Here is a 136,596-nt window from a genome sequence, read left to right as displayed (position 1 = left end):
GAATAGTGGCTGTTCTTCTGTGCCGTTGACCTAGTGTTCATCTCAGAGCTTCTCCAACGGTGTAGATCCAATAGAGTTTTGGTCCCACAAACATACTTTCCAGTTATCTGTTGTCAGTCTGATCCAAAGATAGTTTATAGTGGAAAAGTACCCAGTGATAATCATTTTGCTTTCACCCAGAAAATGGGTTTCTGGAGGAACTATGGCTTTGGCATTATCTGTATTTACAAAGGTGATTTCCTTAGGGCAGGTGGCTTGGATGTCTCTATCCAAGGCTGGGGATAAAATGGATGTGGGTGCTGTTTTCTGTGACACCCTTGTCCTGAATCATGCAGCAGCTTTCAGTATAATTTAAAAGTAGTATTTTGACAGAATTAACCAATGTCAGTGAATACAACAACCAGAACAATATTCCTCATTGCCACCTGCCTTGCGGCGCCTGGTGTAGAGGGCACTGCTGTACTCTAATCAGGGCCACATTAAAAAAGAGGCAACCCAGGGCCCTGGGCTAAGGGAGATCCCACAAAAAGATCACCCAGCCTCCAAAAGTGCAGACCTTTGCACAAGGCTCCCTTAGCCCTAACCACTGAAGGGCCAGCACACCGCCCTTACCTGACATAGGTGGGGGGATGTGACTCTGTGAACTGCCATAACCCCCCAACAGTCTCAAGCTGTGTGTGCCAGAAAGCTCCATCCACGCTCTTCCCTTGCCTGCCAGCTCTGCCTCTGTAGTGCCCATGGACTGGAATCGTGGCCCATGGGAGCGGCAGTGGGCAGTGCCAGCCACTGAGTGAAGGGCAGTGCAGAGCCACCTGCCCCCTCCCCTACCTGGGGCCTGCACCACCAAGGGAAGCTGCCCCGGGTGGGCTGCCCACACTCCAACCGCTTACCCAGCCCTGATCCCCCTCCCACACCCTAACTTACGACCAGATCCAGCACTCTACCCCAGCCTCCTACCCTCAGCTCCCTCCTGCAGCCTAGCCCAGACCCTGCACCTTCACTTCTTGTGATGAGTCCCCTCCTGTAACCCAAAACCCTTGGCCCCAGCCTTGAGCCCCCTTCTGCACCCCAAATGCCTCATCTCCAGCCCCAGATCAGAGACTGCAACCCCAGCTTGAGCCTTCCCTCTCCTCTCCCCCACAACAACTCAATCCTCAGCGGCCCTCACACTCTGAGCTTCTTTTTGGCTCTACTTAGGGGCTCCACAAAATCAAGTAGCCCCAGGCCCCCAGAAGAGTTAATCCAGCCCTGACCCAAATAGTAAAGTAGTGCGGATGTCTGTGCTGATAATGAATACCTGTTCACAGAAGTTTAAATGATGAAAAAACTAAGGCATAGAAAGCCTTGTCCAAGCTCATACAGCAAGTCAGCCGCGGGGCTGGAAACAGAACACAAATTTCTTGACTTCAGGTCTTGTGTGGAAAGCAGTTAACAATATCCCTTCCTTTATGCTTACAATATAGTAAAAGAGAAACCTCCTGAATGCTCCTGAAGTTGTGGCATATGTTATTAATCAGGAACACAAATACACCCGTTATTGTGAGCAGCCCTTATCATAATTGTACACTCTTGGGACTTTCCATATTGTTATTAGAGAGAAACAAAGTTCGCTAACTAAAAGTGCTCTTCGTCAGAACTCAGAGAACATCACAAGAGCCACCTGCACTTTACTGCATTCCTAGACTCCCTTCTCAGCAGCAGACATGATGAAAGGCCCCTGGAAGTCTGTTTGCAGAACATTTAAAGTCCGGCCAGAAGCTGCACCAGAGTCCAGCCCTAATCTGCACCTCCATGAAGTTCAGAGCAATATTTGACTTCTGAGTTTTTACCGAGATGGATCCAAACCTCTGAGCCTCATTATTACAAAGTTGTAGTCTAAATTATGGACATTAGCACAAATATAATTATATCATTACACTGCACCAATGTGAAAGAGTGCAGTCTATTAAAGATTTGCACAAGCCTGTGTTCATAGACCGATGAGCTCATTAGGTTCAGCAGTGTTAGGAATTATGCCACTCTTCATAGATCCTAATTCCCAGGTCTGATACTGTAACTTGCAGTGTGGAATGCTTCCACCTGAACCAAATATTCCTTCCTTGTACACACCACTCTGTAGCCACTGTTACAGATTATTAGTTTTATGACCTCACCAGCACCTGTGTAACACGATTCTCCAGTGAACAGAAGAGCAGATGGACAATTTGCACTGTTACAGATCTACTAGTCACATTCCCATATCCAATGGGCTGCCTGTTGTATTAATTTAAGTGGAAGAAAGTGGTTGACTTGACATGTCACTGTCCAACATTAAACAGAGTCAAACATAGACTGAGATTTGGCATAGAGTGACCTCAGCCTACCTAGTACATGGCAAACACATCATTAAAATTCTTGCAACCTTTTGTTAAAAATATGGACAAGAAATAAAAACAGTGAAACGCATTTGAAAAATAAATGACAGTAAGGTCAATTTGCAGGACCAATTATCGCAACACACTCCATAATGAAAGTCTCTCACTTTGCTACTGTAGATCAGGAGCACAGCTCTGCAATGAGTAGGGAGATTGGCCTCCTCTACAAATGCTTTATGCATCCTACCCACAACCAAGCTGTGCTGGGTCCATGGCCATTTGAGCCATACATAGCTGCAGAGTGCATGTAGGAAAGGAGGCTTTAATAAATTAAACTCTCTCACTGGGCTGGACACAGTCCCAATGGTTGAACTCGTTGCCTAACAGAACGATATTTTGCTGCTCATTTATTAAAACAGATGCACATTTCCTAAAAAATCATACCCTGCCCATTTAATTGTCTTCCTTCTGAGATGGTGGCACTAGATAGTTTTTGCTACCTTTCTAATAGCTTTCTGTATCATCATGATAGCTCAACTACCTAATCTCTCTAAGATGAAAGCAAAAACAGAAATAAATGATGCCAGTGACTAAAACCACATGACTGGATAAAGGTGCAATATCTGTCAGCTTTTTGAGTGAAGTCAGCCCATACCTAATCGAGTCAGCAATTTTTTAAAAGGTAAACTGAACACTGAAGCATCTGTAACATCTGGCTTCTTATCAGGCCCTCCAGATTCCCTCCTAGGTAAAGTACTTACCTATCTCCTTCACGTGAAAGTAGAGACGACTATTTTTGATCAGTAAGAAGGAACAATATTGTATAAGGACATGAACTAGACCAAAAAACCACAAACAGGCAGATTTGTTGGCTAATAAAGGTGGTGAGCATCAGTCTACACCCCTAAACAATCTTTGATCCCTCCTATTCTTTTTTTCATATCAAACTGTGGGGACAAGAAACCTGGATTTTCACTCACGTGAGTTTGTGCTTAGTAACAGCATAAGTCAGGAGCCCTTTGATCACTCTGAAATACAAGATGGAACTCAGCTTCTGACAACACCAAAAAATGAAATTTAGGATGAATAATTGTGCATCACCCAATGGAAAATTTAATTCTGAAAATATATAGACCTATGAATGATATACACCTGTTCCTCATGTTTCAGCTCTTCTAACTTTGTTTTATTTATGTGCCTTGAAACTGTAACTCACCAGTGAAAAATGAAATACTTATTAACTCTCTATACAGTACTTACACTTGCTCTGTCAGATGCCCCTTTTTCATCATAATGGAACATCCTGGGAATCCCAGAGCCATGAAGATTAACGAGCAGCATGCTTGAATTGGTAAAATTACCCAGATTCTTAAGCAGGATCCCAAAATTCACTAGATCTAATAAACTTGTATATTAATTAGAAATCTATAAAGAATTTATTGGTAGTAGGTTAAGTTAATGAGAACATCATTTTTCATAATCCATTAATCCCCTAGAAGCAGTCATAAAGTAAACTAAAGGGACAGATTCTTGTTATAATGCCTGATAAAGGAAGTCTGCAGCTCTTTCAAATAATAAATTTTAGGTGGATTTTCATCTGCTAAAATGTATGGTGGAGTTGTGACCGGGTGCCTGGGATGGACTGCATGAAGTATGCCACCACTAAGGGCAAACAATCCCCAAAAATTCATGGTTTATTTGATGATTAGATTCACTGAGCCAGTAACAAGAATTTCTACAGTACGACACTGTCTATATTTAATGCCAAAGGATACACGCTTACTCCCAGATCAATATGTAGCATAGTTCTTACCCAAATACCATTCTGTCAGCCAATCACTAGTAAGCTACCTAAAGATTTATTAATAAAAGAAGAGTTAAAATGGTTAACAGAACTTATACATACAAAGGATTGCTAAGCCCTTATATCAGGTTTGCAGCAGTGATGTAATAGACTGCTGCCTGGCAAGTCTCTTTTATAATCTCAGAAGGATTGGAAGGTCCTCAGTTCATAGTTCAAAATACTCCTTTTAGTTGTAAATCCATAGTTCGGAGAATTGGAGCAGGAAAAAGGCCAAGCTGGTGCATCACCACTTGCAATGTATAGCCTGGTTTAGATTAATGGAAAGTTACTGGCCCAATATAGAGCTCAGGGTCACATGCACATAGAAAATTACTGGTTAAAGATGGAGTCTGAGGTCACATGTCCTCACTTGGCATGCTGAATCACAAGCAGGGTGGGGGAACATTGGCTCCTTGCTGACTGAGGCATCCACAGGGAAGGACTACTGGGTGGGATGAGTTTCTTTAATGGCCCAAAGTGAGTAGTGTCTCCTTAATGGGGCCATCAATACATAGCTGCCTAACCTGGATATAAATCTGGAGAGTGTCACTGTGGCATGCAACACATGCATGAGATACAGATACACAGACAATATTGATAACTTCAGAAACAAACAAGAGAGACACATTTAGCAACTCATACCTCTTCTGTCAATACCTTACATGACTTACTTTGTACAAAGATTTATTGAAATTATGCAATATGCATAACAACAGCAATATGGATAGTCACCTTTTTCATACACAGCATCACAGGAATCTTCCTGTAGAAACATAACATGAACTTAACCTGCATGTCCAATACAGTGATTGTCAGCTGGTGTATGGTGACGCACTGGTGTGCCGTGGAAACCGTCCAAGTGTGCCATGACATTTCATCAATTTCCCCTCACTGGGGCTCTTTGCAGAGAAAGAAGAAATTGATGACCCTGTACCAGCTGGGGCTCAAGCAGCAAGGCTGCCTGCTCCCTGCTGTGACAAGGGGAGAGGGAGAGAGGGAGACATGGGTGGGCGCCTGTAGGAGCTGGGACAAGGTTTAAATGCCGTGTTCTGGGTCCAACGGGCTGGTAAAAATAGGCAACATATAATTATGAACAATCAATTCAGCTGAAAAAAGTGGGTGTCCCATGGAACTGTTTGTTTCATTGAAGTGTGCCGTGTTATTGAAAAGGTTGGGAACCCCTATTCTAATAGAAACTGGGCAGTTTAGTGTTTTAGGGCTGGATTTTCCTCCCACTCCTCAGTTTGGCCTCTGGAGAGGATGTACATCTTGAACAGCGTGGAAAATCTTAAGTTCTGCCACCTGTTCTGTAGCTGAAGAGAATTGCCAGTCTCATGGACTGCAAATCTAGCTCCAGTTTACATGCTCTAACATTCAAATATTGTAAACAGAATCAGATGCGAGGAGGACACGTCTATTCTCTGTTTGGATATTACAGTAGCCAAGTCTGTAATCTGGAAAAAAATAGCTTTAAAAAAATGGATCAGGTGGGTCGGTGTGTTCTGACTTGGTCTCTCACACTGTCAGTCTAGTGCGAGTATCTACTGCCAAACAGGGCAATATGAAAAGGCAGAGAAGTCAGACAGTTGCCCTGTTAAAAAGCCTGCTCTCCAGAGATGGTAATTTTCCATGGTTACTCTTCTGAGTCAAACTCCATAGTTCTTCTCATTGTTACAGATTAGGCTAGGCAGCATGTGTCAGGAGCACCTGAAACAAACTTGAAAAGTTTGCTGTAGCTGGAATCATCTGAGTGCATTACAAGTAATAAATATTTCTTTTAGATAGTTCTTTCTGTCCTCCTGCTGAAAGGGAAGACCAGTCTGCAACACACCAAAATAGTTTAAACATTTATTAAAGGATAAGCACAGCCATTTTCTTTCACAGTAAGAGAACCAGCCGAGTTTAGCTCACAAAGAATGAAAAACAAGCTGTGACAGTGAATGGCAGAACTAACAGCTAGAGGTCAACTGAGAATTTTAAATATTTTAAAGGTATGTGGATTGGAAATGATAACACTACATAGCTGTGCTGGACTTTAAGTGCCAAGTATAAACTTAATGTTGCATTACTGTGTATGAAGCTCACCCATTATGTTCCAGAGAGACATTCTGACTGAAAATTTACAGCCTTTGGTTCTCAGTCTTCCCAATAAATGTTTTGCTACTTAAAGCCCTGTTCAGCGGAGCATTTAAATGCATGCATCCTTTTCCAGAGATGTTTAAGCACAGCTCTGTTTCAAAAAGGAATTTGATTCTCAGTCACGAAAGTGTCCCTATTCAGGAAGCACACTTAAACACATGCTTAACTTTAAGTCCATCCTTAAATCCCACTGAAGGCATTGAAATATGTACTTACTGAACATTGTTTCTATCCCATAACGTTTGCAGTTACTTTCAAATTCCCATGAACCTGAGACAAACTTCTCCTGTCTGACAAATTCATGGAGTCAATTTGCTCTTGGATATCACAAGAACCAATTGAAGTTGAGGGGGGTGTTCGCATAGAAGTTGCAAATACTAGATGATCACTTCTGGGTCTAAGAAATATGCACTATCTAGAGCAGTGGTTCCCAAACCTTTTGGCATCATGCTCCCCTTTTGATTTTTGAGAAACACTCATGCCCCCGCACCTCTTCTTTACCATCACCCAGCCCCCTTGTAGCAAAAAAAATTCAATTCATAATTTAAAATAAAAAAACTTGATTTAAAAATGTTATTTAAAATTAAAAATAAGTAGGAATAGTTATTCTTGGCCCCTTGTCGGTACCTGGTGCAGCACCAGCCAGCAGCCTGCCTGAGCCCTGCGCTGCCAGAGCCGCCCGTCTGAGCCACCTGAGCCCCACGCTGCTGGGGCCAGCCACCTGCCAGCCCAACAGCTGCCGGGACCACATGCTGCCAGGGCCAGCTGCCCCAGCTGCCCACCTGAGCCCCAGGCTGCCAGGGCTAGCTGCCCGCACACCAGCCTGAGCCGCCCAAGCCCCACGCTGCTGGGGCCAGCAGCCTGCCTGCCAACCTGAGCCACTCAAGCCCCTCTATGTTGGGCCCAGCTACCCAAGCCCCATGAGACTCGCAAGCCATCTGCCTGAGCCCCGTGAGCCCAACTGCCCAAACTTCTTCCCTCCCGCAAAGCCAGGCACCACCAGCCCCCCACTTGCACCCCATCCCCCTCCTCTGAGCCAGGCACCCCCAGCCCCCCATCTAACCCCATCCTCCTCCTCCTCCCCAACCCACACTCACTCACCTTTGCAGGAGGCAGCTAGCTCCACGTGGGTCTTCGCCAGCTGCTGGCTTTTTATAGCAGCTGTGCCAGGGCGCCTACGTAAAATGGCAGGGGCTGAGAGCCAGAAGCAAAGGCCAGCTTTTTCTTCAGGTGGGGGGCCATGGGGGGGATGGGTCACTTTGTGCCCCCCCCCAGAATTTCTTCACACACACCCCAGGGGGGCACACCTCCCAGTTTGGGAAACCATGAGCTAGAGGGATTGCATTGTAATTGCTGCAGCCATGGCTTATAACTTTCATAAGTAAAAGGTCACATTCCTGAATCTGTGCGCCAGACACACCGCAACCATGCAACTCAGGGACACCAAAATAATAGCTGCACTGTCGGTGGAGAAGCAAGTGGTAAGCACATTTTGAAGTGGAAAATTCTCAAACTGGGTCTGTTGTCATGCTGCTATAGAGGGCCATTAATTACCTCCTGCTATGCAGGATTGTGACTCCTGGGAATGTTCATGACAGAGGATAGCTGTGCAGCTATGGGAGTCCTGAACTGCAGGAGAGGAATTGATAGCAGGGCCATCCCTATTCTGGCAGCTGAGCAACTTGGCATAGAGTACATCAAAAGGAAGTCTTACTTTTCCATTGTTATACTGGTGCTAGTGGGTCACTGGGGATGCTTCACTCAGATCAGGGTTGGCTGCTCAGGATAGCCAGCTGTGCACGTGACTTAAAGAATACAGGACTGTTCAGAACGCTACAGGCAGTCACCTTCTTTTCCAATAGGCATATTACTCCTAGTGATGTTGAAATGCCAATATTTACCCCAGGGATCTCAGACTCCTTCTTATTCTCCTGGATCATGAAGCCATACAACAGGCATTTTGGCAACACTAAGGAAATCTTCAAGTACAGGCTCAGAAGGTGCAGAACAACAGCTGAATATATTTTTGGTAGGTTGAAAGGGAACTGGCATTTTTTACTTATCAGTTTGGACCTCAGCTTGAAAAATATCCCAATGGCTGTATCTGCCTGATACACATACAAGCGCACAGTCAACCTGTGGAACTCCTTGCCAGAGGAGGCTGTGAAGACTAGAACTAAAAGAGAGTTCAAAGAAGAGCTAGATAAATTTGTGGAGCTTAGGTCCAGAAAAGGCTATTAGCCAGGGGGTAGGAATGGTGCCCTGGCCTCTGTTTGTCAGAGGCTGGAGATGAATGTCAGGAGATAAGTCGCTTGATCATTGTCTTTGGTCCACTCCCTGGGGCACCTGGCACTGGCCATTGTTGGCAGACTGGATGCTGGGCTAGATGGACCTTTGGTCTGACCCAGTGATGGCCATTCTTATATTCTTATGAGCCTTGAATAGTATTTCTGAAGCAAAGAAGAAAACCTGCTGCAGGGACGGGAGGCTGAGGCCTCTGAGTGCTGAATTTGAACAGACACAAGGGCTACCAAATGAGTTCAATGCAGAGCTATATGGCTTAGGGAGGCTTTGAAAGTGCGCTTTAACAGCAAACCACAACACAAGTGGCACTGTATGGTGCTCAACCTGCCTCTGCAGTTTGGGGGCCTGTGAGGAATGGTGTGGTGCTTGCTGAACATCTGGGCATATATCACTAACAGTGCACCTATTAATCTTGGGGTGCTCGCTGCACATTAATGTTGACTGCACTTTTTGGAACAATTCTATGGTTTGTGAGTGTACAAGACCACTACTTTCACCGCCTGCAGGAATTTTACAGCAATGTGCCGTAAATAAAGATGAAGAATAAGTTTCAGAATAAAAGAACTGTATTCACTTATGGAAAGAGTGCAATAAAACCTGAAGGCCTTAAAAGTAGATACAATTTTAAACTTGAAAATTAGAAGCCTTAGTAAAACAAGAGGAAAGAAACTGGCATACGTCGTAGCTATGCATACACAAACGGTGGCAAAAATCCCCAGCGGCTAGAGACGGAACGCAAGATGGGGATGGTTCTAAGTTATTAGAGAGTTCTTTCCCAGGTATCTGCCTGGTGGGTTTTGCCCATACACTCATGGTTTCACCAATCACCATACTGGGGAATGGGAAGGAATTTTCCCCCAGGTAAGAGTGGCAGAGGCCCTGGGGCTTTTGCCTCCTTTTGCAGCATGAAGCATGGGTCACTTGCAGGTTTAAACAGTTGTAAATGGTGGATTCTCTGCAACTGTAAGTCTTTAAATCATGGTTTGAAGATGTCAGTAATTCAGCTAGCAGTTAGTGATCTGTTTCAGGAGCAGCTGGGTGAGGTTCTGTAGCCTGCAATTGCAGAAGGTCAACTAAATGATCATTACAATCTCTTCTCACCTTAAAGCCTGTGGGGTCACACATGGAGAATCACAGCTTCACATACTTTTCCCTGGTGTGGAGTGGTAGGGGTAGACATTCAGGCCTTGATAAACAGTAAGGGAAAAAATCCAGCTATAACAGATAGGTAACTCCTGGTATGGGTTACCAAGGAAGACTGAGGAATCTGCATCTTTGGAGGTTTTTAAGAACAGGTTAACTAAATCAACACTGGTCAAGGATGGGCTAGGTATACATAGCCATGCCTCAGCAGGAGTGAGCTAGGTGACCTCCTGAGACCCCTTTGAGGTGTTCATTTCTATCATTCTGTGCAGGTGAGAGCTGGCTGATACATGACCTTGACAAAGATAATACATTTAAACTTAATACACAGATTTTCTTTGCTTCTTCTCTCTAATAAACTATTTTTGCCATGGGACAGATTTCATGATTAATCTTGACTACCACTCCAAAAGCTGTTCTCTGAAAGCATTCTATGTACAAAGCTATTATCAAATTGCCAGAACGTGATTGTATAGTTTTCCTCATTATTCATTCAGCTTTAGCAATTTCTCAGCACCTCCGTCTATAGCAAGATCAGAAACTTCCCAGCACAGGAACAAATGAAGGAAGAATAATGAGGAAATAAAAGTGCTTCCTCACTTATTTGCAAGCTTTCTCCCCTCAGAATTAGCACACACACATTCCCCCCAACACTTGAGGGACAGCATTGTTTCTGGCTATACTCAGGAGACAGAGAGAGGACACAGGACAGAGAATGGCTTTGGAATCTAAGAACAAAACTTGCAAAAGGTCTCCATGATTCTGTTTCATATCAGTTCATGTATTTGATCCAAACTGTGTGACTAAAATAATTACCTCAGCTGAGCTAGTACCACCCAGCTCAGTGGTATTTAAAACTTTTCTGAATGGGTTCAGATTGTCTTCAGGAACCCTCAATTAAAATCACTGTATAGGAGAATGTCCTTGACAAAGCTAAAATCCAGATCCTTCAGTTCATAGGAAATGAGTATCCAGGCCCGTGATCCAAAGGTCTATTTAAAATTCTTAGTTCAAATGACATCTTATTTCAAGGCCCCATTGTAGAAGCCAAACAAAAGCTTATTAATATAATTGCTTGCCAGCATGAAACATATTGCTTAGGAAGACAATGGTGTGATGGTGTAAGTGTGAAAAAAAGAAGGAACTGACTGAAAGATCTGAGGACTTGCCTGAAGGTTTATGTATAACAGCCACTTTGAAGAAGTCTAAATTTAACCAATACTCTATAAAAGGAAAAACCAAAATGCTCAGCACATCATAGTCTTGTCACTAGCACTCATTTAAAACACTGTGGAATGAGCTATATAAATGGACTTGTTGGCCTACTTTTAGTCTCAACATTTGGGGGAAAAAAATTAAACATTAACTTAGAAAGCATAGGCTTATTTTTTCATATAAATCATGTTTTCATAAGAATCTTTCCATCCAAGATTTCGTTATATGAGCTATTTTCCATTGTATACCAGGTGTTGATTGATCTGCAAAATGTGAGGAGATGGAAAAGTATTTTAACGCATTGTTGCCCATAGGTAATCCTTAGTATCTGACTTCTTGGAAATCACTTTGCCCTTATTCAGTCTCTTCCATGTCCTCTCCTCTGAACCACTTCAGTTTCACAGGAATGATGCTATCCTGATCACAGAAGAAGCTTAACACTATAGAAAGCAGTTGCATACTGCTACTTTGGAAAAAGTGACTGAATTTATTTGTAATTCTTTGTCATAGAAATTTTTTCCTTAACACCCATCCGAATAGTTATTCATCTCTCTGTTTGGTCCAAGTATGTATCTTTAGGAATTCAGCTGTTTCCCTACGTGCAAAATACAAAATTCAAAATGTTTTCATTTTGACAATAGATATTCTTCCATTTCCAGCTAGTTGTGAAAATACAGTACATACATGATTTAAATAGGTCAGAATAAATTCCATGGCCCAATACTGCAAGCAGAAATCCCACTGAAGTCAGTGAAACTACTCTCATCAGTCAGAATAAATACTTGTGCATACGCAGGAATTAACTCAAGCTCTCATGTCTGCTAATCAGAAACTTATGCCTATCACAAGACTTCAGCAATTTCCAGCAGAAAGGCAGGCAATGTAAAAAAAGTAGCAATAATACTATATATAAAAAGCAACTTCCAGCTAAGGAAGACTGCATGCAGCAATTCAGCCAGAAGTAGTTCTCCCATCTGGCTTACAATACAGATCTACTGCTTACAGCTCATAAAGGTTCCCATCTCATTCTGCAACAACAACACAAATCACAGTAGATTGAACTCTAAGGGCTTGGCTCATTGGAGTTATACCAGAAGATAATTTGGACCAGTGAACCCTGCCACCATTTGATTAAAATGTATTCTGGCCAAATCTGATTCAGTTTTGTTGACAGACTCCCTATCAGCCAGAGTACTGTTGTATAAAGCCTCTCTGCTCAGTCCAGTACAATGCAGATGTAAGTTCTGGAACTTTCAGTCATTGCTGATTTTAAGTCCTGTCACTTTCTGTAAGCTAGGTTTTGTACATGTAGCTTGTTCTCTACAGTTATGTTTTGTTTCATGAGCTTTCTTTTGTAGCAGCTTGCTAGGTCCATAGATAACACCGACAGACCCAGGTCATCGGCAGGACAGACTGAACCTGCACCCATAGCCCCTGTGCTCTACCACATGAGCTAAAGGCCAGCTGCCTCTCAGCCAAGACTGTAGAGCGGGGACTTCACTCTTCCTAGTACGTGGTCTCAGTGCCTTGGGGGTTACCTATATCAAGTATAAGCCATGCTTTCTTTCTCGAAAAATGGTGATGAACTCAAGGCCCAACCCTGCCCCCTACCGGAACTCAAGCCCTAAACTGCCTCCACCCCACCACCCCCAGCCCTGCAGCCCCAAACCCCTGGAACTCAAGTCTGGTGATTCCTCATAGGAGTTAAGGTGTTCAATGTCAATGAAAATTATTCAAAATATGGGCCCTAAAATACTTTTTTGGTGGAAAGCAATGCAGTTCAACTGTACGTGTAAAAACCACCTAAAATATGTAACAACTATTTTACCCCTACAACCCTGACATTGGAAGATAAAAAAATATAAAACTCACCTATGGTAGAAGATCATGAGATCCAAATGTGCTTCATGTTATCAGTGCCTTCATTGTCTCGGGGGGCTGGGGGGGAGGCTGAGTGTGGTGGACCTGCCATGCCATCATCTCTCCTGCCTCAGCAGGGCCCACGTCCCTAGTGGCCACTCACAACGGGCTGTGGCAGGGCCACTCAGGAAGTGGGGCAGGGCAGGGGGCGGGTGGGTGTTCTGACAGCTGAATGCAGGGCTCCCAGCCCAGTGGTGGCCAGGCTGGGTGCATTTACTGCCCACACAGCACTCCCTGGGGAGAACAGGCCAGTAGCAGCCACTTAAGGCTGCCCACAAGGTGCATGGAGGCTCCTGGCTGCAGCTGCCCTGTGGCTGCACTGGGCAACTTCAGGCGGTGTCTCTCCTTCGCTGGGTATCTCCAGCAGCTGCATGGGAGGCCAGACAACTCTAGGGTTGCCAGATTTGCAGAATGCTTATGAAGGACAATGCCCTCCCCCTTCCCCAGAGCCAGGCCCCCCAGGCTTCCCACTCTAACCCAATCTGCCTTCCTTCCCCCCAGAGCCAGGCACTGCCAGGACCCTGCTCTAATCCCATCTCCCTCTCCTCCCTCGGAGTCAGGCACCCCCAAGTCCCGCCCCATTCTTGCCCTAGCCCCATTCCTTTCCCAGAGCCAGGAGCCCCTGGGCCCCTGCTCTTACCCCATCCTTCCCCCACCACAGCCAGGCACCTCAGCCCCCCACTCTAACCCCAACCCCCTCCCCTCCCCCAGAGCCAGTCACCCCCAGTCATCCCTCAACCCCAAACTGCCCTCCCCACTAATACTGACTCACCTTTGCAAGAAGGAGCTCCACTTGGTTCTTCACTGGCCACCTGCTTTTTATACAGCTGTGCTGGCTCCCTCATGTAAAATGGCAGGGGCAGCTCACAGCGCCCTGCCATGCTGAAGCAAGGACTCATCGTAATTGGTTTAATGGCTGTGAGCTGGAAGTGAGCGGAGCAGGTGGCAGTGGCGGCAGCGGCAGCAGCAGCAGGAGCCCCGAGCCACAAATCAGCTCCTTAAAGAGCCACATGCATGGCTCAGAGCACCTTAAAAATGGCAGTGCTGGAGCCAGCAAAAAGAGAGGTGGTGGAACGATGTTCTGCAACATTCTGCCGGAAAAAAAGCCGTGAATATAAGTTAGTAAGAAATTGTTTATGGATACTATAAGTCTTGTACGAAGTCCTGGCTGCTCCTTTTTTAAAAGAATTTTTTGTTCAAAAAGTGATTTTTAATTTGTGAGAGTAAGAAAAGTGTGAATATGGGTGTGAGTGCAATGGAATCCGTCCCTGAAGCCAGCCTGTCTGGACGACCAGCTGCCAGCAGCACCTTGATGGCCAGAGAATACTAGGAGCTGAGCCCTGAAAAAGAATACACCCAAGGAAGAGAAAGAGGTCCCCATCAAGAGAAGATCAAAGTACCATCTGCTGTTAGCTGATGACTCACAGTCATATAGGCTACAGCTGCACTGGAGCCATATTTCACAGTAAGATATTTCAAAACAGCTATTTCAAAATATCTTATTTCAAAATAACACAACTACACACAAAATGTATTTTGAAATAGCACCCAGCTATTTCACTATAGTATTTCTGGATCCTTGGCACTATTTCAAAATAGCGCCATTCCCTGGCTCTGGGCTCCTTCCCCCTCCCCAGGATGAATGGTACTGATTGCTGACAAAGAGAGCAAGCTGACAAGGGTCGGGGATGGGCCATACAATCCAGTCACTGCCCCGGATTCGTGGTTGCAAGTACATTGCCCCCCCTAAGCCCTGGCTTCTGCCACTGTTCCTGTGCAACTCTTCATCTGTGCTCCTCATCTCTGTGAGTTTGTCCACGTAAGTCCACGTAAGTGTATAAGTACAGGAGGGTGTGAGTGTGTGTGCTTGAAAGCTAGTTCCCCCTTTCTCATTTAATTCAATATTGGCATTCTATAAAATACATGTCAGTGGTCTCTTTCTAGTGTAAATTAAGGTAGCAAGTACAAGGCACAGAAATCCTACACAGTGGCACAATTCTATTCTATTTTTATTTGAGATTACTGAAGAAATAGATGAAAAAAAATAAACTACTTGAATTCCAGAATTACATGGTAGTCTTCATGGGCCGCACATCTGCATGTGTATTTTGGAGTGCGGAAGACTGTCTTCCGAACTCCAAATCACATGGCCATAAGCTAGTGAGGTGCAGGAAATTTACATCCATGCCTCACTAGCATCTTCCAGGCTGCTCATTACCATGCCCCTTCTGGAAGAAGGTGCACATGTAGATGCAGCCTTGGAGACTAAAGAGTGAAAGAAACTTCCCATTTATCTCAGCCAAGGTCCACTTGTAGAGTAATAGAGGGCTACTGTTGGGTGTTAAATCTCTTGACATGTGAAATCCAAGTAAAGATTTGGTTTTCTGAGAAAAGCTAATATTTATTTTAATGAACAAAGAAAGTCCATATATTTCCATAGTCATTCTAAATTTTACCAGTAAGAATTGCCTTTCTCTTCCAATCTTCAGAACATGTTTCTGAAGTTTTTTTCTCCAGATCACTCCTTCATAATTTATCATTCAAGGATCTTTTCCAATAGCCTACTACCAAGTTACCTATTTAGTAAACAGGATGGTATCATCATTCATCGTGCTATGCAATACTTTGTCTCTTCCATTGCTAATTGTTCAGAGGCACAGAAATATACAGTTCAGTTTTGCATGCTATTTTCCTCATTGAACACCGATACCAACTTTTACCTTTTTGAGACCTCAAAAAGGGAAGGCAAACCACTGCTTTTCTTTCATAATTTCCCCATTTTCCCTTGTTTGCCTATGCCACAAACTTCAAGAAGGAAAATGTTATTTAGCAGAAAAAAGTTGTAATGGGATAGTAGCCACAAGAAACTGATGAAACATCATCCTCTATCTCAAACTGAATCCTAATTTTTCAGGTTAACAACATTTTCTCCACACACATGGATTGTGTTTTGTCAGTCTACAAGTGGGATGGCAGAGAAATCAGCTCTAGGGGATTTGCAGGAAGTGGGGTTGGGGGGACAATCTAACAGTGCAAGAACATCAGGACAGTTCACTGTGATGTTTTGATGTGGATTTGTCACAGTACCAGAGACATAATGTTGAACCTACAAACATCATAATAGCAGTCGCACAATACCTGGTTATAGCTTCACTTCTCTCTAAAACGGTAATCACTGACAAAGTGACACCATTGAAATATTTCAGAAAGCATCACTTGGTTCCATTTTTCTGTTAAGCTTAAACTGAGTTTAAAGTTTAAACTGAGGAAATGCAGCACTATGGCTCTATACTCATATGTTAATTGTATTCTCCTTTTCACTCCTTTGCTGCTTCTTGCACTTGGTTTAATAATTATGGCTAACTTACTTCCACAGGGGAATTGATGCTTTACCTCTTATTACCTGCACAAGATTGTTCACCACATAAGAAAACACCTAGCAGAATAGGATAAAACACAGTTTTAAAAAGAAAGGAGGAATTAGCTTTTACGTTTGCACCCTTTGGTGTCCGCAGAAAGCGTCACTCAGGAAGACTATGGAATCACATTGATTTTCAATATATGAAAGAGAAACATCTCTGTATTAGATGACTAAAAACACAATTTAGTCTTTGCCAAGTAGGCTTATTCTTAGATCTAAAAATGTGACAGTCAATTACATCAAACAATTTCATTCAGGTCGCTAAACATCAGCCGGTAGCATGTTTTAGAAGCCAGCAGTGTATTATACAAGTGCACAGCAATTCTGAGATTTGGAATTGAAATGGAAATTGCAACGTGGATGAATATTGACAGAAAGCACATACAGCAGCAGGGAGCCTCCTGCACTTAGAGATGGCTGTATGACTACCGCCCTTTTCTCACAAGGAATTTTTCCCCCTCCTTCCACAATACAAAAATTGTGTTTTTAATTCAGAGTATTTAATTTCTTGCAGCTCAGCACAACTGATTTTTCAAAATATGAAGGAGGAACAAAGTAATTACACTTAATTTCATGGTTGCTGATTCCAAAAAAGCATCTATTCTGTTGTGCAATTGGAGGCTTTATTTTATATTACAAGAAATATGCTATATGCTTTTTGTCAGAAAAAGCATTGAAAATTGCAGATTACATTTGTATAATGAAGTAACATTTGAAATGGTTATTTTTTGCATGAGACCAACATACTGAAAAGGAAGATGGCTCTTTTCTCTCTTTGATTCTCTCCTCAAAACAAATTGATGATGTTTTACAACAGCATCTTCGTACAGCAAGTGAAAGGTGTTTTTAATACCTCTCAGAGTTCGTTTACTTAACAAAATCAAATCTAGGATTCTATCCTGAGTATCATTTGTGGGGCACTGAAGCCCCTAAACTGATTTGGATGCCACACACCACCTTGCACTATTGAGCCAATTAACTATTAAAAGTCTATGAAAGTTGCTGGAGGAGCAGCTCAAGACTGGCATGCTACGTTGATCAAGAGAGCAGCACAAGACACCTCAATATGGACCAGAAGGATCAGCGCTGAGATCAAAGAGTAGTTTACTCTCCAGGAGTGCCCAGTCTTTGGTCTATCTGCTACAACATGCACTAATGGAGCCAATCAGTATCACATTATAGGGTAGGTGTGTTGTGAACACTCTTCTCCAGCAACAGCTTGACCAACTCTTCTTGCATGTGTCAATGATCACCCTTCAGATGACAAGGAGGTTTGGTTATTGTTGGCCTGGGCTGGATTTCAGCTGGCTCTGTCTCCTATTACCAACCCTTAGAACTATCCATTAGAAAACTAAATTTAAATTCTGTGCCTTTTCCATCCCCACCCTACCCCATGGTGAATTTTTAAATATCCCTAAGTAAGGGATCCATCACAGAGTACTGCACAGCACATGGCATCTCACCCTGGGGAGCAGTACTTGCTAAGCACTGCCATCTTCTGGCAATGTTTCTACCCATTGTCTCTTTCATCCTGCAGTCTCTATCACTTCTGGAGCTGGAGCTTCTTGTTTGTGGCTTGGTCCTCCATCCAGGTCAACAAAGTCCTCCCTTTTGGGAAATCAAAGTCCTTCCAGACCAGCTGGCTAGCTGGCATCCCAATGTGCTCTGCTGCTTCCCACTGCTGGAAGGGGAACCCAGGACTACCCTCTACACTGGGTTCCAGCCCAAGGATGGTACAACAAGCACCCAAGGTCTATATAGTTCTACCCCTTAAAGCTGTTTCCCTGGGCTTCTTCCTATTTATATGGCCTCTCACTCCTGATTTGCCAGCCCTGCTCCCTCCTCTCAGAGAATGACTGTAGGCCCTACTTCCTGGCCTTTATAGAGGCCCCTCCCATTCCTGCCCAGTTGAACACTTTTCCATTGGCCTGCCTAGCCACTTTAACCCCTGCAGGCCTTCTGTGAGATGGGCACCCCATTGCAGGATTATATTTACAAGTGACTATTAAACCTTTAGAGCAAACAATGCAGCACTTTTGAAACTGAAAACTCACATTGCACCTACTGTAACAATACCAATCAAGATGATGTTGCTCTTATGAAAATGAAACAGAACATCCACTACAATTGCTCACTTACTAGCTATCATGCTTTAGATTTTATTGATCAGGGTAGAAATGCATGTGTGTGTGCCTTTGCACATACTGAATATTTTATATGGTGCCCTAGTTTATTATTGACTTTCACTATTAATTCTGGTAACTAGTGAGAGAGGCATCAGACACCAACAGGCACTGAATCCACGGTTATTGATGATGATGATGATGATGATGATGATGATGATGAAACTTTGCTTAGAGCTGAGGTCTCCACATAAAGTCACTCCTCTGCTATGAAGATGCAGCAGCTACTACAGGCATTAAAGTGTTAGGAAACAGGTGATTTAAAAATGGCATTTGTCACAGAACCAGTCAGGCATCTTCTTCCAGCCACCATTCAGGCTGCTGAGAGGGGAATCCAAGCCTCTGATCTCCCAGTGTTTTCAGGCTCCAGCCCCTGAACACAATCTAACGACTGACCTCCTAGAAGATGGGACAAACGTCCTCAGTGCAATGCCCCATACTAGGTCACTCTTTCCTTGGCAGACCCCCTGGGATCAGGAAAGTGGGCAGTTCTCTGCCTTACACAGCCCCTACAAGTTGGGTTGTGTCTGTCTCCTCTGCTCCTTAGCACTGGATTCAAACAGGATTTAGGTGCCTAATTATCAGTTTAGGGTCTAAACCCCAGAACCAAGTCCACTGGTATTCACAAAGCCACCACTCAACTGCCCTCAAGCCCTGTGGACATCTGAACTTACTCAACACCTTGGCAGTAACAGTAAAAGACCTTTAGGTGGCTATGTTTCTGCCTCTGGACATGTATACTGAGGCTGCATACAGAAGCCTAAGCCCCAGGGCTATGTTTGAAACTGAAAGACAAGCATTCCTCTGTGTGACTTGCCTGTGAGGCCTGATACAGTCTCACATGATATTCTTATCAATAAACTAGGCACATACAACTTAGATGGGGCTACTATAAGGTGGGTGCAAAACTGGCTGTATAACTGTACTCAGATAGTAGTTATTAATGGTTCTCAATCCTGCTGGAAAGGCATAACAAGTGGGGTTCTGCAGGGGTCTGTTTTGGGACTGGTTCTGTTCAATATCTTCACCAAGAATTTAGATATTGGCATAGAAAGTACGCTTATTAAGTTTGCAGATGATACCAAGCAAGGAGGGGCTGCAACTTCTTTGGAGGATAGGGTCAAAATTCAAAATAATATGGACTAATTGGAGAAATGGTCTGAGGTAAACAGGATGACATTTAATAAAGACAAATGCAAAGAGCTTCACTTAGCAAGGAACAATCAGTTTCATGCATACAGAGTGAGAAGTGACTGCCTAGGAAGGAGTATGGCAGAACTGGATTTAGGGGTTATAGTGGACCACAAGCTAAATATGAGTCAACACTGTGATGCTGTTGCTAAAAAAGCAAACATGATTCTGGGATGCATTAACAGGTGTGTTGTGAACAAGACACGAGAAGTCATTCTCCCGCTCTACTCTGTTCTGATTAGGCCTCAGTTGGAGTATTGTGTCCACTTCTGGGCACCCCATTTAAAGAAAGATGTGGAGAAATTGGAAAGGGTCCAGAAAACAGCAACAAGAATGATCAAAGGTCTAGAGAACATGACCTATGAAGAAAGGCTGAAAGAATTGGACTTGTTTAATTTAGAAAAAAGAAGATTGAGTGGGGACATGATAGGAGTTTTCAGGTATCTAACAGGGGCTACGTCTACACGTGCAGCCAACATCGAAATAGCTTATTTCGATGTTGCGACATCGAAATAGGCTATTTCGATGAATAACGTCTACACGTCCTCCAGGGCCGGCAACGTCGATGTTCAACTTCGACATTGCTCAGCCCAACATCGAAATAGGCGCAGCGAGGGAACGTCTACACGTCAAAGTAGCACACATCGAAATAGGGATGCCAGGCACAGCTGCAGACAGGGTCACAGGGCGGACTCAACAGCAAGACGCTCCCTTAAAGGGCCCCTCCCAGACACAGTTGCACTAAACAACACAAGATCCACAGAGCTGACAACTGGTTGCAGACCCTGTCCCTGCAGCATAGATCCCCAGCTGCCACAGAAGCAGCCAGAAGCCCTGGGCTAAGGGCTGCTGCCCACGGTGACCATAGAGCCCCGCAGGGGCTGGAGAGAGAGCATCTCTCAACCCCCCAGCTGATGGCTGCCATGGAGGACCCAGCAATTTCGACGTTGCGGGACGCGGATCGTCTACACGGTCCCTACTTCGACGTTGAACGTCGAAGTAGGGCGCTATTCCTATCTCCTCATGAGGTTAGCGACTTCGACATCTCGCCGCCTAACGTCGAAGTTAACTTCGAAATAGCGCCAGACGCGTGTAGACGCGACGGGCGCTATTTCGAAGTTGGTGCCGCTACTTCGAAGTAGCGTGCACGTGTAGACGCAGCTAGGGTGTCTTAAGGAGGAGGGAGAAAACTTGTTCTTCTTCGCCTCTGAGAACAAGAAGCAATGGGCTTAAACTGCAGCAAGGGAGGTTTAGGTTGGACATGAAAAAAAGTTCTTAACTGTCAGGGTGGTCAAACCCTGGAATAAATTGCCTAGGGAGGTTGTGGAATCTCCATTGCTGGAGATACTTAAGAACAGGTTAGATAAATGTCTATCAGAGATGGTCTAGACAGTATTTGGTCCTGCCATGAGGGCAGGGGGCTGGACTTGATGACCTCTCAAGGTCCCTTCCAGTCCTAGTATTCTATGATTTTATCTCCTCACTCCCTAGTGTGCTCCTACTGGACCAAGTCCCACTAGGCAAGTCTGTACAAAGTGACCAGTGGAGATGGCCTGGTGGGCTGACAGTCTCATTGGGACCCTGGGCAAGGTGTGGAGGGCCCAGCTCTGTGCTCCTTGAAGATGCGGAGCCTTCGGTGGAACCTGCAGAGTTGGGACAGCCATCCCTCAGTACTACCCAGACAGCGCCATCCCCCTGCCCTCTGCACTGTCCAGAGTGTGCCACCCAGGGCTCTGCAACTTGCTGCACAAGGCTACAGTAGCGATCTTAGAGCTCAGGACTCTGGCCACTGCCGCCATTATTGGAGTAGTGGTGGCCAGGAGCCATAGGATCTTTTGAATCATCAGGCCCCAAGGCAACTGACCCCTTGGCCTCCCCCATTGATGGGCCTGGAGAATCACTCTCATAACATTTACCCCCTGGTCAGGGTGGGAGACTCATTTCAAGACCCCTCTCCTCCTAATGGGGAAAGGATTTTAACACCATTTTGCCACCTTTCAGGTTCTAACTACTAGGATCTAGGATATTTTGATGTGGAGGTTGCCTCCATCTCACCTGTTGAAGCTACTCAATTGTGGTTATATAATGAAAAGTATAATTGGAGCAGAAGGTTCTCCTGAATCCCAATAAGTGCTCTAACTGTTAGACTACAGAGACCCATTGTCATTTGGATGGTTAATCACCAAAGTTTAACTATTCCCTATTGCTATTCTTTCACCACCAATCTTTGGTGTTTCAGCCCAACTTAGAGATGAACAGGAATAGAGAAGGCAAAGATCTTACAATTCAAAGTGGCATTTACAGTCTGAAACAGCTACATACAAAAAGCCCCCAGTATCAAACAATTTCTAAGCTTTACAGATTCCCAGGTTGTCACATCATTAAAACAATAAGAATGGACACACTCTAAAAGAGAAAGTTCAACTGACTGTACAGTACTGCCAGTTGTAGACTACAGTGCTGTGGTCACAAGAACAATTAAGTGTCTGCTTTCTACACATCATGGGCAGTGTGCCCTGTAAGCTGAGCACTTGGACAGCCACCCAGCAGAAATTCAGGTGCCACTCAGCTGATAAGCCACAGCCGCCCACAGTCAGCAGCATATGTTTCTACTGGTGGTGCACATATGCCTTGGTTCACATAAAAATAATTCCGCCATCAGATGGAAAAAATTACAGAGAACCCGTGTCATGTGTCTCTGTAGACTGGCTTCTTTTCTACAAATCTCTTCCGCTCTTGCAAGGGGGACAAACACAAAAAGAACATTGAGACCAGGAAAGAAGATAGAGAGGTAGGATGGAGTCAGAATGATGAAGGAAGCAAGGACACAAAATGTAAATGGGAGAGACTCAGGACAAAGACAATTAAAAGGAAGATCAATGGCTGATAGCAAAAAGAGGAGGAAAAACCCAAGGTCTGTAGGCATTAGTTTAATACATGTGATAAAATTAAATGGAAGCATGAAACTAATACAACACAGGTGGAAAGTGGGAGAAAAAAAGGTGAACAGCAAAGATCAAACTGCAAGACTGACTCAAGGATTCATGAGCTTTCCCAATCTCAGTAAACATGAGATTCATCTATCCCTCAAAGCAACACTAATGTAAAACAAAAGAAATAATTGGAGAAGAGGGTTGTATTTGCAATGTCCAGTCCTAAGTTCAAAATTATTGATGTATATGGTGCTATTTTAGTCATTTGCATCTGAAACAAGAAGAATGAGAAGAACAGAATGCCATTCTGACACTCATTCAGAAACCCAGGTACTGCATAAAAAGCCTGACAACAATTTCTTGGAAAATTATGGGCCAAAGGCACCTTGGGCATATAGAAAGGGTGACAGTCCTACAGCATTGGTATACATAATAATACATACATTCTTTCTCAGTAGAAGTGTGTCTACGTCCAATTTGAAAACCAGGTAGTAGTCATTGTAATGCAGTCTTTGGATTAACAATACATTCTACAAGTGCACCACACTTTATGAGATAATTGTGCACCTAAATTCTTTTTTTCAGTTGTGTTTATTTTGAGCCCATGTTCTCTTTATCTATAGCACATCTATCCTCACTATCTACTTTAGAATCTTAAAATGGAAGAGCTTTTCTTTTCCCCAGAGAGTACAGAAATAGCTTTTTTGTTTATTTGGGCTTTCTACTTAAGTCAAACCATATAGCCTTCCTGTTTCTTCCATCTGCAGTGGATTTTGTATAGTAACCTGCTCAAAAGTTAACACAAAAACCCAGAGGGTGTCTGAGATGGTGCAATCACAGAAGATTCCTTGGGATTTTTCCCCAGTGTACCGATCAGGCCGCCGACACCCATCTTTTTGCTTTCTGGGGCTCCCACCACCTTGTCTTACTGAGCAATTCCTCTGGTTGCCCCCAGACAAAGGCGCAGAGTGGGGTTACCACACCCCTGCAGAGCAATGCGGACACTAATCTACTTCAGCTCTGGAGGAGGCAATTCTTGGGCACAGCACCCAGGAAACCAATCCTGAAAAAGGATCAAACCCCCAAATAAATATGTCTCTCTCTGTGCAAAAGTTTTCTACAGAGAGGGCTCAGCAGGTAATCCCCCTTTACCAGGCTACATCCACACTAACTATGGAAAATCGACTGCTTAGTTTTGATCTTCCAGAGCACTGTTTCATGTATGCGCAAAACAGCGCATTCCGTGGTCAACGTTGACCCTGGAATGCCTCAAGAGCTTGAAGGATTAAAGGTCTATGGGAGGAGCACTCCTGTCGACCTTCTGCCATGAAGAGAGCCATGGAAGTTGACCACCGCAAAGTCGATTTTTGGTAAACAATTGGTGTACCAATTATATTTGGTATACCAAAAATTGCATAGCAACCATTGATCTTCCAGGTAAAGATAGCCATCGCCCCAGTGAAAGATAGCTATCTCCCCTACCTACTAGGCTAGATTATAAACAAAAGAGTTTTTATTAACCAGAAAAAGTAGGGTTTAAGTGGATATAAAACAGATAGAGCAAAGTTACTAAACTGAAATGAAGAGAAAATGTACAGCTTAGTTCTAATTTCCCTAAGAAACTTATCACATGTAGACTGTGTCCACACTATGAGATAAAATTGAATTTCTTAATAATGATTTTGTAACTCTGGAATTTATAAATTCAATTTTGACTATCCTCATCTCCCCACGTGCTCTTCACAAAGGCAACTTATTGCTGCCACACTCAATTGGCAAACATCGACTGTTGCAGCAGTGCATTGTGGGAATGTATTCCACAGTTCCCTCATCCCCATAGCATTCTGGGTATGCTTGCCGGTCTTTGACATCATATTCCCACATTGCATTTTCCTCCTTCCCCTCCTGTGTTAAGCAAACATCCATTTTTCCCCATCAAAAGGAAAGAAAAGTAGGGCATCCACAGAGAGGGCAAAGTTAACAGAAATCTCTTTCTTATGTAACTGGATTCTTAACTGGCTATCCACTGAGTGTCCCCCACTTCCAAGACTGCATCCGATCCCTGAGACTAACACAGGGACCTTGAAAAGCCTGAAGAAACAAATGATATTAAAATGTTTGAAAAAAGAGAATAGCTGAGAGGAGGGTAGTTGGTTTCCAGTGCACTATAAGGCTTCCGTTCACAGGCTATGTTTTCAGCTGGCCATCCACTGACTGTCTCCACTCCTGTGATTGCATCCGATCCCTGAATATAACGCAAGGACGGTCTGTATCTCAACTGTCCCTCCACCCACTGTTCCCTGCATGAAGGGGTGCAAAATTAGAAGAAAGAGCATAGAAAAGTCTAGGGAAAAAGATTTTGTCTTCCCTCTTCACTATACAGACATTGCAACACAGGGGATGGTAGTGAAATCTGATACACTGAACTTATAACAGAAACAGGAATCTCAACTGGCCCTCTACCTTGTGTTTCTGGGCACTCAAAGCATGAAGAAAGATAGGAAGTGATAGAAAAAAGTTTGTATAACAGAAATATCAAAGCAGCAGGTGTCTGCAATGGACAGCAAGCCCCTGAAAATATTTTTAGCCGGGGGGTGGGGGGTGCTGTTGTCTGCAGCTGCAGAACTGGTTGAAATGAAGTAGTTGACATAGTCCCCCTGAATATCTTAGCTGCTGGGAGGACACTTCCCCTGGTGGTACAAGCCCCCAAATATCTCAGCCACCAGCAGAGACTTCCCCCCATAGTGGCAGCAAGCCCCATGGGTTCACTGCTAGGGGCATGGAGTGGGGTTCAGTGAGGAGGCCAGTTGAAGTAGTCCCACCCCATATCTCAGTTGCCCAGGGAGACTTCCCCCTGGCAGCTGCAAGCCCCCTGAAAATCTTTCCTGCCCTTGGAGTCTTAACCATGTGCAAGTCAGGACATGATGCTGCCTGGCAGCATGGTCAGCAACGAACAGCAGGCACATCCTTTTATTGGGCCAGGGGCTACGTACATGATGTGGCTGAGCATGGGAAAAACACCAACTACGTGGCACCTGCAGGGAAGGGAAGGGGGTTCGTGCACAAATGAGAACCGCTGAGAAGTTTCTCGGCCTCTTATGCAAGCATGACCCCCACAACAGCCTTGCTGCCATGTGGCGTGGCGCGGCAGCAGCTGGTGCTAGGCAGTGCTGAAAAAAATTCCAAGTGTAGAGACAGAACCATGAACTCCCTGCAGGGGCTATTGGTAATGGGTAGATGAGCTCACAGCACTAATAGCAAAGAAAGACAAACATTTCTCAGGGTTTCATACAAAAATGACCCCACAGCCACAGGCTCCCTGATCCTTGAATTTCACAGTCTTCCTATTACCTAATTCCTGTGCAACTGGATTGTGCACCTGGAGAGCAACAGCCAGAGCGGAGCATTGAGGGGTATTGTGGGTTACATATGGGACACCTCTGGAGGCTATTAAATTTAGTTTTAAGACGTGGCGCTTCCACGCTGGCCTTTAATCCAACTTTTTCATTCAAACTTGACATTATACCCATCAGGTACCAATGATATTGTGATATCAATATTAGTGCTCCCTAAATCAAACTTATGGTATTTACAGTGAAGACAGTCACGTGATAATACCGAGCTAACTGCCTTAAATTGGAATTCATCTCATCGTGCACATGCAGCCGTAGACTCTAACCCTAAACAGCTGTTCTCAGGTCAGATAAAATCTTCAAACCAGAGCTCTTCTTTTTCTCTAACTTGGGTCAACAGCCTTTCATAGATCTTTGTTGCCTTTTAGGGTGTGTCAGGCAGATTCCAAAGCAGGCTGAAGACCAAAACTGATATCTACCCATTGGGTAGGAAAACTTTGCTCTACACCTCCCCCACCTACCAACCCCTTGGAAAAACATTGGATCAGAATGGGTTTTAGTACCAGGTGATTCTCACAATGTCTCTCAAGTTGGATCCAACACACATCCTGCAAGGTGAATAGTGACAGAGAAATAGCCATGTTAGTCTGTATTCCATCAAAACAAAACAGCAGTCATGTAACACTCTGAAGACTAACAAATTAATTTATTAGGTGATGAGCTTTTGTGGGACAGACACACTTCTTCTGTCCCAAGAAAGCTCATCACCTAATAAATTATTTTGTTAGTCTTTAAAGTGCTACATGACTGCTTTTTTATCCTGCAATATGGCTATTTTTCAAATCTAGAGTGAAATTTACAAAAAAGCACCTAAGTGACTTTCAGTGGGACTCACATTTCTAAGTCACTCGGGCCCTTGTGACAATTCTATACTTATTTTTTGGAAAGTTGAATCAGGGTCTTATTAAAACTCCACATCAGTTCATCTAAAACAGCAACGCTGAAAAAGCCCAAGGGAAAAATCTGATTTTTCAGTACAGTAAATACCTGGACAGATATACACTTTGTCTTCTGAACAGGAATAATCATAGGAGAGGTAATTAAAACATACAAGTATTTCAATCACCACACAGCTATGGGCTGGTGGTGTCCAAACCAATAGCTGTAAATTCTGTCTTGCCATTTCTGGGTACAATTTTTTTTAAATTAATACATATTATAGCATTTCTACACTAAAGTCTTCAATGGATTTTTAAGCATAGTTTAAAAGCTCAAAATATTTTGTTTAGTTTGTCACATAAAACAGAACAAATAGAATAATCTTTAAATAATTGAGTTGTGTTAACTTGTAAACCTGCATTCAACAGAGTTTCAGAAAATTCTAAGATATTTATTCAGAAAACCCAGCTCACCTTTAATATTTTCCTTGCTGTGTCTATTCAGAGCAAGGCATTGAGATAAGAAACTAAATTAAAAATGTGTGATGGGCAAAAACAGAATTTTTGGTGTTGTACCCACAACTTATTCCAATTGAAGTCACCAATGAGGACCTTAATTAGACAAATATAGACATTAAATTTGTGATTATGAAAATGACAATTTAATGAATGATTCAGGTTCTTAAACAAGTAACCAAAATCAGTAGTTTTCCTCCCTACATAATTCTAACAATTTATACTCCACTGACATTACATCTGAGGCTAATGTAACCCTTCTGCCGGAAGGACTTGGCATCAGCCAGGACCAGGTTCAACATCTAGGGCATCTCACACAGAACCAGCTCAAGCCCCCACCCAGTAGCCTGGGAAATTCAAACACCCCTGGGTGCCTCGGAAAGGCAATGTTTCCCCACTTGCAAGCATACAGTCTGAGTGTAGTAAAGGACTTTTAATAAAAGAGGCAGAAAAGTCCATTAGCATAAGCTTGGGAAAATTATCACACCCAGAGTTCATAACCAATCATCTAATAACTATCCCAGCTCAAATGCATTGAGCAATGTCCTTGGCCTCTCAGGCTCACCAGTCCAATACTGTAAACACACAATCCACACACGCAACTTTCTCCATATTCCCAGTTCAAATGCCCCACGTACAACTCGGTCCAGTCCATGCGGGCCCTGACACCTCACACTGATGCATTCCCTTGTGGAACCTGAGACAATGAACCTTTGCACTAGTCCAGCGTTCTGCTTGCTCCTTGCCAGCTGCCACACCGTCCATCCACCAGTCATGCTGTCCATCCACCTCTCCTCCTACCAGCTGGCCGCCTGTCACGCCATCCATCTGTCTGCTGCTCCTACTGGCAGGCCACCAGTCGTGCTATACAGCCAGCCACCTGTCACACTTGCGTATGGCCACTGTGCCTACCAGCCATTCACTGTGGGTTTGGCCTGAGGCAAAAACCCTGTGATTTCAGCTCTTAGTGGCCTTAGCTGCCACCCAGGCTACATCTATACTAGCACACTACATCGCAGTCTACACATCCTCCAGGGCTGGTGCCTTCGACGTTCAACGTCGAAGTAGCGACAGGGAATGTCGAAAGGAGCTGCCCCGGAAGGAAATGTGGAGTGTCCGCACACACAAGTGCTCCCCTTCGAAATAAGGGGCCAGCAAAGCCCCAAGTCGCTCCCTTAAAGGGCCCCTCCCAGACACACTCGGCCTGCACAGCACGAGATCCACAGAGCCGACAACTGGTTGCAGACCCCGTGCACGCAGTATGGACCCCCAGCTGCAGCAGTGAGAAGCCCTGGGCTAAGGGCTGCTGCTCGTGGTGACCATAGAGCCCTGCAGGGGCTGGACAGAGCGTCTCTCAACCCCTCAGCTGATGGCCGCCATGGAGGAACCCGCTATTTTGACGTAGCAGGACGTGGATCGTCTACACATGCCCTACTTCAACGTTGAAGTAGGGCACTATTCACATCTTCAGGTAGGAATAGTGATTTCAATGTTTCGCCGCCTAAAGTCGATTTCAACATCAAAATAGCTCACGGCACATGTAGACGCTATGCATACTATTTCAACGTTGTGCCAGCTACATCGAAGTAGCCGGCTAGTGTAGACACACACCCCAGTGACTTCAGTGCACAGCATCTACCAGAGTCTCATACAACATACAAACACTAGTATCCCACTCTATCTTTTAACAGGTAGGGAGGACTAGTCAAACCAGACTTATAGTTATATAGCCAAAGCTTAGGCAACTAGCTGATTCAACTCCTCTATCTCTCCCTTCTGCTTTGAATGCTTTAAACCAGTTATGCAGTTATGATGACCTGCCCCATCCCCCACAACGACTTGGAGCATTGGTGAGATTTCACAATTCTTATACTGTTAGCATAAATTGTGATTTTACAACAATGTGTTTACAATAGACAAAAGCTCATTGCTTCCTTGCTACCCATCAGGCTTTGTTTGCAAGATATCACATATGGGCTGTGTCTACACGTGCCCCAAACTTCGAAATGGCCATGCAAATGGCCATTTCGAAGTTTACTAATGAAGCGCTGAAATGCATATTCAGCGCTTCATTAGCATGCGGGCGGCAGCCGCGCTTCGAAATTGACGCTCCTTGCCGCCGCACGGCGCATCCAGACAGGGCTCCTTTTCGAAAGGATGCTGCCTACATCGAAGTCCCCTTATTCCCATGAGCTCATGGGCTCCCATGGGCTGAATATGCATTTCAGCGCTTCATTAGTAAACTTCGAAATGGCCATTTGCATGGCCATTTCGAAGTTTGGGGCACGTGTAGACGTAGCCTTGCACACCTTTGCATTCTCATGCAAGTGATCTCTGGGAGGCACATTCCTCCCAGCCTTCAGCAGCATTGAGTTCCTGATGGCACATTCCTTACACTAATTATACTTTTAAATAGTTTCCTTGTATATAAACATATCTGCCTCATTAGTATATTAGTATATTAAAGTCACAAGGTGGATTTTTTATGTGATCAGCTTCTACTGGTCGGAGAAACAAGCTATTGAGGCAGTCTCTTCCACCAGCAGAAGTCAATCCAATAAAAGCTATTACTGTACCCACCTTGTCTCCCTAGTATCCTGGGACTGATATCATCAGGAACTGATCACTTTCCCAAAGTGAGGTTTAGGAAATATAATTGTGATATGCACCTACCTAGAATGTATCACATATATAACCACTATCATAAACATCTCTGAACCAAATCAGTCTTTAAACAGACAAACAACTTACATTATTTGTTTTAGCACCACAGTAATCTGACTGATAGCTTCTTGTTCTCTGACATGCTACAGTTGTTGCATGGTGCTCACCCAATTGGCTACAGAGTCTGTGGACACCTGTCATAGGGCCATGACTTTCCCACAAGCTAACCAAGCATGGTGCTACGAGCACTTTTTGCCTCAGTATCCTGCCCAAAGGGGGGTCTTCTTAGCTCTTCACACACAAGTGCGTTCTGAAGATGTGGCTTTGCCCATCAGTCAACAAATTTAAGCTTTCAGGGACCAAAAAGGTCCATGAATCCTAAGCAAAGGAAAAGATTTATGTTCTGTACTTTGAGGCTTTACTTGCTTAATCTTGTAAGCCCTATTTCCAGCCCTCTCTGGGCTACATTTGTGAGTCTTTACAGTGCTCCAGTATAAAATATTTGGCCCTGAGGCTACTTCCTCCAAAGTACTATTCTCAGTCCCTTTCTGGACTCTGTGTCTTTTGCCTTCCCTGTTCTGCTACAGAGTCCTATATCCCCTGGAGTTCTCAACCTCCAGCAGATCCCAGCTCAAGGTCTTCCACCAGAACCTATCTATTTATTCCCTGTAATTCCTGCCCCAGACTGAGCTCTCTCAGACCTTTTATAAGGTCCAGGTTTCCATTAAGTTATCACCTGTCCCACCTTAGTCAGGCTAAAAGCAGCTAATTAATTGTGGCACCGGTGTGGCTGGCACTATCTACCCTCCATGTGGCCAGTCACCCTCTAACAAAAGGCCATGAATTTATCAACAATCATCTGAAATGGGGTTTAAACTCTTTTCTGGTTCCAGGAACTTGGGGGAGGCCCAAGAGGAGCAGGCCTGGCTGGACAACCCAGTCATCATGGGCCTGGCCCAATGAGCCCACACAGACATCCATAAACTGCCCTTTGGTGTCTACAAGGGCCTGAAGCACCACAGAGTGGTACCCTTTCTGGCTGATGAAGGTGCCTGCACTGTGGTCGGGGGCCCGGATGGCAATGTGGGTTCCATTCAGTGCACCAAAGCAGCTGGGTTCTTCAGCCTACTTTGGAATTGTTTTGGGAAGAAGGATGCTTTCAAAATCGGGGTTTCCTTTAGAAGGAACCCCATATACACGGATAGTTTTCAATATGAAAGCAGCACTTTTGATGCTCCAGGTGGCCTTTGTTATGCAAATGAGGTGCTGAATATTCATATCAGCACCTATTAGCATTTCCAATCCATGGCATTTACATACCCCTTCCAAAAGGCAGGAGTAGGGTAGATGCAGGCTTTGTGTGTAGCTATGTTATTTTGAAATAAGATATTTTGAAATACCTGTTTCAAAATTTCTTAGTTCAAAATAACTCTGTAGTGTAGATGTAGCCTTAGTGTCCCCAAAGTTATATTACATAACAAAGTTATCATTAACACAGGTGGACCAAAACAAGAATTTAAAAGTGAAACCCTTTAAAATTCCAAAGTGATAAATTTCTGGGTCAGATCCAAAATTGGAAGATACTTAGTTCCTGGTTCTAGTTCAAATATGGCCCAATAATGGATGAGATTTCAGCCCAAGCCATGGAAAGCTCTGTAAGAAGAGCAGCGTTTATAAAATTATCCTCATTTCAGAACCATTACTATTGTAATAGAAACCAGCAATAATCTGGGGCCTAATCTTGGACCTTAGCCTATGGCTGGTCTGTATCTGAGAACAACCCCTTCAACCCAACTCATATTACAGAATAACAAGAGAGCTTAGGGTGCAAAATCATCGTCAGCTTGTGATGACATACAACATGGTGTCAAATGTCTTCCAATATGCACAAAAAAGAAATATGATGAAGAAAATATGTTAAAACTGAATGAATGTGGATGGAAGGTAAGTACAAGAAATAATAAAAAAAGAATTAAGGTAAGAGCGAATACAGTAAGAATGCAGTCCTGAAAGAAGTTAAATGTCTCTGGGCCACTTTGCAAATGACCAATTTATGTCAGTATATCACTCAGGGGCATGGAATACCTCTGCTGATGGGGGACACCATGATATGTGTCAATGCAAGCTAACGTACTGTGATCTATGGCCAACAGGAGCGGCAAGTGGCCATACCTGCAGGTCTACAGGTAAATAAAGTACTGACAGCCCACCATGGGCTAACCCTTGTGAACCACCTCTAACCCAACCTAGATGAAGCTACTATAAGTTGAGTATATAATTGGTTAGATAACCTTTCCCATAGAATAGGTATCAATGGTTCATAGTCATAATGAGCATCATGAGCCGGATTCTGAAGGGACTGTTTCTGTTCAATATCTTCATCAATTATTTAAATAATGGCACAGTGAGTACACTTGTAAAGTTTGCTGATGATGCTCAGGTAGAAGGCATTACAAATATTTTGGAGGATCTCATTATAATTTAAAATGCTGTAGACAAACTGGAGAAATGATCAGAAGTAAATACAATGAAATACAGTAAACACACATGCACAATAATACACTTAGGGAGAAACAATCAGTTTCATACATACAAAATGGGAAATTACTGTCTAGAAAGAAGTACTATAGAAAGGGATCAGGAGGTCTTAGCAGACCTCAAGCTAAATATGAGTCAACAGTGTGACAATGTTGCAAAAAAAGCAATCATTCAGGGATGCATTAACAGGCAAGTTGCAGGCAAGAAGTAATTCTTCATCTCTACTCTGTGCTGATTGGACCTTAACTGGAGTGTTGTGTCCAGTTCTGGGTGTCACATTTAAGGAAAGATGTGGCCAAGTTGGAGAAGGTCCAGGGAAGAACAACAAAAATGATTAAAGGTCAAGAAAACATGATCTATGGGGAAAGACTACAAGAACTGGGATTGTTTTGTCTGGAAAAGAGAAGACTGAGAGGGGACTGTGACAGGCTGAGTAACAGAGATCCCCTAGAGAGGGCCACCTGATGGGCTGGATCATACCCCGAGCCAATCTACTTGCCCTCTGGGGTGCTCCAGCGCCCTGACCTGCTGAGCCAAAAGCTGTCGTCTCCCCCAGAAAAGGCACAGAGTTGGGGTCTCTTGCTCAGCAGAGCAACAAAACCAACTGAGCTCTGTGAGGACTCAGTTATAAGGTCTTTCACAATACCCAGAGTCATAGCCCCCAAAGAGAACCAAACCCCCAAATAAATCCATCTTACTTTGTATAAAAGTTTTACACAAAAAAAGCTCATAAATTTTGCTCTCTTTTTCAATGAAAGAGATATGTACAGCTGTACCCTCCCGCAACCCCGGTAACAATTATTAATACCGGGTTTGATAATAAACCAAAATGTTTAAGCATAAAAAGTAGGATTTAAGTGGTTGTAAGTGACGAGAGATCAAAGTTACTAAGCTAAAATAAAACAAAACATGCCAACTAAGCCTTATACACATTGGCTATGGTTACACCACAGCACTCTGTCAAAGAAGCCACTGTCAGAAGATATTTCCCAACAAAACTTCTGTTGACAGAGTGCAGCCACACACAAAAGCAAATTGGAAGAGTGCTCCACTCTGTTGACAGAGAAGCCAGGCTGCCAAGCTGCTCTCTCAACAAAACAGGCACCCGGAAGCATAGCAGAGAGGGCTGTCCATTGTTGTGGATGCCCTGTCTGTTGAGAGATGTCTGCTGGGGGCATTTACACAGCTGTTTTGTGGACAGAAATCTGTTGACAAAGGCATTATGCCTCAAAGTTTTGAGGCAGAACACTGCCGGTGAAAGTGATGAGTTTTGTCAATATGCTGTCGACAAAATCCATTTTGTGTATAAACATGCAGCGTGTTTTTGTCCTCAAAAATCCCTAGTGTAACCATAGCGTAAGAGAAGTTGTTACAAATCATAATTTCTTACCCTAGTTCTTATTACAGGTGAAGTCTTTTCAGGCCAGAGCAATTCTTTCCGGCCTGGGTCCAGCAGCTTATCTCCACCCCTGTCATTAGAATATTTTTGTTTCCAGCTTCTTTCATGTATCCTCTGTGGGTGGAGAACAATCTGTGAAGCCAGGTGAAGACAACCATCACTTGCTTCCCATTCCTCAAATAATACTTCCCCAGGACAGGAAGTCTTTTTCTCCCCACCCCTCTGGAAAAATACCAAATTCAAGATAGATTCCAGCACCAGGTGGCTTGATCACATGTCTTTGTAGGACCAACTGCAGTTTAGGTTTACAGTAAAAACAAGGCTATTCACAGATCCTTGCCTTGAGCACTACGCCATTAAAAGTTCCTCAGGTACTTTCACTAGAAGACCTAGTAGTAGGCATCCTTCAGTCTGCATAGACTATGGATCGCGCCCTTTATAGTTTCAATTGAGGACTTCATTTACAGCGTCTACTGTGACTATGAAGACCCACACGAGAGTGACAGTCCTTGCTGAATCTCTTGCAGATGTGGTGGTTGTCTGGCAAGTCCTTAGTGTGCTTTCTGTGGGCTCGCTTCTCCTCTGCTAGCTGTCTGATCCTCATCTCGCCCTTCTGAAGGCCCTTGTGTAACCCCTGCCTCCATCTGCTGCAGTCGTCTGCTAGTTCTTCCTGTTGTCCAGCTCGATGTCTACCTCTCTGAGGTCCCTCTTGCAGACATCTTTGTAACGCAACTGGGGGCGTCCGGGAGGTCTTTTGCCAGAGGCTAGCTCACCATACAGGATGTCTTTTGGAATCCTTCCATCGTTCATCCTGTGGACGTGGCCAAGCCAGCGGAGCTGACGATGCCTGAGGAGGGTGTGCATGTTTGGGACTCCAGCTTGCTCAAGGACGGCGGTGTTGGTCACTCTGTCCTTCCATGATATTCCAAGGATGCGCCTGAGGCAGCGCAAGTGGAAGACGTTCAGCCTTTTTTCCTGGCGGGCATACAGGGTCCAAGTCTCGCTGCCATAAAGGAGGGTGCTGAGGATGCAGGCTCTGTAGACTTGCATTTTGGTGTGAGTGTACAGCTTGTTGTTATTCCACAATCTCTTGCTGAGTCTGGACAGAGTTGTGGCCGCTTTTCCCATCCTCCTATTTAGCTCAGTGTCCAACGACAGGGTGTCAGTGATGGTGGACCCAAGGTAAACGAACTCGTGGACGACCTCTAACGTATAGTTGTCCATGCTGATTGATGGGGATTCAGCAACATCCTGACCGAGTACGTTTGTCTTCTTTAGGCTGATGGTAAGCCCAAAGTCCTTGCACGCTTTGGAGAACTGATCCAGCAGTTGTTGAAGCTGGTCTTCTGTGTGAGACACTACAGCAGCATCGTCTGCGAACAGCATGTCTCTGATGAGGACTTCTCGCACCTTAGACTTAGCTTTCAGCCTTGCAAGATTAAACAGTTTCCCATCAGATCTTGTGTGCAGCAAGATGCCCTCTGTTGAAGATCCAAAGGCATGCTTCAGGAGGAGTGCGAAGAAGATCCCGAACAATGTCGGAGCAAGCACGCATCCTTGTTTGACGCCGCTCCTGATTCTGAAAGCATCCGATAATGCGCCGTCATATTGGATGGTTCCTCTCATGTCTTCGTGGAACAACTGAATCATCTTGAGTAACCGTGGAGGACAGCCTATCTTGTGGAGCAGTTTGAACAGACCATCCCTGCTGACCAAGTCAAAGGCCTTGGTCAGGTCGATGAAGGCTAGAAAGACAGCAAACTCGGAGAAAGCTGAAAAGTTAAGAGTGACCCTCCAGGAAAATCTGTGCAGCGGCCCTGGGGGCGCCGATGTGACATCCAAATGGCAACATCTGAGGGATACGGTTTACAACATGGCCTTGTCAGTGTGTGGAAGAAGAGCTAGAAACATGAACGACTGGTTCGAAGCTAACTAACTACTCAATAGGATTTTGGTTCATTTTACATGCATCACTAGAGTGGCTTCCATTCATTTTAGTTCATGATTTTGAATTCTCTGATGAGATGCTGTTTTGCAACCCTTGTGGGATTCTCAAACATTTGACTTATTTGACTTAAACCCTTGTACTCTGAGTGGAGCATAGGTCATTAAAAGTCTCCTTCACTTCACTCTGTCTTGAGAGAAAACTTCTAGCTGACTCCAGGAGTATCCCAGATGTTGTCCTTCTATCTCAGAAGATCTTCTCCACATTGTCCCAGGTCTTCCTCTTTTGCATTTTTCTTGAGGGTTCCATGTGAGAACTTGACAGACTATGCTAGATGATGGTTTTCTGACAGTTTGGTCTAGCCATCCTCACTTTCTTCTCTTGATTTGAACATCAAGTCGTTCTTGTACTGCTCTGTTCCACAGCTCCTCATCATTTGTGACAAAGTGTTGCCATTTGATGCAAAGGATGTATGACAAGCATTTGTTTATGAATGTCTGCAGCTTGTTGTAACCAACCAGGCTCGGGTTCCCCAGAAACGAGGCTGCACCTAGAAGGCGAGTGCTATATTTGGTTTATTAAAAGCACATGACACCCGCGACGGGAGCCCCGGAGACGCCGCAGTCACCAGTGGGGGAAAACCCAATGCGTTGGAGCTTCGCTCGGGGAGAGGCTCTGTAACAGGCCTCCTAACATTAGCTGATAAAGCTTAACTTATTAACATAAGATTGCCTAAAATTGCCTATGCATTCCTTGTCACTATCTCTTGTGGCCTACTGCCAGCATAGCCTTGAAGTTTTGGCAAGCGTGCTTTGCTTGCAGTTGTTGCCATGTTTTGCATGTTTTTTTGCAGCTTTTCACCTTGCACAGACTGGTCTGTTTGGAATTCTCCTGAGGATTCACAGAGGGGTCGGACTGCACTCTCGACCATTACAAACTCTTCTTGCACCCTACACTTGTGATCTGAAGACTTTTTAGTACACCAGGCCAACCATTCATACAAGTACACACTCTTCACATTTGTATTGAAGATTCGCAGTTTCATCTTCCCAGATATTATCTGTGAACCCCATATGGGACAAAGAGACTTGAATGCAACTGTTGCTTTCCCTATCCTGGCATCTTCTCACACACCATAGACACAAATTCATACTGATTTCATTAATATCTGCAAGTCTGCCAAAACATATTTGTCCACATGAAGCAAAATAATCCCTTCTGCAAAGGAGACTTCACTGTCTGGTGGAGTATACACATTATAATATGTTCCTATAGTCTGTGAACATAAAAGCCATCATAATTAAAACAATGTTAAAATAAACTCCTATGTTAACCTGAAACAAAAAATAAGGCATTGGCTGAAATTTTCATCTCAGTGACAAGAACATAATGGCCTTGGTGATCTGGCACCCATGTACTCTAACTGAGAGAAGTCAGTGATGTATTTACATATACAAACATACATAGAGATACACATCTCATAGGGCTAGAAGAGACCTTGGGAGATTATCAAGTCCAATCCCCTGCCCTTTTGGAAGGGTCAAGCACCTTCCCTTGTTTGCCCCCTGTCCATTTTGCCCTAGATCCCTAAATGGCACCCCTAAGGGCTAAGCTCACAACCCTGGGCTTTAACAGGCTAATGCTCAAACCACTGAGTTATCCCTCCCCCCAGCCAGAGGATGACTTTTGTTTGGTTGATAGGTGCTTTTGAAGAGGAATGTGCGTTGGGGGACAGTACTTGGTTGTGGTGGAACACTATTTTCAGCACATTTATGTATGACTTTCATATTCTAGTTAGTCAATGGGACTCTCATTGCTATCATTACTATTTTAATAATGATTCAGTTGTTATAAACAACATCATTACCTTACCATGAATTACAGTAAATTAAAAATATTGCAATCACTTGCAAGCTGTCTTCACTACAATCCCCATTTCAAGACATTCTGTCTCGCTGTAGCTTTCTGGACAGTTAAAGAAAGAGGTGCAGAAATTGGAGAAGGTCCAGACAAGAACAAGAATGATTAAAGGTCTAGAGAACATGAGGTATAAGGAAGACTGAAAGAACTGGGCTTGTTTAGTTTAGAAAAGAGAAAACTTAGAGGGGACAAGATTGCAGTTTTTAAGTACCTAAGAGAGGGTTACAAGGAGGAGAGAGAAAAATTGTTCTCCTTGCCCTCTGAGGATAGGACGAGGAGCAATGGGCTTAAACTGCAGCAAGGAAGGTTTCGGCTGGACATTAGAAAAACTTTCAAACTGTCATGCAGGTTAAATACTGGAATAAACTACCAAGAGTAGTTGTGTAATCTCCATTACTGGAGATATTTAGAGCAGGTTAGACAGACATCTATCAGAGATGATCTAGAGACGATGTTTCGTCCTGCCATGAGAGCAGGGAACTGGACTCTATGACTTATTGAGGTCCCTTCCAGTTCTAGTGTTCTTTGACCCTATGATTCTATGCAACTGCCATATAGGTTCCCTGATATTGTTCTGATACACTTTGGCTACGTCTACACGTGAAGCCTACATCGAAGTAGCCTATTTCGATGTTGCGACATCGAAATAGCCTATTTCGATGAATAGCATCTACGCGTCCTCCAGGGCCAGCAACGTCGATGTTCAACTTCGACGTTGCTCAGCCCAACATCGAAATAGGTGCAGCGAGGGAACGTCTACACGCCCAAGTAGCATACATCGAAATAGGGATGCCAGGCACAGCTGCAGACAGGGTCAACGGGCGGACTAGCGCTTCCAGGGCAACAGCTAGCCACTCCCTTAAAGGGCCCCTCCCACACACACTCAGCCTGCACAGCACGCGGTCTGAGGAGCCATAGGCACACAGACCCCGGGCGCCACAGTCATGGACCCCCAGCAGCAGCAGCAGCAGCGGCAGCAGCAGCAGCTAGAGGTCCACCCAGCCCTCCCGGCAGGAGCAGGGCTTGCCCTGACCCATGCCATGTGGGAGGCAGCTGAGCACCTCCTTGCCCCAGGGGAGGAGATGCCCCCAGGGCAGCAGGGCTCAACCCCTACCCCTGCAGCACCCCGCTCCACCCCCCGCCTCACACGCCGGCGGCTGTGGAGCTACCCCACCAGCACCGACTGGTGGGAGCGGCTGGTGCTTGGGGAGTGGGACGACGACCACTGGCTCAGGAACTTCAGGATGACCCGGCAGAAATTCCTGGAGCTGTGCCAGTGGCTCACCCCCGCACTCAGGCACCAGGACACTGCCATGTGGCGTGCCCTCACGGTGCAGAAATGGGTCGGCATCGCTGTCTGGAAGCTGGCCACTCCGGTCAGCTACCGATCCGTGGGCCAGCAGTTTGGTGTCGGCAAGGCCACCGTCGGGGCTGTCTTCATGGAGGTAAGCGAACCCACAGGGGGAGGCCAGGGCACGGGGGCTAGGGCAGGGCAGGGGGCCAGAGCAGGGCAGGGCAGGGCCACGCACACCCTGCTCACCCCTCATTGGTGCCATCCCATGTGCTTTCTCTGCAGGTTGTGCGTGCCATCAACGCCATGCTCCTGCACAGGCTCGTGAGGCTGGGGGACCCAGATGCCACCATCGCCGCCTTTGCCACCCTGGGCTTCCCCAACAGCTTCGGGGCTCTGGATGGGACTCACATCCCCATCCGCGCCCCGCATCACAGTGGCGGACGATACCTCAATCGCAAGGGCTACCATTCTGTCATCCTGCAGGCCTTGGTGGACAGCCGGGGATGTTTCCAGGACATTTACGTGGGCTGGCCTGGCAGCACCCACGACGCCCGGGTTTTTCGGAACTCGGGCCTGTGCCACCGGCTGGAGGCGGGGACCTACATCCCCCAGCGGGAGATCCCTCTGGGGGACACCACCATGCCCTTCTGCGTCATCGCAGATGCGGCCTACCCCCTCCGGCCGTGGCTCATGCACCCCTACACGGGCCATCTCTCCGCTAGCCAGGAGCGCTTCAACGAGCGCCTGAACCGTGCGTGCCAGGTGGTGGAGCGCTCATTTGGCCACCTGAAGGGACGCTGGAGATGTCTCCTGACCCGCCTGGATGCGGGCCCCAACAACATCCCCCAGATTGTGGGTGCCTGCTGCGCCCTGCACAATTTGGTCGAGAGCAAGGGGGAGACCTTTCTGCAGGGCTGGGCTGCGGAGGCCGGCAGGGCACACGTCCAGCCACCTGCTGCCCCCAGTTGGCAGGTGGACCCCGAGGGGACCCGGGTCCGGGAGGCCCTGCGGGCCCACTTCGACGAACAGGACGCGGGGTGAACTCTGCCCAGGCCCCCTACTGCCCACCCCTTCCTCCCCCACACTCCTGCCCCAACGCCCACACCATGGAGCACCCCACCGCCCCCCCGCTCCCACTTGTCCTGGACAAATGACAGCACGCACTTGTGGCTGAACGTAAACTTTTTTTTTGTCTTTCAGAACCTTTTTTTTTTGGGATGTAAAAAGAAATATGTGAACCACGAACAGAAAACTAGGGACAAACGTCCAACAAGAGCAATATGTAGAACAATAAAACAATGCAAAGAAACAACAGTGTGCAATAAATAATAAAAAGAAAACCAGGGAGGATAAAGGGGAGAACTATTTACATGGGGGGACGGGGCAAACGGGGGGACCAAACAAACAGGGTGCAACTATATACAAAGGGGGGGCCACGTCCCGGGCCCCTCACCCCTATATCCCGGCACTGGGCGTGGCCGGCCGGGAGCCCCGCCGCGCTTGCAGCCTGGTCCGCGGCTGGGTGGGAGCGGGCTGGACCGGAAGGTATCGGGGCCGGCGAGTGTCAGGTGGCTCCAGGGGTCCCTCGGCGCTCTGGCCCTCGCGGGTGGGTGGCGGGGCGACGGCGGACGGGCCGGCGACGGGCGGAACAGCTGGTGGTGGGGCTGCAGGAGCGGGCAGGGCGGACGATGTTTCGGCCGGCGCGGCATGGGGGGCCAGGAAGTCCACCAGGCGGTTAAATGTCTGCATGTAGGCCCCCCATGCCTCCTGGCGCCAGGCCAGCACCCGCTCCTGCAGCTGGAGGTGCTGCTCCGTGACCTCCAGCTGCCGACGAAGGATGGCCAGCAGCTGGGGGTCTGTCGCCGGCGGCGGTTGGTGGCGCGGGGCCCGCCGTCTAGCCCGCCGCGGGGCCAGTCGGTCCTCGGCCGAGGGGCTGCCCTGGAGCGATGGTCCCGGAGGGCTCTCCGGGACGACTGACGCCTCGCCGGCGCTCTCTTCCGGTCCTTGTGATGGTGCAGGTGCAGGACACAGAAGAGGAGCGGGGGAAGAAGAATGGAGACAGGCGTTAGTGTGGGCCCCGAGCCGTGGCCTTTGTCCCCCCAGCCCTGTGCTGCAGGTTCCCCATCCCCATCCCCAGGAGATGATGCTGTGATGGATGGGGTTCAGGGGTCCCCCAGCCCTGCACCCCGTCCCCTGGTGGGAGCGACTCTCACTTCACCCCGCAGGGTCTGACAGCAGGAGAGGTTTCTTAGGCCACAGATGGCCACTTTCTGGCAGGAGTGACAGCACCAGCTGTCGGAAGAGACAGTCCTTCCAACCCGTCGTGGGGAGAAGACCCCAAGGGGGGCCCCTCTGGGATGCAGCTTTCCCCCTCCTCAGGCTGGCTGCCTACCAGCTCTCACTTCCCCTAGCCTCTACCTGTGGCCCCCGCCCTCGCCCCCCAATTCCAAGCCAGCTCGGCTCCTCCCTCCTGTTGGTTCAGGGCAGAGGTGTCACCTGCGAGCTGTAGCGCCAGGATCCTCCTTTGCCCCTGGGAGCTCTTCGGCTCTTGTGGCTCATATGTAGCCTGAGTCTCCCTTTTGCACTCCCCCCACTCCATCACATGCTGCTGCTGCGGGGTGTCCCACCCCCTCCTCCCGGGGGCCCCTCGAGGTTCCGCTCCCCCCTGGCCCGGGGATGGGGCATGGCACTGTCATGCGGGGGGGGGGGGCACGGGCTGATGGCTGCAGTGCTGTGAGGGCCATGGCCCTGGTGTCCTTGGGGCCATGGCCATGTGAGCATGTGGGGGGCCCAGGACACATATCTCTTACCCCCCCCCTCAAGCCCAGGGGTGTCCACCAGAGAGGGGTACGTACCTGTGGGTCCGCTCCCACAGTCCGGAGATCCCCGGGGGGCGGAGGCCCTGCTGCTGCTCCGGGATGGCAGGAGGAGGATCTGCAGGCTGGATTCTGTGGAGGAGGAGCCCTCCTCCTCCTCCTGCCGCGATGTCCCAGTGGTGGCCTCCGGGGGCTTGCCTCCGGGGCGGACTCCGTCTGCAGGGCCTGCTGGGGCTCGTCAGCCGAGGTGTCAAGGGTGGCCGGAGGGGAGGAGGTGTGCCGGGAGCCCAGGATGTCCCTGAGCTCCCTGTAAAAGGGGCAAGTGACGGGGGCGGCCCCAGATCGGCTGGCCGCATCCCAGGCCCGGGAGTAACCCTGCCGCAGCTCCTTGACCTTACTCCTGACGTGGTCAGGAATGCGGGCAGGGTGACCCCCGGCAGCCAGGCCGTCGGCCAGCTGAGCGAACGCATCCGCATTCCGCCTCTTGCTCCCCATTACCTGGAGCACCTCCTCCTCACTCCAGAGCCCCAGCAGGTCCCGCAGCTCAGCCTCCGTCCAGGAGGGGCCCCGCTGCCGCTTCCCAGACTGGCTGCCCCTCTGGCTGGGCTGGCTGCCCTGGCTCCCCTTGGGGGGGGGTCCCCTGGGGGGGCTGCCAGCTAGCCATCGCCGCTGGGTGGGTGGCTGAGGGTGCTGCAGGCTGCCCGCGTGTGCAGGCTACAGCCTGCACGTTGCCTCAGCTTCCTGCAGAGGCAGGGACGGGGAGGGGACCTTTAAGGGGCCACTCCACGCGGCCACCAGTGAGCTGAGGGGCTGGAGAGAGCGTCTCTCAACCCCCGAGCTGATGGCCGCCATGGAGGACCCGCCAATTTCGACGTTGCGGGACGCGGATCGTCTACACTGTCCCTACTTCGACGTTGAACGTCGAAGTAGGGCGCTATTCCTATCCCCTCATGGGGTTAGCAACTTCGACGTCTCGCCACCTAACGTCGAAGTTAACTTCGAAAGAGCACCCGACGCATATAGCCGCGACGGGCGCTATTTCGAACTTAGTGCCGCTACTTCGAAGTAGTGTGCACGTGTAGACACAGCTTTTAAGGGTAGCTACATTACTCAGTTGAATCTGTCCCAGCAATGAGTAAAGATAATTTTCAAGCATTCTGAAACTGAAGAATGAGTTCAGGAGGATACAGGCACAATGAAAAAGGCTTTGATGAATTTAAAAGAGAGCAACAAGATCTCTTTCTTAATGGGTAACTGCTAATTTAGGCACCATCATTTGAATGCATAATAGGAATTATATTTTGCCATGTGCATTACTTTAATATTGAATTTCATCTCCAATTTCATTGCCACATCACCCAGTTGTCTCATCCACCTTTCCAACTTTCTGCAAAGAAAAACTTGCCAGCTGGGTGGGGCTGAATGAGTGGTCCAGAGCGCTGCCTTGTGGGGAGGTGTGGCTTCCCAATGCCACTCCTGAAAGTGGGCTGTCGGGCTTTTGTTGCTCGGGGGCAGGGAGGCTCCCTGCTCTTTTGCGTCAGTTGGTTTCAGGGGTTTCCTGTTGATCTGCTGGCAGGAGTTTTCCCGCCCCCCGGGGCCTGGTTGGGAAAGCAGGCCACCTGCTGGCGGGGGCCATGTCCCCCTGCCACCGCCAGCGGCGGGCAGAAAAGAAGGGGAGGGGCCCTTCTGGCCGTCAGGGTGGCCGAGCGGTCTAAGGCGCTGCGTTAAGGTCGCAGTCTCCCCTGGAGGCGTGGGTTCGAATCCCACCCCTGGCAGGCGGCTGACTTTTTCAGGGACCACCGTCTCCTCTTGGCAGCCAGGCCTGGAGCTTTTGTTGGCAGCAGCGGCCCTGACTCCCAGTGGGCCGGAGTGCTGCCTCTCTGCCCACAGGTAGCTGAGGGAGGAGCCCAGCCGGCCGTCAGGGTGGCCGAGCGGTCCAAGGCGCTGCGTTCAGGTCGCAGTCTCTCCTGGAGGCGTGGGTTCGAATCCCACCCCTGACAGGCGTGGGCGCTCCCGTGAAGGCCAGCGGTCCTTTGGAGGTGGTGCCTCTTCTCTTCTCTTCCCGCCCCAAAAGGCGGGCTGCCCTGGTGTGCCCAATTGGCCGGCGGGGAGGGAAGGGCACAGCAATGAGAAAATCCACAGGAGACTCTTTGCTACAGGCTGTGGGATTTTCCACCCCACTGGGTGCAGCACATGCTGCGGGGGAACAGGGCACATTCGGAGGACCCCCGCCAAGATGCTTTGAGCCACAACCCCACAGCAGGAGAGGCCGACGAGGCCGCCCTTCGGCTCGGTGCGTGCCGAGCCCTTGTCCCTTGGGTTGCGGCCCAATTGCCGGGAGCTTCTTCGAAACATCCACAACTGGCCCCAGGACGAGCAACTGACGGGAGCCTTCAAGTGATTGCAAATGGCACGGGTGCCCTCTGCCTACCGAGACGTGCGCTGGAGCCTCTTTCCTGGGAAATGCCCGGGCGGCACGTGCCCCGCAGCAGGGGATGCCGGGCCCTGTCAGGCCGGGGAACCGTTTGAAAAGAGGGACCGCTTTCTGGAGGATCGGTACTTTACTCGGCAGCCCTCGGGGCTTCACGCTACGCCCTGGCGAGTGCCACAGTCGGTCAGAGAAGATTCTTTCCAGCTAACCTGCGGTCTCGCGGGAAACCCATCGCTGGATCCATGCCGTAGAGCCGCTGTCGAGAGCGTCTTCAGCACCGACGGCACTTCTCCCTCACAGTAGCTCAGCGGCCTCGTGCTGCCGTTAAACGGCTGGCCACGCTGGAAAAGGAAACGGTTTGTTCCTCGCTGCGTCTGGGACCAGGAGGGGCCTGGATTCCATCCAGATGGCCTTTCTGTCTTTCCTGGTGGGGAGGGGATTTTCTGGGGGGGAGCGCAGAGAAGTTGGACTCCATCTTTCGGGCTCCCCCAGGGGCATTGTTGGAATTTCCACAAACTGCTTGTTTTTCATCACCGGTGCTAGTTCCAACCCCTGCTTTTGCGGCCTTCTCCTGCTGCGCTTTTCCCGTCTCTGCTTTCTGGATTGCTTTCTACCCTGGGGGTTCCTACCAGGTGTGAGACACTGAAAATCGGACCAACAAGGTTTGGGACCAGGATGGGCCGAGCTTTGGCGCGGCTTGTCTTTCTCTCCTGGTGGAGAGAGGCTTTTCGGGGATGCCTGGGACAAGTTGGGCTGCGTGTTTAGGGCCCAAGACGTGTCGCTTGCTTGAGCTGACATTTCTTCTTGCCTTCCCCTTCGCAGTAGCATTGCTGGATGAGTCCTTTTTGGCCATGCTAGTTCTGCCTCTTCTCATCTCTTGCCCTGTTCTGGGCTCTTTTCAACTAGCGCTCTTTGAACGTTTAGAAGGAGCACGTTAGGGGTGGAGCGCTGCCTGCTGCCAGAAGTGACTAGCTGCCAGTGGCCTCCCTGGACAGAGCCACCTCCTCCTCCCTGCCCGCCCCGGATCGCTCAGAAAGCTCTTGATGCAGGCTGCAGCCGGGGGACTAAGCTGCCATCTGAAAAGTCTTTGCAGTACGTCCTCTCTTCGCGTGGGTCAGCAGCCCTTCCGGGCTGCGTTTGCGTAGCAGATGCGCTCCTGAAGCGATGAGCTGGGTTCGAGACGGGAGAGCGCAGGCAAAATGGAGGAGGGTCAGGGTCCCCTTAGCCTACAAGCATGGAACACTAGAACTGGAAGGGACCTCCAGAGGGCATCGGGTCCAGTTCCTTGCCCTCTTGGCAGGACCGACCACCCTTGTCAGGTGTCTAAGGCCTGAAATCCTAGTTACCTTTGGGAAATGAGGTCCTTTATTCCAACGTTGGGGTATTTTTTTTGTTTCTGAGCCCCTTGGGACTTAAAGGCCAACCCTGCAAACCTTGCAAAGCCAAAACAAGGCCTTACTTTGGACAATCTCTTCAAACAAGTGACAACAAATTGCATGGTTCCTAATGCGTAATGTGCGTGCAAATTGCACTTGGTAGCCTTGCTCACGTGAAGGGAAATCCATGCTTTCTTCCTGTCTGGGAGCACGTTCAAAATGGAGAAGCACACGAGTGGGTCGCCTCTGCGTGGTCCTTCTTCCTTTCTACGGCGGAGGAGGGAGCCATTCCGCTTCTGGCAGTCTCCCAGGCTGTTGCTTCAGATGGGGATTGCAGTCTGATGAGGCCCTTTGCCTGTTAAGCGCAGCTTCAGCTGACGACGAGGTCGCCACGCCTCTTCAAGTGGTCTCCCGGAACCAACTTCAACTCCAAGCACAGGGCCGCCCCTGACAACTTCACATCCACAAATGATACAGATCTAGCAGCAGCAGCAGCAACAAGACATTCCGTGAATGACCAGCTCTCATGAGACCCCTCATCTGGCCCACTTGGCACAGCGTTAGGTCGAAGCTTTGGACCGTGGTTACAGCAATGGTTCTGCTAGTGGTTGTCAAATCCAAGAACATCACAGAGGGCTGATCCCCAGGCTGATTCCAACGAGGCTCAGGAAAGCAACAATGCCTCAAAGACGTCCCAGGCTCAGAATCCCAACGGACACAGTCAGTGAAATCACCTGAAAGAGAAGACAAATGCAGAGCAACAGTCAAGCCAAGTCACTCACCCCAAAGGAACTTACTCACGCCTGGTTCGTTCAGCAGGGGGCTCTCCTTCTCAAACTCCCCCGTTTGCATGCGCTCGAGTGTCCGTTTGGGCTGCATTCTTTGCTGCCTGCTCTTGCGTGGCTCTCCCCGTGCTGTTTTCTTCCAGCGTGGCCATTTTCAGAAAGAAAAGGGGAAAAGGCCAGCAGTACGCTGGCGTGAGGCGCGCCGCCGCCTTTTGAATTCCACTGACTGCCACCCAGGAGAAAAACTTGCCAGCTGGGTGGGGCTGAATGAGTGGTCCAGAGCGCTGCCTTGTGGGGAGGTGTGGCTTCCCAATGCCACTCCTGAAAGTGGGCTGTCGGGCTTTTGTTGCTCGGGGGCAGGGAGGCTCCCTGCTCTTTTGCGTCAGTTGGTTTCAGGGGTTTCCTGTTGATCTGCTGGCAGGAGTTTTCCCGCCCCCCGGGGCCTGGTTGGGAAAGCAGGCCACCTGCTGGCGGGGGCCATGTCCCCCTGCCACCGCCAGCGGCGGGCAGAAAAGAAGGGGAGGGGCCCTTCTGGCCGTCAGGGTGGCCGAGCGGTCTAAGGCGCTGCGTTAAGGTCGCAGTCTCCCCTGGAGGCGTGGGTTCGAATCCCACCCCTGGCAGGCGGCTGACTTTTTCAGGGACCACCGTCTCCTCTTGGCAGCCAGGCCTGGAGCTTTTGTTGGCAGCAGCGGCCCTGACTCCCAGTGGGCCGGAGTGCTGCCTCTCTGCCCACAGGTAGCTGAGGGAGGAGCCCAGCCGGCCGTCAGGGTGGCTGAGCGGTCCAAGGCGCTGCGTTCAGGTCGCAGTCTCTCCTGGAGGCGTGGGTTCGAATCCCACCCCTGACAGGCGTGGGCGCTTCCGTGAAGGCCAGCGGTCCTTTGGAGGTGGTGCCTCTTCTCTTCTCTTCCCGCCCCAAAAGGCGGGCTGCCCTGGTGTGCCCAATTGGCCGGCGGGGAGGGAAGGGCACAGCAATGAGAAAATCCACAGGAGACTCTTTGCTACAGGCTGTGGGATTTTCCACCCCACTGGGTGCAGCACATGCTGCGGGGGAACAGGGCACATTCGGAGGACCCCCGCCTCCCTCAAGCAAAACAGGCCCTTGGCTGACCTCTTACGGAGGTGATGGCAAGATGCTTTGGGCCACAACCCCACAGCAGGAGAGGCCGACGAGGCCGCCCTTCGGCTCGGTGCGTGCCGAGCCCTTGTCCCTTGGGTTGCGGCCCAATTGCCGGGAGCTTCTTCGAAACATCCACAACTGGCCCCAGGACGAGCAACTGACGGGAGCCTTCAAGTGATTGCAAATGGCACGGGTGCCCTCTGCCTACCGAGACGTGCGCTGGAGCCTCTTTCCTGGGAAATGCCCGGGCGGCACGTGCCCCGCAGCAGGGGATGCCGGGCCCTGTCAGGCCGGGGAACCGTTTGAAAAGAGGGACCGCTTTCTGGAGGATCGGTACTTTACTCGGCAGCCCTCGGGGCTTCACGCTACGCCCTGGCGAGTGCCACAGTCGGTCAGAGAAGATTCTTTCCAGCTAACCTGCGGTCTCGCGGGAAACCCATCGCTGGATCCATGCCGTAGAGCCGCTGTCGAGAGCGTCTTCAGCACCGACGGCACTTCTCCCTCACAGTAGCTCAGCGGCCTCGTGCTGCCGTTAAACGGCTGGCCACGCTGGAAAAGGAAACGGTTTGTTCCTCGCTGCGTCTGGGACCAGGAGGGGCCTGGATTCCATCCAGATGGCCTTTCTGTCTTTCCTGGTGGGGAGGGGATTTTCTGGGGGGGAGCGCAGAGAAGTTGGACTCCATCTTTCGGGCTCCCCCAGGGGCATTGTTGGAATTTCCACAAACTGCTTGTTTTTCATCACCGGTGCTAGTTCCAACCCCTGCTTTTGCGGCCTTCTCCTGCTGCGCTTTTCCCGTCTCTGCTTTCTGGATTGCTTTCTACCCTGGGGGTTCCTACCAGGTGTGAGACACTGAAAATCGGACCAACAAGGTTTGGGACCAGGATGGGCCGAGCTTTGGCGCGGCTTGTCTTTCTCTCCTGGTGGAGAGAGGCTTTTCGGGGATGCCTGGGACAAGTTGGGCTGCGTGTTTAGGGCCCAAGACGTGTCGCTTGCTTGAGCTGACATTTCTTCTTGCCTTCCCCTTCGCAGTAGCATTGCTGGATGAGTCCTTTTTGGCCATGCTAGTTCTGCCTCTTCTCATCTCTTGCCCTGTTCTGGGCTCTTTTCAACTAGCGCTCTTTGAACGTTTAGAAGGAGCACGTTAGGGGTGGAGCGCTGCCTGCTGCCAGAAGTGACTAGCTGCCAGTGGCCTCCCTGGACAGAGCCACCTCCTCCTCCCTGCCCGCCCCGGATCGCTCAGAAAGCTCTTGATGCAGGCTGCAGCCGGGGGACTAAGCTGCCATCTGAAAAGTCTTTGCAGTACGTCCTCTCTTCGCGTGGGTCAGCAGCCCTTCCGGGCTGCGTTTGCGTAGCAGATGCGCTCCTGAAGCGATGAGCTGGGTTCGAGACGGGAGAGCGCAGGCAAAATGGAGGAGGGTCAGGGTCCCCTTAGCCTACAAGCATGGAACACTAGAACTGGAAGGGACCTCCAGAGGGCATCGGGTCCAGTTCCTTGCCCTCTTGGCAGGACCGACCACCCTTGTCAGGTGTCTAAGGCCTGAAATCCTAGTTACCTTTGGGAAATGAGGTCCTTTATTCCAACGTTGGGGTATTTTTTTTGTTTCTGAGCCCCTTGGGACTTAAAGGCCAACCCTGCAAACCTTGCAAAGCCAAAACAAGGCCTTACTTTGGACAATCTCTTCAAACAAGTGACAACAAATTGCATGGTTCCTAATGCGTAATGTGCGTGCAAATTGCACTTGGTAGCCTTGCTCACGTGAAGGGAAATCCATGCTTTCTTCCTGTCTGGGAGCACGTTCAAAATGGAGAAGCACACGAGTGGGTCGCCTCTGCGTGGTCCTTCTTCCTTTCTACGGCGGAGGAGGGAGCCATTCCGCTTCTGGCAGTCTCCCAGGCTGTTGCTTCAGATGGGGATTGCAGTCTGATGAGGCCCTTTGCCTGTTAAGCGCAGCTTCAGCTGACGACGAGGTCGCCACGCCTCTTCAAGTGGTCTCCCGGAACCAACTTCAACTCCAAGCACAGGGCCGCCCCTGACAACTTCACATCCACAAATGATACAGATCTAGCAGCAGCAGCAGCAACAAGACATTCCGTGAATGACCAGCTCTCATGAGACCCCTCATCTGGCCCACTTGGCACAGCGTTAGGTCGAAGCTTTGGACCGTGGTTACAGCAATGGTTCTGCTAGTCGTTGTCAAATCCAAGAACATCACAGAGGGCTGATCCCCAGGCTGATTCCAACGAGGCTCAGGAAAGCAACAATGCCTCAAAGACGTCCCAGGCTCAGAATCCCAACGGACACAGTCAGTGAAATCACCTGAAAGAGAAGACAAATGCAGAGCAACAGTCAAGCCAAGTCACTCACCCCAAAGGAACTTACTCACGCCTGGTTCGTTCAGCAGGGGGGCTCTCCTTCTCAAACTCCCCCGTTTGCATGCGCTCGAGTGTCCGTTTGGGCTGCATTCTTTGCTGCCTGCTCTTGCGTGGCTCTCCCCGTGCTGTTTTCTTCCAGCGTGGCCATTTTCAGAAAGAAAAGGGGAAAAGGCCAGCAGTACGCTGGCGTGAGGCGCGCCGCCGCCTTTTGAATTCCACTGACTGCCACCCAGGAGAAAAACTTGCCAGCTGGGTGGGGCTGAATGAGTGGTCCAGAGCGCTGCCTTGTGGGGAGGTGTGGCTTCCCAATGCCACTCCTGAAAGTGGGCTGTCGGGCTTTTGTTGCTCGGGGGCAGGGAGGCTCCCTGCTCTTTTGCGTCAGTTGGTTTCAGGGGTTTCCTGTTGATCTGCTGGCAGGAGTTTTCCCGCCCCCCGGGGCCTGGTTGGGAAAGCAGGCCACCTGCTGGCGGGGGCCATGTCCCCCTGCCACCGCCAGCGGCGGGCAGAAAAGAAGGGGAGGGGCCCTTCTGGCCGTCAGGGTGGCCGAGCGGTCTAAGGCGCTGCGTTAAGGTCGCAGTCTCCCCTGGAGGCGTGTGTTCGAATCCCACCCCTGGCAGGTGGCTGACTTTTTCAGGGACCACCGTCTCCTCTTGGCAGCCAGGCCTGGAGCTTTTGTTGGCAGCAGCGGCCCTGACTCCCAGTGGGCCGGAGTGCTGCCTCTCTGCCCACAGGTAGCTGAGGGAGGAGCCCAGCCGGCCGTCAGGGTGGCCGAGCGGTCCAAGGCGCTGCGTTCAGGTCGCAGTCTCTCCTGGAGGCGTGGGTTCGAATCCCACCCCTGACAGGCGTGGGCGCTCCCGTGAAGGCCAGCGGTCCTTTGGAGGTGGTGCCTCTTCTCTTCTCTTCCCGCCCCAAAAGGCGGGCTGCCCTGGTGTGCCCAATTGGCCGGCGGGGAGGGAAGGGCACAGCAATGAGAAAATCCACAGGAGACTCTTTGCTACAGGCTGTGGGATTTTCCACCCCACTGGGTGCAGCACATGCTGCGGGGGAACAGGGCACATTCGGAGGACCCCCGCCTCCCTCAAGCAAAACAGGCCCTTGGCTGACCTCTTACGGAGGTGATGGCAAGATGCTTTGGGCCACAACCCCACAGCAGGAGAGGCCGACGAGGCCGCCCTTCGGCTCGGTGCGTGCCGAGCCCTTGTCCCTTGGGTTGCGGCCCAATTGCCGGGAGCTTCTTCGAAACATCCACAACTGGCCCCAGGACGAGCAACTGACGGGAGCCTTCAAGTGATTGCAAATGGCACGGGTGCCCTCTGCCTACCGAGACGTGCGCTGGAGCCTCTTTCCTGGGAAATGCCCGGGCGGCACGTGCCCCGCAGCAGGGGATGCCGGGCCCTGTCAGGCCGGGGAACCGTTTGAAAAGAGGGACCGCTTTCTGGAGGATCGGTACTTTACTCGGCAGCCCTCGGGGCTTCACGCTACGCCCTGGCGAGTGCCACAGTCGGTCAGAGAAGATTCTTTCCAGCTAACCTGCGGTCTCGCGGGAAACCCATCGCTGGATCCATGCCGTAGAGCCGCTGTCGAGAGCGTCTTCAGCACCGACGGCACTTCTCCCTCACAGTAGCTCAGCGGCCTCGTGCTGCCGTTAAACGGCTGGCCACGCTGGAAAAGGAAACGGTTTGTTCCTCGCTGCGTCTGGGACCAGGAGGGGCCTGGATTCCATCCAGATGGCCTTTCTGTCTTTCCTGGTGGGGAGGGGATTTTCTGGGGGGGAGCGCAGAGAAGTTGGACTCCATCTTTCGGGCTCCCCCAGGGGCATTGTTGGAATTTCCACAAACTGCTTGTTTTTCATCACCGGTGCTAGTTCCAACCCCTGCTTTTGCGGCCTTCTCCTGCTGCGCTTTTCCCGTCTCTGCTTTCTGGATTGCTTTCTACCCTGGGGGTTCCTACCAGGTGTGAGACACTGAAAATCGGACCAACAAGGTTTGGGACCAGGATGGGCCGAGCTTTGGCGCGGCTTGTCTTTCTCTCCTGGTGGAGAGAGGCTTTTCGGGGATGCCTGGGACAAGTTGGGCTGCGTGTTTAGGGCCCAAGACGTGTCGCTTGCTTGAGCTGACATTTCTTCTTGCCTTCCCCTTCGCAGTAGCATTGCTGGATGAGTCCTTTTTGGCCATGCTAGTTCTGCCTCTTCTCATCTCTTGCCCTGTTCTGGGCTCTTTTCAACTAGCGCTCTTTGAACGTTTAGAAGGAGCACGTTAGGGGTGGAGCGCTGCCTGCTGCCAGAAGTGACTAGCTGCCAGTGGCCTCCCTGGACAGAGCCACCTCCTCCTCCCTGCCCGCCCCGGATCGCTCAGAAAGCTCTTGATGCAGGCTGCAGCCGGGGGACTAAGCTGCCATCTGAAAAGTCTTTGCAGTACGTCCTCTCTTCGCGTGGGTCAGCAGCCCTTCCGGGCTGCGTTTGCGTAGCAGATGCGCTCCTGAAGCGATGAGCTGGGTTCGAGACGGGAGAGCGCAGGCAAAATGGAGGAGGGTCAGGGTCCCCTTAGCCTACAAGCATGGAACACTAGAACTGGAAGGGACCTCCAGAGGGCATCGGGTCCAGTTCCTTGCCCTCTTGGCAGGACCGACCACCCTTGTCAGGTGTCTAAGGCCTGAAATCCTAGTTACCTTTGGGAAATGAGGTCCTTTATTCCAACGTTGGGGTATTTTTTTTGTTTCTGAGCCCCTTGGGACTTAAAGGCCAACCCTGCAAACCTTGCAAAGCCAAAACAAGGCCTTACTTTGGACAATCTCTTCAAACAAGTGACAACAAATTGCATGGTTCCTAATGCGTAATGTGCGTGCAAATTGCACTTGGTAGCCTTGCTCACGTGAAGGGAAATCCATGCTTTCTTCCTGTCTGGGAGCACGTTCAAAATGGAGAAGCACACGAGTGGGTCGCCTCTGCGTGGTCCTTCTTCCTTTCTACGGCGGAGGAGGGAGCCATTCCGCTTCTGGCAGTCTCCCAGGCTGTTGCTTCAGATGGGGATTGCAGTCTGATGAGGCCCTTTGCCTGTTAAGCGCAGCTTCAGCTGACGACGAGGTCGCCACGCCTCTTCAAGTGGTCTCCCGGAACCAACTTCAACTCCAAGCACAGGGCCGCCCCTGACAACTTCACATCCACAAATGATACAGATCTAGCAGCAGCAGCAGCAACAAGACATTCCGTGAATGACCAGCTCTCATGAGACCCCTCATCTGGCCCACTTGGCACAGCGTTAGGTCGAAGCTTTGGACCGTGGTTACAGCAATGGTTCTGCTAGTCGTTGTCAAATCCAAGAACATCACAGAGGGCTGATCCCCAGGCTGATTCCAACGAGGCTCAGGAAAGCAACAATGCCTCAAAGACGTCCCAGGCTCAGAATCCCAACGGACACAGTCAGTGAAATCACCTGAAAGAGAAGACAAATGCAGAGCAACAGTCAAGCCAAGTCACTCACCCCAAAGGAACTTACTCACGCCTGGTTCGTTCAGCAGGGGGGCTCTCCTTCTCAAACTCCCCCGTTTGCATGCGCTCGAGTGTCCGTTTGGGCTGCATTCTTTGCTGCCTGCTCTTGCGTGGCTCTCCCCGTGCTGTTTTCTTCCAGCGTGGCCATTTTCAGAAAGAAAAGGGGAAAAGGCCAGCAGTACGCTGGCGTGAGGCGCGCCGCCGCCTTTTGAATTCCACTGACTGCCACCCAGGAGAAAAACTTGCCAGCTGGGTGGGGCTGAATGAGTGGTCCAGAGCGCTGCCTTGTGGGGAGGTGTGGCTTCCCAATGCCACTCCTGAAAGTGGGCTGTCGGGCTTTTGTTGCTCGGGGGCAGGGAGGCTCCCTGCTCTTTTGCGTCAGTTGGTTTCAGGGGTTTCCTGTTGATCTGCTGGCAGGAGTTTTCCCGCCCCCCGGGGCCTGGTTGGGAAAGCAGGCCACCTGCTGGCGGGGGCCATGTCCCCCTGCCACCGCCAGCGGCGGGCAGAAAAGAAGGGGAGGGGCCCTTCTGGCCGTCAGGGTGGCCGAGCGGTCTAAGGCGCTGCGTTAAGGTCGCAGTCTCCCCTGGAGGCGTGTGTTCGAATCCCACCCCTGGCAGGTGGCTGACTTTTTCAGGGACCACCGTCTCCTCTTGGCAGCCAGGCCTGGAGCTTTTGTTGGCAGCAGCGGCCCTGACTCCCAGTGGGCCGGAGTGCTGCCTCTCTGCCCACAGGTAGCTGAGGGAGGAGCCCAGCCGGCCGTCAGGGTGGCCGAGCGGTCCAAGGCGCTGCGTTCAGGTCGCAGTCTCTCCTGGAGGCGTGGGTTCGAATCCCACCCCTGACAGGCGTGGGCGCTCCCGTGAAGGCCAGCGGTCCTTTGGAGGTGGTGCCTCTTCTCTTCTCTTCCCGCCCCAAAAGGCGGGCTGCCCTGGTGTGCCCAATTGGCCGGCGGGGAGGGAAGGGCACAGCAATGAGAAAATCCACAGGAGACTCTTTGCTACAGGCTGTGGGATTTTCCACCCCACTGGGTGCAGCACATGCTGCGGGGGAACAGGGCACATTCGGAGGACCCCCGCCTCCCTCAAGCAAAACAGGCCCTTGGCTGACCTCTTACGGAGGTGATGGCAAGATGCTTTGGGCCACAACCCCACAGCAGGAGAGGCCGACGAGGCCGCCCTTCGGCTCGGTGCGTGCCGAGCCCTTGTCCCTTGGGTTGCGGCCCAATTGCCGGGAGCTTCTTCGAAACATCCACAACTGGCCCCAGGACGAGCAACTGACGGGAGCCTTCAAGTGATTGCAAATGGCACGGGTGCCCTCTGCCTACCGAGACGTGCGCTGGAGCCTCTTTCCTGGGAAATGCCCGGGCGGCACGTGCCCCGCAGCAGGGGATGCCGGGCCCTGTCAGGCCGGGGAACCGTTTGAAAAGAGGGACCGCTTTCTGGAGGATCGGTACTTTACTCGGCAGCCCTCGGGGCTTCACGCTACGCCCTGGCGAGTGCCACAGTCGGTCAGAGAAGATTCTTTCCAGCTAACCTGCGGTCTCGCGGGAAACCCATCGCTGGATCCATGCCGTAGAGCCGCTGTCGAGAGCGTCTTCAGCACCGACGGCACTTCTCCCTCACAGTAGCTCAGCGGCCTCGTGCTGCCGTTAAACGGCTGGCCACGCTGGAAAAGGAAACGGTTTGTTCCTCGCTGCGTCTGGGACCAGGAGGGGCCTGGATTCCATCCAGATGGCCTTTCTGTCTTTCCTGGTGGGGAGGGGATTTTCTGGGGGGGAGCGCAGAGAAGTTGGACTCCATCTTTCGGGCTCCCCCAGGGGCATTGTTGGAATTTCCACAAACTGCTTGTTTTTCATCACCGGTGCTAGTTCCAACCCCTGCTTTTGCGGCCTTCTCCTGCTGCGCTTTTCCCGTCTCTGCTTTCTGGATTGCTTTCTACCCTGGGGGTTCCTACCAGGTGTGAGACACTGAAAATCGGACCAACAAGGTTTGGGACCAGGATGGGCCGAGCTTTGGCGCGGCTTGTCTTTCTCTCCTGGTGGAGAGAGGCTTTTCGGGGATGCCTGGGACAAGTTGGGCTGCGTGTTTAGGGCCCAAGACGTGTCGCTTGCTTGAGCTGACATTTCTTCTTGCCTTCCCCTTCGCAGTAGCATTGCTGGATGAGTCCTTTTTGGCCATGCTAGTTCTGCCTCTTCTCATCTCTTGCCCTGTTCTGGGCTCTTTTCAACTAGCGCTCTTTGAACGTTTAGAAGGAGCACGTTAGGGGTGGAGCGCTGCCTGCTGCCAGAAGTGACTAGCTGCCAGTGGCCTCCCTGGACAGAGCCACCTCCTCCTCCCTGCCCGCCCCGGATCGCTCAGAAAGCTCTTGATGCAGGCTGCAGCCGGGGGACTAAGCTGCCATCTGAAAAGTCTTTGCAGTACGTCCTCTCTTCGCGTGGGTCAGCAGCCCTTCCGGGCTGCGTTTGCGTAGCAGATGCGCTCCTGAAGCGATGAGCTGGGTTCGAGACGGGAGAGCGCAGGCAAAATGGAGGAGGGTCAGGGTCCCCTTAGCCTACAAGCATGGAACACTAGAACTGGAAGGGACCTCCAGAGGGCATCGGGTCCAGTTCCTTGCCCTCTTGGCAGGACCGACCACCCTTGTCAGGTGTCTAAGGCCTGAAATCCTAGTTACCTTTGGGAAATGAGGTCCTTTATTCCAACGTTGGGGTATTTTTTTTGTTTCTGAGCCCCTTGGGACTTAAAGGCCAACCCTGCAAACCTTGCAAAGCCAAAACAAGGCCTTACTTTGGACAATCTCTTCAAACAAGTGACAACAAATTGCATGGTTCCTAATGCGTAATGTGCGTGCAAATTGCACTTGGTAGCCTTGCTCACGTGAAGGGAAATCCATGCTTTCTTCCTGTCTGGGAGCACGTTCAAAATGGAGAAGCACACGAGTGGGTCGCCTCTGCGTGGTCCTTCTTCCTTTCTACGGCGGAGGAGGGAGCCATTCCGCTTCTGGCAGTCTCCCAGGCTGTTGCTTCAGATGGGGATTGCAGTCTGATGAGGCCCTTTGCCTGTTAAGCGCAGCTTCAGCTGACGACGAGGTCGCCACGCCTCTTCAAGTGGTCTCCCGGAACCAACTTCAACTCCAAGCACAGGGCCGCCCCTGACAACTTCACATCCACAAATGATACAGATCTAGCAGCAGCAGCAGCAACAAGACATTCCGTGAATGACCAGCTCTCATGAGACCCCTCATCTGGCCCACTTGGCACAGCGTTAGGTCGAAGCTTTGGACCGTGGTTACAGCAATGGTTCTGCTAGTCGTTGTCAAATCCAAGAACATCACAGAGGGCTGATCCCCAGGCTGATTCCAACGAGGCTCAGGAAAGCAACAATGCCTCAAAGACGTCCCAGGCTCAGAATCCCAACGGACACAGTCAGTGAAATCACCTGAAAGAGAAGACAAATGCAGAGCAACAGTCAAGCCAAGTCACTCACCCCAAAGGAACTTACTCACGCCTGGTTCGTTCAGCAGGGGGGCTCTCCTTCTCAAACTCCCCCGTTTGCATGCGCTCGAGTGTCCGTTTGGGCTGCATTCTTTGCTGCCTGCTCTTGCGTGGCTCTCCCCGTGCTGTTTTCTTCCAGCGTGGCCATTTTCAGAAAGAAAAGGGGAAAAGGCCAGCAGTACGCTGGCGTGAGGCGCGCCGCCGCCTTTTGAATTCCACTGACTGCCACCCAGGAGAAAAACTTGCCAGCTGGGTGGGGCTGAATGAGTGGTCCAGAGCGCTGCCTTGTGGGGAGGTGTGGCTTCCCAATGCCACTCCTGAAAGTGGGCTGTCGGGCTTTTGTTGCTCGGGGGCAGGGAGGCTCCCTGCTCTTTTGCGTCAGTTGGTTTCAGGGGTTTCCTGTTGATCTGCTGGCAGGAGTTTTCCCGCCCCCCGGGGCCTGGTTGGGAAAGCAGGCCACCTGCTGGCGGGGGCCATGTCCCCCTGCCACCGCCAGCGGCGGGCAGAAAAGAAGGGGAGGGGCCCTTCTGGTCGTCAGGGTGGCCGAGCGGTCTAAGGCGCTGCGTTAAGGTCGCAGTCTCCCCTGGAGGCGTGGGTTCGAATCCCACCCCTGGCAGGCGGCTGACTTTTTCAGGGACCACCGTCTCCTCTTGGCAGCCAGGCCTGGAGCTTTTGTTGGCAGCAGCGGCCCTGACTCCCAGTGGGCCGGAGTGCTGCCTCTCTGCCCACAGGTAGCTGAGGGAGGAGCCCAGCCGGCCGTCAGGGTGGCCGAGCGGTCCAAGGCGCTGCGTTCAGGTCGCAGTCTCTCCTGGAGGCGTGGGTTCGAATCCCACCCCTGACAGGCGTGGGCGCTCCCGTGAAGGCCAGCGGTCCTTTGGAGGTGGTGCCTCTTCTCTTCTCTTCTCTTCCCGCCCCAAAAGGCGGGCTGCCCTGGTGTGCCCAATTGGCCGGCGGGGAGGGAAGGGCACAGCAATGAGAAAATCCACAGGAGACTCTTTGCTACAGGCTGTGGGATTTTCCACCCCACTGGGTGCAGCACATGCTGCGGGGGAACAGGGCACATTCGGAGGACCCCCGCCTCCCTCAAGCAAAACAGGCCCTTGGCTGACCTCTTACGGAGGTGATGGCAAGATGCTTTGGGCCACAACCCCACAGCAGGAGAGGCCGACGAGGCCGCCCTTCGGCTCGGTGCGTGCCGAGCCCTTGTCCCTTGGGTTGCGGCCCAATTGCCGGGAGCTTCTTCGAAACATCCACAACTGGCCCCAGGACGAGCAACTGACGGGAGCCTTCAAGTGATTGCAAATGGCACGGGTGCCCTCTGCCTACCGAGACGTGCGCTGGAGCCTCTTTCCTGGGAAATGCCCGGGCGGCACGTGCCCCGCAGCAGGGGATGCCGGGCCCTGTCAGGCCGGGGAACCGTTTGAAAAGAGGGACCGCTTTCTGGAGGATCGGTACTTTACTCGGCAGCCCTCGGGGCTTCACGCTACGCCCTGGCGAGTGCCACAGTCGGTCAGAGAAGATTCTTTCCAGCTAACCTGCGGTCTCGCGGGAAACCCATCGCTGGATCCATGCCGTAGAGCCGCTGTCGAGAGCGTCTTCAGCACCGACGGCACTTCTCCCTCACAGTAGCTCAGCGGCCTCGTGCTGCCGTTAAACGGCTGGCCACGCTGGAAAAGGAAACGGTTTGTTCCTCGCTGCGTCTGGGACCAGGAGGGGCCTGGATTCCATCCAGATGGCCTTTCTGTCTTTCCTGGTGGGGAGGGGATTTTCTGGGGGGGAGCGCAGAGAAGTTGGACTCCATCTTTCGGGCTCCCCCAGGGGCATTGTTGGAATTTCCACAAACTGCTTGTTTTTCATCACCGGTGCTAGTTCCAACCCCTGCTTTTGCGGCCTTCTCCTGCTGCGCTTTTCCCGTCTCTGCTTTCTGGATTGCTTTCTACCCTGGGGGTTCCTACCAGGTGTGAGACACTGAAAATCGGACCAACAAGGTTTGGGACCAGGATGGGCCGAGCTTTGGCGCGGCTTGTCTTTCTCTCCTGGTGGAGAGAGGCTTTTCGGGGATGCCTGGGACAAGTTGGGCTGCGTGTTTAGGGCCCAAGACGTGTCGCTTGCTTGAGCTGACATTTCTTCTTGCCTTCCCCTTCGCAGTAGCATTGCTGGATGAGTCCTTTTTGGCCATGCTAGTTCTGCCTCTTCTCATCTCTTGCCCTGTTCTGGGCTCTTTTCAACTAGCGCTCTTTGAACGTTTAGAAGGAGCACGTTAGGGGTGGAGCGCTGCCTGCTGCCAGAAGTGACTAGCTGCCAGTGGCCTCCCTGGACAGAGCCACCTCCTCCTCCCTGCCCGCCCCGGATCGCTCAGAAAGCTCTTGATGCAGGCTGCAGCCGGGGGACTAAGCTGCCATCTGAAAAGTCTTTGCAGTACGTCCTCTCTTCGCGTGGGTCAGCAGCCCTTCCGGGCTGCGTTTGCGTAGCAGATGCGCTCCTGAAGCGATGAGCTGGGTTCGAGACGGGAGAGCGCAGGCAAAATGGAGGAGGGTCAGGGTCCCCTTAGCCTACAAGCATGGAACACTAGAACTGGAAGGGACCTCCAGAGGGCATCGGGTCCAGTTCCTTGCCCTCTTGGCAGGACCGACCACCCTTGTCAGGTGTCTAAGGCCTGAAATCCTAGTTACCTTTGGGAAATGAGGTCCTTTATTCCAACGTTGGGGTATTTTTTTTGTTTCTGAGCCCCTTGGGACTTAAAGGCCAACCCTGCAAACCTTGCAAAGCCAAAACAAGGCCTTACTTTGGACAATCTCTTCAAACAAGTGACAACAAATTGCATGGTTCCTAATGCGTAATGTGCGTGCAAATTGCACTTGGTAGCCTTGCTCACGTGAAGGGAAATCCATGCTTTCTTCCTGTCTGGGAGCACGTTCAAAATGGAGAAGCACACGAGTGGGTCGCCTCTGCGTGGTCCTTCTTCCTTTCTACGGCGGAGGAGGGAGCCATTCCGCTTCTGGCAGTCTCCCAGGCTGTTGCTTCAGATGGGGATTGCAGTCTGATGAGGCCCTTTGCCTGTTAAGCGCAGCTTCAGCTGACGACGAGGTCGCCACGCCTCTTCAAGTGGTCTCCCGGAACCAACTTCAACTCCAAGCACAGGGCCGCCCCTGACAACTTCACATCCACAAATGATACAGATCTAGCAGCAGCAGCAGCAACAAGACATTCCGTGAATGACCAGCTCTCATGAGACCCCTCATCTGGCCCACTTGGCACAGCGTTAGGTCGAAGCTTTGGACCGTGGTTACAGCAATGGTTCTGCTAGTCGTTGTCAAATCCAAGAACATCACAGAGGGCTGATCCCCAGGCTGATTCCAACGAGGCTCAGGAAAGCAACAATGCCTCAAAGACGTCCCAGGCTCAGAATCCCAACGGACACAGTCAGTGAAATCACCTGAAAGAGAAGACAAATGCAGAGCAACAGTCAAGCCAAGTCACTCACCCCAAAGGAACTTACTCACGCCTGGTTCGTTCAGCAGGGGGGCTCTCCTTCTCAAACTCCCCCGTTTGCATGCGCTCGAGTGTCCGTTTGGGCTGCATTCTTTGCTGCCTGCTCTTGCGTGGCTCTCCCCGTGCTGTTTTCTTCCAGCGTGGCCATTTTCAGAAAGAAAAGGGGAAAAGGCCAGCAGTACGCTGGCGTGAGGCGCGCCGCCGCCTTTTGAATTCCACTGACTGCCACCCAGGAGAAAAACTTGCCAGCTGGGTGGGGCTGAATGAGTGGTCCAGAGCGCTGCCTTGTGGGGAGGTGTGGCTTCCCAATGCCACTCCTGAAAGTGGGCTGTCGGGCTTTTGTTGCTCGGGGGCAGGGAGGCTCCCTGCTCTTTTGCGTCAGTTGGTTTCAGGGGTTTCCTGTTGATCTGCTGGCAGGAGTTTTCCCGCCCCCCGGGGCCTGGTTGGGAAAGCAGGCCACCTGCTGGCGGGGGCCATGTCCCCCTGCCACCGCCAGCGGCGGGCAGAAAAGAAGGGGAGGGGCCCTTCTGGTCGTCAGGGTGGCCGAGCGGTCTAAGGCGCTGCGTTAAGGTCGCAGTCTCCCCTGGAGGCGTGGGTTCGAATCCCACCCCTGGCAGGCGGCTGACTTTTTCAGGGACCACCGTCTCCTCTTGGCAGCCAGGCCTGGAGCTTTTGTTGGCAGCAGCGGCCCTGACTCCCAGTGGGCCGGAGTGCTGCCTCTCTGCCCACAGGTAGCTGAGGGAGGAGCCCAGCCGGCCGTCAGGGTGGCCGAGCGGTCCAAGGCGCTGCGTTCAGGTCGCAGTCTCTCCTGGAGGCGTGGGTTCGAATCCCACCCCTGACAGGCGTGGGCGCTCCCGTGAAGGCCAGCGGTCCTTTGGAGGTGGTGCCTCTTCTCTTCTCTTCCCGCCCCAAAAGGCGGGCTGCCCTGGTGTGCCCAATTGGCCGGCGGGGAGGGAAGGGCACAGCAATGAGAAAATCCACAGGAGACTCTTTGCTACAGGCTGTGGGATTTTCCACCCCACTGGGTGCAGCACATGCTGCGGGGGAACAGGGCACATTCGGAGGACCCCCGCCTCCCTCAAGCAAAACAGGCCCTTGGCTGACCTCTTACGGAGGTGATGGCAAGATGCTTTGGGCCACAACCCCACAGCAGGAGAGGCCGACGAGGCCGCCCTTCGGCTCGGTGCGTGCCGAGCCCTTGTCCCTTGGGTTGCGGCCCAATTGCCGGGAGCTTCTTCGAAACATCCACAACTGGCCCCAGGACGAGCAACTGACGGGAGCCTTCAAGTGATTGCAAATGGCACGGGTGCCCTCTGCCTACCGAGACGTGCGCTGGAGCCTCTTTCCTGGGAAATGCCCGGGCGGCACGTGCCCCGCAGCAGGGGATGCCGGGCCCTGTCAGGCCGGGGAACCGTTTGAAAAGAGGGACCGCTTTCTGGAGGATCGGTACTTTACTCGGCAGCCCTCGGGGCTTCACGCTACGCCCTGGCGAGTGCCACAGTCGGTCAGAGAAGATTCTTTCCAGCTAACCTGCGGTCTCGCGGGAAACCCATCGCTGGATCCATGCCGTAGAGCCGCTGTCGAGAGCGTCTTCAGCACCGACGGCACTTCTCCCTCACAGTAGCTCAGCGGCCTCGTGCTGCCGTTAAACGGCTGGCCACGCTGGAAAAGGAAACGGTTTGTTCCTCGCTGCGTCTGGGACCAGGAGGGGCCTGGATTCCATCCAGATGGCCTTTCTGTCTTTCCTGGTGGGGAGGGGATTTTCTGGGGGGGAGCGCAGAGAAGTTGGACTCCATCTTTCGGGCTCCCCCAGGGGCATTGTTGGAATTTCCACAAACTGCTTGTTTTTCATCACCGGTGCTAGTTCCAACCCCTGCTTTTGCGGCCTTCTCCTGCTGCGCTTTTCCCGTCTCTGCTTTCTGGATTGCTTTCTACCCTGGGGGTTCCTACCAGGTGTGAGACACTGAAAATCGGACCAACAAGGTTTGGGACCAGGATGGGCCGAGCTTTGGCGCGGCTTGTCTTTCTCTCCTGGTGGAGAGAGGCTTTTCGGGGATGCCTGGGACAAGTTGGGCTGCGTGTTTAGGGCCCAAGACGTGTCGCTTGCTTGAGCTGACATTTCTTCTTGCCTTCCCCTTCGCAGTAGCATTGCTGGATGAGTCCTTTTTGGCCATGCTAGTTCTGCCTCTTCTCATCTCTTGCCCTGTTCTGGGCTCTTTTCAACTAGCGCTCTTTGAACGTTTAGAAGGAGCACGTTAGGGGTGGAGCGCTGCCTGCTGCCAGAAGTGACTAGCTGCCAGTGGCCTCCCTGGACAGAGCCACCTCCTCCTCCCTGCCCGCCCCGGATCGCTCAGAAAGCTCTTGATGCAGGCTGCAGCCGGGGGACTAAGCTGCCATCTGAAAAGTCTTTGCAGTACGTCCTCTCTTCGCGTGGGTCAGCAGCCCTTCCGGGCTGCGTTTGCGTAGCAGATGCGCTCCTGAAGCGATGAGCTGGGTTCGAGACGGGAGAGCGCAGGCAAAATGGAGGAGGGTCAGGGTCCCCTTAGCCTACAAGCATGGAACACTAGAACTGGAAGGGACCTCCAGAGGGCATCGGGTCCAGTTCCTTGCCCTCTTGGCAGGACCGACCACCCTTGTCAGGTGTCTAAGGCCTGAAATCCTAGTTACCTTTGGGAAATGAGGTCCTTTATTCCAACGTTGGGGTATTTTTTTTGTTTCTGAGCCCCTTGGGACTTAAAGGCCAACCCTGCAAACCTTGCAAAGCCAAAACAAGGCCTTACTTTGGACAATCTCTTCAAACAAGTGACAACAAATTGCATGGTTCCTAATGCGTAATGTGCGTGCAAATTGCACTTGGTAGCCTTGCTCACGTGAAGGGAAATCCATGCTTTCTTCCTGTCTGGGAGCACGTTCAAAATGGAGAAGCACACGAGTGGGTCGCCTCTGCGTGGTCCTTCTTCCTTTCTACGGCGGAGGAGGGAGCCATTCCGCTTCTGGCAGTCTCCCAGGCTGTTGCTTCAGATGGGGATTGCAGTCTGATGAGGCCCTTTGCCTGTTAAGCGCAGCTTCAGCTGACGACGAGGTCGCCACGCCTCTTCAAGTGGTCTCCCGGAACCAACTTCAACTCCAAGCACAGGGCCGCCCCTGACAACTTCACATCCACAAATGATACAGATCTAGCAGCAGCAGCAGCAACAAGACATTCCGTGAATGACCAGCTCTCATGAGACCCCTCATCTGGCCCACTTGGCACAGCGTTAGGTCGAAGCTTTGGACCGTGGTTACAGCAATGGTTCTGCTAGTCGTTGTCAAATCCAAGAACATCACAGAGGGCTGATCCCCAGGCTGATTCCAACGAGGCTCAGGAAAGCAACAATGCCTCAAAGACGTCCCAGGCTCAGAATCCCAACGGACACAGTCAGTGAAATCACCTGAAAGAGAAGACAAATGCAGAGCAACAGTCAAGCCAAGTCACTCACCCCAAAGGAACTTACTCACGCCTGGTTCGTTCAGCAGGGGGGCTCTCCTTCTCAAACTCCCCCGTTTGCATGCGCTCGAGTGTCCGTTTGGGCTGCATTCTTTGCTGCCTGCTCTTGCGTGGCTCTCCCCGTGCTGTTTTCTTCCAGCGTGGCCATTTTCAGAAAGAAAAGGGGAAAAGGCCAGCAGTACGCTGGCGTGAGGCGCGCCGCCGCCTTTTGAATTCCACTGACTGCCACCCAGGAGAAAAACTTGCCAGCTGGGTGGGGCTGAATGAGTGGTCCAGAGCGCTGCCTTGTGGGGAGGTGTGGCTTCCCAATGCCACTCCTGAAAGTGGGCTGTCGGGCTTTTGTTGCTCGGGGGCAGGGAGGCTCCCTGCTCTTTTGCGTCAGTTGGTTTCAGGGGTTTCCTGTTGATCTGCTGGCAGGAGTTTTCCCGCCCCCCGGGGCCTGGTTGGGAAAGCAGGCCACCTGCTGGCGGGGGCCATGTCCCCCTGCCACCGCCAGCGGCGGGCAGAAAAGAAGGGGAGGGGCCCTTCTGGCCGTCAGGGTGGCCGAGCGGTCTAAGGCGCTGCGTTAAGGTCGCAGTCTCCCCTGGAGGCGTGGGTTCGAATCCCACCCCTGGCAGGCGGCTGACTTTTTCAGGGACCACCGTCTCCTCTTGGCAGCCAGGCCTGGAGCTTTTGTTGGCAGCAGCGGCCCTGACTCCCAGTGGGCCGGAGTGCTGCCTCTCTGCCCACAGGTAGCTGAGGGAGGAGCCCAGCCGGCCGTCAGGGTGGCCGAGCGGTCCAAGGCGCTGCGTTCAGGTCGCAGTCTCTCCTGGAGGCGTGGGTTCGAATCCCACCCCTGACAGGCGTGGGCGCTCCCGTGAAGGCCAGCGGTCCTTTGGAGGTGGTGCCTCTTCTCTTCTCTTCTCTTCCCGCCCCAAAAGGCGGGCTGCCCTGGTGTGCCCAATTGGCCGGCGGGGAGGGAAGGGCACAGCAATGAGAAAATCCACAGGAGACTCTTTGCTACAGGCTGTGGGATTTTCCACCCCACTGGGTGCAGCACATGCTGCGGGGGAACAGGGCACATTCGGAGGACCCCCGCCTCCCTCAAGCAAAACAGGCCCTTGGCTGACCTCTTACGGAGGTGATGGCAAGATGCTTTGGGCCACAACCCCACAGCAGGAGAGGCCGACGAGGCCGCCCTTCGGCTCGGTGCGTGCCGAGCCCTTGTCCCTTGGGTTGCGGCCCAATTGCCGGGAGCTTCTTCGAAACATCCACAACTGGCCCCAGGACGAGCAACTGACGGGAGCCTTCAAGTGATTGCAAATGGCACGGGTGCCCTCTGCCTACCGAGACGTGCGCTGGAGCCTCTTTCCTGGGAAATGCCCGGGCGGCACGTGCCCCGCAGCAGGGGATGCCGGGCCCTGTCAGGCCGGGGAACCGTTTGAAAAGAGGGACCGCTTTCTGGAGGATCGGTACTTTACTCGGCAGCCCTCGGGGCTTCACGCTACGCCCTGGCGAGTGCCACAGTCGGTCAGAGAAGATTCTTTCCAGCTAACCTGCGGTCTCGCGGGAAACCCATCGCTGGATCCATGCCGTAGAGCCGCTGTCGAGAGCGTCTTCAGCACCGACGGCACTTCTCCCTCACAGTAGCTCAGCGGCCTCGTGCTGCCGTTAAACGGCTGGCCACGCTGGAAAAGGAAACGGTTTGTTCCTCGCTGCGTCTGGGACCAGGAGGGGCCTGGATTCCATCCAGATGGCCTTTCTGTCTTTCCTGGTGGGGAGGGGATTTTCTGGGGGGGAGCGCAGAGAAGTTGGACTCCATCTTTCGGGCTCCCCCAGGGGCATTGTTGGAATTTCCACAAACTGCTTGTTTTTCATCACCGGTGCTAGTTCCAACCCCTGCTTTTGCGGCCTTCTCCTGCTGCGCTTTTCCCGTCTCTGCTTTCTGGATTGCTTTCTACCCTGGGGGTTCCTACCAGGTGTGAGACACTGAAAATCGGACCAACAAGGTTTGGGACCAGGATGGGCCGAGCTTTGGCGCGGCTTGTCTTTCTCTCCTGGTGGAGAGAGGCTTTTCGGGGATGCCTGGGACAAGTTGGGCTGCGTGTTTAGGGCCCAAGACGTGTCGCTTGCTTGAGCTGACATTTCTTCTTGCCTTCCCCTTCGCAGTAGCATTGCTGGATGAGTCCTTTTTGGCCATGCTAGTTCTGCCTCTTCTCATCTCTTGCCCTGTTCTGGGCTCTTTTCAACTAGCGCTCTTTGAACGTTTAGAAGGAGCACGTTAGGGGTGGAGCGCTGCCTGCTGCCAGAAGTGACTAGCTGCCAGTGGCCTCCCTGGACAGAGCCACCTCCTCCTCCCTGCCCGCCCCGGATCGCTCAGAAAGCTCTTGATGCAGGCTGCAGCCGGGGGACTAAGCTGCCATCTGAAAAGTCTTTGCAGTACGTCCTCTCTTCGCGTGGGTCAGCAGCCCTTCCGGGCTGCGTTTGCGTAGCAGATGCGCTCCTGAAGCGATGAGCTGGGTTCGAGACGGGAGAGCGCAGGCAAAATGGAGGAGGGTCAGGGTCCCCTTAGCCTACAAGCATGGAACACTAGAACTGGAAGGGACCTCCAGAGGGCATCGGGTCCAGTTCCTTGCCCTCTTGGCAGGACCGACCACCCTTGTCAGGTGTCTAAGGCCTGAAATCCTAGTTACCTTTGGGAAATGAGGTCCTTTATTCCAACGTTGGGGTATTTTTTTTGTTTCTGAGCCCCTTGGGACTTAAAGGCCAACCCTGCAAACCTTGCAAAGCCAAAACAAGGCCTTACTTTGGACAATCTCTTCAAACAAGTGACAACAAATTGCATGGTTCCTAATGCGTAATGTGCGTGCAAATTGCACTTGGTAGCCTTGCTCACGTGAAGGGAAATCCATGCTTTCTTCCTGTCTGGGAGCACGTTCAAAATGGAGAAGCACACGAGTGGGTCGCCTCTGCGTGGTCCTTCTTCCTTTCTACGGCGGAGGAGGGAGCCATTCCGCTTCTGGCAGTCTCCCAGGCTGTTGCTTCAGATGGGGATTGCAGTCTGATGAGGCCCTTTGCCTGTTAAGCGCAGCTTCAGCTGACGACGAGGTCGCCACGCCTCTTCAAGTGGTCTCCCGGAACCAACTTCAACTCCAAGCACAGGGCCGCCCCTGACAACTTCACATCCACAAATGATACAGATCTAGCAGCAGCAGCAGCAACAAGACATTCCGTGAATGACCAGCTCTCATGAGACCCCTCATCTGGCCCACTTGGCACAGCGTTAGGTCGAAGCTTTGGACCGTGGTTACAGCAATGGTTCTGCTAGTCGTTGTCAAATCCAAGAACATCACAGAGGGCTGATCCCCAGGCTGATTCCAACGAGGCTCAGGAAAGCAACAATGCCTCAAAGACGTCCCAGGCTCAGAATCCCAACGGACACAGTCAGTGAAATCACCTGAAAGAGAAGACAAATGCAGAGCAACAGTCAAGCCAAGTCACTCACCCCAAAGGAACTTACTCACGCCTGGTTCGTTCAGCAGGGGGGCTCTCCTTCTCAAACTCCCCCGTTTGCATGCGCTCGAGTGTCCGTTTGGGCTGCATTCTTTGCTGCCTGCTCTTGCGTGGCTCTCCCCGTGCTGTTTTCTTCCAGCGTGGCCATTTTCAGAAAGAAAAGGGGAAAAGGCCAGCAGTACGCTGGCGTGAGGCGCGCCGCCGCCTTTTGAATTCCACTGACTGCCACCCAGGAGAAAAACTTGCCAGCTGGGTGGGGCTGAATGAGTGGTCCAGAGCGCTGCCTTGTGGGGAGGTGTGGCTTCCCAATGCCACTCCTGAAAGTGGGCTGTCGGGCTTTTGTTGCTCGGGGGCAGGGAGGCTCCCTGCTCTTTTGCGTCAGTTGGTTTCAGGGGTTTCCTGTTGATCTGCTGGCAGGAGTTTTCCCGCCCCCCGGGGCCTGGTTGGGAAAGCAGGCCACCTGCTGGCGGGGGCCATGTCCCCCTGCCACCGCCAGCGGCGGGCAGAAAAGAAGGGGAGGGGCCCTTCTGGTCGTCAGGGTGGCCGAGCGGTCTAAGGCGCTGCGTTAAGGTCGCAGTCTCCCCTGGAGGCGTGGGTTCGAATCCCACCCCTGGCAGGCGGCTGACTTTTTCAGGGACCACCGTCTCCTCTTGGCAGCCAGGCCTGGAGCTTTTGTTGGCAGCAGCGGCCCTGACTCCCAGTGGGCCGGAGTGCTGCCTCTCTGCCCACAGGTAGCTGAGGGAGGAGCCCAGCCGGCCGTCAGGGTGGCCGAGCGGTCCAAGGCGCTGCGTTCAGGTCGCAGTCTCTCCTGGAGGCGTGGGTTCGAATCCCACCCCTGACAGGCGTGGGCGCTCCCGTGAAGGCCAGCGGTCCTTTGGAGGTGGTGCCTCTTCTCTTCTCTTCCCGCCCCAAAAGGCGGGCTGCCCTGGTGTGCCCAATTGGCCGGCGGGGAGGGAAGGGCACAGCAATGAGAAAATCCACAGGAGACTCTTTGCTACAGGCTGTGGGATTTTCCACCCCACTGGGTGCAGCACATGCTGCGGGGGAACAGGGCACATTCGGAGGACCCCCGCCTCCCTCAAGCAAAACAGGCCCTTGGCTGACCTCTTACGGAGGTGATGGCAAGATGCTTTGGGCCACAACCCCACAGCAGGAGAGGCCGACGAGGCCGCCCTTCGGCTCGGTGCGTGCCGAGCCCTTGTCCCTTGGGTTGCGGCCCAATTGCCGGGAGCTTCTTCGAAACATCCACAACTGGCCCCAGGACGAGCAACTGACGGGAGCCTTCAAGTGATTGCAAATGGCACGGGTGCCCTCTGCCTACCGAGACGTGCGCTGGAGCCTCTTTCCTGGGAAATGCCCGGGCGGCACGTGCCCCGCAGCAGGGGATGCCGGGCCCTGTCAGGCCGGGGAACCGTTTGAAAAGAGGGACCGCTTTCTGGAGGATCGGTACTTTACTCGGCAGCCCTCGGGGCTTCACGCTACGCCCTGGCGAGTGCCACAGTCGGTCAGAGAAGATTCTTTCCAGCTAACCTGCGGTCTCGCGGGAAACCCATCGCTGGATCCATGCCGTAGAGCCGCTGTCGAGAGCGTCTTCAGCACCGACGGCACTTCTCCCTCACAGTAGCTCAGCGGCCTCGTGCTGCCGTTAAACGGCTGGCCACGCTGGAAAAGGAAACGGTTTGTTCCTCGCTGCGTCTGGGACCAGGAGGGGCCTGGATTCCATCCAGATGGCCTTTCTGTCTTTCCTGGTGGGGAGGGGATTTTCTGGGGGGGAGCGCAGAGAAGTTGGACTCCATCTTTCGGGCTCCCCCAGGGGCATTGTTGGAATTTCCACAAACTGCTTGTTTTTCATCACCGGTGCTAGTTCCAACCCCTGCTTTTGCGGCCTTCTCCTGCTGCGCTTTTCCCGTCTCTGCTTTCTGGATTGCTTTCTACCCTGGGGGTTCCTACCAGGTGTGAGACACTGAAAATCGGACCAACAAGGTTTGGGACCAGGATGGGCCGAGCTTTGGCGCGGCTTGTCTTTCTCTCCTGGTGGAGAGAGGCTTTTCGGGGATGCCTGGGACAAGTTGGGCTGCGTGTTTAGGGCCCAAGACGTGTCGCTTGCTTGAGCTGACATTTCTTCTTGCCTTCCCCTTCGCAGTAGCATTGCTGGATGAGTCCTTTTTGGCCATGCTAGTTCTGCCTCTTCTCATCTCTTGCCCTGTTCTGGGCTCTTTTCAACTAGCGCTCTTTGAACGTTTAGAAGGAGCACGTTAGGGGTGGAGCGCTGCCTGCTGCCAGAAGTGACTAGCTGCCAGTGGCCTCCCTGGACAGAGCCACCTCCTCCTCCCTGCCCGCCCCGGATCGCTCAGAAAGCTCTTGATGCAGGCTGCAGCCGGGGGACTAAGCTGCCATCTGAAAAGTCTTTGCAGTACGTCCTCTCTTCGCGTGGGTCAGCAGCCCTTCCGGGCTGCGTTTGCGTAGCAGATGCGCTCCTGAAGCGATGAGCTGGGTTCGAGACGGGAGAGCGCAGGCAAAATGGAGGAGGGTCAGGGTCCCCTTAGCCTACAAGCATGGAACACTAGAACTGGAAGGGACCTCCAGAGGGCATCGGGTCCAGTTCCTTGCCCTCTTGGCAGGACCGACCACCCTTGTCAGGTGTCTAAGGCCTGAAATCCTAGTTACCTTTGGGAAATGAGGTCCTTTATTCCAACGTTGGGGTATTTTTTTTGTTTCTGAGCCCCTTGGGACTTAAAGGCCAACCCTGCAAACCTTGCAAAGCCAAAACAAGGCCTTACTTTGGACAATCTCTTCAAACAAGTGACAACAAATTGCATGGTTCCTAATGCGTAATGTGCGTGCAAATTGCACTTGGTAGCCTTGCTCACGTGAAGGGAAATCCATGCTTTCTTCCTGTCTGGGAGCACGTTCAAAATGGAGAAGCACACGAGTGGGTCGCCTCTGCGTGGTCCTTCTTCCTTTCTACGGCGGAGGAGGGAGCCATTCCGCTTCTGGCAGTCTCCCAGGCTGTTGCTTCAGATGGGGATTGCAGTCTGATGAGGCCCTTTGCCTGTTAAGCGCAGCTTCAGCTGACGACGAGGTCGCCACGCCTCTTCAAGTGGTCTCCCGGAACCAACTTCAACTCCAAGCACAGGGCCGCCCCTGACAACTTCACATCCACAAATGATACAGATCTAGCAGCAGCAGCAGCAACAAGACATTCCGTGAATGACCAGCTCTCATGAGACCCCTCATCTGGCCCACTTGGCACAGCGTTAGGTCGAAGCTTTGGACCGTGGTTACAGCAATGGTTCTGCTAGTCGTTGTCAAATCCAAGAACATCACAGAGGGCTGATCCCCAGGCTGATTCCAACGAGGCTCAGGAAAGCAACAATGCCTCAAAGACGTCCCAGGCTCAGAATCCCAACGGACACAGTCAGTGAAATCACCTGAAAGAGAAGACAAATGCAGAGCAACAGTCAAGCCAAGTCACTCACCCCAAAGGAACTTACTCACGCCTGGTTCGTTCAGCAGGGGGGCTCTCCTTCTCAAACTCCCCCGTTTGCATGCGCTCGAGTGTCCGTTTGGGCTGCATTCTTTGCTGCCTGCTCTTGCGTGGCTCTCCCCGTGCTGTTTTCTTCCAGCGTGGCCATTTTCAGAAAGAAAAGGGGAAAAGGCCAGCAGTACGCTGGCGTGAGGCGCGCCGCCGCCTTTTGAATTCCACTGACTGCCACCCAGGAGAAAAACTTGCCAGCTGGGTGGGGCTGAATGAGTGGTCCAGAGCGCTGCCTTGTGGGGAGGTGTGGCTTCCCAATGCCACTCCTGAAAGTGGGCTGTCGGGCTTTTGTTGCTCGGGGGCAGGGAGGCTCCCTGCTCTTTTGCGTCAGTTGGTTTCAGGGGTTTCCTGTTGATCTGCTGGCAGGAGTTTTCCCGCCCCCCGGGGCCTGGTTGGGAAAGCAGGCCACCTGCTGGCGGGGGCCATGTCCCCCTGCCACCGCCAGCGGCGGGCAGAAAAGAAGGGGAGGGGCCCTTCTGGCCGTCAGGGTGGCCGAGCGGTCTAAGGCGCTGCGTTAAGGTCGCAGTCTCCCCTGGAGGCGTGGGTTCGAATCCCACCCCTGGCAGGCGGCTGACTTTTTCAGGGACCACCGTCTCCTCTTGGCAGCCAGGCCTGGAGCTTTTGTTGGCAGCAGCGGCCCTGACTCCCAGTGGGCCGGAGTGCTGCCTCTCTGCCCACAGGTAGCTGAGGGAGGAGCCCAGCCGGCCGTCAGGGTGGCCGAGCGGTCCAAGGCGCTGCGTTCAGGTCGCAGTCTCTCCTGGAGGCGTGGGTTCGAATCCCACCCCTGACAGGCGTGGGCGCTCCCGTGAAGGCCAGCGGTCCTTTGGAGGTGGTGCCTCTTCTCTTCTCTTCTCTTCCCGCCCCAAAAGGCGGGCTGCCCTGGTGTGCCCAATTGGCCGGCGGGGAGGGAAGGGCACAGCAATGAGAAAATCCACAGGAGACTCTTTGCTACAGGCTGTGGGATTTTCCACCCCACTGGGTGCAGCACATGCTGCGGGGGAACAGGGCACATTCGGAGGACCCCCGCCTCCCTCAAGCAAAACAGGCCCTTGGCTGACCTCTTACGGAGGTGATGGCAAGATGCTTTGGGCCACAACCCCACAGCAGGAGAGGCCGACGAGGCCGCCCTTCGGCTCGGTGCGTGCCGAGCCCTTGTCCCTTGGGTTGCGGCCCAATTGCCGGGAGCTTCTTCGAAACATCCACAACTGGCCCCAGGACGAGCAACTGACGGGAGCCTTCAAGTGATTGCAAATGGCACGGGTGCCCTCTGCCTACCGAGACGTGCGCTGGAGCCTCTTTCCTGGGAAATGCCCGGGCGGCACGTGCCCCGCAGCAGGGGATGCCGGGCCCTGTCAGGCCGGGGAACCGTTTGAAAAGAGGGACCGCTTTCTGGAGGATCGGTACTTTACTCGGCAGCCCTCGGGGCTTCACGCTACGCCCTGGCGAGTGCCACAGTCGGTCAGAGAAGATTCTTTCCAGCTAACCTGCGGTCTCGCGGGAAACCCATCGCTGGATCCATGCCGTAGAGCCGCTGTCGAGAGCGTCTTCAGCACCGACGGCACTTCTCCCTCACAGTAGCTCAGCGGCCTCGTGCTGCCGTTAAACGGCTGGCCACGCTGGAAAAGGAAACGGTTTGTTCCTCGCTGCGTCTGGGACCAGGAGGGGCCTGGATTCCATCCAGATGGCCTTTCTGTCTTTCCTGGTGGGGAGGGGATTTTCTGGGGGGGAGCGCAGAGAAGTTGGACTCCATCTTTCGGGCTCCCCCAGGGGCATTGTTGGAATTTCCACAAACTGCTTGTTTTTCATCACCGGTGCTAGTTCCAACCCCTGCTTTTGCGGCCTTCTCCTGCTGCGCTTTTCCCGTCTCTGCTTTCTGGATTGCTTTCTACCCTGGGGGTTCCTACCAGGTGTGAGACACTGAAAATCGGACCAACAAGGTTTGGGACCAGGATGGGCCGAGCTTTGGCGCGGCTTGTCTTTCTCTCCTGGTGGAGAGAGGCTTTTCGGGGATGCCTGGGACAAGTTGGGCTGCGTGTTTAGGGCCCAAGACGTGTCGCTTGCTTGAGCTGACATTTCTTCTTGCCTTCCCCTTCGCAGTAGCATTGCTGGATGAGTCCTTTTTGGCCATGCTAGTTCTGCCTCTTCTCATCTCTTGCCCTGTTCTGGGCTCTTTTCAACTAGCGCTCTTTGAACGTTTAGAAGGAGCACGTTAGGGGTGGAGCGCTGCCTGCTGCCAGAAGTGACTAGCTGCCAGTGGCCTCCCTGGACAGAGCCACCTCCTCCTCCCTGCCCGCCCCGGATCGCTCAGAAAGCTCTTGATGCAGGCTGCAGCCGGGGGACTAAGCTGCCATCTGAAAAGTCTTTGCAGTACGTCCTCTCTTCGCGTGGGTCAGCAGCCCTTCCGGGCTGCGTTTGCGTAGCAGATGCGCTCCTGAAGCGATGAGCTGGGTTCGAGACGGGAGAGCGCAGGCAAAATGGAGGAGGGTCAGGGTCCCCTTAGCCTACAAGCATGGAACACTAGAACTGGAAGGGACCTCCAGAGGGCATCGGGTCCAGTTCCTTGCCCTCTTGGCAGGACCGACCACCCTTGTCAGGTGTCTAAGGCCTGAAATCCTAGTTACCTTTGGGAAATGAGGTCCTTTATTCCAACGTTGGGGTATTTTTTTTGTTTCTGAGCCCCTTGGGACTTAAAGGCCAACCCTGCAAACCTTGCAAAGCCAAAACAAGGCCTTACTTTGGACAATCTCTTCAAACAAGTGACAACAAATTGCATGGTTCCTAATGCGTAATGTGCGTGCAAATTGCACTTGGTAGCCTTGCTCACGTGAAGGGAAATCCATGCTTTCTTCCTGTCTGGGAGCACGTTCAAAATGGAGAAGCACACGAGTGGGTCGCCTCTGCGTGGTCCTTCTTCCTTTCTACGGCGGAGGAGGGAGCCATTCCGCTTCTGGCAGTCTCCCAGGCTGTTGCTTCAGATGGGGATTGCAGTCTGATGAGGCCCTTTGCCTGTTAAGCGCAGCTTCAGCTGACGACGAGGTCGCCACGCCTCTTCAAGTGGTCTCCCGGAACCAACTTCAACTCCAAGCACAGGGCCGCCCCTGACAACTTCACATCCACAAATGATACAGATCTAGCAGCAGCAGCAGCAACAAGACATTCCGTGAATGACCAGCTCTCATGAGACCCCTCATCTGGCCCACTTGGCACAGCGTTAGGTCGAAGCTTTGGACCGTGGTTACAGCAATGGTTCTGCTAGTCGTTGTCAAATCCAAGAACATCACAGAGGGCTGATCCCCAGGCTGATTCCAACGAGGCTCAGGAAAGCAACAATGCCTCAAAGACGTCCCAGGCTCAGAATCCCAACGGACACAGTCAGTGAAATCACCTGAAAGAGAAGACAAATGCAGAGCAACAGTCAAGCCAAGTCACTCACCCCAAAGGAACTTACTCACGCCTGGTTCGTTCAGCAGGGGGGCTCTCCTTCTCAAACTCCCCCGTTTGCATGCGCTCGAGTGTCCGTTTGGGCTGCATTCTTTGCTGCCTGCTCTTGCGTGGCTCTCCCCGTGCTGTTTTCTTCCAGCGTGGCCATTTTCAGAAAGAAAAGGGGAAAAGGCCAGCAGTACGCTGGCGTGAGGCGCGCCGCCGCCTTTTGAATTCCACTGACTGCCACCCAGGAGAAAAACTTGCCAGCTGGGTGGGGCTGAATGAGTGGTCCAGAGCGCTGCCTTGTGGGGAGGTGTGGCTTCCCAATGCCACTCCTGAAAGTGGGCTGTCGGGCTTTTGTTGCTCGGGGGCAGGGAGGCTCCCTGCTCTTTTGCGTCAGTTGGTTTCAGGGGTTTCCTGTTGATCTGCTGGCAGGAGTTTTCCCGCCCCCCGGGGCCTGGTTGGGAAAGCAGGCCACCTGCTGGCGGGGGCCATGTCCCCCTGCCACCGCCAGCGGCGGGCAGAAAAGAAGGGGAGGGGCCCTTCTGGTCATCAGGGTGGCCGAGCGGTCTAAGGCGCTGCGTTAAGGTCGCAGTCTCCCCTGGAGGCGTGGGTTCGAATCCCACCCCTGGCAGGCGGCTGACTTTTTCAGGGACCACCGTCTCCTCTTGGCAGCCAGGCCTGGAGCTTTTGTTGGCAGCAGCGGCCCTGACTCCCAGTGGGCCGGAGTGCTGCCTCTCTGCCCACAGGTAGCTGAGGGAGGAGCCCAGCCGGCCATCAGGGTGGCCGAGCGGTCCAAGGCGCTGCGTTCAGGTCGCAGTCTCTCCTGGAGGCGTGGGTTCGAATCCCACCCCTGACAGGCGTGGGCGCTCCCGTGAAGGCCAGCGGTCCTTTGGAGGTGGTGCCTCTTCTCTTCTCTTCCCGCCCCAAAAGGCGGGCTGCCCTGGTGTGCCCAATTGGCCGGCGGGGAGGGAAGGGCACAGCAATGAGAAAATCCACAGGAGACTCTTTGCTACAGGCTGTGGGATTTTCCACCCCACTGGGTGCAGCACATGCTGCGGGGGAACAGGGCACATTCGGAGGACCCCCGCCTCCCTCAAGCAAAACAGGCCCTTGGCTGACCTCTTACGGAGGTGATGGCAAGATGCTTTGGGCCACAACCCCACAGCAGGAGAGGCCGACGAGGCCGCCCTTCGGCTCGGTGCGTGCCGAGCCCTTGTCCCTTGGGTTGCGGCCCAATTGCCGGGAGCTTCTTCGAAACATCCACAACTGGCCCCAGGACGAGCAACTGACGGGAGCCTTCAAGTGATTGCAAATGGCACGGGTGCCCTCTGCCTACCGAGACGTGCGCTGGAGCCTCTTTCCTGGGAAATGCCCGGGCGGCACGTGCCCCGCAGCAGGGGATGCCGGGCCCTGTCAGGCCGGGGAACCGTTTGAAAAGAGGGACCGCTTTCTGGAGGATCGGTACTTTACTCGGCAGCCCTCGGGGCTTCACGCTACGCCCTGGCGAGTGCCACAGTCGGTCAGAGAAGATTCTTTCCAGCTAACCTGCGGTCTCGCGGGAAACCCATCGCTGGATCCATGCCGTAGAGCCGCTGTCGAGAGCGTCTTCAGCACCGACGGCACTTCTCCCTCACAGTAGCTCAGCGGCCTCGTGCTGCCGTTAAACGGCTGGCCACGCTGGAAAAGGAAACGGTTTGTTCCTCGCTGCGTCTGGGACCAGGAGGGGCCTGGATTCCATCCAGATGGCCTTTCTGTCTTTCCTGGTGGGGAGGGGATTTTCTGGGGGGGAGCGCAGAGAAGTTGGACTCCATCTTTCGGGCTCCCCCAGGGGCATTGTTGGAATTTCCACAAACTGCTTGTTTTTCATCACCGGTGCTAGTTCCAACCCCTGCTTTTGCGGCCTTCTCCTGCTGCGCTTTTCCCGTCTCTGCTTTCTGGATTGCTTTCTACCCTGGGGGTTCCTACCAGGTGTGAGACACTGAAAATCGGACCAACAAGGTTTGGGACCAGGATGGGCCGAGCTTTGGCGCGGCTTGTCTTTCTCTCCTGGTGGAGAGAGGCTTTTCGGGGATGCCTGGGACAAGTTGGGCTGCGTGTTTAGGGCCCAAGACGTGTCGCTTGCTTGAGCTGACATTTCTTCTTGCCTTCCCCTTCGCAGTAGCATTGCTGGATGAGTCCTTTTTGGCCATGCTAGTTCTGCCTCTTCTCATCTCTTGCCCTGTTCTGGGCTCTTTTCAACTAGCGCTCTTTGAACGTTTAGAAGGAGCACGTTAGGGGTGGAGCGCTGCCTGCTGCCAGAAGTGACTAGCTGCCAGTGGCCTCCCTGGACAGAGCCACCTCCTCCTCCCTGCCCGCCCTGGATCGCTCAGAAAGCTCTTGATGCAGGCTGCAGCCGGGGGACTAAGCTGCCATCTGAAAAGTCTTTGCAGTACGTCCTCTCTTCGCGTGGGTCAGCAGCCCTTCCGGGCTGCGTTTGCGTAGCAGATGCGCTCCTGAAGCGATGAGCTGGGTTCGAGACGGGAGAGCGCAGGCAAAATGGAGGAGGGTCAGGGTCCCCTTAGCCTACAAGCATGGAACACTAGAACTGGAAGGGACCTCCAGAGGGCATCGGGTCCAGTTCCTTGCCCTCTTGGCAGGACCGACCACCCTTGTCAGGTGTCTAAGGCCTGAAATCCTAGTTACCTTTGGGAAATGAGGTCCTTTATTCCAACGTTGGGGTATTTTTTTTGTTTCTGAGCCCCTTGGGACTTAAAGGCCAACCCTGCAAACCTTGCAAAGCCAAAACAAGGCCTTACTTTGGACAATCTCTTCAAACAAGTGACAACAAATTGCATGGTTCCTAATGCGTAATGTGCGTGCAAATTGCACTTGGTAGCCTTGCTCACGTGAAGGGAAATCCATGCTTTCTTCCTGTCTGGGAGCACGTTCAAAATGGAGAAGCACACGAGTGGGTCGCCTCTGCGTGGTCCTTCTTCCTTTCTACGGCGGAGGAGGGAGCCATTCCGCTTCTGGCAGTCTCCCAGGCTGTTGCTTCAGATGGGGATTGCAGTCTGATGAGGCCCTTTGCCTGTTAAGCGCAGCTTCAGCTGACGACGAGGTCGCCACGCCTCTTCAAGTGGTCTCCCGGAACCAACTTCAACTCCAAGCACAGGGCCGCCCCTGACAACTTCACATCCACAAATGATACAGATCTAGCAGCAGCAGCAGCAACAAGACATTCCGTGAATGACCAGCTCTCATGAGACCCCTCATCTGGCCCACTTGGCACAGCGTTAGGTCGAAGCTTTGGACCGTGGTTACAGCAATGGTTCTGCTAGTCGTTGTCAAATCCAAGAACATCACAGAGGGCTGATCCCCAGGCTGATTCCAACGAGGCTCAGGAAAGCAACAATGCCTCAAAGACGTCCCAGGCTCAGAATCCCAACGGACACAGTCAGTGAAATCACCTGAAAGAGAAGACAAATGCAGAGCAACAGTCAAGCCAAGTCACTCACCCCAAAGGAACTTACTCACGCCTGGTTCGTTCAGCAGGGGGGCTCTCCTTCTCAAACTCCCCCGTTTGCATGCGCTCGAGTGTCCGTTTGGGCTGCATTCTTTGCTGCCTGCTCTTGCGTGGCTCTCCCCGTGCTGTTTTCTTCCAGCGTGGCCATTTTCAGAAAGAAAAGGGGAAAAGGCCAGCAGTACGCTGGCGTGAGGCGCGCCGCCGCCTTTTGAATTCCACTGACTGCCACCCAGGAGAAAAACTTGCCAGCTGGGTGGGGCTGAATGAGTGGTCCAGAGCGCTGCCTTGTGGGGAGGTGTGGCTTCCCAATGCCACTCCTGAAAGTGGGCTGTCGGGCTTTTGTTGCTCGGGGGCAGGGAGGCTCCCTGCTCTTTTGCGTCAGTTGGTTTCAGGGGTTTCCTGTTGATCTGCTGGCAGGAGTTTTCCCGCCCCCCGGGGCCTGGTTGGGAAAGCAGGCCACCTGCTGGCGGGGGCCATGTCCCCCTGCCACCGCCAGCGGCGGGCAGAAAAGAAGGGGAGGGGCCCTTCTGGCCGTCAGGGTGGCCGAGCGGTCTAAGGCGCTGCGTTAAGGTCGCAGTCTCCCCTGGAGGCGTGGGTTCGAATCCCACCCCTGGCAGGCGGCTGACTTTTTCAGGGACCACCGTCTCCTCTTGGCAGCCAGGCCTGGAGCTTTTGTTGGCAGCAGCGGCCCTGACTCCCAGTGGGCCGGAGTGCTGCCTCTCTGCCCACAGGTAGCTGAGGGAGGAGCCCAGCCGGCCGTCAGGGTGGCCGAGCGGTCCAAGGCGCTGCGTTCAGGTCGCAGTCTCTCCTGGAGGCGTGGGTTCGAATCCCACCCCTGACAGGCGTGGGCGCTCCCGTGAAGGCCAGCGGTCCTTTGGAGGTGGTGCCTCTTCTCTTCTCGCCTCTTCTCTTCCCGCCCCAAAAGGCGGGCTGCCCTGGTGTGCCCAATTGGCCGGCGGGGAGGGAAGAGCACAGCAATGAGAAAATCCACAGGAGACTCTTTGCTACAGGCTGTGGGATTTTCCACCCCACTGGGTGCAGCACATGCTGCGGGGGAACAGGGCACATTCGGAGGACCCCCGCCTCCCTCAAGCAAAACAGGCCCTTGGCTGACCTCTTACGGAGGTGATGGCAAGATGCTTTGGGCCACAACCCCACAGCAGGAGAGGCCGACGAGGCCGCCCTTCGGCTCGGTGCGTGCCGAGCCCTTGTCCCTTGGGTTGCGGCCCAATTGCCGGGAGCTTCTTCGAAACATCCACAACTGGCCCCAGGACGAGCAACTGACGGGAGCCTTCAAGTGATTGCAAATGGCACGGGTGCCCTCTGCCTACCGAGACGTGCGCTGGAGCCTCTTTCCTGGGAAATGCCCGGGCGGCACGTGCCCCGCAGCAGGGGATGCCGGGCCCTGTCAGGCCGGGGAACCGTTTGAAAAGAGGGACCGCTTTCTGGAGGATCGGGTACTTTACTCGGCAGCCCTCGGGGCTTCACGCTACGCCCTGGCGAGTGCCACAGTCGGTCAGAGAAGATTCTTTCCAGCTAACCTGCGGTCTCGCGGGAAACCCATCGCTGGATCCATGCCGTAGAGCCGCTGTCGAGAGCGTCTTCAGCACCGACGGCACTTCTCCCTCACAGTAGCTCAGCGGCCTCGTGCTGCCGTTAAACGGCTGGCCACGCTGGAAAAGGAAACGGTTTGTTCCTCGCTGCGTCTGGGACCAGGAGGGGCCTGGATTCCATCCAGATGGCCTTTCTGTCTTTCCTGGTGGGGAGGGGATTTTCTGGGGGGGAGCGCAGAGAAGTTGGACTCCATCTTTCGGGCTCCCCAGGGGCATTGTTGGAATTTCCACAAACTGCTTGTTTTCATCACCAGGTGCTAGTTCCAACCCCTGCTTTTGCGGCCTTCTCCTGCTGCGCTTTTCCCGTCTCTGCTTTCTGGATTGCTTTCTACCCTGGGGGTTCCTACCAGGTGTGAGACGCTGAAAATCGGACCAACAAGGTTTGGGACCAGGATGGGCCGAGCTTTGGCGCGGCTTGTCTTTCTCTCCTGGTGGAGAGAGGCTTTTCGGGGATGCCTGGGACAAGTTGGGCTGCGTGTTTAGGGCCCAAGACGTGTCGCTTGCTTGAGCTGACATTTCTTCTTGCCTTCCCCCTTCGCAGTAGCATTGCTGGATGAGTCCTTTTTGGCCATGCTAGTTCTGCCTCTTCTCATCTCTTGCCCTGTTCTGGCTCTTTTCAACTAGCGCTCTTTGAACGTTTAGAAGGAGCACGTTAGGGGTGGAGCGCTGCCTGCTGCCAGAAGTGACTAGCTGCCAGTGGCCTCCCTGGACAGAGCCACCTCCTACCTCCCTGCCCGCCCCGGATCGCTCAGAAAGCTCTTGATGCAGGCTGCAGCCGGGGGACTAAGCTGCCATCTGAAAAGTCTTTGCAGTACGTCCTCTCTTCGCGTGGGTCAGCAGCCCTTCCGGGCTGCGTTTTGCGTAGCAGATGCGCTCCTGAAGCGATGAGCTGGGTTCGAGACGGGAGAGCGCAGGCAAAATGGAGGAGGGTCAGGGTCCCCTTAGCCTACAAGCATGGAACACTAGAACTGGAAGGGACCTCCAGAGGGCATCGGGTCCAGTTCCTTGCCCTCTTGGCAGGACCGACCACCCTTGTCAGGTGTCTAAGGCCTGAAATCCTAGTTACCTTTGGGAAATGAGGTCCTTTATTCCAACGTTGGGGTATTTTTTTTGTTTCTGAGCCCCTTGGGACTTAAAGGCCAACCCTGCAAACCTTGCAAAGCCAAAACAGGCCTTACTTTGGACAATCTCTTCAAACAAGTGACAACAAATTGCATGGTTCCTAATGCGTAATGTGCGTGCAAATTGGCACTTGGTAGCCTTGCTCACGTGAAGGGAAATCCATTCTTTCTTCCTGTCTGGGAGCACGTTTCAAAATGGAGAAGCACACGAGTGGGTCGGCCTCTGCGTGGTCCTTCTTCCTTTCTACGGCGGAGGAGGGAGCCATTCCGCTTCTGGCAGTCTCCCAGGCTGTTGCTTCAGATGGGGATTGCAGTCTGATGAGGCCCTTTGCCTGTTAAGCGCAGCTTCAGCTGACGACGAGGTCGCCACGCCTCTTCAAGTGGTCTCCCGGAACCAACTTCAACTCCAAGCACAGGGGCCGCCCCTGACAACTTCACATCCACAAATGATACAGATCTAGCAGCAGCAGCAGCAACAAGACATTCCGTGAATGACCAGCTCTCATGAGACCCCTCATCTGGCCCACTTGGCACAGCGTTAGGTCGAAGCTTTGGACCGTGGTTACAGCAATGGTTCTGCTAGTCGTTGTCAAATCCAAGAACATCACAGAGGGCTGATCCCCAGGCTGATTCCAACGAGGCTCAGGAAAGCAACAATGCCTCAAAGACGTCCCAGGCTCAGAATCCCAACGGACACAGTCAGTGAAATCACCTGAAAGAGAAGACAAATGCAGAGCAACAGTCAAGCCAAGTCACTCACCCCAAAGGAACTTACTCACGCCTGGTTCGTTCAGCAGGGGGGGCTCTCCTTCTCAAACTCCCCCGTTTGCATGCGCTCGAGTGTCCGTTTGGGCTGCATTCTTTGCTGCCTGCTCTTGCGTGGCTCTCCCCGTGCTGTTTTCTTCCAGCGTGGCCATTTTCAGAAAGAAAAGGGGAAAAGGCCAGCAGTACGCTGGCGTGAGGCGCGCCGCTGCCTTTTGAATTCCACTGACTGCCACCCAGGAGAAAAACTTGCCAGCTGGGTGGGGCTGAATGAGTGGTCCAGAGCGCTGCCTTGTGGGGAGGTGTGGCTTCCCAATGCCACTCCTGAAAGTGGGCTGTCGGGCTTTTGTTGCTCGGGGGCAGGGAGGCTCCCTGCTCTTTTGCGTCAGTTGGTTTCAGGGGGTTTCCTGTTGATCTGCTGGCAGGAGTTTTCCCCGCCCCCCGGGGCCTGGTTGGGAAAGCAGGCCACCTGCTGGCGGGGGCCATGTCCCCCCTGCCACCGCCAGCGGCGGGCAGAAAAGAAGGGGAGGGGGCCCTTCTGGCCGTCAGGGTGGCCGAGCGGGTCTAAGGCGCTGCGTTAAGGTCGCAGTCTCCCCTGGAGGCGTGGGGTTCGAATCCCACCCCTGGCAGGCGGCTGACTTTTTCAGGGACCACCGTCTCCTCTTGGCAGCCAGGGCTGGAGCTTTTTGTTGGCAGCAGCGGCCCTGACTCCCAGTGGGCCGGAGTGCTGCCTCTCTGCCCACAGGTAGCTGAGGGAGGAGCCCAGCCGGCCGTCAGGGTGGCCGAGCGGTCCAAGGCGCTGCGTTCAGGTCGCAGTCTCTCCTGGAGGCGTGGGTTCGAATCCCACCCCTGACAGGCGTGGGCGCTCCCGTGAAGGCCAGCGGTCCTTTGGAGGTGGTGCCTCTTCTCTTCTCTTCTCTTCCCGCCCCAAAAGGCGGGCTGCCCTGGTGTGCCCAATTGGCCGGCGGGGAGGGAAGGGCACAGCAATGAGAAAATCCACAGGAGACTCTTTGCTACAGGCTGTGGGATTTTCCACCCCACTGGGTGCAGCACATGCTGCGGGGGAACAGGGCACATTCGGAGGACCCCCGCCTCCCTCAAGCAAAACAGGCCCTTGGCTGACCTCTTACGGAGGTGATGGCAAGATGCTTTGGGCCACAACCCCACAGCAGGAGAGGCCGACGAGGCCGCCCTTCGGCTCGGTGCGTGCCGAGCCCTTGTCCCTTGGGTTGCGGCCCAATTGCCGGGAGCTTCTTCGAAACATCCACAACTGGCCCCAGGACGAGCAACTGACGGGAGCCTTCAAGTGATTGCAAATGGCACGGGTGCCCTCTGCCTACCGAGACGTGCGCTGGAGCCTCTTTCCTGGGAAATGCCCGGGCGGCACGTGCCCCGCAGCAGGGGATGCCGGGCCCTGTCAGGCCGGGGAACCGTTTGAAAAGAGGGACCGCTTTCTGGAGGATCGGTACTTTACTCGGCAGCCCTCGGGGCTTCACGCTACGCCCTGGCGAGTGCCACAGTCGGTCAGAGAAGATTCTTTCCAGCTAACCTGCGGTCTCGCGGGAAACCCATCGCTGGATCCATGCCGTAGAGCCGCTGTCGAGAGCGTCTTCAGCACCGACGGCACTTCTCCCTCACAGTAGCTCAGCGGCCTCGTGCTGCCGTTAAACGGCTGGCCACGCTGGAAAAGGAAACGGTTTGTTCCTCGCTGCGTCTGGGACCAGGAGGGGCCTGGATTCCATCCAGATGGCCTTTCTGTCTTTCCTGGTGGGGAGGGGATTTTCTGGGGGGGAGCGCAGAGAAGTTGGACTCCATCTTTCGGGCTCCCCCAGGGGCATTGTTGGAATTTCCACAAACTGCTTGTTTTTCATCACCGGTGCTAGTTCCAACCCCTGCTTTTGCGGCCTTCTCCTGCTGCGCTTTTCCCGTCTCTGCTTTCTGGATTGCTTTCTACCCTGGGGGTTCCTACCAGGTGTGAGACGCTGAAAATCGGACCAACAAGGTTTGGGACCAGGATGGGCCGAGCTTTGGCGCGGCTTGTCTTTCTCTCCTGGTGGAGAGAGGCTTTTCGGGGATGCCTGGGACAAGTTGGGCTGCGTGTTTAGGGCCCAAGACGTGTCGCTTGCTTGAGCTGACATTTCTTCTTGCCTTCCCCTTCGCAGTAGCATTGCTGGATGAGTCCTTTTTGGCCATGCTAGTTCTGCCTCTTCTCATCTCTTGCCCTGTTCTGGGCTCTTTTCAACTAGCGCTCTTTGAACGTTTAGAAGGAGCACGTTAGGGGTGGAGCGCTGCCTGCTGCCAGAAGTGACTAGCTGCCAGTGGCCTCCCTGGACAGAGCCACCTCCTCCTCCCTGCCCGCCCCGGATCGCTCAGAAAGCTCTTGATGCAGGCTGCAGCCGGGGGACTAAGCTGCCATCTGAAAAGTCTTTGCAGTACGTCCTCTCTTCGCGTGGGTCAGCAGCCCTTCCGGGCTGCGTTTGCGTAGCAGATGCGCTCCTGAAGCGATGAGCTGGGTTCGAGACGGGAGAGCGCAGGCAAAATGGAGGAGGGTCAGGGTCCCCTTAGCCTACAAGCATGGAACACTAGAACTGGAAGGGACCTCCAGAGGGCATCGGGTCCAGTTCCTTGCCCTCTTGGCAGGACCGACCACCCTTGTCAGGTGTCTAAGGCCTGAAATCCTAGTTACCTTTGGGAAATGAGGTCCTTTATTCCAACGTTGGGGTATTTTTTTTGTTTCTGAGCCCCTTGGGACTTAAAGGCCAACCCTGCAAACCTTGCAAAGCCAAAACAAGGCCTTACTTTGGACAATCTCTTCAAACAAGTGACAACAAATTGCATGGTTCCTAATGCGTAATGTGCGTGCAAATTGCACTTGGTAGCCTTGCTCACGTGAAGGGAAATCCATTCTTTCTTCCTGTCTGGGAGCACGTTCAAAATGGAGAAGCACACGAGTGGGTCGCCTCTGCGTGGTCCTTCTTCCTTTCTACGGCGGAGGAGGGAGCCATTCCGCTTCTGGCAGTCTCCCAGGCTGTTGCTTCAGATGGGGATTGCAGTCTGATGAGGCCCTTTGCCTGTTAAGCGCAGCTTCAGCTGACGACGAGGTCGCCACGCCTCTTCAAGTGGTCTCCCGGAACCAACTTCAACTCCAAGCACAGGGCCGCCCCTGACAACTTCACATCCACAAATGATACAGATCTAGCAGCAGCAGCAGCAACAAGACATTCCGTGAATGACCAGCTCTCATGAGACCCCCCATCTGGCCCACTTGGCACAGCGTTAGGTCGAAGCTTTGGACCGTGGTTACAGCAATGGTTCTGCTAGTCGTTGTCAAATCCAAGAACATCACAGAGGGCTGATCCCCAGGCTGATTCCAACGAGGCTCAGGAAAGCAACAATGCCTCAAAGACGTCCCAGGCTCAGAATCCCAACGGACACAGTCAGTGAAATCACCTGAAAGAGAAGACAAATGCAGAGCAACAGTCAAGCCAAGTCACTCACCCCAAAGGAACTTACTCACGCCTGGTTCGTTCAGCAGGGGGCTCTCCTTCTCAAACTCCCCCGTTTGCATGCGCTCGAGTGTCCGTTTGGGCTGCATTCTTTGCTGCCTGCTCTTGCGTGGCTCTCCCCGTGCTGTTTTCTTCCAGCGTGGCCATTTTCAGAAAGAAAAGGGGAAAAGGCCAGCAGTACGCTGGCGTGAGGCGCGCCGCTGCCTTTTGAATTCCACTGACTGCCACCCAGGAGAAAAACTTGCCAGCTGGGTGGGGCTGAATGAGTGGTCCAGAGCGCTGCCTTGTGGGGAGGTGTGGCTTCCCAATGCCACTCCTGAAAGTGGGCTGTCGGGCTTTTGTTGCTCGGGGGCAGGGAGGCTCCCTGCTCTTTTGCGTCAGTTGGTTTCAGGGGTTTCCTGTTGATCTGCTGGCAGGAGTTTTCCCGCCCCCCGGGGCCTGGTTGGGAAAGCAGGCCACCTGCTGGCGGGGGCCATGTCCCCCTGCCACCGCCAGCGGCGGGCAGAAAAGAAGGGGAGGGGCCCTTCTGGCCGTCAGGGTGGCCGAGCGGTCTAAGGCGCTGCGTTAAGGTCGCAGTCTCCCCTGGAGGCGTGGGTTCGAATCCCACCCCTGGCAGGCGGCTGACTTTTTCAGGGACCACCGTCTCCTCTTGGCAGCCAGGGCTGGAGCTTTTGTTGGCAGCAGCGGCCCTGACTCCCAGTGGGCCGGAGTGCTGCCTCTCTGCCCACAGGTAGCTGAGGGAGGAGCCCAGCCGGCCGTCAGGGTGGCCGAGCGGTCCAAGGCGCTGCGTTCAGGTCGCAGTCTCTCCTGGAGGCGTGGGTTCGAATCCCACCCCTGACAGGCGTGGGCGCTCCCGTGAAGGCCAGCGGTCCTTTGGAGGTGGTGCCTCTTCTCTTCTCTTCTCTTCCCGCCCCAAAAGGCGGGCTGCCCTGGTGTGCCCAATTGGCCGGCGGGGAGGGAAGGGCACAGCAATGAGAAAATCCACAGGAGACTCTTTGCTACAGGCTGTGGGATTTTCCACCCCACTGGGTGCAGCACATGCTGCGGGGGAACAGGGCACATTCGGAGGACCCCCGCCTCCCTCAAGCAAAACAGGCCCTTGGCTGACCTCTTACGGAGGTGATGGCAAGATGCTTTGGGCCACAACCCCACAGCAGGAGAGGCCGACGAGGCCGCCCTTCGGCTCGGTGCGTGCCGAGCCCTTGTCCCTTGGGTTGCGGCCCAATTGCCGGGAGCTTCTTCGAAACATCCACAACTGGCCCCAGGACGAGCAACTGACGGGAGCCTTCAAGTGATTGCAAATGGCACGGGTGCCCTCTGCCTACCGAGACGTGCGCTGGAGCCTCTTTCCTGGGAAATGCCCGGGCGGCACGTGCCCCGCAGCAGGGGATGCCGGGCCCTGTCAGGCCGGGGAACCGTTTGAAAAGAGGGACCGCTTTCTGGAGGATCGGTACTTTACTCGGCAGCCCTCGGGGCTTCACGCTACGCCCTGGCGAGTGCCACAGTCGGTCAGAGAAGATTCTTTCCAGCTAACCTGCGGTCTCGCGGGAAACCCATCGCTGGATCCATGCCGTAGAGCCGCTGTCGAGAGCGTCTTCAGCACCGACGGCACTTCTCCCTCACAGTAGCTCAGCGGCCTCGTGCTGCCGTTAAACGGCTGGCCACGCTGGAAAAGGAAACGGTTTGTTCCTCGCTGCGTCTGGGACCAGGAGGGGCCTGGATTCCATCCAGATGGCCTTTCTGTCTTTCCTGGTGGGGAGGGGATTTTCTGGGGGGGAGCGCAGAGAAGTTGGACTCCATCTTTCGGGCTCCCCCAGGGGCATTGTTGGAATTTCCACAAACTGCTTGTTTTTCATCACCGGTGCTAGTTCCAACCCCTGCTTTTGCGGCCTTCTCCTGCTGCGCTTTTCCCGTCTCTGCTTTCTGGATTGCTTTCTACCCTGGGGGTTCCTACCAGGTGTGAGACGCTGAAAATCGGACCAACAAGGTTTGGGACCAGGATGGGCCGAGCTTTGGCGCGGCTTGTCTTTCTCTCCTGGTGGAGAGAGGCTTTTCGGGGATGCCTGGGACAAGTTGGGCTGCGTGTTTAGGGCCCAAGACGTGTCGCTTGCTTGAGCTGACATTTCTTCTTGCCTTCCCCTTCGCAGTAGCATTGCTGGATGAGTCCTTTTTGGCCATGCTAGTTCTGCCTCTTCTCATCTCTTGCCCTGTTCTGGGCTCTTTTCAACTAGCGCTCTTTGAACGTTTAGAAGGAGCACGTTAGGGGTGGAGCGCTGCCTGCTGCCAGAAGTGACTAGCTGCCAGTGGCCTCCCTGGACAGAGCCACCTCCTCCTCCCTGCCCGCCCCGGATCGCTCAGAAAGCTCTTGATGCAGGCTGCAGCCGGGGGACTAAGCTGCCATCTGAAAAGTCTTTGCAGTACGTCCTCTCTTCGCGTGGGTCAGCAGCCCTTCCGGGCTGCGTTTGCGTAGCAGATGCGCTCCTGAAGCGATGAGCTGGGTTCGAGACGGGAGAGCGCAGGCAAAATGGAGGAGGGTCAGGGTCCCCTTAGCCTACAAGCATGGAACACTAGAACTGGAAGGGACCTCCAGAGGGCATCGGGTCCAGTTCCTTGCCCTCTTGGCAGGACCGACCACCCTTGTCAGGTGTCTAAGGCCTGAAATCCTAGTTACCTTTGGGAAATGAGGTCCTTTATTCCAACGTTGGGGTATTTTTTTTGTTTCTGAGCCCCTTGGGACTTAAAGGCCAACCCTGCAAACCTTGCAAAGCCAAAACAAGGCCTTACTTTGGACAATCTCTTCAAACAAGTGACAACAAATTGCATGGTTCCTAATGCGTAATGTGCGTGCAAATTGCACTTGGTAGCCTTGCTCACGTGAAGGGAAATCCATTCTTTCTTCCTGTCTGGGAGCACGTTCAAAATGGAGAAGCACACGAGTGGGTCGCCTCTGCGTGGTCCTTCTTCCTTTCTACGGCGGAGGAGGGAGCCATTCCGCTTCTGGCAGTCTCCCAGGCTGTTGCTTCAGATGGGGATTGCAGTCTGATGAGGCCCTTTGCCTGTTAAGCGCAGCTTCAGCTGACGACGAGGTCGCCACGCCTCTTCAAGTGGTCTCCCGGAACCAACTTCAACTCCAAGCACAGGGCCGCCCCTGACAACTTCACATCCACAAATGATACAGATCTAGCAGCAGCAGCAGCAACAAGACATTCCGTGAATGACCAGCTCTCATGAGACCCCCCATCTGGCCCACTTGGCACAGCGTTAGGTCGAAGCTTTGGACCGTGGTTACAGCAATGGTTCTGCTAGTCGTTGTCAAATCCAAGAACATCACAGAGGGCTGATCCCCAGGCTGATTCCAACGAGGCTCAGGAAAGCAACAATGCCTCAAAGACGTCCCAGGCTCAGAATCCCAACGGACACAGTCAGTGAAATCACCTGAAAGAGAAGACAAATGCAGAGCAACAGTCAAGCCAAGTCACTCACCCCAAAGGAACTTACTCACGCCTGGTTCGTTCAGCAGGGGGCTCTCCTTCTCAAACTCCCCCGTTTGCATGCGCTCGAGTGTCCGTTTGGGCTGCATTCTTTGCTGCCTGCTCTTGCGTGGCTCTCCCCGTGCTGTTTTCTTCCAGCGTGGCCATTTTCAGAAAGAAAAGGGGAAAAGGCCAGCAGTACGCTGGCGTGAGGCGCGCCGCTGCCTTTTGAATTCCACTGACTGCCACCCAGGAGAAAAACTTGCCAGCTGGGTGGGGCTGAATGAGTGGTCCAGAGCGCTGCCTTGTGGGGAGGTGTGGCTTCCCAATGCCACTCCTGAAAGTGGGCTGTCGGGCTTTTGTTGCTCGGGGGCAGGGAGGCTCCCTGCTCTTTTGCGTCAGTTGGTTTCAGGGGTTTCCTGTTGATCTGCTGGCAGGAGTTTTCCCGCCCCCCGGGGCCTGGTTGGGAAAGCAGGCCACCTGCTGGCGGGGGCCATGTCCCCCTGCCACCGCCAGCGGCGGGCAGAAAAGAAGGGGAGGGGCCCTTCTGGCCGTCAGGGTGGCCGAGCGGTCTAAGGCGCTGCGTTAAGGTCGCAGTCTCCCCTGGAGGCGTGGGTTCGAATCCCACCCCTGGCAGGCGGCTGACTTTTTCAGGGACCACCGTCTCCTCTTGGCAGCCAGGGCTGGAGCTTTTGTTGGCAGCAGCGGCCCTGACTCCCAGTGGGCCGGAGTGCTGCCTCTCTGCCCACAGGTAGCTGAGGGAGGAGCCCAGCCGGCCGTCAGGGTGGCCGAGCGGTCCAAGGCGCTGCGTTCAGGTCGCAGTCTCTCCTGGAGGCGTGGGTTCGAATCCCACCCCTGACAGGCGTGGGCGCTCCCGTGAAGGCCAGCGGTCCTTTGGAGGTGGTGCCTCTTCTCTTCTCTTCTCTTCCCGCCCCAAAAGGCGGGCTGCCCTGGTGTGCCCAATTGGCCGGCGGGGAGGGAAGGGCACAGCAATGAGAAAATCCACAGGAGACTCTTTGCTACAGGCTGTGGGATTTTCCACCCCACTGGGTGCAGCACATGCTGCGGGGGAACAGGGCACATTCGGAGGACCCCCGCCTCCCTCAAGCAAAACAGGCCCTTGGCTGACCTCTTACGGAGGTGATGGCAAGATGCTTTGGGCCACAACCCCACAGCAGGAGAGGCCGACGAGGCCGCCCTTCGGCTCGGTGCGTGCCGAGCCCTTGTCCCTTGGGTTGCGGCCCAATTGCCGGGAGCTTCTTCGAAACATCCACAACTGGCCCCAGGACGAGCAACTGACGGGAGCCTTCAAGTGATTGCAAATGGCACGGGTGCCCTCTGCCTACCGAGACGTGCGCTGGAGCCTCTTTCCTGGGAAATGCCCGGGCGGCACGTGCCCCGCAGCAGGGGATGCCGGGCCCTGTCAGGCCGGGGAACCGTTTGAAAAGAGGGACCGCTTTCTGGAGGATCGGTACTTTACTCGGCAGCCCTCGGGGCTTCACGCTACGCCCTGGCGAGTGCCACAGTCGGTCAGAGAAGATTCTTTCCAGCTAACCTGCGGTCTCGCGGGAAACCCATCGCTGGATCCATGCCGTAGAGCCGCTGTCGAGAGCGTCTTCAGCACCGACGGCACTTCTCCCTCACAGTAGCTCAGCGGCCTCGTGCTGCCGTTAAACGGCTGGCCACGCTGGAAAAGGAAACGGTTTGTTCCTCGCTGCGTCTGGGACCAGGAGGGGCCTGGATTCCATCCAGATGGCCTTTCTGTCTTTCCTGGTGGGGAGGGGATTTTCTGGGGGGGAGCGCAGAGAAGTTGGACTCCATCTTTCGGGCTCCCCCAGGGGCATTGTTGGAATTTCCACAAACTGCTTGTTTTTCATCACCGGTGCTAGTTCCAACCCCTGCTTTTGCGGCCTTCTCCTGCTGCGCTTTTCCCGTCTCTGCTTTCTGGATTGCTTTCTACCCTGGGGGTTCCTACCAGGTGTGAGACGCTGAAAATCGGACCAACAAGGTTTGGGACCAGGATGGGCCGAGCTTTGGCGCGGCTTGTCTTTCTCTCCTGGTGGAGAGAGGCTTTTCGGGGATGCCTGGGACAAGTTGGGCTGCGTGTTTAGGGCCCAAGACGTGTCGCTTGCTTGAGCTGACATTTCTTCTTGCCTTCCCCTTCGCAGTAGCATTGCTGGATGAGTCCTTTTTGGCCATGCTAGTTCTGCCTCTTCTCATCTCTTGCCCTGTTCTGGGCTCTTTTCAACTAGCGCTCTTTGAACGTTTAGAAGGAGCACGTTAGGGGTGGAGCGCTGCCTGCTGCCAGAAGTGACTAGCTGCCAGTGGCCTCCCTGGACAGAGCCACCTCCTCCTCCCTGCCCGCCCCGGATCGCTCAGAAAGCTCTTGATGCAGGCTGCAGCCGGGGGACTAAGCTGCCATCTGAAAAGTCTTTGCAGTACGTCCTCTCTTCGCGTGGGTCAGCAGCCCTTCCGGGCTGCGTTTGCGTAGCAGATGCGCTCCTGAAGCGATGAGCTGGGTTCGAGACGGGAGAGCGCAGGCAAAATGGAGGAGGGTCAGGGTCCCCTTAGCCTACAAGCATGGAACACTAGAACTGGAAGGGACCTCCAGAGGGCATCGGGTCCAGTTCCTTGCCCTCTTGGCAGGACCGACCACCCTTGTCAGGTGTCTAAGGCCTGAAATCCTAGTTACCTTTGGGAAATGAGGTCCTTTATTCCAACGTTGGGGTATTTTTTTTGTTTCTGAGCCCCTTGGGACTTAAAGGCCAACCCTGCAAACCTTGCAAAGCCAAAACAAGGCCTTACTTTGGACAATCTCTTCAAACAAGTGACAACAAATTGCATGGTTCCTAATGCGTAATGTGCGTGCAAATTGCACTTGGTAGCCTTGCTCACGTGAAGGGAAATCCATTCTTTCTTCCTGTCTGGGAGCACGTTCAAAATGGAGAAGCACACGAGTGGGTCGCCTCTGCGTGGTCCTTCTTCCTTTCTACGGCGGAGGAGGGAGCCATTCCGCTTCTGGCAGTCTCCCAGGCTGTTGCTTCAGATGGGGATTGCAGTCTGATGAGGCCCTTTGCCTGTTAAGCGCAGCTTCAGCTGACGACGAGGTCGCCACGCCTCTTCAAGTGGTCTCCCGGAACCAACTTCAACTCCAAGCACAGGGCCGCCCCTGACAACTTCACATCCACAAATGATACAGATCTAGCAGCAGCAGCAGCAACAAGACATTCCGTGAATGACCAGCTCTCATGAGACCCCTCATCTGGCCCACTTGGCACAGCGTTAGGTCGAAGCTTTGGACCGTGGTTACAGCAATGGTTCTGCTAGTCGTTGTCAAATCCAAGAACATCACAGAGGGCTGATCCCCAGGCTGATTCCAACGAGGCTCAGGAAAGCAACAATGCCTCAAAGACGTCCCAGGCTCAGAATCCCAACGGACACAGTCAGTGAAATCACCTGAAAGAGAAGACAAATGCAGAGCAACAGTCAAGCCAAGTCACTCACCCCAAAGGAACTTACTCACGCCTGGTTCGTTCAGCAGGGGGCTCTCCTTCTCAAACTGCCCCGTTTGCATGCGCTCGAGTGTCCGTTTGGGCTGCATTCTTTGCTGCCTGCTCTTGCGTGGCTCTCCCCGTGCTGTTTTCTTCCAGCGTGGCCATTTTCAGAAAGAAAAGGGGAAAAGGCCAGCAGTACGCTGGCGTGAGGCGCGCCGCTGCCTTTTGAATTCCACTGACTGCCACCCAGGAGAAAAACTTGCCAGCTGGGTGGGGCTGAATGAGTGGTCCAGAGCGCTGCCTTGTGGGGAGGTGTGGCTTCCCAATGCCACTCCTGAAAGTGGGCTGTCGGGCTTTTGTTGCTCGGGGGCAGGGAGGCTCCCTGCTCTTTTGCGTCAGTTGGTTTCAGGGGTTTCCTGTTGATCTGCTGGCAGGAGTTTTCCCGCCCCCCGGGGCCTGGTTGGGAAAGCAGGCCACCTGCTGGCGGGGGCCATGTCCCCCTGCCACCGCCAGCGGCGGGCAGAAAAGAAGGGGAGGGGCCCTTCTGGCCGTCAGGGTGGCCGAGCGGTCTAAGGCGCTGCGTTAAGGTCGCAGTCTCCCCTGGAGGCGTGGGTTCGAATCCCACCCCTGGCAGGCGGCTGACTTTTTCAGGGACCACCGTCTCCTCTTGGCAGCCAGGGCTGGAGCTTTTGTTGGCAGCAGCGGCCCTGACTCCCAGTGGGCCGGAGTGCTGCCTCTCTGCCCACAGGTAGCTGAGGGAGGAGCCCAGCCGGCCGTCAGGGTGGCCGAGCGGTCCAAGGCGCTGCGTTCAGGTCGCAGTCTCTCCTGGAGGCGTGGGTTCGAATCCCACCCCTGACAGGCGTGGGCGCTCCCGTGAAGGCCAGCGGTCCTTTGGAGGTGGTGCCTCTTCTCTTCTCTTCTCTTCCCGCCCCAAAAGGCGGGCTGCCCTGGTGTGCCCAATTGGCCGGCGGGGAGGGAAGGGCACAGCAATGAGAAAATCCACAGGAGACTCTTTGCTACAGGCTGTGGGATTTTCCACCCCACTGGGTGCAGCACATGCTGCGGGGGAACAGGGCACATTCGGAGGACCCCCGCCTCCCTCAAGCAAAACAGGCCCTTGGCTGACCTCTTACGGAGGTGATGGCAAGATGCTTTGGGCCACAACCCCACAGCAGGAGAGGCCGACGAGGCCGCCCTTCGGCTCGGTGCGTGCCGAGCCCTTGTCCCTTGGGTTGCGGCCCAATTGCCGGGAGCTTCTTCGAAACATCCACAACTGGCCCCAGGACGAGCAACTGACGGGAGCCTTCAAGTGATTGCAAATGGCACGGGTGCCCTCTGCCTACCGAGACGTGCGCTGGAGCCTCTTTCCTGGGAAATGCCCGGGCGGCACGTGCCCCGCAGCAGGGGATGCCGGGCCCTGTCAGGCCGGGGAACCGTTTGAAAAGAGGGACCGCTTTCTGGAGGATCGGTACTTTACTCGGCAGCCCTCGGGGCTTCACGCTACGCCCTGGCGAGTGCCACAGTCGGTCAGAGAAGATTCTTTCCAGCTAACCTGCGGTCTCGCGGGAAACCCATCGCTGGATCCATGCCGTAGAGCCGCTGTCGAGAGCGTCTTCAGCACCGACGGCACTTCTCCCTCACAGTAGCTCAGCGGCCTCGTGCTGCCGTTAAACGGCTGGCCACGCTGGAAAAGGAAACGGTTTGTTCCTCGCTGCGTCTGGGACCAGGAGGGGCCTGGATTCCATCCAGATGGCCTTTCTGTCTTTCCTGGTGGGGAGGGGATTTTCTGGGGGGGAGCGCAGAGAAGTTGGACTCCATCTTTCGGGCTCCCCCAGGGGCATTGTTGGAATTTCCACAAACTGCTTGTTTTTCATCACCGGTGCTAGTTCCAACCCCTGCTTTTGCGGCCTTCTCCTGCTGCGCTTTTCCCGTCTCTGCTTTCTGGATTGCTTTCTACCCTGGGGGTTCCTACCAGGTGTGAGACGCTGAAAATCGGACCAACAAGGTTTGGGACCAGGATGGGCCGAGCTTTGGCGCGGCTTGTCTTTCTCTCCTGGTGGAGAGAGGCTTTTCGGGGATGCCTGGGACAAGTTGGGCTGCGTGTTTAGGGCCCAAGACGTGTCGCTTGCTTGAGCTGACATTTCTTCTTGCCTTCCCCTTCGCAGTAGCATTGCTGGATGAGTCCTTTTTGGCCATGCTAGTTCTGCCTCTTCTCATCTCTTGCCCTGTTCTGGGCTCTTTTCAACTAGCGCTCTTTGAACGTTTAGAAGGAGCACGTTAGGGGTGGAGCGCTGCCTGCTGCCAGAAGTGACTAGCTGCCAGTGGCCTCCCTGGACAGAGCCACCTCCTCCTCCCTGCCCGCCCCGGATCGCTCAGAAAGCTCTTGATGCAGGCTGCAGCCGGGGGACTAAGCTGCCATCTGAAAAGTCTTTGCAGTACGTCCTCTCTTCGCGTGGGTCAGCAGCCCTTCCGGGCTGCGTTTGCGTAGCAGATGCGCTCCTGAAGCGATGAGCTGGGTTCGAGACGGGAGAGCGCAGGCAAAATGGAGGAGGGTCAGGGTCCCCTTAGCCTACAAGCATGGAACACTAGAACTGGAAGGGACCTCCAGAGGGCATCGGGTCCAGTTCCTTGCCCTCTTGGCAGGACCGACCACCCTTGTCAGGTGTCTAAGGCCTGAAATCCTAGTTACCTTTGGGAAATGAGGTCCTTTATTCCAACGTTGGGGTATTTTTTTTGTTTCTGAGCCCCTTGGGACTTAAAGGCCAACCCTGCAAACCTTGCAAAGCCAAAACAAGGCCTTACTTTGGACAATCTCTTCAAACAAGTGACAACAAATTGCATGGTTCCTAATGCGTAATGTGCGTGCAAATTGCACTTGGTAGCCTTGCTCACGTGAAGGGAAATCCATTCTTTCTTCCTGTCTGGGAGCACGTTCAAAATGGAGAAGCACACGAGTGGGTCGCCTCTGCGTGGTCCTTCTTCCTTTCTACGGCGGAGGAGGGAGCCATTCCGCTTCTGGCAGTCTCCCAGGCTGTTGCTTCAGATGGGGATTGCAGTCTGATGAGGCCCTTTGCCTGTTAAGCGCAGCTTCAGCTGACGACGAGGTCGCCACGCCTCTTCAAGTGGTCTCCCGGAACCAACTTCAACTCCAAGCACAGGGCCGCCCCTGACAACTTCACATCCACAAATGATACAGATCTAGCAGCAGCAGCAGCAACAAGACATTCCGTGAATGACCAGCTCTCATGAGACCCCTCATCTGGCCCACTTGGCACAGCGTTAGGTCGAAGCTTTGGACCGTGGTTACAGCAATGGTTCTGCTAGTCGTTGTCAAATCCAAGAACATCACAGAGGGCTGATCCCCAGGCTGATTCCAACGAGGCTCAGGAAAGCAACAATGCCTCAAAGACGTCCCAGGCTCAGAATCCCAACGGACACAGTCAGTGAAATCACCTGAAAGAGAAGACAAATGCAGAGCAACAGTCAAGCCAAGTCACTCACCCCAAAGGAACTTACTCACGCCTGGTTCGTTCAGCAGGGGGCTCTCCTTCTCAAACTGCCCCGTTTGCATGCGCTCGAGTGTCCGTTTGGGCTGCATTCTTTGCTGCCTGCTCTTGCGTGGCTCTCCCCGTGCTGTTTTCTTCCAGCGTGGCCATTTTCAGAAAGAAAAGGGGAAAAGGCCAGCAGTACGCTGGCGTGAGGCGCGCCGCTGCCTTTTGAATTCCACTGACTGCCACCCAGGAGAAAAACTTGCCAGCTGGGTGGGGCTGAATGAGTGGTCCAGAGCGCTGCCTTGTGGGGAGGTGTGGCTTCCCAATGCCACTCCTGAAAGTGGGCTGTCGGGCTTTTGTTGCTCGGGGGCAGGGAGGCTCCCTGCTCTTTTGCGTCAGTTGGTTTCAGGGGTTTCCTGTTGATCTGCTGGCAGGAGTTTTCCCGCCCCCCGGGGCCTGGTTGGGAAAGCAGGCCACCTGCTGGCGGGGGCCATGTCCCCCTGCCACCGCCAGCGGCGGGCAGAAAAGAAGGGGAGGGGCCCTTCTGGCCGTCAGGGTGGCCGAGCGGTCTAAGGCGCTGCGTTAAGGTCGCAGTCTCCCCTGGAGGCGTGGGTTCGAATCCCACCCCTGGCAGGCGGCTGACTTTTTCAGGGACCACCGTCTCCTCTTGGCAGCCAGGGCTGGAGCTTTTGTTGGCAGCAGCGGCCCTGACTCCCAGTGGGCCGGAGTGCTGCCTCTCTGCCCACAGGTAGCTGAGGGAGGAGCCCAGCCGGCCGTCAGGGTGGCCGAGCGGTCCAAGGCGCTGCGTTCAGGTCGCAGTCTCTCCTGGAGGCGTGGGTTCGAATCCCACCCCTGACAGGCGTGGGCGCTCCCGTGAAGGCCAGCGGTCCTTTGGAGGTGGTGCCTCTTCTCTTCTCTTCTCTTCCCGCCCCAAAAGGCGGGCTGCCCTGGTGTGCCCAATTGGCCGGCGGGGAGGGAAGGGCACAGCAATGAGAAAATCCACAGGAGACTCTTTGCTACAGGCTGTGGGATTTTCCACCCCACTGGGTGCAGCACATGCTGCGGGGGAACAGGGCACATTCGGAGGACCCCCGCCTCCCTCAAGCAAAACAGGCCCTTGGCTGACCTCTTACGGAGGTGATGGCAAGATGCTTTGGGCCACAACCCCACAGCAGGAGAGGCCGACGAGGCCGCCCTTCGGCTCGGTGCGTGCCGAGCCCTTGTCCCTTGGGTTGCGGCCCAATTGCCGGGAGCTTCTTCGAAACATCCACAACTGGCCCCAGGACGAGCAACTGACGGGAGCCTTCAAGTGATTGCAAATGGCACGGGTGCCCTCTGCCTACCGAGACGTGCGCTGGAGCCTCTTTCCTGGGAAATGCCCGGGCGGCACGTGCCCCGCAGCAGGGGATGCCGGGCCCTGTCAGGCCGGGGAACCGTTTGAAAAGAGGGACCGCTTTCTGGAGGATCGGTACTTTACTCGGCAGCCCTCGGGGCTTCACGCTACGCCCTGGCGAGTGCCACAGTCGGTCAGAGAAGATTCTTTCCAGCTAACCTGCGGTCTCGCGGGAAACCCATCGCTGGATCCATGCCGTAGAGCCGCTGTCGAGAGCATCTTCAGCACCGACGGCACTTCTCCCTCACAGTAGCTCAGCGGCCTCGTGCTGCCGTTAAACGGCTGGCCACGCTGGAAAAGGAAACGGTTTGTTCCTCGCTGCGTCTGGGACCAGGAGGGGCCTGGATTCCATCCAGATGGCCTTTCTGTCTTTCCTGGTGGGGAGGGGATTTTCTGGGGGGGAGCGCAGAGAAGTTGGACTCCATCTTTCGGGCTCCCCCAGGGGCATTGTTGGAATTTCCACAAACTGCTTGTTTTTCATCACCGGTGCTAGTTCCAACCCCTGCTTTTGCGGCCTTCTCCTGCTGCGCTTTTCCCGTCTCTGCTTTCTGGATTGCTTTCTACCCTGGGGGTTCCTACCAGGTGTGAGACGCTGAAAATCGGACCAACAAGGTTTGGGACCAGGATGGGCCGAGCTTTGGCGCGGCTTGTCTTTCTCTCCTGGTGGAGAGAGGCTTTTCGGGGATGCCTGGGACAAGTTGGGCTGCGTGTTTAGGGCCCAAGACGTGTCGCTTGCTTGAGCTGACATTTCTTCTTGCCTTCCCCTTCGCAGTAGCATTGCTGGATGAGTCCTTTTTGGCCATGCTAGTTCTGCCTCTTCTCATCTCTTGCCCTGTTCTGGGCTCTTTTCAACTAGCGCTCTTTGAACGTTTAGAAGGAGCACGTTAGGGGTGGAGCGCTGCCTGCTGCCAGAAGTGACTAGCTGCCAGTGGCCTCCCTGGACAGAGCCACCTCCTCCTCCCTGCCCGCCCCGGATCGCTCAGAAAGCTCTTGATGCAGGCTGCAGCCGGGGGACTAAGCTGCCATCTGAAAAGTCTTTGCAGTACGTCCTCTCTTCGCGTGGGTCAGCAGCCCTTCCGGGCTGCGTTTGCGTAGCAGATGCGCTCCTGAAGCGATGAGCTGGGTTCGAGACGGGAGAGCGCAGGCAAAATGGAGGAGGGTCAGGGTCCCCTTAGCCTACAAGCATGGAACACTAGAACTGGAAGGGACCTCCAGAGGGCATCGGGTCCAGTTCCTTGCCCTCTTGGCAGGACCGACCACCCTTGTCAGGTGTCTAAGGCCTGAAATCCTAGTTACCTTTGGGAAATGAGGTCCTTTATTCCAACGTTGGGGTATTTTTTTTGTTTCTGAGCCCCTTGGGACTTAAAGGCCAACCCTGCAAACCTTGCAAAGCCAAAACAAGGCCTTACTTTGGACAATCTCTTCAAACAAGTGACAACAAATTGCATGGTTCCTAATGCGTAATGTGCGTGCAAATTGCACTTGGTAGCCTTGCTCACGTGAAGGGAAATCCATTCTTTCTTCCTGTCTGGGAGCACGTTCAAAATGGAGAAGCACACGAGTGGGTCGCCTCTGCGTGGTCCTTCTTCCTTTCTACGGCGGAGGAGGGAGCCATTCCGCTTCTGGCAGTCTCCCAGGCTGTTGCTTCAGATGGGGATTGCAGTCTGATGAGGCCCTTTGCCTGTTAAGCGCAGCTTCAGCTGACGACGAGGTCGCCACGCCTCTTCAAGTGGTCTCCCGGAACCAACTTCAACTCCAAGCACAGGGCCGCCCCTGACAACTTCACATCCACAAATGATACAGATCTAGCAGCAGCAGCAGCAACAAGACATTCCGTGAATGACCAGCTCTCATGAGACCCCCCATCTGGCCCACTTGGCACAGCGTTAGGTCGAAGCTTTGGACCGTGGTTACAGCAATGGTTCTGCTAGTCGTTGTCAAATCCAAGAACATCACAGAGGGCTGATCCCCAGGCTGATTCCAACGAGGCTCAGGAAAGCAACAATGCCTCAAAGACGTCCCAGGCTCAGAATCCCAACGGACACAGTCAGTGAAATCACCTGAAAGAGAAGACAAATGCAGAGCAACAGTCAAGCCAAGTCACTCACCCCAAAGGAACTTACTCACGCCTGGTTCGTTCAGCAGGGGGCTCTCCTTCTCAAACTCCCCCGTTTGCATGCGCTCGAGTGTCCGTTTGGGCTGCATTCTTTGCTGCCTGCTCTTGCGTGGCTCTCCCCGTGCTGTTTTCTTCCAGCGTGGCCATTTTCAGAAAGAAAAGGGGAAAAGGCCAGCAGTACGCTGGCGTGAGGCGCGCCGCTGCCTTTTGAATTCCACTGACTGCCACCCAGGAGAAAAACTTGCCAGCTGGGTGGGGCTGAATGAGTGGTCCAGAGCGCTGCCTTGTGGGGAGGTGTGGCTTCCCAATGCCACTCCTGAAAGTGGGCTGTCGGGCTTTTGTTGCTCGGGGGCAGGGAGGCTCCCTGCTCTTTTGCGTCAGTTGGTTTCAGGGGTTTCCTGTTGATCTGCTGGCAGGAGTTTTCCCGCCCCCCGGGGCCTGGTTGGGAAAGCAGGCCACCTGCTGGCGGGGGCCATGTCCCCCTGCCACCGCCAGCGGCGGGCAGAAAAGAAGGGGAGGGGCCCTTCTGGCCGTCAGGGTGGCCGAGCGGTCTAAGGCGCTGCGTTAAGGTCGCAGTCTCCCCTGGAGGCGTGGGTTCGAATCCCACCCCTGGCAGGTGGCTGACTTTTTCAGGGACCACCGTCTCCTCTTGGCAGCCAGGGCTGGAGCTTTTGTTGGCAGCAGCGGCCCTGACTCCCAGTGGGCCGGAGTGCTGCCTCTCTGCCCACAGGTAGCTGAGGGAGGAGCCCAGCCGGCCGTCAGGGTGGCCGAGCGGTCCAAGGCGCTGCGTTCAGGTCGCAGTCTCTCCTGGAGGCGTGGGTTCGAATCCCACCCCTGACAGGCGTGGGCGCTCCCGTGAAGGCCAGCGGTCCTTTGGAGGTGGTGCCTCTTCTCTTCTCTTCTCTTCCCGCCCCAAAAGGCAGGCTGCCCTGGTGTGCCCAATTGGCCGGCGGGGAGGGAAGGGCACAGCAATGAGAAAATCCACAGGAGACTCTTTGCTACAGGCTGTGGGATTTTCCACCCCACTGGGTGCAGCACATGCTGCGGGGGAACAGGGCACATTCGGAGGACCCCCGCCTCCCTCAAGCAAAACAGGCCCTTGGCTGACCTCTTACGGAGGTGATGGCAAGATGCTTTGGGCCACAACCCCACAGCAGGAGAGGCCGACGAGGCCGCCCTTCGGCTCGGTGCGTGCCGAGCCCTTGTCCCTTGGGTTGCGGCCCAATTGCCGGGAGCTTCTTCGAAACATCCACAACTGGCCCCAGGACGAGCAACTGACGGGAGCCTTCAAGTGATTGCAAATGGCACGGGTGCCCTCTGCCTACCGAGACGTGCGCTGGAGCCTCTTTCCTGGGAAATGCCCGGGCGGCACGTGCCCCGCAGCAGGGGATGCCGGGCCCTGTCAGGCCGGGGAACCGTTTGAAAAGAGGGACCGCTTTCTGGAGGATCGGTACTTTACTCGGCAGCCCTCGGGGCTTCACGCTACGCCCTGGCGAGTGCCACAGTCGGTCAGAGAAGATTCTTTCCAGCTAACCTGCGGTCTCGCGGGAAACCCATCGCTGGATCCATGCCGTAGAGCCGCTGTCGAGAGCGTCTTCAGCACCGACGGCACTTCTCCCTCACAGTAGCTCAGCGGCCTCGTGCTGCCGTTAAACGGCTGGCCACGCTGGAAAAGGAAACGGTTTGTTCCTCGCTGCGTCTGGGACCAGGAGGGGCCTGGATTCCATCCAGATGGCCTTTCTGTCTTTCCTGGTGGGGAGGGGATTTTCTGGGGGGGAGCGCAGAGAAGTTGGACTCCATCTTTCGGGCTCCCCCAGGGGCATTGTTGGAATTTCCACAAACTGCTTGTTTTTCATCACCGGTGCTAGTTCCAACCCCTGCTTTTGCGGCCTTCTCCTGCTGCGCTTTTCCCGTCTCTGCTTTCTGGATTGCTTTCTACCCTGGGGGTTCCTACCAGGTGTGAGACGCTGAAAATCGGACCAACAAGGTTTGGGACCAGGATGGGCCGAGCTTTGGCGCGGCTTGTCTTTCTCTCCTGGTGGAGAGAGGCTTTTCGGGGATGCCTGGGACAAGTTGGGCTGCGTGTTTAGGGCCCAAGACGTGTCGCTTGCTTGAGCTGACATTTCTTCTTGCCTTCCCCTTCGCAGTAGCATTGCTGGATGAGTCCTTTTTGGCCATGCTAGTTCTGCCTCTTCTCATCTCTTGCCCTGTTCTGGGCTCTTTTCAACTAGCGCTCTTTGAACGTTTAGAAGGAGCACGTTAGGGGTGGAGCGCTGCCTGCTGCCAGAAGTGACTAGCTGCCAGTGGCCTCCCTGGACAGAGCCACCTCCTCCTCCCTGCCCGCCCCGGATCGCTCAGAAAGCTCTTGATGCAGGCTGCAGCCGGGGGACTAAGCTGCCATCTGAAAAGTCTTTGCAGTACGTCCTCTCTTCGCGTGGGTCAGCAGCCCTTCCGGGCTGCGTTTGCGTAGCAGATGCGCTCCTGAAGCGATGAGCTGGGTTCGAGACGGGAGAGCGCAGGCAAAATGGAGGAGGGTCAGGGTCCCCTTAGCCTACAAGCATGGAACACTAGAACTGGAAGGGACCTCCAGAGGGCATCGGGTCCAGTTCCTTGCCCTCTTGGCAGGACCGACCACCCTTGTCAGGTGTCTAAGGCCTGAAATCCTAGTTACCTTTGGGAAATGAGGTCCTTTATTCCAACGTTGGGGTATTTTTTTTGTTTCTGAGCCCCTTGGGACTTAAAGGCCAACCCTGCAAACCTTGCAAAGCCAAAACAAGGCCTTACTTTGGACAATCTCTTCAAACAAGTGACAACAAATTGCATGGTTCCTAATGCGTAATGTGCGTGCAAATTGCACTTGGTAGCCTTGCTCACGTGAAGGGAAATCCATTCTTTCTTCCTGTCTGGGAGCACGTTCAAAATGGAGAAGCACACGAGTGGGTCGCCTCTGCGTGGTCCTTCTTCCTTTCTACGGCGGAGGAGGGAGCCATTCCGCTTCTGGCAGTCTCCCAGGCTGTTGCTTCAGATGGGGATTGCAGTCTGATGAGGCCCTTTGCCTGTTAAGCGCAGCTTCAGCTGACGACGAGGTCGCCACGCCTCTTCAAGTGGTCTCCCGGAACCAACTTCAACTCCAAGCACAGGGCCGCCCCTGACAACTTCACATCCACAAATGATACAGATCTAGCAGCAGCAGCAGCAACAAGACATTCCGTGAATGACCAGCTCTCATGAGACCCCCCATCTGGCCCACTTGGCACAGCGTTAGGTCGAAGCTTTGGACCGTGGTTACAGCAATGGTTCTGCTAGTCGTTGTCAAATCCAAGAACATCACAGAGGGCTGATCCCCAGGCTGATTCCAACGAGGCTCAGGAAAGCAACAATGCCTCAAAGACGTCCCAGGCTCAGAATCCCAACGGACACAGTCAGTGAAATCACCTGAAAGAGAAGACAAATGCAGAGCAACAGTCAAGCCAAGTCACTCACCCCAAAGGAACTTACTCACGCCTGGTTCGTTCAGCAGGGGGCTCTCCTTCTCAAACTCCCCCGTTTGCATGCGCTCGAGTGTCCGTTTGGGCTGCATTCTTTGCTGCCTGCTCTTGCGTGGCTCTCCCCGTGCTGTTTTCTTCCAGCGTGGCCATTTTCAGAAAGAAAAGGGGAAAAGGCCAGCAGTACGCTGGCGTGAGGCGCGCCGCTGCCTTTTGAATTCCACTGACTGCCACCCAGGAGAAAAACTTGCCAGCTGGGTGGGGCTGAATGAGTGGTCCAGAGCGCTGCCTTGTGGGGAGGTGTGGCTTCCCAATGCCACTCCTGAAAGTGGGCTGTCGGGCTTTTGTTGCTCGGGGGCAGGGAGGCTCCCTGCTCTTTTGCGTCAGTTGGTTTCAGGGGTTTCCTGTTGATCTGCTGGCAGGAGTTTTCCCGCCCCCCGGGGCCTGGTTGGGAAAGCAGGCCACCTGCTGGCGGGGGCCATGTCCCCCTGCCACCGCCAGCGGCGGGCAGAAAAGAAGGGGAGGGGCCCTTCTGGCCGTCAGGGTGGCCGAGCGGTCTAAGGCGCTGCGTTAAGGTCGCAGTCTCCCCTGGAGGCGTGGGTTCGAATCCCACCCCTGGCAGGCGGCTGACTTTTTCAGGGACCACCGTCTCCTCTTGGCAGCCAGGGCTGGAGCTTTTGTTGGCAGCAGCGGCCCTGACTCCCAGTGGGCCGGAGTGCTGCCTCTCTGCCCACAGGTAGCTGAGGGAGGAGCCCAGCCGGCCGTCAGGGTGGCCGAGCGGTCCAAGGCGCTGCGTTCAGGTCGCAGTCTCTCCTGGAGGCGTGGGTTCGAATCCCACCCCTGACAGGCGTGGGCGCTCCCGTGAAGGCCAGCGGTCCTTTGGAGGTGGTGCCTCTTCTCTTCTCTTCTCTTCCCGCCCCAAAAGGCGGGCTGCCCTGGTGTGCCCAATTGGCCGGCGGGGAGGGAAGGGCACAGCAATGAGAAAATCCACAGGAGACTCTTTGCTACAGGCTGTGGGATTTTCCACCCCACTGGGTGCAGCACATGCTGCGGGGGAACAGGGCACATTCGGAGGACCCCCGCCTCCCTCAAGCAAAACAGGCCCTTGGCTGACCTCTTACGGAGGTGATGGCAAGATGCTTTGGGCCACAACCCCACAGCAGGAGAGGCCGACGAGGCCGCCCTTCGGCTCGGTGCGTGCCGAGCCCTTGTCCCTTGGGTTGCGGCCCAATTGCCGGGAGCTTCTTCGAAACATCCACAACTGGCCCCAGGACGAGCAACTGACGGGAGCCTTCAAGTGATTGCAAATGGCACGGGTGCCCTCTGCCTACCGAGACGTGCGCTGGAGCCTCTTTCCTGGGAAATGCCCGGGCGGCACGTGCCCCGCAGCAGGGGATGCCGGGCCCTGTCAGGCCGGGGAACCGTTTGAAAAGAGGGACCGCTTTCTGGAGGATCGGTACTTTACTCGGCAGCCCTCGGGGCTTCACGCTACGCCCTGGCGAGTGCCACAGTCGGTCAGAGAAGATTCTTTCCAGCTAACCTGCGGTCTCGCGGGAAACCCATCGCTGGATCCATGCCGTAGAGCCGCTGTCGAGAGCGTCTTCAGCACCGACGGCACTTCTCCCTCACAGTAGCTCAGCGGCCTCGTGCTGCCGTTAAACGGCTGGCCACGCTGGAAAAGGAAACGGTTTGTTCCTCGCTGCGTCTGGGACCAGGAGGGGCCTGGATTCCATCCAGATGGCCTTTCTGTCTTTCCTGGTGGGGAGGGGATTTTCTGGGGGGGAGCGCAGAGAAGTTGGACTCCATCTTTCGGGCTCCCCCAGGGGCATTGTTGGAATTTCCACAAACTGCTTGTTTTTCATCACCGGTGCTAGTTCCAACCCCTGCTTTTGCGGCCTTCTCCTGCTGCGCTTTTCCCGTCTCTGCTTTCTGGATTGCTTTCTACCCTGGGGGTTCCTACCAGGTGTGAGACGCTGAAAATCGGACCAACAAGGTTTGGGACCAGGATGGGCCGAGCTTTGGCGCGGCTTGTCTTTCTCTCCTGGTGGAGAGAGGCTTTTCGGGGATGCCTGGGACAAGTTGGGCTGCGTGTTTAGGGCCCAAGACGTGTCGCTTGCTTGAGCTGACATTTCTTCTTGCCTTCCCCTTCGCAGTAGCATTGCTGGATGAGTCCTTTTTGGCCATGCTAGTTCTGCCTCTTCTCATCTCTTGCCCTGTTCTGGGCTCTTTTCAACTAGCGCTCTTTGAACGTTTAGAAGGAGCACGTTAGGGGTGGAGCGCTGCCTGCTGCCAGAAGTGACTAGCTGCCAGTGGCCTCCCTGGACAGAGCCACCTCCTCCTCCCTGCCCGCCCCGGATCGCTCAGAAAGCTCTTGATGCAGGCTGCAGCCGGGGGACTAAGCTGCCATCTGAAAAGTCTTTGCAGTACGTCCTCTCTTCGCGTGGGTCAGCAGCCCTTCCGGGCTGCGTTTGCGTAGCAGATGCGCTCCTGAAGCGATGAGCTGGGTTCGAGACGGGAGAGCGCAGGCAAAATGGAGGAGGGTCAGGGTCCCCTTAGCCTACAAGCATGGAACACTAGAACTGGAAGGGACCTCCAGAGGGCATCGGGTCCAGTTCCTTGCCCTCTTGGCAGGACCGACCACCCTTGTCAGGTGTCTAAGGCCTGAAATCCTAGTTACCTTTGGGAAATGAGGTCCTTTATTCCAACGTTGGGGTATTTTTTTTGTTTCTGAGCCCCTTGGGACTTAAAGGCCAACCCTGCAAACCTTGCAAAGCCAAAACAAGGCCTTACTTTGGACAATCTCTTCAAACAAGTGACAACAAATTGCATGGTTCCTAATGCGTAATGTGCGTGCAAATTGCACTTGGTAGCCTTGCTCACGTGAAGGGAAATCCATTCTTTCTTCCTGTCTGGGAGCACGTTCAAAATGGAGAAGCACACGAGTGGGTCGCCTCTGCGTGGTCCTTCTTCCTTTCTACGGCGGAGGAGGGAGCCATTCCGCTTCTGGCAGTCTCCCAGGCTGTTGCTTCAGATGGGGATTGCAGTCTGATGAGGCCCTTTGCCTGTTAAGCGCAGCTTCAGCTGACGACGAGGTCGCCACGCCTCTTCAAGTGGTCTCCCGGAACCAACTTCAACTCCAAGCACAGGGCCGCCCCTGACAACTTCACATCCACAAATGATACAGATCTAGCAGCAGCAGCAGCAACAAGACATTCCGTGAATGACCAGCTCTCATGAGACCCCTCATCTGGCCCACTTGGCACAGCGTTAGGTCGAAGCTTTGGACCGTGGTTACAGCAATGGTTCTGCTAGTCGTTGTCAAATCCAAGAACATCACAGAGGGCTGATCCCCAGGCTGATTCCAACGAGGCTCAGGAAAGCAACAATGCCTCAAAGACGTCCCAGGCTCAGAATCCCAACGGACACAGTCAGTGAAATCACCTGAAAGAGAAGACAAATGCAGAGCAACAGTCAAGCCAAGTCACTCACCCCAAAGGAACTTACTCACGCCTGGTTCGTTCAGCAGGGGGCTCTCCTTCTCAAACTGCCCCGTTTGCATGCGCTCGAGTGTCCGTTTGGGCTGCATTCTTTGCTGCCTGCTCTTGCGTGGCTCTCCCCGTGCTGTTTTCTTCCAGCGTGGCCATTTTCAGAAAGAAAAGGGGAAAAGGCCAGCAGTACGCTGGCGTGAGGCGCGCCGCTGCCTTTTGAATTCCACTGACTGCCACCCAGGAGAAAAACTTGCCAGCTGGGTGGGGCTGAATGAGTGGTCCAGAGCGCTGCCTTGTGGGGAGGTGTGGCTTCCCAATGCCACTCCTGAAAGTGGGCTGTCGGGCTTTTGTTGCTCGGGGGCAGGGAGGCTCCCTGCTCTTTTGCGTCAGTTGGTTTCAGGGGTTTCCTGTTGATCTGCTGGCAGGAGTTTTCCCGCCCCCCGGGGCCTGGTTGGGAAAGCAGGCCACCTGCTGGCGGGGGCCATGTCCCCCTGCCACCGCCAGCGGCGGGCAGAAAAGAAGGGGAGGGGCCCTTCTGGCCGTCAGGGTGGCCGAGCGGTCTAAGGCGCTGCGTTAAGGTCGCAGTCTCCCCTGGAGGCGTGGGTTCGAATCCCACCCCTGGCAGGCGGCTGACTTTTTCAGGGACCACCGTCTCCTCTTGGCAGCCAGGGCTGGAGCTTTTGTTGGCAGCAGCGGCCCTGACTCCCAGTGGGCCGGAGTGCTGCCTCTCTGCCCACAGGTAGCTGAGGGAGGAGCCCAGCCGGCCGTCAGGGTGGCCGAGCGGTCCAAGGCGCTGCGTTCAGGTCGCAGTCTCTCCTGGAGGCGTGGGTTCGAATCCCACCCCTGACAGGCGTGGGCGCTCCCGTGAAGGCCAGCGGTCCTTTGGAGGTGGTGCCTCTTCTCTTCTCTTCTCTTCCCGCCCCAAAAGGCGGGCTGCCCTGGTGTGCCCAATTGGCCGGCGGGGAGGGAAGGGCACAGCAATGAGAAAATCCACAGGAGACTCTTTGCTACAGGCTGTGGGATTTTCCACCCCACTGGGTGCAGCACATGCTGCGGGGGAACAGGGCACATTCGGAGGACCCCCGCCTCCCTCAAGCAAAACAGGCCCTTGGCTGACCTCTTACGGAGGTGATGGCAAGATGCTTTGGGCCACAACCCCACAGCAGGAGAGGCCGACGAGGCCGCCCTTCGGCTCGGTGCGTGCCGAGCCCTTGTCCCTTGGGTTGCGGCCCAATTGCCGGGAGCTTCTTCGAAACATCCACAACTGGCCCCAGGACGAGCAACTGACGGGAGCCTTCAAGTGATTGCAAATGGCACGGGTGCCCTCTGCCTACCGAGACGTGCGCTGGAGCCTCTTTCCTGGGAAATGCCCGGGCGGCACGTGCCCCGCAGCAGGGGATGCCGGGCCCTGTCAGGCCGGGGAACCGTTTGAAAAGAGGGACCGCTTTCTGGAGGATCGGTACTTTACTCGGCAGCCCTCGGGGCTTCACGCTACGCCCTGGCGAGTGCCACAGTCGGTCAGAGAAGATTCTTTCCAGCTAACCTGCGGTCTCGCGGGAAACCCATCGCTGGATCCATGCCGTAGAGCCGCTGTCGAGAGCGTCTTCAGCACCGACGGCACTTCTCCCTCACAGTAGCTCAGCGGCCTCGTGCTGCCGTTAAACGGCTGGCCACGCTGGAAAAGGAAACGGTTTGTTCCTCGCTGCGTCTGGGACCAGGAGGGGCCTGGATTCCATCCAGATGGCCTTTCTGTCTTTCCTGGTGGGGAGGGGATTTTCTGGGGGGGAGCGCAGAGAAGTTGGACTCCATCTTTCGGGCTCCCCCAGGGGCATTGTTGGAATTTCCACAAACTGCTTGTTTTTCATCACCGGTGCTAGTTCCAACCCCTGCTTTTGCGGCCTTCTCCTGCTGCGCTTTTCCCGTCTCTGCTTTCTGGATTGCTTTCTACCCTGGGGGTTCCTACCAGGTGTGAGACGCTGAAAATCGGACCAACAAGGTTTGGGACCAGGATGGGCCGAGCTTTGGCGCGGCTTGTCTTTCTCTCCTGGTGGAGAGAGGCTTTTCGGGGATGCCTGGGACAAGTTGGGCTGCGTGTTTAGGGCCCAAGACGTGTCGCTTGCTTGAGCTGACATTTCTTCTTGCCTTCCCCTTCGCAGTAGCATTGCTGGATGAGTCCTTTTTGGCCATGCTAGTTCTGCCTCTTCTCATCTCTTGCCCTGTTCTGGGCTCTTTTCAACTAGCGCTCTTTGAACGTTTAGAAGGAGCACGTTAGGGGTGGAGCGCTGCCTGCTGCCAGAAGTGACTAGCTGCCAGTGGCCTCCCTGGACAGAGCCACCTCCTCCTCCCTGCCCGCCCCGGATCGCTCAGAAAGCTCTTGATGCAGGCTGCAGCCGGGGGACTAAGCTGCCATCTGAAAAGTCTTTGCAGTACGTCCTCTCTTCGCGTGGGTCAGCAGCCCTTCCGGGCTGCGTTTGCGTAGCAGATGCGCTCCTGAAGCGATGAGCTGGGTTCGAGACGGGAGAGCGCAGGCAAAATGGAGGAGGGTCAGGGTCCCCTTAGCCTACAAGCATGGAACACTAGAACTGGAAGGGACCTCCAGAGGGCATCGGGTCCAGTTCCTTGCCCTCTTGGCAGGACCGACCACCCTTGTCAGGTGTCTAAGGCCTGAAATCCTAGTTACCTTTGGGAAATGAGGTCCTTTATTCCAACGTTGGGGTATTTTTTTTGTTTCTGAGCCCCTTGGGACTTAAAGGCCAACCCTGCAAACCTTGCAAAGCCAAAACAAGGCCTTACTTTGGACAATCTCTTCAAACAAGTGACAACAAATTGCATGGTTCCTAATGCGTAATGTGCGTGCAAATTGCACTTGGTAGCCTTGCTCACGTGAAGGGAAATCCATTCTTTCTTCCTGTCTGGGAGCACGTTCAAAATGGAGAAGCACACGAGTGGGTCGCCTCTGCGTGGTCCTTCTTCCTTTCTACGGCGGAGGAGGGAGCCATTCCGCTTCTGGCAGTCTCCCAGGCTGTTGCTTCAGATGGGGATTGCAGTCTGATGAGGCCCTTTGCCTGTTAAGCGCAGCTTCAGCTGACGACGAGGTCGCCACGCCTCTTCAAGTGGTCTCCCGGAACCAACTTCAACTCCAAGCACAGGGCCGCCCCTGACAACTTCACATCCACAAATGATACAGATCTAGCAGCAGCAGCAGCAACAAGACATTCCGTGAATGACCAGCTCTCATGAGACCCCTCATCTGGCCCACTTGGCACAGCGTTAGGTCGAAGCTTTGGACCGTGGTTACAGCAATGGTTCTGCTAGTCGTTGTCAAATCCAAGAACATCACAGAGGGCTGATCCCCAGGCTGATTCCAACGAGGCTCAGGAAAGCAACAATGCCTCAAAGACGTCCCAGGCTCAGAATCCCAACGGACACAGTCAGTGAAATCACCTGAAAGAGAAGACAAATGCAGAGCAACAGTCAAGCCAAGTCACTCACCCCAAAGGAACTTACTCACGCCTGGTTCGTTCAGCAGGGGGCTCTCCTTCTCAAACTCCCCCGTTTGCATGCGCTCGAGTGTCCGTTTGGGCTGCATTCTTTGCTGCCTGCTCTTGCGTGGCTCTCCCCGTGCTGTTTTCTTCCAGCGTGGCCATTTTCAGAAAGAAAAGGGGAAAAGGCCAGCAGTACGCTGGCGTGAGGCGCGCCGCTGCCTTTTGAATTCCACTGACTGCCACCCAGGAGAAAAACTTGCCAGCTGGGTGGGGCTGAATGAGTGGTCCAGAGCGCTGCCTTGTGGGGAGGTGTGGCTTCCCAATGCCACTCCTGAAAGTGGGCTGTCGGGCTTTTGTTGCTCGGGGGCAGGGAGGCTCCCTGCTCTTTTGCGTCAGTTGGTTTCAGGGGTTTCCTGTTGATCTGCTGGCAGGAGTTTTCCCGCCCCCCGGGGCCTGGTTGGGAAAGCAGGCCACCTGCTGGCGGGGGCCATGTCCCCCTGCCACCGCCAGCGGCGGGCAGAAAAGAAGGGGAGGGGCCCTTCTGGCCGTCAGGGTGGCCGAGCGGTCTAAGGCGCTGCGTTAAGGTCGCAGTCTCCCCTGGAGGCGTGGGTTCGAATCCCACCCCTGGCAGGCGGCTGACTTTTTCAGGGACCACCGTCTCCTCTTGGCAGCCAGGGCTGGAGCTTTTGTTGGCAGCAGCGGCCCTGACTCCCAGTGGGCCGGAGTGCTGCCTCTCTGCCCACAGGTAGCTGAGGGAGGAGCCCAGCCGGCCGTCAGGGTGGCCGAGCGGTCCAAGGCGCTGCGTTCAGGTCGCAGTCTCTCCTGGAGGCGTGGGTTCGAATCCCACCCCTGACAGGCGTGGGCGCTCCCGTGAAGGCCAGCGGTCCTTTGGAGGTGGTGCCTCTTCTCTTCTCTTCTCTTCCCGCCCCAAAAGGCGGGCTGCCCTGGTGTGCCCAATTGGCCGGCGGGGAGGGAAGGGCACAGCAATGAGAAAATCCACAGGAGACTCTTTGCTACAGGCTGTGGGATTTTCCACCCCACTGGGTGCAGCACATGCTGCGGGGGAACAGGGCACATTCGGAGGACCCCCGCCTCCCTCAAGCAAAACAGGCCCTTGGCTGACCTCTTACGGAGGTGATGGCAAGATGCTTTGGGCCACAACCCCACAGCAGGAGAGGCCGACGAGGCCGCCCTTCGGCTCGGTGCGTGCCGAGCCCTTGTCCCTTGGGTTGCGGCCCAATTGCCGGGAGCTTCTTCGAAACATCCACAACTGGCCCCAGGACGAGCAACTGACGGGAGCCTTCAAGTGATTGCAAATGGCACGGGTGCCCTCTGCCTACCGAGACGTGCGCTGGAGCCTCTTTCCTGGGAAATGCCCGGGCGGCACGTGCCCCGCAGCAGGGGATGCCGGGCCCTGTCAGGCCGGGGAACCGTTTGAAAAGAGGGACCGCTTTCTGGAGGATCGGTACTTTACTCGGCAGCCCTCGGGGCTTCACGCTACGCCCTGGCGAGTGCCACAGTCGGTCAGAGAAGATTCTTTCCAGCTAACCTGCGGTCTCGCGGGAAACCCATCGCTGGATCCATGCCGTAGAGCCGCTGTCGAGAGCGTCTTCAGCACCGACGGCACTTCTCCCTCACAGTAGCTCAGCGGCCTCGTGCTGCCGTTAAACGGCTGGCCACGCTGGAAAAGGAAACGGTTTGTTCCTCGCTGCGTCTGGGACCAGGAGGGGCCTGGATTCCATCCAGATGGCCTTTCTGTCTTTCCTGGTGGGGAGGGGATTTTCTGGGGGGGAGCGCAGAGAAGTTGGACTCCATCTTTCGGGCTCCCCCAGGGGCATTGTTGGAATTTCCACAAACTGCTTGTTTTTCATCACCGGTGCTAGTTCCAACCCCTGCTTTTGCGGCCTTCTCCTGCTGCGCTTTTCCCGTCTCTGCTTTCTGGATTGCTTTCTACCCTGGGGGTTCCTACCAGGTGTGAGACGCTGAAAATCGGACCAACAAGGTTTGGGACCAGGATGGGCCGAGCTTTGGCGCGGCTTGTCTTTCTCTCCTGGTGGAGAGAGGCTTTTCGGGGATGCCTGGGACAAGTTGGGCTGCGTGTTTAGGGCCCAAGACGTGTCGCTTGCTTGAGCTGACATTTCTTCTTGCCTTCCCCTTCGCAGTAGCATTGCTGGATGAGTCCTTTTTGGCCATGCTAGTTCTGCCTCTTCTCATCTCTTGCCCTGTTCTGGGCTCTTTTCAACTAGCGCTCTTTGAACGTTTAGAAGGAGCACGTTAGGGGTGGAGCGCTGCCTGCTGCCAGAAGTGACTAGCTGCCAGTGGCCTCCCTGGACAGAGCCACCTCCTCCTCCCTGCCCGCCCCGGATCGCTCAGAAAGCTCTTGATGCAGGCTGCAGCCGGGGGACTAAGCTGCCATCTGAAAAGTCTTTGCAGTACGTCCTCTCTTCGCGTGGGTCAGCAGCCCTTCCGGGCTGCGTTTGCGTAGCAGATGCGCTCCTGAAGCGATGAGCTGGGTTCGAGACGGGAGAGCGCAGGCAAAATGGAGGAGGGTCAGGGTCCCCTTAGCCTACAAGCATGGAACACTAGAACTGGAAGGGACCTCCAGAGGGCATCGGGTCCAGTTCCTTGCCCTCTTGGCAGGACCGACCACCCTTGTCAGGTGTCTAAGGCCTGAAATCCTAGTTACCTTTGGGAAATGAGGTCCTTTATTCCAACGTTGGGGTATTTTTTTTGTTTCTGAGCCCCTTGGGACTTAAAGGCCAACCCTGCAAACCTTGCAAAGCCAAAACAAGGCCTTACTTTGGACAATCTCTTCAAACAAGTGACAACAAATTGCATGGTTCCTAATGCGTAATGTGCGTGCAAATTGCACTTGGTAGCCTTGCTCACGTGAAGGGAAATCCATTCTTTCTTCCTGTCTGGGAGCACGTTCAAAATGGAGAAGCACACGAGTGGGTCGCCTCTGCGTGGTCCTTCTTCCTTTCTACGGCGGAGGAGGGAGCCATTCCGCTTCTGGCAGTCTCCCAGGCTGTTGCTTCAGATGGGGATTGCAGTCTGATGAGGCCCTTTGCCTGTTAAGCGCAGCTTCAGCTGACGACGAGGTCGCCACGCCTCTTCAAGTGGTCTCCCGGAACCAACTTCAACTCCAAGCACAGGGCCGCCCCTGACAACTTCACATCCACAAATGATACAGATCTAGCAGCAGCAGCAGCAACAAGACATTCCGTGAATGACCAGCTCTCATGAGACCCCTCATCTGGCCCACTTGGCACAGCGTTAGGTCGAAGCTTTGGACCGTGGTTACAGCAATGGTTCTGCTAGTCGTTGTCAAATCCAAGAACATCACAGAGGGCTGATCCCCAGGCTGATTCCAACGAGGCTCAGGAAAGCAACAATGCCTCAAAGACGTCCCAGGCTCAGAATCCCAACGGACACAGTCAGTGAAATCACCTGAAAGAGAAGACAAATGCAGAGCAACAGTCAAGCCAAGTCACTCACCCCAAAGGAACTTACTCACGCCTGGTTCGTTCAGCAGGGGGGCTCTCCTTCTCAAACTCCCCCGTTTGCATGCGCTCGAGTGTCCGTTTGGGCTGCATTCTTTGCTGCCTGCTCTTGCGTGGCTCTCCCCGTGCTGTTTTCTTCCAGCGTGGCCATTTTCAGAAAGAAAAGGGGAAAAGGCCAGCAGTACGCTGGCGTGAGGCGCGCCGCTGCCTTTTGAATTCCACTGACTGCCACCCAGGAGAAAAACTTGCCAGCTGGGTGGGGCTGAATGAGTGGTCCAGAGCGCTGCCTTGTGGGGAGGTGTGGCTTCCCAATGCCACTCCTGAAAGTGGGCTGTCGGGCTTTTGTTGCTCGGGGGCAGGGAGGCTCCCTGCTCTTTTGCGTCAGTTGGTTTCAGGGGTTTCCTGTTGATCTGCTGGCAGGAGTTTTCCCGCCCCCCGGGGCCTGGTTGGGAAAGCAGGCCACCTGCTGGCGGGGGCCATGTCCCCCTGCCACCGCCAGCGGCGGGCAGAAAAGAAGGGGAGGGGCCCTTCTGGCCGTCAGGGTGGCCGAGCGGTCTAAGGCGCTGCGTTAAGGTCGCAGTCTCCCCTGGAGGCGTGGGTTCGAATCCCACCCCTGGCAGGCGGCTGACTTTTTCAGGGACCACCGTCTCCTCTTGGCAGCCAGGGCTGGAGCTTTTGTTGGCAGCAGCGGCCCTGACTCCCAGTGGGCCGGAGTGCTGCCTCTCTGCCCACAGGTAGCTGAGGGAGGAGCCCAGCCGGCCGTCAGGGTGGCCGAGCGGTCCAAGGCGCTGCGTTCAGGTCGCAGTCTCTCCTGGAGGCGTGGGTTCGAATCCCACCCCTGACAGGCGTGGGCGCTCCCGTGAAGGCCAGCGGTCCTTTGGAGGTGGTGCCTCTTCTCTTCTCTTCTCTTCCCGCCCCAAAAGGCGGGCTGCCCTGGTGTGCCCAATTGGCCGGCGGGGAGGGAAGGGCACAGCAATGAGAAAATCCACAGGAGACTCTTTGCTACAGGCTGTGGGATTTTCCACCCCACTGGGTGCAGCACATGCTGCGGGGGAACAGGGCACATTCGGAGGACCCCCGCCTCCCTCAAGCAAAACAGGCCCTTGGCTGACCTCTTACGGAGGTGATGGCAAGATGCTTTGGGCCACAACCCCACAGCAGGAGAGGCCGACGAGGCCGCCCTTCGGCTCGGTGCGTGCCGAGCCCTTGTCCCTTGGGTTGCGGCCCAATTGCCGGGAGCTTCTTCGAAACATCCACAACTGGCCCCAGGACGAGCAACTGACGGGAGCCTTCAAGTGATTGCAAATGGCACGGGTGCCCTCTGCCTACCGAGACGTGCGCTGGAGCCTCTTTCCTGGGAAATGCCCGGGCGGCACGTGCCCCGCAGCAGGGGATGCCGGGCCCTGTCAGGCCGGGGAACCGTTTGAAAAGAGGGACCGCTTTCTGGAGGATCGGTACTTTACTCGGCAGCCCTCGGGGCTTCACGCTACGCCCTGGCGAGTGCCACAGTCGGTCAGAGAAGATTCTTTCCAGCTAACCTGCGGTCTCGCGGGAAACCCATCGCTGGATCCATGCCGTAGAGCCGCTGTCGAGAGCGTCTTCAGCACCGACGGCACTTCTCCCTCACAGTAGCTCAGCGGCCTCGTGCTGCCGTTAAACGGCTGGCCACGCTGGAAAAGGAAACGGTTTGTTCCTCGCTGCGTCTGGGACCAGGAGGGGCCTGGATTCCATCCAGATGGCCTTTCTGTCTTTCCTGGTGGGGAGGGGATTTTCTGGGGGGGAGCGCAGAGAAGTTGGACTCCATCTTTCGGGCTCCCCCAGGGGCATTGTTGGAATTTCCACAAACTGCTTGTTTTTCATCACCGGTGCTAGTTCCAACCCCTGCTTTTGCGGCCTTCTCCTGCTGCGCTTTTCCCGTCTCTGCTTTCTGGATTGCTTTCTACCCTGGGGGTTCCTACCAGGTGTGAGACGCTGAAAATCGGACCAACAAGGTTTGGGACCAGGATGGGCCGAGCTTTGGCGCGGCTTGTCTTTCTCTCCTGGTGGAGAGAGGCTTTTCGGGGATGCCTGGGACAAGTTGGGCTGCGTGTTTAGGGCCCAAGACGTGTCGCTTGCTTGAGCTGACATTTCTTCTTGCCTTCCCCTTCGCAGTAGCATTGCTGGATGAGTCCTTTTTGGCCATGCTAGTTCTGCCTCTTCTCATCTCTTGCCCTGTTCTGGGCTCTTTTCAACTAGCGCTCTTTGAACGTTTAGAAGGAGCACGTTAGGGGTGGAGCGCTGCCTGCTGCCAGAAGTGACTAGCTGCCAGTGGCCTCCCTGGACAGAGCCACCTCCTCCTCCCTGCCCGCCCCGGATCGCTCAGAAAGCTCTTGATGCAGGCTGCAGCCGGGGGACTAAGCTGCCATCTGAAAAGTCTTTGCAGTACGTCCTCTCTTCGCGTGGGTCAGCAGCCCTTCCGGGCTGCGTTTGCGTAGCAGATGCGCTCCTGAAGCGATGAGCTGGGTTCGAGACGGGAGAGCGCAGGCAAAATGGAGGAGGGTCAGGGTCCCCTTAGCCTACAAGCATGGAACACTAGAACTGGAAGGGACCTCCAGAGGGCATCGGGTCCAGTTCCTTGCCCTCTTGGCAGGACCGACCACCCTTGTCAGGTGTCTAAGGCCTGAAATCCTAGTTACCTTTGGGAAATGAGGTCCTTTATTCCAACGTTGGGGTATTTTTTTTGTTTCTGAGCCCCTTGGGACTTAAAGGCCAACCCTGCAAACCTTGCAAAGCCAAAACAAGGCCTTACTTTGGACAATCTCTTCAAACAAGTGACAACAAATTGCATGGTTCCTAATGCGTAATGTGCGTGCAAATTGCACTTGGTAGCCTTGCTCACGTGAAGGGAAATCCATTCTTTCTTCCTGTCTGGGAGCACGTTCAAAATGGAGAAGCACACGAGTGGGTCGCCTCTGCGTGGTCCTTCTTCCTTTCTACGGCGGAGGAGGGAGCCATTCCGCTTCTGGCAGTCTCCCAGGCTGTTGCTTCAGATGGGGATTGCAGTCTGATGAGGCCCTTTGCCTGTTAAGCGCAGCTTCAGCTGACGACGAGGTCGCCACGCCTCTTCAAGTGGTCTCCCGGAACCAACTTCAACTCCAAGCACAGGGCCGCCCCTGACAACTTCACATCCACAAATGATACAGATCTAGCAGCAGCAGCAGCAACAAGACATTCCGTGAATGACCAGCTCTCATGAGACCCCTCATCTGGCCCACTTGGCACAGCGTTAGGTCGAAGCTTTGGACCGTGGTTACAGCAATGGTTCTGCTAGTCGTTGTCAAATCCAAGAACATCACAGAGGGCTGATCCCCAGGCTGATTCCAACGAGGCTCAGGAAAGCAACAATGCCTCAAAGACGTCCCAGGCTCAGAATCCCAACGGACACAGTCAGTGAAATCACCTGAAAGAGAAGACAAATGCAGAGCAACAGTCAAGCCAAGTCACTCACCCCAAAGGAACTTACTCACGCCTGGTTCGTTCAGCAGGGGGCTCTCCTTCTCAAACTCCCCCGTTTGCATGCGCTCGAGTGTCCGTTTGGGCTGCATTCTTTGCTGCCTGCTCTTGCGTGGCTCTCCCCGTGCTGTTTTCTTCCAGCGTGGCCATTTTCAGAAAGAAAAGGGGAAAAGGCCAGCAGTACGCTGGCGTGAGGCGCGCCGCTGCCTTTTGAATTCCACTGACTGCCACCCAGGAGAAAAACTTGCCAGCTGGGTGGGGCTGAATGAGTGGTCCAGAGCGCTGCCTTGTGGGGAGGTGTGGCTTCCCAATGCCACTCCTGAAAGTGGGCTGTCGGGCTTTTGTTGCTCGGGGGCAGGGAGGCTCCCTGCTCTTTTGCGTCAGTTGGTTTCAGGGGTTTCCTGTTGATCTGCTGGCAGGAGTTTTCCCGCCCCCCGGGGCCTGGTTGGGAAAGCAGGCCACCTGCTGGCGGGGGCCATGTCCCCCTGCCACCGCCAGCAGGGGGCAGAAACAAGGGGTTGGGCCCTTCTTGTTGTCAGGGTGGCCGAGCATTTGAAGGTGCCGCGTAAAGGTCACAGACTCTCCTGGAGACATGTGTTCAACTCCTGCTCCTGACAGGCTAGAAGACCTAGATTAAGCATATTCTCACTTTATATTTCCAACTTCACATACAAGAGTGATACACACAAAAGAACACATTCAGGGCATTACAGATTCTTGAATGTCAGTTTATATGCCCCATTTTTCATAAAGCATATTTCTGTTATGTATTTTTATATTCAAAATTCATAAAAAATATGGGGGCCCAGTGTCACATCTACATAACTTTCAATTATCTAAAAGTTTATTATAAAAAGGAGGGAGAAAAAATATTCTCCTTCAACTATGATGATAGGACAAGAAGCAATGGACTTAAATTGCAGAAAGGAAGGTTTAGGTTAAACATTAGGAAAAATTCCCCATCAGGATGTTGAATAATAGCAGAGAAGTAGCCGTGTTGTTCTGTATTCTAACAAAACAAAAAAGCAGTCATGTAGCACTTTAAAGACCAATCAAGTGATTTATTAGGTGATAAGCAGTCATGGGACACACCCACTTCTTCAGATCTACTGGGTCTGTCCCACGAAAACTCATCACCTAATAAATCACTTTGTTAGTCTTTAAAGTCCTACATGACTGCTGTTTTGTTCCATCAGGATGGTTCAACACTAGAATAAATTTCCTCGGGAAATGGTGGGATCTCAATCATTGGTGAGTTTTTACAGTGGTTAGACAAACACTTGTCAGGGTGATCTAGATGGTGCTTTGTCTTTCCAAGAGCGCAGAGAACTGGACTTGATAACCTCTCAAGGTACGTTCCAGTTCTATAAATCTATTATTTATTTTGGTCATAATGGCCATGTCTACACTGGCACAAACCTTCAAAATGGCCATGCAAAAATTACTAATGAGGTTCTGAAATGCATATTCAGCACCTCATTAGCATGCCGCTGGCCGCAGCTCTTTGAATTCAGGGATTTCAAAGTTGTCAGGGTTCTTTTGAAAAGAACCCAGACAACTTCGAAATCCCTGAATTCAAAGAGCTGCGGCCAGCGGCATGCTAATCAGGTGCTGAATATGCATTTCAGCACCTCATTAGTAATCTTCGAAATGGCCATTTGCATGGCTATTTCAAAGATTTCTCTTAGTGTAGAAGTATCCAAGATGGTGCAAACAGATTCAAGAATCATACATGGCAATGTCAGTGTAAGTTCTTTGTTAATAGCCTGGAATTTACCAGATACTCAGTACATTTTCAGTGTAATGAGACCTTCAATGTTAACCCTTGAAGGGCCTGGAAGCACTTACTATCTCTTAACTCCTCTTAATCCTGGGAAATTCAAGGAGCCCAAACAATGAAATTCATCTTAAGGGTGAATTAAAATGGTGCTTCTGGATCTTCCATGAGAATATATCTGCCTCATATTCAGTTTGCTCTCTGTGGGAAGAAGGGTTTTTTCGAAGATGGGGTTTACTTTTGAAAGAGCTGCATCTACACTGCTCTTCTTCTTTCAAAAGAAGCTCTTTCAAAAGAAGAATATACAAATGAGGCACCAGATACATAAATGTTCACCTCATTTGCATTTTTGATTCCCTCATTTGCATGCCTCTTTCGAAAGAGGAATGCAAGTGTAGACACGGCCTGTGTGATTTTAGCATTGTCACTTTTCTTCTCTTTTGCTCTGACTTTTCTATGACTCTGAACTGGCCTTCTGTAATTTTCCTTCACTTTGCTTTTATGTGTGTCCTTTTCATTTTTTTCTTAGCGTATAAGCATGGCCTTTCATAAAAAAGCAAACAAAAAAAAGAAGAGTCTTTGACTTCCTACCAGCACATTTTTATTAGAGTGCTTGGGCACAAAAAAACAACCCCAATGTTATTTTTAAACAGTGATTTATCAGGGCTAGAATTCACTGTAGCATATAAAGAGACCCAAATACAGAATGCAATGAAATCAATTTTAATTTCCAGTTAGAGAGAAAGAAGTACTAGAAATAAGTGTCCTTTTACTCACAGCCATTGATTTGCCTGGGGCAGTGCAGCCACAAATTCTTCCCACTTCAAAAATGAAACAAAATAAAAATAGACGTTTTAACAATTGAAAATAGTGCTGAAGTGGCAGCTCTAAGTGTAGGTTTCAATATTCCACTCATATAAATAGGCAGTAGGCAGCCTGCAAGGAAGTATTTAAATAGGTCAATTTTGAGAGAAATTTTAAAGCACTGATCAGAACACGTTCAACAATGTCAGAAAGCACTCACGTGCCAAGGAAGGTAAAACAGACTGATGTAACTTTGGCTGACTTACCTCAGGGACAAATATGGCCCAATGGCATTTCTTTCTTTGTTGAGTACTGTGACTTGGGAATGTCAGCACTGCTATTTTTAGTCCTGCAGCCTGAGCCCCACAACTCTGATTCAGTTGACCGAGGCTCTAAGACTGCCCCACCACAGGTTTTAATTTAAAGTGTAGATATACTCAGTACTAAATGATGCTGCACATGTTTTAAAGCTAACTAGCATCATACCACCAAATGAAAAAAAATCACTTCTGAGTCAATTAATTTTTCTAAGTCACAGAATACAGAGAACAAGCCACAGCAAATTGGAATCAAGGGTTTCAGAAGATGTGGTTCAAGGGTTTTATCTCATATATGGTTAGGTTAATATGGGTTATGACTACACTGCAATTTAAGGTCATGTACATTCACATTCAAGCCCAATCCCCCACCCATCTGCACCCATATCTGTCGGATTTAGGTCAGTAAGCTCTCAGGACCTAGACCCTAGGATCTATTTGAGAGAGGTGTACGCCCAGGTCCCACTGAGCTCAATCCCAAAACCTCAGACTTGCCTCCTGAGAGTCTACCAATGCTACCCATAATCCCATGGGCCAGTGTTGCTTGACCTTTCTTTCCCAAGATTAGCCAATCAATGCTCAGGAAACACCGGCGTGGTTCTCAGCATTTAGCCCTTACATTTTGTTCTGACTGCTGAACTCCAACCACAATTAATCATCTCCTCTGTTCTCACGGACTACTTCAAGAAGGCATCCTTTGCCAAGCACACTGCTACCAGGCCATGAGGGCATAGATGGTTTCTGGAAAACCTCTGATGTGAGGTGAGCAGGATGTTGGGCTTTTGTAAGAGTACTGGAAATGACACTGAGTGCCAAGAAATAGCACACAAGCTGGCAGAACATGACAGCTGACCAGAGAACGGATTAAGCAGCTCAGGAATGACCACCTGAAAGCAAGGAATAAGAACCACATATCTGGGAGCTCCCCATCATCTTGCCCCTTTTGTGATCAATGTGACTGGGTGCTGAGTACTGCACTGAATACTGAGTTCCTAGAAGTTCACAACAGCCCGGCTAGCTGGGACAGGAATCTGCTGACACCCAAATAAAACAGGAAGGCAGCAAGAAACCACCAGATCCAACTAATCATGACTCTGATGCTCAAAGGAGTCCCCAAGAAAGCTCTGCTGCCACAGCAGCTGCAGGATGTCCTGGTTCATAGTCAGAGGAACCATGTGATGACACCCAGAGGAGCAGCCTATGTGGAAATTGCAGCAGCAATAGAAAAGGCAGAAGTAGCCCCACCGGTGTTTGGCTCCAGGCAGGCCCACTGACAGGGATGCAAAGGGAGCAGTTGCCCCATGGCCCAGTAATCCTGGAAGTAGCAGTGGCAGTGGCTGGAGCCCCAGATTCTCTAAATCACTGCCGGAGCACCACACAGCATGCTTGCAAATGCTCAGGCTTCTGCTCCACCTGAGTCCCCTCCATGGTATGGTGTCCAGAAGATCAGGAACACACTGGAGAGGAGACAGGAAACCTGGAAGAAGGGAACATATTTGTTTGCATAGGTTTCACTGTTCAATGTCTGTGTTATGCGCTTTCATTCCATTACTGTATGATGGGATGTGCAAACCCTGCACTGAGCTGGAAGGGGTCAACTGATTGTGGGTAGAGGAAGTCCTGCTCCCCAAACCACACTGAGTATGCTCCAAGTGCTGGGTTAGTGTAAAATGGAGCAGCTCAGCTAAGTCTGAGCTGGATACTGGAGAGCGAGGACCTGTGTCCAGAGCTCCAGAGATAGACCCCTCCACAGGTGCTAAGAGCAAAAGCTGGAGACTCGGGAGACTGGAACATGCCCCCAGAGCTGGCAGAGCCATGGGAAGTGACTTGTGTGGCAGAGCCTGAGGACCCTGAAGCTTCACACATTGCCCTGCCAGCAGGGATGGTAGGAAGTAACCCAGGGAGAGTGTTCAAGTGGTATCTCCCACCTGAAGTAGCTCAGCAGGATTCCTTACTGAGCTAGTGGTAGACCAGCTAGTGGTAAACCACTCCACTACTACCAGAATCTTGGATCAGGGTCTGATGGAGTCGGGTGGCCCTAGGCCCTCTACTGGGGCTACTGTCCCACCCCCTTGTTGGAAGTCCTATTGGTGTAGGACAGTAGGCTGTAACACCCCACAAAGAATGGCTCTATGGACCTGGGCCATTAGGCCTTGCTCCCCATGATAAAAGACTGACCTTGTCACAGACAGATGAGAAGCAGTAACAATGGTGTCCACCTGCCCCAGCAACACTGTGTTGTGTGCCTGCTCTCCAGAATGGGGTGTGCATATACCACCTCATACTGATTTTTTGTGCTTTTAATGAGAGCTGGCCTGCTTTTCAATTCTTTACGTTATTTATTTGGCAGCACTACCATGATAACAAAGTCATTTATTTCACTAGGAAACTTTATATGATGTGAGGGTATTTCAAAGTATAAAGATTAGGGCACATCTGGGGAGCTGTATCTAAACACAGTTGCTCATCTTATCTTTTAAGATCAATCCATAATGCAAATCCACAGTTCCTGTCACACAACCCACAGTTCCTGAGCCCATCCCCTGTATATGCAGTCAAATCATCCATAATTAGAAATTTATCACAACCACATCTCTCTTCCACTGCACTGTACTTCATTTACTGTTAAAATTGCTATAGGAGCAGATTCATAAACATACTATATTCCATCTTCTTTTGGTGCATACAAGTCCATAATGTGAATGCACAAAGAATCCCTGATTTCTGTTAAGAATCCCTGGTTTCTGTTCCCTGTCTGCATTCTGCTTGAGTTGTACTTTTGGTTGAGCTTAGAGGTTTAGCAGTCCATTACCATCATGAGTCCACTGAGGTATAAATGGCTCATTCTGGGCTTCACAAATATGAGGAAGAGCACAAGAAGCCTCAATACAGTGGACAGCCTTGATAACGCTGGAAATGAAATGGTTCTCTAAACAGCATCACATGGAATTTCAACCTGGCAAATTTATAGTCGTCTATTTTTCTACACCAACCAAGAGTGTAATTAAATAACTCCCTTCTCCCAGAGCCTTGGAGATCAGAATATAGTTGCATAACCAAAGGCAAAAGAGGATACTTTAGGTCCCCTAGAAAAACAGTCAAAACCTTTACTCTGTTTATAGCAATGTCATTTGGTTGGAATAGTGACCCAGACTATCCATGAAGTGAAGATATACTCCTGAGGGGTGGAAAACCCTGGCAGCATGCACTTTTCTTGTGCCGCCCACACTGGCGTGGATAAGCTGATGGCTTCTGTGGTCAACAATGGCCTGCATCAAATACCTTTCCCAATGTATGGATTCACGCTCTTTGAGGAGAGCAAACTGTAGACACATTCAACCTATTAAGACACACTTAAAAACCACAGTCTCTCAAAGCCAGTAATGACTTCAGGAACATTGTATATATCCCCACCTACCTGAGCACCTCAGAAACCTCCACCAACATAGTCCCCACAGTAAACTTGTTAACAAATTTGTTGGCTAGGAACCCATAGTGATTGGAAGGGCCCACCTTCTAGATGATTGTGGCAAGCCACTTCTGAATCAGCATGGCTGCCTTCATGTGTGCTTCCTGAGAGAAGAGGGTCAGGGCAAGCTGCTTCCAAAGCTCCAGAAATGACTCTTTCTCCATGCAGAAGTTCTAGACACCTTGTTAACCAGACCAAGTCCACATGACAGTGTGATGTAGAAACACCAGTCTACACAGGGGGGCATAAGCAACTATGCAAAGAGTCGGGGCATGAATAGGTTCGATCATGCTATGTCTGTATCATCTTCTTCCTTTGATATGTGCCATTTTTAATGCCACTGATGTGTCTCCTAACACGTCACAGAATCTGTGACCATTTCCTGACAGGAGTGAAAGCGCAAGCAGTACACGTTCTCCAAATGGTGCCTCACCTGTGTTGATGTCTATATTTTCCAGGAGCATGCAGGCCTACAGGACAACTTGGCAGGATGTATTGGCAGGCTGAAATGACTTCTGGAAAAGTGCCGGAGGATGGGCAGTCAAGTTTTCCCACAGTGCACCATACACAAAGAACTGGGGCAGGTACACTTGTGGAAGGAATGAGGAAGCCTGGATTGACTCAAGTCTGTGTAGTGCAGTGTGTGAGACCCAGGTCCAGCAATGCTAACCTAGGGTCAATGTTCAGTGTGGAAGTTCAAGTGCAGGCTTACAAACACAGATCTTGCATGCTTTAGTGCTACAGATCCAGGGCTACATTGCAGTGTTGACAAGTCAATAGCCAAACTAAAATGGAGCTCCTGAGGAGTTAGGTGGACTCTGCAGTCAGGCTGATTTCACATAGCTATGCTCTTCCATCACATTTAGCAGTGGCAGTGAGACACACTTAAAAAACACCACTTTATGGTAAACTCTTCCACATCCAGCAGCTCCGGTACCAGGACGTTGCTGGATATCCAAATATTCTGGAGAATAGAGAGGTATACCTAGAAATGCATAACACTAAAGAACAAGATTAGACATTAAGAAACAAACAAAACTGTATGCAGAGTACTTTGCTCACCACCCACAGTTGTATTGTGCACTGTAAACTTATAGGCCACATCTACACAGCCTGGGTCTTCAGCTCTGCTGCCCGCACAGCTATGCTAAGCAGCTTTCTGGAAACTGCAAGTGTCTTCCCATTTGCATACTCACACAGCTAATTAGCATAACTGCACAAGATTTCACTCTGCCCAGAGGGGTCTGCCAGAAGGAAAGAGCCCATGTCGATGTGCCTCTGCCTGCTAGCACCCTAAGCCCCTTTAGGCATAAGGGATGCCCCTTTCAGGCACAAAGAATTGGTGACAGAGAAGGGTTTACCCCACAGAGACACGTCTACAAGGCCTCCTTCCTGCCAGGAGACCCCTCTGCCATGAGTGAAATCTTGTGCAGTTATGCTAATTAGCCTTGTGAGTATGCAAATGGAAGCTATTTGCAATTTCCAGAAACCTGCTTAGCACAGCTCTGACAGCCGCAGAGCTGATGACCCAGGCTGTGTAGATGTGGCCATACTGTATTTGCTGTATTTATTTGTATTTACTTTCACTATATTGTACTTATGAAAAACATATCTAAAATTTACTTCTGGTTAAAATGCCAGTTATTTTAGAGTTCCCCGTGATAGAATGCCGGATACAAAAGAGTTTACTGTAGGTGGCTGAGTGCAGTTGATAAAGGAATTAACGTGATGGAGATTCCTTAGTGGTTGCAACAAATATGTCAAATCTTCTCAGTAAACAAATGTAACTGTTTATGTCAACATGAGGGACAACGGGCATTGGTTTGGAGTTTATTTGCAATGGCCAGCTGTGTTTGCAGTAGAGTAGTGATGGCAGTGGATTTGATAAAATATGGAACTTTTAAAAGTTGGTCTCGCTGATGGTGACATTAGTTAGATGTAATTACAAGAGGTGATAGACTGATGCAGAGCTGTGCTAGTTTGGGCCAACAATTGAGGAAGACAGGAAGGCTGATCATGGTACTTGATGCTCTAAAATATAATGCATTCAATATATTTTCAGTAAAACTGCAGAAACTATCCCAAATCATTTAACATCTTGTTCTCTTAATGACAGTAGCAGCACTGGATGAAATGCGAAGAGAGTCATATTCTGCTTCCTGCTCTTTTTCTGACTTTGTGCAGCTCTGAATTGTCCCTGATTGAGGCAGGATTATAGGGTTACAGTCCAGCTCTTCGTGCTTTCTTATTTGAGCAGTAGGCTATAAAGCTAACACAAAGGCATTTCACGTAGCCAGGACCAACAGTAACAATTCCAGGCCCCAGGGAAAGAACAGGCAATGGCCCCCACGCACACGTACAAGACACGCCTGTGCAGATGCAATCTGCCTGACGAGTGGGCAGTGCTGTATGTGTGCAGGCTGGCGCCCAGTGAGCTGCCAGCAGTGCTGCTGGGGGCACTCTTCTGGCATGGCCCTGGCTTCCACATGCCCACCCCCTGTAGCATTGCCAACTGTCCAATTGCACAAACATAAAGACCCTTCCCCAGCCCTGCCCTTTCCACGAGGCCATGCCCCTGGGGCCCTACCCCTGCGCATTCTAACCCTTCTCTCCCTGTTGTTCACTCTCCCCCACCTTCACTTTCACAGGGAGTTAGGGTGCAGGACGGGGAACGAATGCAGGCTCTGGAGGGGAGGGGTGAAACTTTCCTTGGGCAGCTCCCACAAGCAAACAGCAGACCCCTCTGACAGCAGCTCATAGGCTGCAGGGCTTCATGTCCTACTGCCCACAGACACTACCCCTGCACCTTCCGTCAGCCACACTTTGGGTTACTGGAGAACTGGGAATATTATGTTTAAAGGAGGTTTTGTTGTTGTAGTTTTTGTTTTGTTTGTTTTTTTGTATAATGCCAGATAACTGCAGAAGTATATACTGACACCAGCTTTTGTTTATGTTAGGGTTGGAACATGTGCACCTTACAACCAGAAATTCTCCTTGGCAATGAACCGATATATACAAAATAAGCTGAGATCACTAATAGACTCACCTATCAAATAAGGACACCCCAACATTAAGGAAGTTATCTATGGCTGAACAATGACATTCTAACTACAGATGAGAACAGGACATCATAAGTTTAGAGACACTCTATTCCTTTGAAAACAGGCAGTTCAATTTTCTATTCACAAAGATTAATGGTCATCCTGTCTCACTTTCACAGGCTGAGAAACTGCAAATAGGAACAAAGCAGAACAGGACAGCCTGTCAAATTGCAGAGCTCTGGAAAGGTCACGGTAATGCAGTTGCTGGCTGATGTCTTTTGCTGGGTGCGTGATGGATTAACAACGTCACCCTTGTGACAAAAATGATAACGAGAACACAAAACAGTGCAACATGAATCCAGCCTGCTGTCTGGGATTGTAATGAGAATCAGACTAGTGCAAATTTAATCTAATCCCATCACAGTGCTGGAACTTCTCTCACAAAGATGTTAGTCACCTCTAGTTTTTTACCCTCCTTCTCATATCCACACAGTTTACAATGGAAAAGGGATAGCTCTGGCACTTTGAAGTTGTGGGAGGCTTGCTTTCTTTGGCAGTAGAGGACCCATGGCCTAAACTCCAATTTTGAACTTGCAGATGCTTGTAACCACAGAAATTAATATACATGAGTGTGCACAACTACGAAATCTGCAAATGTAAAATAAGAGCCCACTTACTTCTTCTTGTGCACTCAGTAACATATGAAAAGTTTGAGGCCTTTCTCAACTGTGCGGAAAGCTTTAATCCACGTTTCTCTAACATTGCACGGGTCCCAATCACTGCTGCACCTCACTGCCTCCTATTCTCTCTCTCACACATAAGGGGTCTAGAATCCTGTGGGGTTTTAATACTTTGCTCTCATTTTGATTGTTGGACTTGATATGCAGTTGCTGTGTGGTGTCAATGGCTTGTGATATACCAGAGGTCCGTCTAGATGATTTTAGTTCCCCTCTCTGGCCCTCTTATCTATCACTCTGTGACATCTCTTACCTTTACTTATTTCTTCCACAAGAAACTGAAATCCAATTGCCAATGTTACCAGCTTTAAACATTTGTTTTAGCTTCCAATAGCATCCAAGCACCTAAAGCGCACAAAGGTGCTTTTCCAAATAACAGTAAAGTCACAAAGCAAATATGGGATTTCTCTCTTTTCACAGTGGCAATTCAAGATGGAAGGATGTTCACCCCCTAGAGAACTAGGAGGTAACTAGAAAGGTGTGTTGCTTAATGTTTGCTATTGTAAAACTAAGTGTAAATACGTACAACTCATAGAAAACAGGTGAAAGGACAGCTAATGTGTTTAATGGCACAGTAACTCCTTGTTTAATGTTGTAGTTAGGTTCCTGAAAAATTCTACATTAAGTAAATGATGTTAAGTGAATCTAACTTTCCCATAAGAATAAATGTAAATGGGGGATTAGGTTCCAGGGAATTTTTTTCAACAGACAAAAGGGAGTATTTTTTACATATACAATATGGCTGTGTCTACATTGCCACAAAACTTCGAAATTGCCATGCAAATGGCAAATTGAAGATTACTAACGGGGAGCTGAAATACATATTCAGTGCCTCATTAACATGCCGCCGTCCGCAGCTTTTCAAAATTGCCACATGGAGCGCCCACCCACCTCGTCCAGATGGGGGTCCTTTTCGAAAGGACCCTGCCAACTTTGAAATCCCCTTATTCCTATCAGCTCATACTTGGCGGGGTCCTTTCAAAAAGGACTCCCACCTGGACGAGCCACATGGGAGCGAAATGCGGCAATTTTGGAGAGCCACAGCTGGCGGCATGCTAATGATGCGCTGAATATGCATGTCAGCGCCTCATTAGTAATCTTTGATTTGGCCATTTGCATAGCCATTTCGAAGTTTTGTGCCAGTGTCGAAGTAGCCTATAAGTTTTAAACAATTTTAAACAATGTAGTACTGCATACAGCAATGATAAGTGTGAAGCTTGGTTGAGGTAGTGGAGGTAGAGGGTGGAATATTTCCCAGGGAATGTCTCATTACCAAGTGATAAACTAGCACTCAGCTGAGCCCTTAGCATGTTATTAAGGTAGTCTTGTGCTCTAGAGCCAGCATCAACTGAGGCAGGAGGGAGGAAACACAATAGACATACGGTGGTTGCTGCAAACATTTCCCTGTGGAAACTGAACGTGATGATAACCCCCCACCGTCCCACCAACATGCATCACTCATTCCTCCAGATGGTGCATACATGGCGGCGCAGTGCCAAAAATATGGCTACACAGAATGTGAAACAGAGACAGACTCACACTGTGTGCCTGAGAAAGAGAGAGGGAGACAAAGACAAGATGACCCCACTTCAGGTACATTGCACTTGTAAGTAGACTAGCAAGTCCAAACACAGGACTCTGCAGCTATGGTATCCCTCTTTGTGGAGAAGGCTACAGAGTGGGGGGGCTCACTGGGGAGGATGGGGGGTAGCCTAACATCAACACCCCTCTCCCTCTTCCTTCTCCCCCACACCCAGCAAGCAAGAGGCTCCCAGGAACAGCTTCAAGACAGAGGGCAAGAGCAGCACAGAAGTCGGGTGAAGGGCAGCTGAACGGCAGCTGACCAGCTGGAGCTCTTGCATGGGTGTCCAACCAGTTAGAGCAGCGGTTCCCAAACTATGTTCCGGCAGAACACTGGTGTTCCACTAGCTATGGCAAAATGTTCCACATTGAAACAGAATAATGGCGCTCTATTCCCCATTCTCAATTTTGTGATGGAATTTTCTCAATTTTACAGTTTTCTTGAAATGACAACACAGTAACTAATATTTCCTCACATTGCTGCTTGTTAACAGGCAACAAGCGCTTACTTTAAGTCATCGCTTGTGTCTGTTAATAGCTTCAAAGACTTAGACCAGTGGTAATGGGGATTTGAAGTTGGAATTTTCCAATGACAATCTTATTAACTTCTGGGTAAAAGTGCAGTGTAAGTTCCCAGGTATCGCTGAGCAAGTGCTCCTGAAAATCCTGCCTGAACCCGTATTTTCCAGGTGCATCGCCACAAAAACAAAGTACAGACATGAACTGGATGCAGAGAATGAATTGTGGATTCAACTGTTAGATAACACACCTGATATCAGGCATCTTTATTCATCCCATCAGGCTCATCCATCTCATTACATTTATTAAGTATGCTGATTTTATTTATGTTTATCTGTCATCCCTGCTATATCTGTTTTGGTAACATCTGGTTTCATTATTGTTTGTTGAGTTGCATTTACCGTACAATAATTTAATTTATATAAACGAAATATTTTCTGTTAGTAATGTTCCTCGTAGTTAGTATGATATTGTAAAAAAGATAAAGTGCTCCTCAGAGAGCACTGTGACCTAAAAGTATTCCACGACCAGAAAAAGCTTGGGAATTGCTGAGTTAGAGACTAAGAGACAAAATAGCTGTGGATCGAGTGCAAAGAGCCATGCATTATATAGTTATTTTTATCTATCTATGTATCTATAGTTATACTGACAGATATATAAATATAAATAACATGTGGCTCAACGCCCTCCCCCAGAGCCAGGCACCCCCAGTCCCTCACTCTAACCCAATCTCCCTCCTATTCCCCGGACCCAGGCACCCCCCAGTCCTCCCCATACCCACCCACTTTATCCCAATGCCTGGGACTCACCAGAACCACCGCCAAATGTTTCTCCCTCCCAGCACTGAGGCACATGTGCAGAGCGGTGGCAAGCAGTCTGGGTACATGGCTCCAAGCCGGAACAGCATTTCACTTATCAAAGAGCCGCATGCAGCTCAAGAGCTGGAGTTTGGCCACCCCTGCCTTACAGGGAGCTTAGGGGAGCTGATGGAGGGCGGCTATTCCAGAAAATCCTAGAAGTGAACATTGCAGGCAGCCAAAGATGTTATTAGGAAGCACTGTGCAATTTTACATGACCACATGCTCTAATAGATAAACAATCTGACAACGTTAACTGGGACAAAGATAAGGAGTTACTGTAAATGTATATGCCTCAAACATGTATAACTTCTGAAGGCACTCTTAGGATGTTGTCCATAGGTGCCTGAATAAATAGTATGACAAGTCCTGGTATGCTAAACATAAAGACACCACTTAGAGACAGACAGAGTTGACACCACACAGGAAAAATAATGATACTGAAAAGAAAAATATATGAAGTCTTCTAAAAGGGTATAAAGTTACAGGCATCTAAGATTAATCTAATGTATGTAAGGGAAACAGCCAGCTAATTGTATTTCTTATTGTCTTGTCACGTACTTTAATCTTACTTTTACATTCTCTTTGTCAGGTATGACTCTCTTCTCTCTCTCCCAACCCAACTATACCTCTCCATCTTCTCTCCAGGATGTGGCAATCCTTGAACTTATTAATTTACTGTAGCAATTTAAGTGTAGACATAGCCGTAGAGAAGTTTTCTGGATAAGAATCAATAGGTTAAAAAGTTTAATAGACAGCAGATTTCCCTTCTTATTCTTTTTGTCTTTTGCAAAATATGTTACTAATTAAAAATATTCCAAATTATTCAATTCTCCAAGGGCAGCTTATCAGTTCTTCCATTAATGAATTATTTAAAACCAGTATATTAAGCAGAGTCTGCAAGAAAGTTATGCAAACAGTCAAATATTATTTGCACTGGGAAAAAATACTTGGGCTTTAAAGTAAAAAATACTTGGGCTTTAAAGTAAAAAAGAAAAATATTTGCAGTTCAGAGAAAAATATTTTATGGTAGATTTAACCATGTTGTGCACAGTTAAAGCTGTTCAAATAGCAAGAAAAGTTATTTCTGGAAAGTTTGCTAACTGGTTAATAGAATTTTACTTCATCCTTTACTTGTACCCGTTTCATTCACTTTCCGTGAACAACTGCAAGTGGAGATTGTATCATATGAATGTGGTTGGAAGCAAATTTGGGGCCTATAAAACACACTTGTTTAATTAAAATCAACAAACACATTTTTGTTGGGATACAAAAGGAATTTAGTGGTTTTTATCATCCTATCAGGGAACAGAAAAAACTTACAAGTGATCTATCCCCTGGCTTGAATACACAACACCTGACTTTAAGGATGTAAATCTACTTGCCATATTTTCACCTCTGAAGTTCTGGTACTTATACCTTGCCCCATCACTAAAAAAAGGCAATTTTCAAAACAGAATTTCAGAGGTTTAGCATGCTTCTATAAATTGTACCCAGAACATAAAAAAATCCCATGTTATGTCTATTGCAAATATGAGTGCCTCCTATTAGGCTTCTTGCAATCATGTAGTCAACCAGACCCTTAAAAACAAAGGTTTGAGTGAGGTGAAGGCCAACCCTAACAGTTCTGGTCCCCTATGTAACCCAAACACCCAACAGCCCCTCAGGGAAAAGGGGGAACTGTGCTCAAGGGCTGTGCGGGGCAAGCCTAGAACTATAATGAGACACGAGCAGATCAGAGAGGCAGCAGGGGGTCAGGTCTGGCCCCAAACCACTCCACTCCCCTTGTTCTCCTCTGCGTCGCTCATGGGAGAGGGTTTGGGGGAAGGTGTCATATGACTGGATTTTTATATTAGCTCTGGAAGCCATTTAAATGCCCATTGTGGCTACTGGCCCTAAATATTGTGCAGGGGGGGCCGTGTGAGGTGTCTAAGGAAAGCTAACGATGCCCTGAATGCTACTTATATGTCTGTACCATGTATGTATGTAAAGTTACAGATTTTAGCTCTGAAGCTGTATTAGAAGTGTTTCAGTACTGAGGTTCACAATGGGAGGTGGGTCTCCACCCCAGCCAAGACAGTAGACAAAGCAAAGGCCCAGGCCATCAACACCCATTTTGGGAAGGTGAGGTTCTCCTTCTGGGACTGCAACAAATGGAAACACAGCACAGAGACCTGTCGTGTCAGGTAGTAAGCCAAGACCTATGGCAGAAGAATGGAATTTTCCCTCCTCATATAAAAAACTGTGCAGTCCTGGCAGGTACTTTCTTTGTTCTTCAGTCCTCATGAGTTGAGCCGGTCCAGACTGGGGGCCCATCTCTCAAAAAGATGTTTGTGAAGACTTCAAGAATCAGCATATAATGTTGCTGACCTGCATTAATGACTGAAATTAGTGCAGTAAAATTCCTTTAATCTGGCACGTCTGGGACTGGACAGGTGCTGGATTGCCAAATTTTCCAAACTATTGGACATCACCATAACCCCCACGCCCTAGTTCAAACCCCCCTGTCGTGGCTCACCACCCTTGCGCCCAGCTGCAGCTCACCACTCCTGCGCGTCCCCAGCTTCTTCTCTACCCCACACTCCTGCAGTTTCTTCACCACCCCCATGCTTCTCAGCTTCACCAACCCACACTCATGCAGCTTCTTCACCCCATGTGACTCCAGCTTCACCTCCCCCTGCATGTCCCAGCTCGAACCCCTGCACGTCCCAGCTCAAATTCCACCCCCTGGCCACCCTGTAGCCCTAACCCACCCCAGGCTTACCCCCCCTGCCCCCCTCCCAGGGCCCCAACCCACCACTCAAGCCCCCCCCCCACGAATTTTGAAATATGTGTATCTTGGGAGACGACAGCCCATCAGGATTTCCGGACCATCAGAGGCCAGATTAAAGGAATTTTTCTGTGTATGTTTTAGTATAAGCTATGGTTAAATAGCTTTAACTATTTCTCTCTAACCCTGTTCTGTCTTTTTTACTAATAAATCCTTAGATATTAGATCTAAGGATCTGGCTTTTGCATGGTGATTTGTGTAAGATCCAAGTATATATTGACCAGGGACTGTGGCCGGGCCCCTTTGGGGTGTGGAAGAATCTGTGTGGTGTTGGCTGAAACTGATTTAATAACCTCTCACCTTAGTTTGGGGCTGGTGCTCTGGGTTGATATAGCAGCTGGGAAGTCTGTGGGGTTGCTTGTGTGGCTTCTGGCTGGCCAGTGGGGCTGTCAGAGGTGCTGTTGTGGCTGGTTGGATTTGCCTTGGTGAGAAAGAAATCTCAGCCAGGGCCATAAGCAGCTGGGTTTTAAGCAAAGATACCCTGGACTGACTTCTCTAGCAGTGCCCAGAAACCCTGTCCTGTCACAGAAGGGGTGGGGCTGCCTCTGCACTCACAGGTGGTGGGAAGCAGAGATACCCCGAGTTTGAAGCCTGCCCACATGGAGCAAAAGGAGGGAAGAGTTTTACCTGTTTCCCTAAGACTAGGAGACAAAACAATTCTTTTTGTATGAAAGGCTGCTTTTATACAGACTCTGGGCTTTCTAATCAAGCAAATGGACATAACCTTTAGGCCAAAGAGGACGGGGACCAAACCCTTGCTGAAAGGTTTGACAGGCTTTAACCTAGGACTGATGGGCATTTTCTGGTATGCTTAATTTGTCTGTAGGACCTTTTGTTCTCTTTTATACATTTTCTCTGAATGCTCCTTATCCTGAAGGAATTTGCTTTGCTGAGAAATAGCCATGTGGTGATTTTTAAATGCTGGTGCACTCTGTTCCTAGTCCTTGAAGAGAAAGGAGAGTGCAGGTGTTGGCTTTAGGCAGACTGGCTTGCTGGAAAGATCACAGCGAACTACAGGGACTGCAGTTTAACTCTGGCGTTGAAAGAAGATGACTGAAGGTCCCATAAAAGGTGATAGCTAGAGACCAGGAACATGAACAGACTTTCCTAGAATAAACCATGGGATGGAGAGCTGTTAGTCCAAAACCCCCATCCACACCTTCATTGCTGACCAAACTATAAATGGAAACACTGATGGTATTTAAAAACTATAAGGGTTAAATTAAGAGGTTGCATAATTATTATTGTCTGCTAGTTTCCCAACAAAGGCTTCCAGTAAGCTCTGGAATGCTGTTTATTTATTTCTATAACAGCAAACAGAATAATGACTTAGCTGTGAGCCCTACTTTTTTCCAAAATGATGAATGATCACAAAGGCACTGTTCCAAATCTGTAAAAAGCACATGCATCCAGCATACAGATCCTTCTGATGTATACTATGTATTATTTTCATGTAAGTTTTTTCCAAAGATAGGAAATAATCAATCTTTGAAAACAAACCAATGCAAAACAAAACCCAGAGCAGCACAGCTGGATCTTAACAAAACCATGTAAGTGTCTGATATAATTGCTTCTGTGGTCTCCCTCCCCCACCCCCTGGTAATCTCAGTGGGAAATCAATATGTCATTTCAATGTAATAGAAAGCAGTGATGTACATCATGTACACAATATGCTGCTCACAAGCAGCTCCAGCACAAAAATTGTCACTTTAGACCTTACTGTGATTGTTCAACATGAAAACAATTTCCCTGTTTGTTTGCTGTAAACAGAAGGAAGTTCTCATTATCTTCACATCTGCAGAATTGCCAAACGAGGCAGAAACTGCACCACTGAAAGTTATAAAAGCTTATGTAACTAAGGAGGGACAAACAGAGGACTCTTGAGAAGTTACTAGTGAGAAGATATTTGGCTGTGTCTACACTACAAAAAATAACGTAAAAGTTGCTTACTTTGAAGTAAAGCAACTCTGAAGTTGAGTGTCTACACCAGTGGTTCCCAAATTTTTGGGCATCATGCCTCCCTTTTGATTTTTGAGAAAACTTCATGCCCTCCCCACCTCTTCTTTATTATCATCCAACCCCCCTTTTAACACAAAATTCAATTCATAATTTAAAATAAACACAAAAACTTGATATAAAAATGTTATTTAAAATTAAAAACAAGCACAAATAGTTTTACTGGTCCCCTTGCCAGCCACCAGAGCTGACCACAACAGCCACCTGTCTGCCTAAGACCTGTGCTGCTGGAGCCGTCCGCCTGAGCCCTGTGATGCTGGGGCCAGCCTCCTGCCTGCCTGCCAGCTGCCTGAGCCCCACCCTGATGGGACCAGCTGCACACACACCAGCCTCCCGCCCCAGCTGCAGGCCAGCTGCCCGAGCCACCCACCCAAGCCCCACACTGCCAGGGTCAGCTGTCCACCTGCCACCCCAAGCTGCCTGAGCCCCATGCTGCTGGGGCCAGCTGCCCAAGCCCCACGTTGCTGGGGTTGGCCACCTGCCTGCCATCCCAAGTGGCCCAAGGCCTGCACTGCCAGGGCCAGCCACCAGCCCAAGCTGCCTGAAACCTGAAATGCTGGGGCCAGCTGCCCAAGCACCGCGAGTCCCACAACTGGCCAGTTGCCCAAGCCCCATGAGCTGCCCGCCCAAGGCCCTCACATCCTACAAAGCCAGGCACCACGAGCCCCTCCCCCCCCACCCACTCTTGCCCCATCCGCCTCACCTGAACCAGGCACCCCCAGCCTGTCATCTAATCCCATCCTCCTCCTCCCGCACCCAACCCACACTCACCTTTGCAGAAGGGAGCTAGCTCCATGTGAGTCTTCACCGGCTGCCTGCTTTTTATAGTGGCTGCGCCAGGTCACCCACACAAAATGGCAGGGGCTGAGAGCCGGAAGCAAAGGCCAGCTCTTTCTTCAGGTGGATGGAATGATGGGGGGCTGGGTTGCCTTGCACCCCCCTAGAAATTTTTCACGGCCCACCCCCAATTTAGGAAACCATGGTCTACACACACCCTACTTTGAAATTAAACTTTGAAGTAGGGCACTACTCCAGTCCTGGGAATGGAATAAGGACAGGGATTGCTGGATAATCAAATTTGCCAGTTTGTCAAGCGGGGCCCTGGAGCAGCTAGACCAGGTGGTGAAGCCAGACACACGAGAGCTGACCCCACCTGGGGGAACTGTCCCGCAGCAACTGGGTGAGCCAGCCCCACTCAGCTGGCTCTAATTGTGATGGGAGAACCACAGCGCAGCAGCTGGCCCAGGCCAGGAAGCCAGACCCACACAGCTGGTCCAGGCCTAGGGGCACTGCTCCAAGGCAGCTGGTCCTGGTAGGGCAGCCAGCCCCAGAGTAGCTGCCATGAATGCCGGTTAATAGAATGTCCTGGTTATCAGAGTGTCAGACAACACAGCTTTTACTGTATAGATACATAACTTAAACTATGATATATCAGCATCTTCTGCAGGCCCACCTACAGCTGTGTTAAGGAGAGCTGCTGCTCAGAGGCCTGGTGATTCAGAAGGCCCCAGGGCTCCTGGCCACTGCTGCTGCTCTGAGCCCTTTAAATCACTGCCATGACACCAGCCAGCTTGCTCCAGACAGTGTTAAGGGCTGGCAGGAGGGGGAAACGCAGCACACTCTGGGCGGTGCAGAGGCCTGGCTGTCCCAGTCCTGCCCCTCCTATCCGAGGCTCTATCCCTTCCAGGAGCATGCAGCCAGTTCCCCTACCTTGCCCAAGAGTCCAGCAAGTCTGTCGGAACCCCTGATCTTCTGGTGTCACTACCTACCCCAGCCCTTCCGTAGGCTGACCTCACCACAATAATAACCAGCTATGTAAACATGTTAAAGTTACTTAATATGGCTGTTTATGTAATAACAAAATGGAGGTGGTATAAACAAAATGGAGCAAACATGTCATGTGACCTCAGGACAGCGAAGAGGGGGCCCTTCTCAGAGTGGTAAACAAGAACTGGCTCTGGCCGAAATTTCCCGCCTTTTCTGCTGGCCCCTAAGAATCACCTCAGGAGTTTCCTGCCTTTGAGGCTTTATAAGTTCATATGCTGCCTGAAAGCAGTCACTGTCCATCTGAGTGGCAGTGTCTATGCAGATCACCAGCTTGGAAGAGGACATCCCAGCCACCACATACGATCTTATCTGTCACCTGCCTGTGGTCCTCTCCAGGGTTCCAGCACCATCAACATGGGATTCCCTAGCATTCCTCCCT

The 136,596-nt window shown here is 52.6% G+C and overlaps 42 non-coding genes across 42 annotated transcripts; all 42 read left to right on the top strand.

Moving 5' to 3' along the window:
* Positions 1–43,721: 43,721 nt before the first annotated feature.
* TRNAL-AAG (transfer RNA leucine (anticodon AAG)) lies at positions 43,722–43,804 on the top strand. The gene has a single exon. It is a non-coding gene; the product is annotated as a tRNA-Leu (tRNA).
* A 142-nt stretch (positions 43,805–43,946) lies between these two features.
* TRNAL-CAG (transfer RNA leucine (anticodon CAG)) lies at positions 43,947–44,029 on the top strand. Its single transcript has one exon. It is a non-coding gene; the product is annotated as a tRNA-Leu (tRNA).
* A 3,129-nt stretch (positions 44,030–47,158) lies between these two features.
* Positions 47,159–47,241, top strand: TRNAL-AAG (transfer RNA leucine (anticodon AAG)). Its single transcript has one exon. It is a non-coding gene; the product is annotated as a tRNA-Leu (tRNA).
* A 142-nt stretch (positions 47,242–47,383) lies between these two features.
* On the top strand, positions 47,384–47,466 carry TRNAL-CAG (transfer RNA leucine (anticodon CAG)). Its single transcript has one exon. It is a non-coding gene; the product is annotated as a tRNA-Leu (tRNA).
* Positions 47,467–50,645: 3,179 nt separating this feature from the next.
* TRNAL-AAG (transfer RNA leucine (anticodon AAG)) lies at positions 50,646–50,728 on the top strand. The gene has a single exon. It is a non-coding gene; the product is annotated as a tRNA-Leu (tRNA).
* A 142-nt stretch (positions 50,729–50,870) lies between these two features.
* On the top strand, positions 50,871–50,953 carry TRNAL-CAG (transfer RNA leucine (anticodon CAG)). Its single transcript has one exon. It is a non-coding gene; the product is annotated as a tRNA-Leu (tRNA).
* A 3,179-nt stretch (positions 50,954–54,132) lies between these two features.
* On the top strand, positions 54,133–54,215 carry TRNAL-AAG (transfer RNA leucine (anticodon AAG)). Its single transcript has one exon. It is a non-coding gene; the product is annotated as a tRNA-Leu (tRNA).
* A 142-nt stretch (positions 54,216–54,357) lies between these two features.
* TRNAL-CAG (transfer RNA leucine (anticodon CAG)) lies at positions 54,358–54,440 on the top strand. Its single transcript has one exon. It is a non-coding gene; the product is annotated as a tRNA-Leu (tRNA).
* A 3,179-nt stretch (positions 54,441–57,619) lies between these two features.
* On the top strand, positions 57,620–57,702 carry TRNAL-AAG (transfer RNA leucine (anticodon AAG)). The gene has a single exon. It is a non-coding gene; the product is annotated as a tRNA-Leu (tRNA).
* Positions 57,703–57,844: 142 nt separating this feature from the next.
* On the top strand, positions 57,845–57,927 carry TRNAL-CAG (transfer RNA leucine (anticodon CAG)). Its single transcript has one exon. It is a non-coding gene; the product is annotated as a tRNA-Leu (tRNA).
* A 3,184-nt stretch (positions 57,928–61,111) lies between these two features.
* TRNAL-AAG (transfer RNA leucine (anticodon AAG)) lies at positions 61,112–61,194 on the top strand. Its single transcript has one exon. It is a non-coding gene; the product is annotated as a tRNA-Leu (tRNA).
* A 142-nt stretch (positions 61,195–61,336) lies between these two features.
* Positions 61,337–61,419, top strand: TRNAL-CAG (transfer RNA leucine (anticodon CAG)). The gene has a single exon. It is a non-coding gene; the product is annotated as a tRNA-Leu (tRNA).
* Positions 61,420–64,598: 3,179 nt separating this feature from the next.
* Positions 64,599–64,681, top strand: TRNAL-AAG (transfer RNA leucine (anticodon AAG)). The gene has a single exon. It is a non-coding gene; the product is annotated as a tRNA-Leu (tRNA).
* Positions 64,682–64,823: 142 nt separating this feature from the next.
* Positions 64,824–64,906, top strand: TRNAL-CAG (transfer RNA leucine (anticodon CAG)). Its single transcript has one exon. It is a non-coding gene; the product is annotated as a tRNA-Leu (tRNA).
* A 3,184-nt stretch (positions 64,907–68,090) lies between these two features.
* Positions 68,091–68,173, top strand: TRNAL-AAG (transfer RNA leucine (anticodon AAG)). Its single transcript has one exon. It is a non-coding gene; the product is annotated as a tRNA-Leu (tRNA).
* Positions 68,174–68,315: 142 nt separating this feature from the next.
* TRNAL-CAG (transfer RNA leucine (anticodon CAG)) lies at positions 68,316–68,398 on the top strand. The gene has a single exon. It is a non-coding gene; the product is annotated as a tRNA-Leu (tRNA).
* A 3,179-nt stretch (positions 68,399–71,577) lies between these two features.
* On the top strand, positions 71,578–71,660 carry TRNAL-AAG (transfer RNA leucine (anticodon AAG)). Its single transcript has one exon. It is a non-coding gene; the product is annotated as a tRNA-Leu (tRNA).
* A 142-nt stretch (positions 71,661–71,802) lies between these two features.
* On the top strand, positions 71,803–71,885 carry TRNAL-CAG (transfer RNA leucine (anticodon CAG)). Its single transcript has one exon. It is a non-coding gene; the product is annotated as a tRNA-Leu (tRNA).
* A 3,184-nt stretch (positions 71,886–75,069) lies between these two features.
* On the top strand, positions 75,070–75,152 carry TRNAL-AAG (transfer RNA leucine (anticodon AAG)). Its single transcript has one exon. It is a non-coding gene; the product is annotated as a tRNA-Leu (tRNA).
* A 142-nt stretch (positions 75,153–75,294) lies between these two features.
* TRNAL-CAG (transfer RNA leucine (anticodon CAG)) lies at positions 75,295–75,377 on the top strand. The gene has a single exon. It is a non-coding gene; the product is annotated as a tRNA-Leu (tRNA).
* A 3,179-nt stretch (positions 75,378–78,556) lies between these two features.
* On the top strand, positions 78,557–78,639 carry TRNAL-AAG (transfer RNA leucine (anticodon AAG)). Its single transcript has one exon. It is a non-coding gene; the product is annotated as a tRNA-Leu (tRNA).
* A 142-nt stretch (positions 78,640–78,781) lies between these two features.
* On the top strand, positions 78,782–78,864 carry TRNAL-CAG (transfer RNA leucine (anticodon CAG)). Its single transcript has one exon. It is a non-coding gene; the product is annotated as a tRNA-Leu (tRNA).
* Positions 78,865–82,063: 3,199 nt separating this feature from the next.
* Positions 82,064–82,148, top strand: TRNAL-AAG (transfer RNA leucine (anticodon AAG)). The gene has a single exon. It is a non-coding gene; the product is annotated as a tRNA-Leu (tRNA).
* Positions 82,149–82,291: 143 nt separating this feature from the next.
* On the top strand, positions 82,292–82,374 carry TRNAL-CAG (transfer RNA leucine (anticodon CAG)). The gene has a single exon. It is a non-coding gene; the product is annotated as a tRNA-Leu (tRNA).
* A 3,183-nt stretch (positions 82,375–85,557) lies between these two features.
* Positions 85,558–85,640, top strand: TRNAL-AAG (transfer RNA leucine (anticodon AAG)). Its single transcript has one exon. It is a non-coding gene; the product is annotated as a tRNA-Leu (tRNA).
* A 142-nt stretch (positions 85,641–85,782) lies between these two features.
* Positions 85,783–85,865, top strand: TRNAL-CAG (transfer RNA leucine (anticodon CAG)). Its single transcript has one exon. It is a non-coding gene; the product is annotated as a tRNA-Leu (tRNA).
* Positions 85,866–89,048: 3,183 nt separating this feature from the next.
* On the top strand, positions 89,049–89,131 carry TRNAL-AAG (transfer RNA leucine (anticodon AAG)). The gene has a single exon. It is a non-coding gene; the product is annotated as a tRNA-Leu (tRNA).
* A 142-nt stretch (positions 89,132–89,273) lies between these two features.
* On the top strand, positions 89,274–89,356 carry TRNAL-CAG (transfer RNA leucine (anticodon CAG)). Its single transcript has one exon. It is a non-coding gene; the product is annotated as a tRNA-Leu (tRNA).
* Positions 89,357–92,539: 3,183 nt separating this feature from the next.
* TRNAL-AAG (transfer RNA leucine (anticodon AAG)) lies at positions 92,540–92,622 on the top strand. Its single transcript has one exon. It is a non-coding gene; the product is annotated as a tRNA-Leu (tRNA).
* Positions 92,623–92,764: 142 nt separating this feature from the next.
* On the top strand, positions 92,765–92,847 carry TRNAL-CAG (transfer RNA leucine (anticodon CAG)). Its single transcript has one exon. It is a non-coding gene; the product is annotated as a tRNA-Leu (tRNA).
* Positions 92,848–96,030: 3,183 nt separating this feature from the next.
* On the top strand, positions 96,031–96,113 carry TRNAL-AAG (transfer RNA leucine (anticodon AAG)). Its single transcript has one exon. It is a non-coding gene; the product is annotated as a tRNA-Leu (tRNA).
* Positions 96,114–96,255: 142 nt separating this feature from the next.
* On the top strand, positions 96,256–96,338 carry TRNAL-CAG (transfer RNA leucine (anticodon CAG)). The gene has a single exon. It is a non-coding gene; the product is annotated as a tRNA-Leu (tRNA).
* A 3,183-nt stretch (positions 96,339–99,521) lies between these two features.
* Positions 99,522–99,604, top strand: TRNAL-AAG (transfer RNA leucine (anticodon AAG)). The gene has a single exon. It is a non-coding gene; the product is annotated as a tRNA-Leu (tRNA).
* A 142-nt stretch (positions 99,605–99,746) lies between these two features.
* TRNAL-CAG (transfer RNA leucine (anticodon CAG)) lies at positions 99,747–99,829 on the top strand. The gene has a single exon. It is a non-coding gene; the product is annotated as a tRNA-Leu (tRNA).
* Positions 99,830–103,012: 3,183 nt separating this feature from the next.
* Positions 103,013–103,095, top strand: TRNAL-AAG (transfer RNA leucine (anticodon AAG)). Its single transcript has one exon. It is a non-coding gene; the product is annotated as a tRNA-Leu (tRNA).
* Positions 103,096–103,237: 142 nt separating this feature from the next.
* Positions 103,238–103,320, top strand: TRNAL-CAG (transfer RNA leucine (anticodon CAG)). Its single transcript has one exon. It is a non-coding gene; the product is annotated as a tRNA-Leu (tRNA).
* Positions 103,321–106,503: 3,183 nt separating this feature from the next.
* On the top strand, positions 106,504–106,586 carry TRNAL-AAG (transfer RNA leucine (anticodon AAG)). The gene has a single exon. It is a non-coding gene; the product is annotated as a tRNA-Leu (tRNA).
* Positions 106,587–106,728: 142 nt separating this feature from the next.
* On the top strand, positions 106,729–106,811 carry TRNAL-CAG (transfer RNA leucine (anticodon CAG)). The gene has a single exon. It is a non-coding gene; the product is annotated as a tRNA-Leu (tRNA).
* Positions 106,812–109,994: 3,183 nt separating this feature from the next.
* Positions 109,995–110,077, top strand: TRNAL-AAG (transfer RNA leucine (anticodon AAG)). Its single transcript has one exon. It is a non-coding gene; the product is annotated as a tRNA-Leu (tRNA).
* A 142-nt stretch (positions 110,078–110,219) lies between these two features.
* Positions 110,220–110,302, top strand: TRNAL-CAG (transfer RNA leucine (anticodon CAG)). The gene has a single exon. It is a non-coding gene; the product is annotated as a tRNA-Leu (tRNA).
* A 3,184-nt stretch (positions 110,303–113,486) lies between these two features.
* TRNAL-AAG (transfer RNA leucine (anticodon AAG)) lies at positions 113,487–113,569 on the top strand. Its single transcript has one exon. It is a non-coding gene; the product is annotated as a tRNA-Leu (tRNA).
* A 142-nt stretch (positions 113,570–113,711) lies between these two features.
* Positions 113,712–113,794, top strand: TRNAL-CAG (transfer RNA leucine (anticodon CAG)). The gene has a single exon. It is a non-coding gene; the product is annotated as a tRNA-Leu (tRNA).
* Positions 113,795–136,596: the final 22,802 nt, after the last annotated feature.

The sequence above is a fragment of the Carettochelys insculpta genome, chromosome 2, assembly GCF_033958435.1.
Source record: "Carettochelys insculpta isolate YL-2023 chromosome 2, ASM3395843v1, whole genome shotgun sequence".
NCBI lineage: Eukaryota > Metazoa > Chordata > Testudines > Carettochelyidae > Carettochelys > Carettochelys insculpta.
This window is presented reverse-complemented; position numbering and strand designations above follow the sequence as displayed.